The 144,179-nt window shown below is 38.4% G+C and overlaps 2 protein-coding genes and 1 pseudogene across 3 annotated transcripts in view; 1 reads left to right on the forward strand and 2 right to left on the reverse strand.

Moving 5' to 3' along the window:
* The first annotated feature begins 12,207 nt into the window (after window positions 1–12,207).
* On the forward strand, window positions 12,208–80,206 carry LOC146002115 (uncharacterized). Its single transcript, XM_083139833.1, has 3 exons — window positions 12,208–12,310; window positions 65,996–66,112; window positions 77,786–80,206. Exons 1-3 carry the CDS (start codon window positions 12,296–12,298, stop codon window positions 78,284–78,286), a joined length of 633 nt encoding a protein of 210 aa, XP_082995959.1. The 5' UTR covers window positions 12,208–12,295; the 3' UTR covers window positions 78,287–80,206.
* Window positions 80,207–99,393: 19,187 nt separating this feature from the next.
* On the reverse strand, window positions 99,394–115,821 carry LOC146002116 (cuticle protein 19-like). Its single transcript, XM_083139834.1, has 3 exons — window positions 115,714–115,821; window positions 103,201–103,302; window positions 99,394–100,225 (listed from the first exon to the last, which is right to left on the reverse strand). Exons 1-3 carry the CDS (start codon window positions 115,726–115,728, stop codon window positions 99,944–99,946), a joined length of 399 nt encoding a protein of 132 aa, XP_082995960.1. The 5' UTR covers window positions 115,729–115,821; the 3' UTR covers window positions 99,394–99,943.
* Window positions 115,822–134,947: 19,126 nt separating this feature from the next.
* The window catches only part of LOC146002288 (cuticle protein 19 pseudogene), an 18,408-nt pseudogene continuing 9,176 nt past the window's right edge, over window positions 134,948–144,179 (reverse strand). Inside the window, exons 2-3 of the transcript XR_014443692.1 lie at window positions 138,716–138,799; window positions 134,948–135,211 (exon numbers count right to left, since the gene is read on the reverse strand). The product of XR_014443692.1 is annotated as a cuticle protein 19 pseudogene (transcript). The remainder of the gene's footprint in view (window positions 135,212–138,715; window positions 138,800–144,179) is intronic.

The raw sequence follows: 144,179 nt of genomic DNA on the forward strand, positions 1-144,179 counted from the left end.
TATTAGCACTGGAACTGAAAAAAGGAACGTCGCAATATGTCGATTAGTTTCAGAGATATGCATGATTTCCTGAAACACTGCATATTCAATGTTCAGGGGGCGTAGGGCGACGAGTTACCGGGGGAGGGGCGGGGACTTTTTGGAAAATACATCTCTTATGATGCTCTAACAATACGCAACTATTCAAATTTCCCCTAATTATTTCCGACAAAAAATCATTCGTTTACTGGACTAGTATTATGTAACGTTATAGTTTTGTTACAGTTGTTAGTTTCTTCTTATTATTATTAATATTATATATTAGAGTTAACATAACACGGTGAGACTCACATGAAATGCATGCAAATGTCCTCTATTTCACAAATTAACATTCATTTATCAAATGTGTTAACACAATAATACAGTTTTACCTAAATGTTACATAATAAGTGTTACTTTTATGAGTAAGACTCACGGCAGCCTCTCTCCTTACTTCGCGCGCTGTTCGGTTTAAAATCAAACTGTATTTACAGGGAAGTAATGCTTTTGAAAACCTTTGAATGAAGACAAAAAATAATTTCATCATTATCTTTTCAACTTTATCGCTGTTAGTTTTTACCTAGACTTATAAAACAAAATTTCGCCAGAGACATTTTCCACTGCGGCAATAAAAAATCCTCAAAATTTATTCGACAATTTATTTTTTAAAGACATGCTTTTAAAATTCTTGACAAATTCTCAGCACCACCATCACCAATGGCAATTGCAGCCGTGTAAATTTTTTTCGTAAGAATTGCTCCAATTTTATGGCATGCGTTAACGTTCTAAATGGATACGATGTTCAAAATTTCGTTTCAATGAAAACTTGCATTCTAATTATTTATAATAATGTATAATAAAGTGAACAATTTTCGTCCTCACCCGTGTTCTACATGGAATTTCCTAAGTTACTGTAATTTTTCTTACTTCACATAAATTTGAAAATCGAAATATTTGGCAACAGTGCGCATTATTTTCCCATAAGAAAGTCATTGTCCATAAGAGCACAAGCCTTCACGACGTGTAAACGACTTTAGAGTTGTCACTCGCTGCGTTGTTCGATGGAGGAACGTAATATTAATATTAACGATTCATAAGAGAATCGTTCAACTTCACAAATTATCCCAAATTATTGTCCATACAGCATAAATATCAATAAAAATTGTACTACATATATACCCAATGGTTTCAATTTTCCTACTTGTTTGGAAGAGTAGTCTGATAATGTTTTGAGGTAGCCTCAGTGCAAGATCTACAAATCTTGGGCCGTCCCTGCTATTACCAAGGGTCCCCTCTACCTACCTACCTTTACACACACACACACACACACACACACACACACACACACACACACACACACACACATATATATATATATATATATATATATATAATATAAGTGTGTGTTTGTGATGGTGCGTGTGTGTGTGTAAGTCTTGATCTCATGTTGACAATGTCACATATAAAGGCCTAGAGGGTGATTCAAAAGTCCCTTAACACCCCCTATAACAAGTAAAGGAGATAGGCTGGGTGCAATTGGTTATGATAGAAACAGGTTAGGCTTAGGGGGAACCACATTGGTGACTTCCAAGTGGACGTCCGCCATATTGAATTCAACTCAAAATTTTTAAATGGGAAGGGGGTGATGCGCTGTACATGACACTGTTTTCTCACCCCTGGAAAATGATACATTTGTTACATTCATGCAGTCATAACTTTCTCCTGATTAAAGATACATTGAAGAAACCTTCACCACTGTATTTCTCGTGAAATTCAAGCCTGATTTGATTGTAGTCTGACTGCCACGGGGAAACCAGGGGTGGGAGATCTAAGGTCGAAATTTTCCCTGCTTTGTCCCCGCATAAAGTGCCTCTAGGACCCGCCTAGCCTCAAATCAAATGATATCGGGGTGGATGCTCCAAGTTTGTCGACATCGAAAATATTTTGGGCCTACTCCCACATACCCTAAATCATGTACCTCCATGGCACAGTGCCATGCACAGGGAACTTAAACTTTACCTTTACCTGTATATATTGTATTCGTTCCTGTACCGCTGAGTAACTACGTTTATTTTTTACATACGCATATACGAACTGTCTACTATGCCGATGGCTGAGGGCCTCTAAAGGCTTACTTGTCTCCGGGCCCACCGCACTGTGGGGATTTGCGGCTTGAAGATCCGGCACTGGGTAGCCTAATTATTCCTAGACCAACTATACAAGTGTTAGCGTAAGAAATTACGGAGGGAAACCGTGTTAAACACTGTACTTTATATATTTTCGCGAATCCATTAATGGGTGCCACGGATCCAAAACAGAAAGTTTAATGTGCACACTGTAGAGAGGATTGCATTGACTCTAGAACTAACCGCCAGACCCTTGGTAGCCTACATGAATGCCGTTTCCAGAGTACACAGCAAGGTGTGAAAGGTTAACTCTTGAGTCACCTAGTAACTTATTTTATTAAATCATTCAAATTATTTTAAATTTTATATGAACATTAAATAAAATCTTTCCCCAGGCCACTAATCCCACAGTTCCAAATGCCGCATTCACAAGAAGAAGAAGAACAACAAGAAGAAGAGCCCTTGATCTACTTAACCTTCCTCCAAGCTCTCCAAGCGTACTGTATAGAGCTAATTCTTGTGGCCAGCTTGCGCAACTGTGAATGTATTGAAGGAAGATGACAAACACTCCTATATTAGAATAAAGCATGTCCATTGTCTGGCCATGTAGAGCTCATTGTTGTGTTGAGAAACTGTACTTACTGTTATAGACAAGTAGAATGACATTTGGTGGGGAGTTTGATCTAAAAGTTTGTAGACGCTCGGCAATACATTGAATTTCAATATGGTAATGTGTGAAACGCTGATGGTTAGAACTTACGTTCTAATTTGTTTAGCTCGCTATTAAACGTGTTTTAAAGAGCGTAATTCGCAAATTTATGTACAGATAGGATAATAAAAAGTAGGTCTACTGTTCAAGGTGGCGAGTGAACGTTAATATTATCTACACAAGGAATTGAATAGAGGTTATCCTGCTTACAGGGCGATATACAGGGTGCCCACGGACCACAGATTCGTATAGCGGACATCAAGACAAACAACATTTCTCAGCAACATTTTTCTTGTTGGTGCTTTGATTCGACGCTACAGCCGTTAAAAAAAAAAAACGTTTTCCCGCCTGGATGCTGGCAACCCAACCCAACATTTGATCGTATCTGTGACGTCATTTCCTACGGCGAAACAGCTCACAGCAATGTTGCAAGGAACACACAAATCTTGTGAAAAATTACAAACTACCAACCACATTATTAGCTGTAAAACGAAGCGAGGAACGCGTCCAGTAGACCGAACATCATAGCCTACCAGCGAAAAGATCAGCAGTCATCTCAGGGGAAGGGGCAAGTGAACCAACGATATGAGAAATGGTAAAAAACGTATTCAAAAATGAAGTGTCAACATCGGATCAGCCTACATGTCAAATATCAACAACAATAAATGTTATTGGACTTACAGCTTACACGTGTCTGTTTACGCCCAGCTACATGTCAATTATATTTGCAAATCTCGTTGCAAGGTTGATATCTACAGGTTTGTGTCCAGATGCCTTGTGGTACGTTTGTACTGATAACGGAAAAATTCGAGGTTCAAGTTGTTACATTACGCCTGAAATACGTACAACCACAGTAACAATCTAATGATGAATCAGTAGCGAATATACTGCCCTGTTCACAGTTGCAAACTATTACATGTGTATCCGGTGCATAGATAAACACAGTCGTCGGGGATCTTGAATTGCTACTACTTATATCCTTGTATTTTCAACCATTTTTGCCACTTGTCTCATAATGACCTGAATATACATTATTTTGAGTTCTTTCATTTCTATTTTGTCATCTGTTCAGTGTGTCACAGACAACTAGTATCAGAAGGACGAAGTGGATAGAATAAATTGTAGTTGCCAACTTGGTAATTAGATTTGCAAATATTTGACATGTAAGCTGAGACAAAATTCGATATGACCACTTCCACTTGAATTCTATTTTCTTTCTACCATTTTTCGTATCGTTTGTTTACTTCCTGTTAGTTTTACAGAACGTGTTTTCTCGTTTTTTTTACGGTACATAATGTGGCTGATTGTAGCTATGTCATTTTTCACAGAATATGTGTGTTCCTGGCAACCCTGAAACGCATCGCTTCACGACGGGATATGACGTCACAAATGCAATCAAATGTTGTGTGTGGTTGCCAGCATTCATGCGGCAAAACGGGCTTTTTTGAACGACTGTAGCGCCGAAATGATTCACCAACGGGAAAAATATTACTGAGAAAAGTTGTTTGTTTTGATGTCCTCTATACGTTTCCGTGGTCCGTGGGCGCCATTAAAATGACACCCTGTATAATGATAGAGCATACTACGATATATCATAATATACAATAGCATGGAATCTTACTATCCTAAGGTATACTATGAAAACATGGAGCCCCTCCACTGTAAGTTGCATTATAAAGTAATTGTTTATTTTCTGTCTATCAGTTCGGTACAGGAAGGTAAAGATAACAGTAAGCAAATTGCCCATCCCAATTTTCGTTTATTTTTCTTCTTTCTATGAGTTTTTGGGAAATGGCATTGTACTTGTGCTGGAACAGAGGTGTTAACATTTGGAGGACCCAATACAAAATAAGAAAGTAACTTCAATAACATACCTAAAAATGTCACTGGTCTTTTTCATATATTACTAAAGAAGGTTTAGCTAAAAAAAGATAAAATCTAAATACAGTACAAAGCATATTACAAGGAACGGGAATTTTCAATGTATTTCATGTGCTATGTAAGATATATGGTAGATTAATAATAACAATAACTTATTTCTTTCTCCACAAACTATTGTTTCTACTTCATAAACTTTTATTCGTATAGATAAATGTTGTTTAAGAAAAAAAACTTATCTAACCCTTAAAACTACAGGGTGTTTCAACAGAAACGCCGTTATTTCAAATGACCCTAAAAAAATATTTAGTATATTCACAGTAATAATTTGTATATGTTATGATTGACAAAAGTCAATTTAATTTAATTTTCATCTGCGTTTTTCAGGTGTTTGTAGTACAGTAGTAGGTACAGTAATGGAGGACAGGAGACTTTCACTGCAGCAGAAGATTCAGTTGGTGACCTGGTTTATTGAGTCACGCTCTCTTGTGTCTCACACACAAACACCACTCAGTCAAACGCAAGAGCAATTAGCAATCTTTATAGATATTCTTATATGTGAGTGTAATGTATTATTTATTATCAAGTTAATGGAATTAGCAAAATTTTGCATTTACAACCAACCCATGGCCAATAATTATTTCTACGTATTGATTTGCATGTTATGGTAATTTATCACTACAATTATTATTCGTTAACATATTACAAGAGCTAGAGGAGCAAATGCCCCCCCTTGTCGTATTGTCAGTTCGCCATACAAGATGAGTTTCCAACTTAAGAACATTTACAAATTCGTTTCTAATCTGAATGAAATAATCACGTATTATCTCTCTCAATCTTCTCCTTGAAAATGCATGTTCTTAACTCAGTCCCTTCTTTATTTTCGTCTTCCCACCCCACCCCACCTCTCATCCCCCCTCTCTCTCTCTTTCTGCCTATGATTCTATAATATAATATATTTTAGTAGTTATTTTTGAAGAGTTTGGTTTGGTTTGAGTTGGTGTTTTAAGTCCACTTTATGCACAGTAAGGCTAATCGGGACTGGACCTACAGTTTAAAGTGGAATCCGAACCACTTGTGTTATTTTTGAAGAGGTCTCCCTTATGGTGTAGTGGTAACGTCGTCACCTTACGTACTACGACAATTCTTTAATACTATACTTACAAAACCATTTCGTAATCAACAACTTTACGAACAATTGAATGTTGACTTAGATATTAGCTATGCACACTTAACACTTTTTTATGCGTATTATCAAATTCATGTTTTTCAAGTGCAGTAATAGGTAATGTACAAAAACTGGTAACGCTTTACTATAGCGGAGACGAATTTCTTCAAATTTACAGGAGAAAGTACTTACGCAAATCATTTTCTGTAGCGTTGTTGATGTTCGGGAATGTAGTTTTAATCCATTTTAATGCGAATGCATCTGGTTTTCTACGAAAATCTATTTCCGACGCGCTATTGCTGCTGCCGCCATTTGCTTTCTGCACGTCTTCAAGAAAAACCGACGTTGTCCGTATATGCTAAATTGAACGAAAGGAGTGCTAATGGAACGTAACCTAACAGGCCTAACCTAACCTAGTAGGCATACCTCGTCCCCGTGATGGTTCGTGAGGCTATCGTGAACTTTTGGGCTAACGTCAATGGTTTTTGGGGCTACCCGTGGATGGTTTGTGGGGCTAACGTCAATGGTCTTTGAGGCTAACGTCAATGGTTTAATAATTACTCTTTATGTCAAAAATTCAACTAGTTTTGGTTAAAAAATTTCGTGAAATGTTTTTAATTTTTTTTTAATTTAGTTATTTTTCGTTAGAAATTCATTATTTCACCTAAAGAAATGTTCCGCAATACAGAATAGTACGTTAGCAATGTAAAAAATTGCGAAATAAATCATTGATAGGTGACTCCGGTATAGTAAAGTATTACCCAAAAACTTTGTGAATGTTTTAAAACATACGAATATGTTTAAATTATTGAATCGACAACGAGATGTGAGCGGTTGCAGACTTGGCACATCACGACCTCGAGATAGAAGGTTATGGGTTTAAGTTCCGAACGAACACGAATCTTCTTTGCAAGCACTAGTGTACGCAGAAGGGGGTTGATGGAGCTACAGCTCCCTCCGAAATTTGAGAAAATCAACATTTCCAAATAAGACCAGTGAAGAACACGGAAAAATCCGGAGTGGTAAGTACAAACCCCGCTTACAATAACACCTAATTGCCATTTTTGAGAGTTGAAAGTTCTAAATATACGAAAGGTATGAAATATGTAGCTCCCCTAGAAAGTAGCTATGTAATAACCACCTTTACAATTCCGGCCGTCCCGAAAGAAGAAAAAATACTGGGTATACCAATGTTTGGAATTGTCCCATCTGAATCGTCGCAATTAACCTAAAATGGCAGAAAATCGAAATAGGTAACGAGCTTGAAAATTGTTATTCAACTGGCTAGATACTGGTTTATACAATTCATAACTTCCCCGGGAAGCTATAAGATAGCGTGATTGGATAACAGGGTCATTCTTTTAAAAGAAAATCTCTGTACATTGCTTTGAGTTGGTGCTTTAAGTACACTTTATACACACTAAGGCTAATCAGGACTGGACCTACGGGATAGGCACCACTATATGCCTCCACCGGGTATCGAACCCGGAACCCCTTGATTACAAGGCGACGACGCTACCACTGCCATCGAGGAGGTCCTCTCTGTACATTGCATCTCGCCAGAAGGCCCATGATATGGTGATAGAGCCTGAAGATCTTGTCTATAGTGGAGGTGATGTGATTCGCACCACCCTCCGGCGATCTATACAGCCTAAGTCAAAATGATGTTCCCGAATTCGTTCATTTCTTATACGAAAGGTAATGAGCTTTTCTTGCATATGTAATTTTTTTATGGAATACAATCTCAAAAAGTTTTTTTTCTTCTTTCTATTAAAGACTCGTAGTTGCGCTGTCAGCAACCAGAAGGCAGTTTAGTAGCAGTGAGGAAAATGGCTACTGGACAGCAGAAAGCGTTCTTTATTCTCGTTCAGCGACATTTCCGAACAAGATTTGTGGCAAGTCAATTAGAAAATGCTACAACGTTGGTGGAATTGCGTGAGCGCATCACTGCAGCCATAGCCGACGTGGACCCTGACATGCTAGGAAAAGTTGTGGCAGGAACTTGATTATAGACTAGATGTGTGTCGTGTAACACGTGGATCACACAGGGAACATTTATAATACGCCAGGAAAAACATTTTGAGTTTTTCAATCTGTGTGTGCAATATCAGTCATTTACGTATCATTACAATGAAATAAATAGACACTGAAATCGGGAACATCATTTTGACTTACGCTGTATCTCTTAAGGTTGTCCCTTGGTGGGCATTAAATATTGGCAGGATTAGACGTTTCATGCAGGGATATTTCGTAACGGGGAAAACGAAACCGGAATTTGACCAGTATTTAAAGTGGATTGTTAAATTTTCTGAAGCGATTAGAACGTCGTGCAGGAGGAGATGAATATTTCTGTCGTTTGACCTTGGAATCAAGTCTTCAAGTAGTTAATCACATGGTGAAACATGTCTCCTTTTCTCTTATTACTTCTAACTTATTCCTTTCTTTCCTTTTGTCTTGATCTCATCTTCGTTTTGTCTGCATTTTGCAGATCTCCGACTTCCCTACGCGTGACTCAGATTCAACCCCAGGGGATTATGGGATTCCTCCTACTCTTCCTCAATCCGTACGATCTTAGGGACCACCCAGCCTTTTCTCGAGGAAGACAGATATTTGCATTGTTCTTGCTTTCCACAAGACGTGAAGGTGGCAAATTTTATGTATATATACGATATCATGTGGTTTATATCAATAAATGCCCCTACAATTATTGACTTATAGTTTCGTTACCCGTATGTGTTGTAGGTAACTGTTCCACTAGTATAAAAAGTAAAGTAAAGTGCTCCCCTGTGCTTTACACCACACCATGAAGGCGTACAGGGGGGTGTGGAGTGGGGGTGATATGACCAGCACCACACGCCTGGCCGCCTTTACCACCCAGACTTTCCTTCAAGTACACACTTTATACGATTCTGGGTGGGCGCCGGAGCCGATTGACCAAGTGGAAAAAATCCCGGCGGGGATCGAACCTGGGTCTCTCGCATGGTAGTCAGACGTCCTAACGATTTCATTCACGTTTTTCTCAACTTTCACACACATACATTTTCACTATATTCTCTGCTTTCTCATTACGAACAAACACAAACATCCATGTCCTAGATTCGAACCCGCAACACCTGGCGTTGTAGCGCGCTGTGCTAACCACTCCGCCACGGAGGTCGACAACGACTGAGCTACCGCGGCTCCTTGATGTTTGTGATTCCTGACGTCCCCAGGAAGCTCTAATACATTACGATTCCACTAGTATTATATATTCAATTGGTTGTTTGATTTAGTTTATTATACTTCCATTCTCTGCCAATTTTGGCTAATCTCCAAGATGAAGAGGATGAAGGATGATAAGATGAGAAGGATGAACCGGCAATCACAGATACACAAGGAAGGCAAGCAAGACGAGCCCCACGGAGAATGTACTGGCCGTGAGTTCAGACCACAGAGCCTGGTTTGTCTCCAAAATGCACTCCAGGAAGTGAGGATGGCATTTGTTTGTCTTGAGCATAGCCCGCTACAATCCTCCCAGCCTCGGCGCTTCGCCGTCGCAAATGTGCCGGATGAAATTCAACATTTTTCCGTTTGAGGCGCTAGACGCCGACTGGTGCTGAGCGGAGTTTTCATGTGCACCTGTGTGCACTCGTAGGGAGTGAATGTTTAATTGTTATGTAATGTATGTTCGAAGTTATGCTTACTATTGTTACAAAGTGACAAGGTCGAACCTCAAGAACAGCTGTAAAATGTAAGTTATTTAAAATCACTAGTTTAACTTCCAAAGTACCGACGAAACGCAGCATGAATGAATGAATTGATTGATTTCTTGGTTTCGTTCACTTTACTTCGCTTTTCTGCCACTTTTGGCTAATCGCGAAGATGAGGATGAGTGATGAAATTGATGAAGTGACTCTCACAAACGCCCATGCCCAGGCCGGGATTCGAACCCGTGACCTGTAGCGTCGTAGCGCGCTGTCCTAACCACTCCGCCACGGAAGTCGGGTTAGGTGAATGCATGACTGAATAAATATTCCTGTTTACTTCAAAAGAAACTTTGAATATTTGTATCCAACTATTATCTTGAGAAAGGGTCACCCTCATTGCATATTAAAGTACGTGTGTTTTGCATTTCAAGTCCATGAATGCATATTTTAGTATTTTAAGTCCGCATATATTCTTCATCTACTCTATTGGTTGTAAGTTTCCAACGTGCTTGTGGAGTTGAAGAGAATATAGAAGCTTCCCTTTTGGTTCTCTCTTCATGTTATTAGATGTATTACCTTTGTATTATTTACCTGTTGCAGACTCACATCAGTAGTCATGACGATGACAATGAAGAAATGAGGGGAAGATGAAATGCCCTGCAGAGGCGCAACCATTAATTTTTGTCTTGGGGGAAGGGGCAAGTACCAGGATAAACGTACCAATAATAATAATAATACTAATAATGATAATAATAATGACATTATTATTATTACTAGTGGAAGTAGTCGTAGTAGTAGTAGTATCATATTAATCCTCATAAATTACGCAAAAAGGGAGTAGATGTCGGTGCTAAAGCTTTTGTTTTGAACAAACAATTTGAAATATTTTTTCAACATGTTCAATTTCATATTAGTTAATATTGGAAAACAAACACACAAACTATATTTTTCAATGGCAGAAAATAAATGACAAATGCATTGCGAAGATAATTCTTCTTATACATAACATGTATAACTTTCATGTACAAGATGCAACATGGAGCGACATAAAGTAAGAAAGTACATATGCAACACGCTAACACTAAATTGTGTACGTATTCAAAGTTTATTCAATACATATATACAACACATCCATTATATTTATATACATTAGAGAAAACAATGAAATCGCGAGCGAAGCGAGCAAGAAAATTTTTAGATCCAATTTTTGTAACTGAAAATAATTTTTATTTATTAGGAGGCAAATAATTTCACAGGGTGCCATGGCATTCTATCTTTTACATTCTTTTCATTTAGATCGCTCGGCGTCCATGGCCGACTCCCGCCGCCACCTAGCTACGACTCTCACTGAACCTGACGAGGCTGAGAAAAGCAGGAATTGAGAGCGAAGCGAGTAAGAAAATTTCCCGAAATATATATTTTATTTGCATAAAATTTGAAATCAAGGGGGGAAATTGCTCCTCTGTGCCCCCTGCAGGTGCCCTTGGCCGTCAACATTTGCCCCCCTAGAATTGACTTCCGTCGTAGCGCAATGTGCTAACTATTGATGGAGCATATCGGAAATGTCATTGATTGATTGATTGATTGATTTGGTGTTTTAAGTCCACTTTATACACAGTAATGATAATCGGACTGGACCTACAGTTTAAAGTGGGATCCGAATCACTATGTGCCTCCACCGAGTATCGAACCCCTTGATTACAAGGCGACGACGCTACCACAGCGTCATCGGGGGGGGGGGGCTATCGGAAATTTCATATCGCGATATATCGTCAAGAAAATATCGTCACAGATGATACGATACGATATTTTTTCCGTATCGAGATATTGGCGATATATCGTCTCCACGATATATATCGCCGAATATCGTGATTATATATTGCCGACACGATATATATCGCCAAATATCGTGACGATATATCGTCTCCACGATATATATCGCCAAATATCGTGACGATATATCGCCAACACGATACATATCGCCAAATATCGTAACGATATATCGCCAACACGATACATATCGCCAAATATTGTAACGATATATCGCCAACACGATATATATCACCAAAATATCGTGAAGATATATCGTCTAGTTGATATTGCCTTGACGATATTTTTCAATATCGCAATATTTTGTCTGGATGATATGTCGCTCAACACTAGTGCTACCTACTAAGCAACGTAGACCGGCAACTGAATATGTGAGCCATATAGCACAATGGAGAAAAGCTTAACAACATCTGAAAATAGCGACAATTGCTCTCAAAACAAGTCCGCGTCAACAAACCAACCTCTGATTTTTCACACAGTTAAATTACTCCGAAAGAGCAACAAACGCCAAAAGAACATGAAGGATATCATTTTTCTCACATGTCGCCAAACAATGGTAACATTAAACTTAATGCAAGAGTTATAGCAGAAAGCCAGCGACGTGCTATGGGGCAATTACCTCGCAACAGATACAGGCAACTTGCTCCGTTTGACGTTTACGAAAAATTCCCGCGTTCGGTCTCCCGCTGCATCTCCACCAGAAGGCCTTCCGCCTAGACAGCGTACACGCCAGCCGCTAGGAGGCGTGACGTCACCCGCTGGAGATCGGAGAGTGCAAGCGGATATAAAACTTGCCGCCAAACATGATGGCGTTTCAGTCGATTGCTGTGTGCCACGGTCACGAGGCTGTAGAGAGTGCCCTCTGGCTACAACGAACGGGATGGCTATCGCTTTGGTGAGTACTGAGGTGTCAGATTTTCTGTTTTTTGTTGTTTCGTTAGCGCTTGTGCGAGGTGTTCTTTGTTTAAGACAAGCGGTGCGCCATAAATACCATCTGCCTTGATGAATGGAGTTCAAGGTCTCACTTTAACTTCTCCGATTGTGTTCCTTTTCTGGGTCAATTTCCTACGGATTTTTCCCGTCTCCTTGAGGATAATACACAGTTAACATAAATTACCTTGCTTCATGTTTCTTCCGGAAGAAAAATATAATACGAATCCTTAACAGTCAGACAGAGCGGCTGGCGTGTACGCTGTATTGAGGTTCTAGGTTCGAATCCGTGTTGATGCATTGATATACAGTAAAACCTCGATAAGCCGGACTTCGCTTAATCTGGATAGGCCAAAAAAAAGAGCAGAACGTGAGGTTTTAAATATGGCTAGAAGTGAACAAGAGAACTAACCAAAGAAAAGGCAGTCAACCACTGATGAAATTCTGTTTCCCGCAGACTTTGTACTGTACTGTATAGTGTATTTAAGCCTATGCTCTTTAAATACACAAAAATAAACGTGTTATGTTGCTATGAACGGAGTTTTAATGCAATTTCTACTGTTCGATTAGGTTGTTTCAGTTAATACAGTCTTTCTTTAAACCGGTCAACTTATCCCCCTTCCCATTAGTCCGGATTAACGAGGTTTTACTGTATCATTTTGTGTGTATGTGTGTGTGTGTGTCAAATATTCATCACTTCGCCAGTTATCCTCATTATCGTGTTATGAGGTTGCTGTTTTTCTCTCATTGATTGATTGATTTGGCTTATGCTATTTTACTTTTCTGCCTGTTTTGGCTAATTCCGAAGATGAGGATGAGTCATGATGTGATGAAATTCACAAAGAACAACCATGCACAAGCCGGGATTCGATCCCGGGACTCCTGGCTTCTTAGCGCGCTGTTCCACGGAGGTTGGTTTGCTGTACTTCTATTGAGGTTCTTGCGTCACTCTTGGGTTAATCGCGACTATGAAGATGAGTGGCGAACCAATGATATGGATGAAGGACGAACACAAGGATTAATCCCATGTCTTAGCCAGGGTTCGAACCTGGGACATCTACGTTCGTAGACCTTTACCCTGAAGTCTCCGACATGGAGACAGCTTCGTGATTAACCTAGAAAGGTGGAAATGGGAAGAATTTGGAATGCAAAGCCAGTGGAAGTTTTGATGAGGTTGCACATTCGAAGCACGGTTGGATCGGTGAGGGCATATATGTTCAGGGCGGGACTCAAACCCGGAGCCGAAGGTCAGATCGTAACATGTCCACCTATCTCGTCAGTGATTTTATTTTTCAACTTCATTAGATTAGTAGAGGTGGTGGTTAGCTGAGAGGAAATCAAAAAGAAATGAGCACGGTTAATTCCTAAAGGGGAGGCCCCCCATCTCCCTCCTCTCTCTCTGCCTCCATTTCTTTTTATCTTCTTCTTCTCTTTATCTCTCTCTTTCTCCTCCATCTCTCTCTTTTCGTTTCCCCATCTCTCTCTCTCTCTCTCTCTCTCCTCGTCTTACCTCTTTCTCTCTCTAGAGAGAGAGAGAGAGACAGAGAAGCAGAGAGAGAGAGAGAGAGAGAGACTCCATCTTCCTTTCTTTCCTTCTTTCAATAGGAAAGCAAAAGAGAGAGATTATTTATTTACTTCATTTCTTCTTTCATTCCTTCTTCCTTTCCTCTCTCATTATCGCCCCCCTCTCTCTCCACTTTCTCTCTCTCTGCTTCCCTTGTAATCAAGATGCCCCGGTTTCGATACCCGCTGGAAGCCCATTGTGTTTCTGGTCTCACGTCAAACTGTAGCTCCAGTGCCCATTAGTCTATCTGCACGTAAAAAGAGCCTAAAAGAAACGTTGACCAAGAAGCATACGGAAATCAAAATTCACTTGGTCGTGCATTAAAAGTTGAAGTGTCACGTTACTTTTCTCTCGTGTGTGAAATTCTAGCTGGGTGTAAAGATGGTGTCTACACCAGAATGAGAGAGGCACTTGCAATATCGACATGTGACCAATACTCATTAGTCCAAGACTGATATGACAATAAAGGAAATTATACCTACTCAGACAAAATTTACTTTGCTATGAAACTTTGTCTGGCACACAAATGAATATGCTCTCCTCCGTGGCGGAGTGATTATCATGTTGCGTTGCGACGCCAGGGATTTCGGGTTCTAATCCCGGCCTGGACATGGAATGTGAGTGTCCCTTCATCAATTTCATCATATCATCACTCATTCTCATCTTCGCAATGTTACCTCCTTCTACGATGATGAGTGGATTTTTAGGAGCAAATTTTCAATGGTACGTTCTGTCACTAAGTATGTGTGTGTGTGTATTGTCTTTCCGTATATTTCGAGACTCTCCACGAGACTGATGCCATTCGAGATCCAGACGAAATGTTTACAAGAACGAGACAAGCATTAAAATTCGAGTCGAGATCGAGATTTTTCCAAATCTCGTCTCGTCTCCATACCATCTGGAACTTCCCCGTGCACATAGAACCGTGTAATGAGGGCACATTTAGGAGATGTTGGGAAGGACCCCACACATTCTCGATCTCGGGCATTTTGTAGGTGATGTGATCAGAACCACGCTCCGGCCGTCTTTACCCCCAAGGGTTGCCCCCAGGTACCTATTGATTTGAGGTTGGGTCAGTCCCAGAGCCGCTTTATGCGGGGAAAAGGCCGAAAAAATTCCGATCTTAGATCATCCACCTCTGGAATCGAACCCGGTGTCTACGTGTGAGGGTCAGACGCCCGACCCACTATTTTTAAATAAAGAATACCCCTAAGCGACAGTAGCTTCACTTTTTTCTCAATTTTAATATTTGTCGGTTTTACTCAATTTTCAGTATTACTCATTAGGACAAACACAAATATCCATGTCTTACTCGGTATTCGAACCTGGGACCCCTGGCGTTGCAGCGCGCTGTGCTAACCACTCCACCACCAAGGTCGACACACACCAGATCACTGTGATTCAATTACCATCTGGGAAAGTACTCTTAATGAGAATAAAGTTCTTTTACACATAAAATTCACAAAATTGTCATCTTCTATGCGTGCAGAAGGTACCTTCGTTTCAGTTATTTATCGAGATTTCTTTTTGTACTACACTAAAACTGGGGAAAAAGTCAACGAATATAAATTGTACCACCAAAGCATATTAAAAAATATCTTTAGGTGATTCATTTACATCGTTCATAAGCGATAACATAATGGAACTGTAAGAAATTAATTTAACACTTTCCCTCCACCTTGTGTAGTGTCAGAGGCGTACGAAGGCCGTTTGCATACCCTTTGTTCCACACAACTCTCAGCAACCCCAAATTTCCCCACCACAGTAATAATGATAAAGTAAGCCCATTCCCTTTTATACTTTTTGTAATGAAACGACTTATATTCAGCAAGCAGTAACAAACTATATTCAAACTTGTCAAACGTCACGTGGTTTTGTGTAGCTTCGTTGTTACTGTTGATGGAGAATAGGAGATAGACGAGACTGGACCTACAGTTCAGAGTAGGATCCGAACAACTGTGCAATGTGCCTCCACCGGGTATCCAACCCGGTATCCCTTTCTTACGAGGTGGCTATGCTACCAATCCGCCATCGAGAAGGTATAACAGTATTAATATGTAGCCCTTATTCACAATTACTATTACCAATGATTTATCACTGAATTCCACTTTACGCTTTCGTAGAGAATGGACTTAAACTGAATGTATTATTAAAATACAAGACTTCCCTGTGATAATCTCTTTAATGGCTCTTTGGCGGTGGTTTCCAAAGTGTGCACCGCGCCGCCCTGTGGCGCCTTGGCCGACTTACAGGGCCGCCGCGAAATATTCCAATATGTTCACTGAAATTATATGATTGTTCCAAATATGTGTTTATTAACTTTTTACACATAAAATTTATCTGATTCTGAAATATGTGCTTATGTTTTAACTCAACGCAAGTAACCTAACTACATAAACTGACCGTTGCAGGTGTTAGATAGGCCTAAGTTCTGACTTGGGCGCCGCGGATAGATCTTGAAAGACTAAGGGCGCCGTGAAACGAAAATGTTTGGGAACCCTTGCGCTATGGAGTTCTATGATTGTGTGTACCGTTCTGGAACATACACGTATTATTTCTCGCAACAGCTGGAGGTCCTCCAACATCCAGGATCACATACGTCGCAAATCCAGTGCCAACTGCCCCTGTCCACCTCTGCAGAACCTACACCCCCTCTTTTTTTCCCCTTGGTAAAGTGGTAGGTGTCCCGGTAATAAAAATGGGACACCTAGCTAGATCCTCAAATACTCGCTTCCCTGCCACTGTGCCTCCCCGATGGTGTAGTGGTAACATCGCCTTGTGATGAAGGGGTCCCGGTTTCCATACCCTGTGAAGGCACGTGGCACAGTGATTCGGACCCCACTTTAAACTGTAGGCCCAGTCCCGATTAGCCTTTCTGTGCGTAAAGTGGACTTAAAACCACAAATCAATCAAAAATTTACTATGAGAATCTAGAAAATCCACTCACTGCAGTAGAGTTAGGCAACACACATAACACCGTGCAGGGAAACTAGCATTTCAGGATGTAATGTCCATTTTTATTGGCGCTGACTGTACCACCGGATAGTAAACTTTTCTTCATGCCTGAAACAGAATGTACATGAAGTGCAAGATTCCGATGAATCAAATAGATAATTAGTAGTCAATGTAACGTATGAACCCATATTATAAGGGCTACTGTAACACATTTACCGGTACTTCACTAATAATTCAGATACATTTGAAAAACTAACATAGTGGTTGTTAAACTATTGACATTTAAGAAAACTAACCATTTTTATGTATCTGGTGTGCACTATCAGAAGTTATCGTCAAATTTACAATATTCCATCGTTAAAATTTAGAAGACTTACCGTTCCCGTTAATTTACGAAATGTACTGCAACGTCTGTCTCTCTCTCTCTCTCTTCTCTCTCTCTCTCTCTCTCTCTCTCTCTCTCTCTCTCTCTCTCTCTCTCTCTCTCTCTCTCTCTCTCACTGTATTTGAGGTTTTATAACCTAAGGCTAATCAGGACTGGACCTTCAGTTCAAAATGGGATCCGAACCATCATGTACCTCCATCCTTAAACCGGGACCCCTTGATTATAAAGAGACGACGTTACCACTATGTTATCGGCGAGAACACATGTACAAACTTTCAAACTTAATGTTGAATTTTATCTTTCATAAAGATAGAGCAATGCGTGTGTCATAAATCTTTATTTATAACAACGGAATCATTGCAATTGTATTATTTATGGCTGTTATAGCCGTTGATACTTTAAAAACCGTCATATCATTTTTATGGTAGAGGGAATTTATTTCCTTAACATCTCTGGCTGTTATGCATTTTAAGCATCGGAACGAATCACAACTCTCGAAGCGTCCAATTAACCAAGCAAGCCGCTGACGTCATCTCAACTCAGAACCTACCGCTAAGCCCCTTGCTCAGGTTCTACACGCCCACTAGGCCCGCTAGACAGACTTAAGCAGTCCGCTGGAGATGTTCCGAAAGTAATTCGACTCTAGTTGATAGCAATTAAATTTGGAGATCTTGGACCACCATTTCCCCAGTCAACACGGGCAACTTTGCAAATGTCTTAGATGTAGCTTGTAAGCTAGTTATGAGTCAAGCTGCTCAGGCAGAACATTCTTTATTTCTGCTTCATCTTTTATTACAATAATAAAACATATTGGGTTAGGTGACAGTTCAGGCGACCCATACTGTCCTATGAATGAACTGGAAAGAGGCCGCGCATCGCAATTCGAAAGTGAGAATGTGCCTCATAAAGTGCACTTAAGATATCGCAAAGTACCATAGAGTCCGTGAAGAGGCGGGAGATAGTAACGGTAGCATTACGAAATTACAAGAGCAGGTCCAAGCACGTGACTCCATAAGGGAGTATTAATCTCGACACCAATTTTCTCACGTATTTCAAACCTCATATTCACGTAAGAAGGAAAAAAAAGGCGTCTCTTCCTTATCTGAGCTCCTTTCCTTGTGGTATCCGCGATCACATCTCGGACGTTCTTGCGTCGGGAGAGTGGGTAGGGTTTCCCAATGCCGTCTTTATTACGTTTCTCGTCCGTTCAGCTCTCGAACAAAAAAAAAGGTAACTATTGTTCTCGTTCTCAGCTACGAAATCAACAGCTTAAGTGTTGCCATCCCCGTTATAAATATACCAAATAAAAAGGGGGTAACATTGGCATCACTGTGCGTTGAAGTCTTCTTGGCGAGCACGGTTATCGACCTGTGAAGTTCTGAATCAGATTCTCTGGGGAAGAATCGAGAATTCTCTCAGTCGTTAAACCTGAGAGAAATTCTTCGTTATTTTTTAATGGTTTTGTAATCAACCTGTGCCGCAAGAGCAGCAATAACGATATAAACGTGTAAAAGGGTATTGGCTACGGGGTTCCCTGATCAAATATTACAATTTAAAAACGTGTTAATTAAACCCAGTGGTTCCAAAACCGGGTGGGGGGCAAAGACAGAATATTTCCCTTTGCAGATAAGGTTTAGCTTAGTGAGGGGGCAAAAGTAGCGAAAAGTAGGTGGGGCAACTGCCCCCTCACCCCCCTAAACGCCGCCACTGATTAAACCTTATTTGTACATAATGCATTTGTACATAATTCGGTGTTACACTACTAATTTTCATAAAATGCAGTTGATTTCTATGTAACCAAACTACAACAATATCACAGACGTGACAGTTTTCGGTTGCTACTGGTCGGCTATGGACAACAGAAAGAGGAAAAGTTTCGCGCTTGACCATAAAGTAAAATTTAAACAGGAAGTGGATGCTAATCCTCATAAAAGTAAAACTGAAATAGCTGCATATTTAGGCATCGCTTAAACCACACTTTGCACAGTCATTAGTAAAGAAAAAATAAGTTGGGTAGTATAATTTTAAAACTATAGTGTCTGCTGTCAGTGCGGTAGTCAACCCTCATTTCACCATATTTTCTACCTTTGTAGTTCTTTTTTTAGGAGTACTGAGCCAAAGGGGGTTTATAACCCCCACCAAACCCCCCTTGGGCAAGCCACTGACTGCTGTAGTATTTCAGTATCGTGGTGTTCAATAATAATGTAGAAAATGTAATGTACTTAAGAATGAAACTGGCATTCCCGATGGCGCAGTGGTAGCGTCGTCGCCTTGTAATCAAGGGATCCCGGGCTCGATACTCGGTGGAGGCACGTAGAGGTTCGGATCCCACTTTAAACTGTAGGTCCAGTCCCGATTAGTTACACTGTGCATAAAACACCAACTCAAACAATTAAGAATCAACTTTTAGGTTGCTTGCCTTAAGTTAAAAAATAAACACATATTTCAAATTTGTAAACATTTTATCCAATTTTAACGCTGTTAAGCCTTGTTTTCATGTTTATAAAACATTAAAATGCTGACCAAGACAAACTTTTATAGTATAAAAGATATACATAAAAACGTAACGTTTCCACCCTCTGACAGGGTCTTCTTCAGACGAATATTCACGTTACGTTTTCATGTATATATTTTATACTATAAAAGTTTGCCTTTGGTGAGCATTTTAATGTTTTATGAACATTTTATATGTAAACAGTATTAAATAAGACCATATTTGGATTGATGCGATGATCCAATTCTAGCGCCATTTGTAGACTAGCAAGCCAGTGCCATTTCACTGAAAATATTGGAACATTTCTCGGCGCCCCTGTAAGCCACCGACTGGGTCCCTGGGCACCGCGGCACACGCTTTGAGAACTACTGCTATAGGGCAATTTTTTTTAATAATATAGAAAGCAAAGCATGTATTGAAATATGAGAATCTGTTTAAAATTTCCTACCTATGATGAATATCTAAAAGTGATTTTGACGAGAAATCAAGAATTGCAATATACAGAGTAGAAATATGGACAAACATATTTTTTGTCCTGTAGTGTGGAATCATTTACCACATTCCTGAAAACCTCCTTGCAAATGAAGTTGAGCAGTTTTCAACGAAAAAACTGTTCATAATCTACATACCTTCATACGCGCATGTCTCTTTTTTTGGTTCTGTCCAAAAGCTAAAAGAGTATAAGAAGTTATAATAATACACTGCAATATGGGTCCGAAATACGCTATTGTGCAACGGTCTTTCGCCATAGCTGCCTTTTCCTTGCAGAAACTCCTGCAAATTAATGAGTCGGAACCTGATGCTCTCAATTAACGTGGGTTTCTTTGATTTGCGGCTGAAGAGACCGACTTGTCAACAGCTTTTATGATTGGTGAAAGTGTTCCTCGACTTCGTTCCAACTCACCGAAGCATAACTATCGTATCTGCGACGAAACAAAGGCGCTCTTTGCCTAACATGCTTTAGCCATTGCGTATGTTGCGGATATGCGACGTCCAGAAAAAAACAAGGGAAGATTGTTAGTCCTGGCATAATCCAATCTCGAAGCTTATTACTGCTGAAAGCATGCTCTATATTTTCACCTATCTTGTGAATGTAATATCAGTTTCACCTGACCTCCTTGAAGCTCTCAGCCTAGCAATTGGGTATACACGAAAGGATTATTTTGCCCTACACGAAAAAAAAACCGAGCTCTATCAAAGACTACAACATGTAAAGTTAAGTGCTTTTACTTACTGGGCTAAATCTCACATAGTATCACAAATAGCCTAAGCGGAGAACGTGTAGATTTTAAAAATAAAATCATTAGTGTTTATCCTCTGTGGGCATCCGAGAAACTGGTTTAAGTTCACTTTATCTGGACGAAAACTACAGTGCAAAGTGGGATCCGAACAAGTGTGCTAGGTATTTTTTTTAGGTTAAGTTTCCCCTGTATTGTCTTTCACATCTTTTTATGTTAATTTGACTTAATTCTCTAGTTTTTTTCATTCAGTACAGCAAACACAATCCGCCTTGTCCTACCCAGGATTCAAACCCGGGGTGCCTGGCGTCGTAGTGCACTGTATAAGCACTCCATCACGGAGGTCGAAAATCCCGGGGACTCTAGAGATCCACTGCCAATCACTATACTCTGTCAGGAATCCATTGAGCAAGGTTGCGCATAACGGTACAGAAGGGGAGAAAGCCGTCAAGCCCTTTCGAGCGACCACTTGCGCAGAGACTTGTTTTCGTTCGCCAGCTCTAGAGATTCCTGCGACAGAGTATGGATGAGTTAAGCAGGACCAATTAACAATATATATATATGTATATATGAGCGTAATAAGGATTGTGAATGTCAAACAAAACAATATTCTGAATATTGTATGTCTACTTTCTAAATATAATGCATGAAAGTTGGATTATTATTTTCTTTTACATCGCTAATCTGCCACTTATGGCTAATCGCGAAGGTGAGAATGAATGCCGATGAGATGAATGAACGGACAATCACAAATACTCGCACCCGGGACCCCCAGCGTCATAACTGGATAGACAAATCTGTTCGCCAAGGGGTCCGGCGGAAGCTTCTTAAAAGCATAAAACACCAGCGACCTTCAGTGGAGCTGAAAACTCAGCTGACACGGAAATCCAGAGGAAATTGTTGAAATAACGCAACGTCAGCCTTATGCAAGAAGACACAGTTAACGACAAAACGGAACTCGCCCAACGGCTTTAACGGTCGGAAATTCGAATCTCCCTTAAATACTCCGAGATCTCAGCACCAGTTGTTATCAGAAAGTTATCGCGACAGTTATTCTCTCGAATTAATAGTCTGATTATCGATCGATACGTAAAGGAGTTACCACGGGAGTTGCTCTTCCGGAAGAAGGTTTGGTAATTATCCGATAAGGCCCGAACACTCTCACTCGTTTATTTTGTTAATTTTAGCATTGATACTTACCTATTCTGCATTGAGGAAGATTCTTTAAGGTGAAGTTATGCCCTTTTCCATAAAACAGTGTCAACGTTTCATATTACGAGTCATTATTTGTCTTCCTTGTTCCGCTTGGGTAACAGACAATATGGCGTGCACTCGTCATGGATCATCGCGCGTCGTGCTTGTGTTTTGTCGATTTGGAGTGGGTATGCAGTGTTTCAACCTTCTTAACCGAAAAATACCTACTTTCGTGTTCATTATGTCATCACAAACCATTGACGGATAACCCCAAAAAATCATTCACGATAGCCCCACAAACCATTGACGGATAGCCCCAAAAATTATTCACGATAGCCCCACGAACCATTGACGGATAGCCTCAAAAGCCATTCACGATAGCCCCAAAAACCATTCACGATAACCCCAAAAACCATTCACGATAGCCCCACGAACCATTTGCGGCAAGGTTAGGTTGGGTTATGTTAGATAAGCATAGTTAAAAAAAATCCTCATAAAAAAAAGACACGTTTGGAAACACTGGCGAGACCGCGTGACTTTCGACGCTCGCGCCATCTAAACGTACGTAATGGAAACAATGGCATAATGTTACAGAAAATGCAAGTTCCTTGCGTAACAAGGAATTTCTTGTTCTGCAGCATTCTATGGTGAAGTTTTCAGTTTCCGCGAAAGAAAATACCTCCAAGAACTTCGACAATGCTACAGAAACTGATTTCAGTAAGTATTTTCTCCTGTAAATTTGAAGAAATCCGTTCGGGCGATATCGGATATTTACCAAAGTTTCTTTTCAGGACCGAGCCTAGTCTACTCAACAAACGAGACGACACAGCACGGCCTTTACAGAATTATCCTGGCTACAAGTCCAGACACCAGAGCCTCGTTAGTTTGTAAATGCAATCCAGGGTGCACTACGTGGAAGTGAGGTCGACGTTTGAGTGTTTTCAGAAACGGTCACCCCTTACACTCCTAGCGTTGAATTAATTAAATTAAATCAATACATAAAAGCAATAAGCCTCCTTTTTGCAATTTTTGTGGGCGGCATTACCCATGCCCAGGTCGGGATTTAGAAACGGAACCCCTGGTTGGAAACTTATTGTTTAATCATGCATTATGGGGGAATATGGATCGCTCAGGTGTTAGTCAACCAATGCAGTGCGCGAGACTGTTTGCCACTGTTAACAATCAGTGATGTATTAAAATCCGCCGAAATCGTCCATTAACTTCTAAACAAGAATTGCCTTCCTGACGTCATAGTGGTAACACTGTCGCCTTGAAATCAACCAATGCGGTTTCGATCCTCATTTGTTTACATTACACAATGACTCGGACCCCAATGTATACTCTAGCTCCGTCCAGTTCGCTGCACATTTTGACTGAATTCGCGCGGCTAGTTGGTTACACGGTGCAACACCGACTCGTCTACTTCGTTGATTTGGTGTCTGCACCGTTTTCAATACGTTCTGAAGTGGTGTAGTGTTTAGTTTATGGTCACCTGGTGCGTGCTAACTAATCAAATGAACGTGTAAGCAGCATACAGGCATTTGTTGAATCTTCTGAATTTGAACACCGCTATTCGCCTACTTGGTTGAACATTTCCTTGCATCAACCTGACACCAGGAAACATCTGCACTACACCTAGTGGCAAAAAGTGCAACGATCTAGACGGGGCTATTATGTCCTGTCCAGAATAGCCTATTTGAGCATAAACTCGAGTTACAAGAAACATTTATAGAACTGGGAACAATACGACACGCTGTTTACTTGGACTTCGTTAAATTTTAGATATTATTATGAATATTTTGCGGAAAAACTGCACAGCAATAAAAGAAAATTTAGCTGTCCTAAAATGAAAGCAAAACATGCAATTCGTAAGAGCGTTTTTGGTACTAATTTACTATAAGGGTGACATCTATAAATCATTTATTTCGCACTTTTTTACATTGCTAACGTACTATTCTGCATTGCGGAACATTTCTTTAGGTGAAATAATGAATTTCTAATGAAAATAATGTGTATGTCTTACATTTACGAGTACTTACTGTTACTCATTATTTCGATTCTGTAACAGAGATTATGGCGATAGCGTACTGGTTCATCGCACGTTGTGCGAGTGTTTTGTCGATTTATGCAGTGTTGCAACTTTGTTCACCGGAAAATACCTACTTTCGTGCCCGGATTTGAAATTATGCTAATACCTATCAAACCATTGACGTTAGCCTCACAAACCATTCACGTTAGCCCCACAAACCATTCACGTTAGCCTCACAAACCATTGACGTTAGCCCCACAAACCATTCACGTTAGCCCCACAAACCATTTTCCGTAAGGTTAGGTTAGGTTAGGCAAGCATAGTTAAAAAATAATCAAAATACTCGACACGTCATGTTATAGTGAAAACACGGCGAGTTTGAAACACTGACTACGGGGTTTACGCCATCTAACACACGGAACATTGTGCTCTCGTGCAGAAAGCAAATGGCTGCAGCAGAAACAGCGTGTCGGACAGAGATTTTCGCAGAAAACAACATGCATTCGCATTAAAATTGATCAAAACTACCTTCACGAACTTCCACAACGCTACAGAAAATGATTTGCGTAAGTACTTTCTCCTGTACATTTGAAGAAATCCGTCACCCCTATAAAAGTATTACCGCGTTTTTGCCTTGGAGTTCTATGTCCACGTAATTGGAGATATTAGAGACTCTTGTCTAACATGTAAGATATTTGTCCCTACCTAAGATTGCTGTTACGGCGAATATCCAGCACATTTTGTATAAAACAAAGCTGGAAAAATACTACTTAGAATTTCGTCACTTAAATGGGCAAAATCGACGTAGGCTTTTATCGTAATTGCCAATTAGAGAGTGCAAAAGAAAGAAATGACAGAGAGAGAGAGAGAGAGAGAGAGAGAGAGAGATAGAGACACGCACCTTTGCACAACAACGCTCACCGAAAAAAAAAGGAATTTGCCGAGGGGAATTTTCGTGATCCACGATGTTCCCCTTACCTCAGCGAAAGGTTACCTGCGAAGGTGAGGGGGAGGATGGAGCCACGCGAATCGTGTCGAATTCCCTCATCGGCGTTAAATTGCGTATTTGAGGGCTGTCATTACTTCGCAAACAGCTCGCAGATCTTGGGGCAACAAGGAGCATTTTCTGATTCGCTCACCGGAACAAAAGTGATTGCATGACAACCAAAGAATGCAGAATTTTTGGTAAACGGAGGGTGTTGGAACTTTCTAGAAGACTCTGCATAATCTTCGACACACGCCCAACGCCAGGGCACGAACACGCGAGCATTTTCAGCACTGTACATGCAAGAACTGAACTCGGTGGTACAACCTCGAATGAGATTTGCTTTGAGAGTCTCCCCGATGGCGTGGTGGTAACGACGTCACCATCTAATCAAGGGGTTCCGGGTTCGATACCAGGTAGAAGCACAGTGATTCGGATACCACTTTAAAAACTGTAGGCCCAGTTCCGATTAGCCTATGTGTGCATAAAGTGTCCTTAAGACAACCAATCAATTCGTTTGCTTGTGGATGTTTTATGTACCCATCCATTTTCATAAATACAGTAAAACCTCGTTAAGCCGAAACCCGATAAGTCGGACTTCGCTTAATCCGGGCAGGCAAAAGGCCAAAAAAAAAAAAAGGAGAAGAAGAAAATCAGAATGCAAAGTTTTAAATGTGGCTAGAATTCAACAATCTCATTCGTCATATTGTTCCGTAACGGTACACCCAACGTCCATGGGAGAGCTTCCAAAGAATAGACAGTCAATCACTGATAAAATTCTGTTTCCTGCAGACTTGTATTTAAGCGTATGCCCTTTAAATACACCATAATAAACGTGTTTTGTTGCTCTAAACGGATTTTTAATGCACTTTCTACTGTTATTTCAGGTTATTTCAGTTTAAATCCGGACTTTCGTTAAACCGATCAACTTATCCCCCCATTAGAGTTGACGAGCTGTATCTTTGCAGGTGAACCCTGCCCAAGCCCGGCTGCGCAGTAGCAAGGGGGAGGAGCTACCGGCTGCGTGTCATTATCCTTGCGTTCTGTCCTTGCTGTCGACCACCCAAAGGGCGAGTAGGTGGCAACTACATACACGTATCTCTCTCACACTGCGCGGAGTAGCCAAGGCCATCCGCAAAGATACAGCTCGTCAACTCTAGTCCGGATTAACGAGGTTTTTACTGTACCTGAGAAAGACGAGAATTATATCACTGACAGGCTGCAAGGAAATCATACATTACAATTAGGATACGTGACATGTTATCAGCACGGCACGACGAACCCCCAGTCGTTGCTGTAGATTTCCGTGTCCGGGTTACGCTAGTCATTCGTAGCTCCCAAATTCATTAGGATACATAATAGGCTAAAATTAGGCCAGGCGTTCGGAACTCGATACCCGCTATCTCCGGATGGCTCTTTTGAATAAAAAAAATCTCGTTTAATGATAGAACAAGAGTGCTCTCAAATATACAACTAGATATATAATGGAAGTAAATATCTGTCGTGGTGAGGTGCAGACGGAAGTGAAAATAAACAAAATTCGAAGTCCATTAATTGAAAAAAATATTTCACTTTATTTTATTTCTAATCAAAATATCAGGATACCAATATAATGTTTATACTCTTTGAACTTGAATAACAGAGAAACTATTAAAGATGACTTGACTGCACTTCTTGCATTTGAAGCTGCAGTGTCTATGTTGAGCATATATGAGAGCATATAGGCCTTCTTTTGTTTTTAGTCCCGCCAGAGACTGCCTAGTTGTAGTCATTAGTGTACACAAAATGGCAGAGGTGAGAAATTTTTCTTTCGAGAAACGTAAGAAGAGACGAATATCCATCCAGATCTCCTGATTGAACACAGTTAAATTACTACCTGTGGGGAATGTGATGTGTGCTGTGTACGCCACAAAGCCAGAGACTCTGAGTGACGTGGAACATGCAATTGAAACATGCAATTCCCTTCCCGCAGAAACCGTATATGTTGTTTGTCGATCTGTTCAGATTGTACATAATGTATTATTTCCAATGGTGGTCATATCGAACATTTAAAATTTAAAAGTACGTGACACCAAAATAGGTTCGTGCTTGCTGTTATTAGTGTTCCTTTTATTGACATTCAAAGAGTGTAAACACTATTTTGGGACACACTGTAGTTTTATTGTAATTTTACAAATACATCACGTTGACTGCCATGAGACCGAAAAGTGGGTCTCAAGAATCGCCATTCGTGAAGCCGTGATACCCACTTCTGTGTCTCACCTCAGCAATTGCTTCAGGCCGCGATACCCCTATATGGGTTTTACTTGTCATTTGCTAACATGATCAAAGATATTGTTTTGGATCCAGAATGTTACACTCTACTCGTAGTCTGGCACTAGATAGCAACCGGCGATTACAACAATGGCGTACAAAAGGCCGTAACATTGTAGTAATAAACCTAGTGTTCTGTGATTATTTATGATGACTTGATATTGTTGATTTTCAATACAACAATCGATGCATTTTTTAATGCATCATTGTTTGACATTTGTTGTATTTCATATTTGAAGCAAGAATTAAACGAAGAAGGAGAAAAATAAATGAAGAAGAATTAAGACTATATTCTGTGTGAATGAACATGCAGATTGCATTTCCTGCAATATTTTATGGAGAATGCACTTCTGTTGTTGTGTTTTATTGTTCTGTTGACGATGTATGAACAAGAAGCAGAAAATGTGTGTGCAATACTGTACGAGTAGTTCAAGTGACGAAGTTCGTTATTTGAAGAAACAGAAATTATATTTTCTAATAAAAATATGAGACACAGAAATGGATCTCATGGCCTTCTGATCAAAATTCTCTTCTCCAGGCCACGATACCCAAAACTGAGTCTCAAATTTAAATTGAATTTTGAACAGTTTTTTGGCTTGTTTTGAAATTTCTTGTGCATCACAGATCTAATGACATTTTCAAAAATTGTTTTTACTTGGCCCCACGATGTCATTCATACAATCTGGCCTTGGCAGTCAACGTTAAATATTTCTGGAGTTCATAATGTTATTATTTTTTATAATTTTTGATACGGATGTTGGGAGTTTTAATGTCCAAATATTGAAAACATCTGACTAGATATTAGTCTTATAGCATATCTATTGGTATTCCTCACTTTCGCAAAATTATTTATTTTGATATCAACCACACCTACCATAACAACATTCTGTACTTAAAACTACAAGCACATTCAAGTAATTTGTTTGTAGATTTGTTATTGAGTTGCATTTTTTGGTATTATTAACATAAGTGTTCATTTCTTTATTAATAGACCTTTATCAATTCATTTTTAGTACCAATGTCGCTTAAGAAACCTAATTATTTGATGAAGTGAAGATTATATGTTGATGTAAGAGAAAATAACTTTTCCCGCGAAACATGGACGTAATAGTATTACCACGAATTTTCCCGTCAAAGTTTACAATTCAAAGCCTACCCTTCAATGGTGCACCGTGACAGAAATATACATTGGGTGTTACGTACCAAGAAGGTTCGCTGTTGTATGGTTCGCTGGTCATTTGGAGCGGTCTAACGATGGTTCCGGGTGTTGAATTTGTTTTCAGTGTTGACAATGCTTCATTCAAGGGAGAAATTACGTAAAGATTCTGTCTTCACGAAAGGACAATGCGCAACTACAGAACTTTCGAACGTCCCTAAAGCGATTGGTTCTATTTGCATGTCGGTATTGGCCAGTTTTTGCTTCACTTAATTATCTTTCCTTGGAGCGGGACGAAATCTTATTTGTTCAAGAGCAGCTATTGTGATTTTAATAACGAATTGGATGGAGAATTATGTCACTGTAATGATTGGTCAACGCAGAGCCTATTCCTTTCTTTTTCACACTTTCGAACAAGAGAACGTCGTATCGCGAAACATGGTTTCAAATTATGTGCTATTCCCTGCATTTGTTGTTATATTTTATTTTCATTTATTGAATTTCTAATGCATAAAGACCTCTAAAGGTGCATCAATTGCAGGAAAGGCATTTTTAAATGATTTTGAATTTTAAAAGTCCACCATACTGAATCCTCTACTACATATATAAAATACCTGTCTTCTTAAGCATTGGCGTACAGAAGGGGGCTTATGGGGGCTACATCCTTCTCCAAAATTTTGAAAAAATCAACATTTTCAAATGAGAGCAGCGAAAAAATCGTGAAAAACCAGAAAGTCCTCTTAAAATGACCTCCGATCGCAATTGCGTAAGGGGGGAATGTTCTACACATAGGCTACTAAATATCTTATTAAATATACCGCCCCCTACAAAGTAGCTATCGTACTATCCACCATTACAAACTTAAAAAAATCCTTCATAAACCAGTGTTCTGCGGCATAGGCGTGTGCACGAGGGGGCAAGGGGGGTAATTGCCCCTCCTAATCATGGGCGTCCACAGATTTTTCCACGGATGGGCAAGCAAGCTATTTTTTCAAGGGGTAAACGAGGCATACTACCCCGATAATAGTGTTACCCCCTCAAAATGAAACACCACTTGAATTAGAAATTGTCGCGTTCCTGCATGCCCTTTATAATAAGTAATGAAAATTATTGTGACTGAAATCAAATTTACGTGTGAAATACATACTTTTAGGTTGACATTTATTTTCTAAGGGGGAGGTGTAGCCATCCTTGCTCCCCCTTCCTTATAATATTTAACGTTCGCCTAGAAATTTAGTGTGGAGGAGTTCCAACCAACTGTGGGGGAAGGGGTTGTAATATTTTCTATGTAATAGAACTATCCGGCTTCATCCTCTGGCAAAAGGTCTTGTTATTAAGTCTCAAACATGCCTAAAATTACACCAAGGGGGTTTTCGGTGGGGTCCGGCCGGACACACACTGCATACGTCCATATTTCTTTCCCAACTGAACTTTCATCAAGGCCCTTGCTCCCCCTCTAATCAGAGGGTTTGCGCATGCTTATGTTCTGAGGTATCTAGACACTACAAGAACTTCAGCTCCAAAGTTGTGACTTTGTCAGTTATCGCGGTGTAGCTTCCACTTCCCCTAAGCCCCTCCCCTCGCCATTTCAGTGTCTTCATTACTGCATTCTAGTGCAACGAATGCCCTGCAGTTGTTGTAGGTGTTCTTTGTTAAACTTTAAGCTCTCTCCAGAGAGAGATTGCAAAATATGAGGAATTTGGAGCGTTCAAGAAAGGAATGATTAATTCTTTCGTCGGCCATTTTGACCACTTGTTGTTCCACTGTGTAATTGACTCTGCTCTTTTCCATACTGCTCCAAATTCTAGAGTCTTGCATTCGTCGAGTTTTGAGAAGCGGGAAAGAAAGAAGCAGAAATAATCATTAAACACGTGACTCTTAAATCTTTGACTGCCAAACAAGGTACCCCCAGCTGAAACACCATATTGACATTACTTGCCCCTTCTAGCTCACTGCACTCTTGGACTCTTCTCTCTGCACTAGCGCGTCTAGTTGTAACACCGTCTCGTCTTCTTCGTTGATTTGGTGTCAAGTAGTGTATTTGGTATCTGCACCGTTTGCACTACGTCCTGGAGCGGTGTAATGTGAGGTGTATGGTCACGTGGTGCGTCCTAACTAATGAAATGAACGTTTAAAGAAGCAGACAGGCATTTGTTGAATCTTCTGAACTTAAACACCGCTATTCGCCTACTTGGTTGAACGAAATTTCTGTGCACCAGATTGACACCGGGCTAAGACCTGCACTGCACCTAGTGTCTTAACGTGCACCGAACTAGGCAATTGAGGAAGCCAGCAAAACAAAGACTCAGCTGAACCAAATAACTTTTCTGTGTTGGGAGTAAAAAATATAACTCACTTTAATTTATTCATTGCAACAGAATTTGACAGACCTAATTCAACTTTTGTATTTAGTGTTCGATTTCTAAACATTCCCTATAATTCACCACAGTGGATCATTGGTGTATGCAGAGGGGGCTGAAGAGGCTACAGCCCCCTTCGAAATTTGAAGATAATCAACATTTTCAAATAAAAGCAGTGAAGAACTTTAGTTCCCTAAAGGAAAAAAAAACAGTAGCAATGCAAATCCTTTTTAAGTAACCCACGATTGTCATTTTTGAGAGTGGAAAGTTCTAAATGTACGAAACATGTTATTTTACCTAGGCATATATGCCACCCCTCCTAGAAAGCAGCTATCCACCTTTACAATTCCAGCCCCTCCCGAAAGACATTCTTGCGTACGCCAGTGAAATGTATACATATTGCGGTTTATCAGTTACATTGAAGTGTATACATGTCAAAATAATGTACTTATATACATCTCATTATATTGGTAGCACCTCATAAATGAATTAAATAAATCAGTAAAATTGATTTTGAATATTTTAGGAAATAGCAAGTATAATATGAATATACAGCTTGGGGTCCATTTTGTGCCCTGCTTAGCAGTCAGGCAGGTAATAAACAGCTCGGTCCTCTAAATTTCATAAAAACTTGTCTTCTATAATTGTTCTAAGAGACAAAGAAATGACTTAGAAGAAAAATAATCTTCCCAGAGGTAATATATTACATTGACAACACAATAAATGGGACACGATATCATAAAGTCATGTAATTTTACCAACTCACTCTGTTTCTGTATATATCGTCTGCAAAGAAGTTATTCCGGGCTCTCTCTACAGGCTATAAATGTCAATACAACAGGAATTGAGTATCAAGGCTGTCACGACGTTCCCAACTGTCGAATTATGTTGGTCTCTCACTTAATCTCCACCAATAAAAACGAGTTTCCTCACGTAGGCCCACGTGCTGGTATCTGGAGGCCACTGCTTTCGACAATCCATCTTTGAGGGAAATAAAATCGTGAAGGCCGAGTTTTGTTGGTATCTGTAAAGAGAAAATTGTCATTTCTTAGCTGAATGAATGTCAATATGGTCGTGTGATCTTTGTAAATGCTTCTAATGTAAGGAAAATATCGCATTGATGGGCCGAAGAGCAAAGAAATCGCCAAGGATGTTAAATTGTGAAAGCTACCAAGAAATAAAGACCTTGGCAGGAAACAGGACGAAATCGAGAACTGCAATAAGAAAAAAAGACGAAAGAAAAAAAAGAATAAATATCAGTGCTACTACACCCACCTTCTGTGTAAATGAAGGCACTGGAAACATAGAAGAAAGAAGATGATTTATGAAAGGTAACAAAGAAAGGAGGAGTAACAAAGAAAAATAAAGTTAGAAAGAAGTGCGGAAATAAATAAGAAGGAACAGTATCAAGAATGAAGGAAGAAGTGAAAGAATAAAAGGAAACGAGGAAACAGAAAATTGGAGAACGTGGAAGAAATAAATAAATAGGATAGAAATAGAAGGGAGGAAGATAATAAACGTAGAAAGAAAATGATTTGGAAATGTAGTAATTTCCACTGAGGAAAAATTAGAAAAGCTAGTAAAGAAAACTTGGAGATAACAATCAAAAGGGGAGAAGATTACTCAGAAAGTCACCAACCCACCTCTGAAAGAAGATGCATTCGATACTATCAGTGGCCGCGATTAGGGTAGCGAGGGAGGTTTCCCCGCCAATTTTCGCCACTTTTGCCACCGCACTATGCTAAATCTTATCTACAAAGGGAAATGTACTGTCTTTGCCCCCCTCCCCACCAGTTTTGGCACATTGCCTTCCCCGATTTTGGGAACCAATCGCCGCCACTGATTACTGTAAATAAATTTACAAGTATTTGATTTAGGGTGTCGGATATATTTAGTGAATACTAGGGGTGTGCAGAACAGAACTTCTTGGGTCGAGACGGAATATATATTTTTTTTAATTCGCAATTTCCAGACCAAGTCGAGAAATTTTCGGGCGGGAAATGTTAAAAATTTCAAGACATTGTGAAAATCTCAAATTATGCACGAAATTTTGCTTGAGTGATTTTTTTTTTTAATCTGGAATAAAAAGAATCAAGTTCCAAGTGTCAGACACTTATGACGCAGAAAACATCGAGAATTAACCACCTCTTAAAATCACCATTTGAAATTTTCCGACTGTTCGGGATCCAGAAAAATCGGGAAATCATTTCCCGAATTCGGGATCGGGAAAGTATTTTTTCCCAGATCCCGGCACCGACTTTTCTGGACCCCGCACACACCTAGTGAATACTATTCTAAACGCTTTGCTGTGTAAAATAAGGCAGTTCACTTTCACCACTTTCACCATTTCTCTCTCTCTCTCGAAACATGAACGAGAATAAAACGCATCCTACTCGTGGTTTACTCAAAACTGTATTAAACTCTAGTGGAAGATTCTGACCTAAGATTGTGTAGTTGAAAAACAGACTACTTATATTTAACAAAATAGACAGAAAATGGTGACCATGAGTTTTGTTACAAGTCCACTTTTAGCACATTAAGGCTTATCAGGACTGGACCTACAGTTTCTATTGAAATCCGATCCGCCAGTATATGCCTCAAACATGTACAGAACCCGGAACCCCTCCGACTACAAGACGATATAGTTACCACTACAGACCCAAATTCTCGATAAGTTATATGTGGTTTGGAATGTGGAAAATTTGAGAATTTTTTGTGTTCATGGGAAAATTAGTGGTGAACACCCTACATATAAAGGAAGCACATTTAGTCAATAAAACATAATCAAATTAGCTCAAGTATTTAAGTAACATGATAGCTGCCCTTGATACGAATATTTGCACTTTATGCCTTCCCGAAATCTTTTGATTGAGAAAATCGTTTCCGCTGCAGAATTTTTGAAATGCAATCGCATATTTCGTTGTAGAACCTGTTATTATTCTCGAACGAAAAGATGCTCTGGAGATTCCGGTAGAGATTGAATTCAAATATTTGCTCCAGAAGCTAGACAAAAGGATGCAGCATAGATCACAAAATCGAAAACTTAGCACGCTAAAACATGATTCACTGACCATTTTGATGGCAACCGTTCTTTTCGAAGCATAGTTTGAAGTGGCGATAAATATCGTTCAAGATAGGTGTGACTATTTCAGAATTTATTCCGTTGGTGCAATTGTAAGTTACAGATGTATTACTAGTAATTCATTGAGTGCTCCTTATCCCATTAGTAAGAGAAATTCTGTCAAGAATGGTTAAGTTTGGCGACTTTAGTGGCTACAGATTCTTACAAATGGTAAGGTCACTAAGCCATTATGGTTTGCGATCGTAAAATTTGTTAGATAACTCGGGCGACGGATTTAGATGATCCATATTTAATCTGTTACAGAATTTAATGGTTCTGCTCTGTATGATTTATGCTGTGCATACTAACATATTAATACTAATAGTCTTCACAGAAAGTCTATTTGTGTATGAAAACAATATATTTCCGAATTAAAATAGCCTCGATCAGGAACCACTCAGCCAATGTTTCAAGCATCGTATAACTTGTATGTGTGTAAGACAGAATGTGTTTTACTTCCACGCTATTTACTTAGTTAAGTCAATGCACAATCAGGGACATTAGTATTATTGCAAATTTCAATACATTTACTGTTTTAATAATTTTTTTAGAAACAATTCCAAGTAAATATATAGCAATAAAAGTTATAGTTGCAAGTATGGAGCAGGATGTGACTAGAACGCTAGGTTTGATTTCCAGAAACTGAAAAATAACATTTGGCATCTTCATTCATTGGAGAAATGGCAAGAGTACATTATCACATACCTGTAGAATCATAAAGAAACTTTACCCGCAAGAATAATGACATGGCAGACAATTTTAAAATCTCACGAGGAATAAGTTTGATTTCCTGGCGTACTTGAAAATAAGTAATATAAGATAAGTGCAATTCGCTAACCTATTTTTTCCTTCAAAGACATGTAGTTTCGTGCAAATATATGATCGTATGTAGTGTGATTTAACTGCCTCTGAAATAGTGGTTTCCACGGTTAGTGACAAATATAAATACTTGGTAAGGAATTGATATTTAGTTGTATTTGTTCCTTCATTAATTTCATTAGTTCAAAAACCATCTTCATTGCCGTAGTTAAGCGGTACAAAAATTTATAAAAATACAACTACAATAAAGTATTTTTAAATCCATACTAATGCATCTTACATGACGTCAATGTCAGATATCGGGTATGCTATAATGTCAACGACCCTCTAGGACGTAACGTGCTGTAACCTTAAACCAAAGTAAAGCCAATTGCAATATACAAGCGATATTGCTTTCTCATGTCTGTACTTTTTCCAAAAAGATCCGTTCTTCGGTTTCACCGCTGTCCACTTGCCAAGCACATTCCGCAACCACACCCTTTGTCCACTGGACTGTGAATTCTCCTTAACTCCGGTGCATGGTTTGAGCATGCTTTCTCGAGATAAAGCAAATTTCAATAAGCTATCGGCAAGCACAAAGAAATTATGAAACCTGCAAAGGGTGTGTCCTATTTTGGTTACAAGTCTTAGACAGTTGAGAACATGTTAGGTGTAGAATCGCTTCATGGACTTCCGGAAGTGAATAGCAGGAGATGGCGTGGATATTAAATTTCAACCAAATGTAGAATTTCAATTGCATGTTATTATTTATTAATATCTCGTAGGGTTACAATTAAGCTGTACATCATTTCCGGTAACAGTTCGTTATATCGGAGACACATTAGTATCGGATATTTTGTGTTTCGCACGGCCCATACTTACCAATTGTGTATTGCAGAACATAGTTCAAGGTTCCATTATATTTTTTACTTGAAAACAAACACAACTTTTCACATACAGAGTGATTTTTTTATTCCTTTCTTCGCTTCTGTAACACACAATATGGCGGGCACATTTTCACTGATGTTGTGGGTATGCAGTGTTTGCAACCTTCTTCACCGAAAAATTCCTACTATCGTTTTCGTCACGTGTGAAAATTTTACATTATGCACGGGTAGCTGACGGATAGCCCGGGTAGCTGATGGATAGCCCCACGAACCATTCACGGATAGCCCCACGAACCAATTCCGATAAGGTTAGGTTAGGTTTGGTTAGGTTAGGCAAGCATAGTGAAAAAAAAGGGGTTGGAAACACTGACAGGAGCTTACGTCATCAAACGTACGCAGCATGCAGTTTACGTAGCGAAAGCAAATGGCAATAGTGCGTCGGTGAGATATTTCTATTGAAAAATACTTGATTTCCCTTTCAAATATATTCCACGATGAAAGAAAATACCTCGACGAACGTTGGAAAGTTTGTAGAAACTCATTTCCGTAAGTAGTTTCTTCTGTAAAAATGAAGAAATGTGTCTCCGGTATAACGAACTGTTACTTTATTTCCTATAAACAGTACTAATGCAAATACGTTCCTCGACGAGCAACATAATAATAAAACTCATACAAAAAACTATTTATGAGGAAAATTAGATGAATTGTAAGGAAGTACATGACTGTAAATAGAACATTATATTTAGTGGGAGATTAAGATAATCAAAAATAGCATGTTATGTGTATTTTGTTCGAAAGAAAAATAGTATTAATATGTGTGTGTGGATATCAGTAGATGGAATTGGCTAGTCATGAAATGAAGATGAAATGTTTAAAGTACATACATATACATGTATATATGTAGAGAGAGAGAGGGGGACAGTGAGTGGTGAGTGTGAGAGAGAGAGAGAGCACGGAAACAATATTAACTGTTTGTGAGATAAGACTTTTTAAATATAGCGGGCAGCAGAACCTAGCATAGCTGGTACTGACTTTGCCCTTTGTTGGGAGTGAATTCTATGAACGGCAGATCTGGTAGTTCGTGTACTGACTTCTTAGAGGGCTTACAAGTATGTAAATATTGTACTGATCTGTTCCATCAGATCAATTACGGTCTTGATTGATGGTTCTTCGTGTTTGCACTTCCATGTATTTACTCTGCATCCTGCCCATTGTTATTGTCAGGGTTAACCTGAAGAAATAGAAACCATCTTTAAGTCGGCAAACAAGCAAAATCAAAATAATATTTAGATTAAAGATCTTATAAGTAGCTAAATATTACTTCAACAGATGGCGCTGATTATATTCTCATCGACTGTGTGCGTGAAGAATACAGATATACAAATTTTACGGAGATGGAACAATTCACTAATTGAGCAATATTTTGCTCGTGTTCAGGAAATAAAAATTGAGTTACTCTATTCCAGAAGAAGATTCAACACAAATGATACTGAATAAAGTTGTACATAATGCAGTGCGTTTAGAATACAATACAATGAAGAAATGTGCCATTACTGTCGTAATTTTTGGTTCATTGTCTTGCAATCATTTCAACACTATAAACAGCAATATAGGGTAATTACCGTTTATTTGCTCATTTGCCTTGTATTATAAACGCATTTCATTGTGATCAAGGTATTCGCTAACGCTTTGTGTTCTTCACCCCATATACAAACAAAGAATGGTCCGTCGTTCCTTCCCACTAAAATATCTCTATCCAGTGATTCTATTTTCTGCGCAAGTTGTGGGGTGTAAGGGGTGACGTTACACATACTACACCATGGACTGCATTTTACAGACTAACGAGGCTCCGGCGTCTGAACCTACGGCCAGTATAATATTCGTAGGACTGTGTGTTTGTTGTCCTGTGTATTGTCCTTGTGTGCTGAGTGTCTTTTTATAGCCACAGCTTTTAACCGAAGCCAGAATTTTAATATATTAGTTATACGACATTACAGCTATGATATTTTAGTTCTAGTAAGGTGCTGAACGTGTTACGTGAAGAAAACATTCAAATTCTGTGCCCGTTGTAGCCGTGTTAGGGTTTTGGTTTAAAGTTACCCCCAGTGTCAATGCCCTCACAGTTTTCTGTACGACGGCCAAATGTCTGCCAAAGTACAGAACAGACAACAACATCCAAAGCGTGACTAGAATGCAGAGACTTGCACACAAGGATGCCAACTGCAACAACAAAGTTGAGCAATTCCTACGCCAGAACAGCATTTCTTGACTGACAGACAGACATCAAGGCTTCATCTTTTCAAGCTAAGTCTCATTCAAGAGTTTCACATCCGCTGGAGATCCTAACGAGAAACCTAAGACACGCGGGGAAAAATGTCGTAGCTGGCTCTGGTCCAGCGGTTAACGTATTCGAAAACTTCAGGACTGGACACCCAGATGAATATGTAGTCGCCAAGGCTTGTTCCGGCCAGAAACTTCCTGCACCACATCTGCATGCATTTCCGGTATCTGAATGGCCGTGCACCAAGATTTAAACGGTGTTGGGCCTCACTTTTACTTTCATGTACGTGGCGAGAAAGACCAAGATGGGACACACTGAACACATGCAGCACTCCTATGCAAATGGTGAATGATGCTTTAAAAGTGGATCTGCTTTTAGGAATAGGAAATGCAAACCTTGAACAAACAAAGTTCGGAAACGTGAAAATGAGAAACAACATACAGGGTGGCACACATTTTGTTTTTAGATAAAAACTGTATTAGAAAGAAGCTTTCAATGAAACACATAACTCAAGAAAGGATACACTTTGGAAAAATGTACTACTGCAATACATGCTCAACATGTCGACCATTGTTATTGGTAACCTCAGTCAAGCGAACACCAATGTTAGCAATTACTCTACGGCACATGAGTTCCATAATTTCACTGCAAGCTTGAACCATAGGTCTTCTCAGTTCCATTAAATCTTACGGATTTTTTTGGAAAATCTTTTCCACACCATCCAAATGAAAGTGTGCCTCGTCAGGAAACCAAACGTTCTTCAGTGTTGCGTTGTTATCCTCAGCCCAATGAACGAAGGCCATTTGTGTTCATTTGTACGTTTTTGTACCATGGTGATCTTGTACGGATTCATATGGAGATCAATTTTAAGAATTTGTTGAACAGAGCCTTTTGATATCCCTAGTTGTATTGCTGCTTTTCCAGCCAGTTTTCCGGAACACCTCTGCATAGTGACTAGAACAGGTTCAATATTTACAGGCGAACACACAGGTTTGGGACAATCATGCTTCGATTACCATAATGTTCCTTCCATTGGAAACTTATCATGGAGCTTGTGGATCGTCATTGTAGAGGAGCTCGCCGAGTATGGAAATGTGCAGGAAAACGCCTGAGTCACAACAATGCTTTTTGTTTGTTTCTACAAAAAATAGCACAGTTGTTGATCGCTGCTGCGTTGTAAGTCTGCCTTTGTCCGCCATGTTGTCTTCTCTAGCCCCCTAGCAGCAGCATCAAGAATTACACTTCACATTTCATTACGCGACTTTTCCAATGGCTACTGCAACTGTTGTTGACACACATGACGTGATTCGTCAACTCGGATGTGAAAAATATTAAAAACAAATGGTGGGTCATTTTGTGTGCCACCCTGTATTTGAGATATTTACCATCGCTTTGCTAGTTCTTCAGATTAATCTAATCGATAAGAGTGAATTGTGAATGCATGAAATTTGTTAAAAGAACCAAAACGACATAACAAACTTATAATTTCGTTATAATTTATAGCCAGAAGTAACCATGTTTCAGTTGTCTAAGAAAAACATGAGGGTAACTATTTTTCAGCGGAGTCACAAAGTATGGAAAGGTCTCTGTACGAAACTTTCACGTTTTGGACGATTAAGCCCAATTATGGACTTCTAGTCTGGCGGTTATGGAAAAGGCCGGTCTAAATAAGCAAGTCTGGACCAATCCCTCACAGCCAAATAAGCAATTTCTGTACATTTCAGCCAGAATCAGTTTTAAAAACTTATGGTGCCATACAAAAATATGAAAACTACTAGTATCAACAGGATTGTCCTGGGTGAAACTAAAACATCCACCTTGGAAAGGCGGCCCAGAAGTAACAGCATAAAGAGGCCCGAAAAAATCGGCCTAAGCCTTCTAATTTAATTAAATGTCGTTGATAATCGTGGCAATGGTCGTTCGTTTCGCTTCTCAGGTTTGTTGGTAATTTAGTATCAAAATTATAAAATATTTCGTTTTGTGTCAAAACTCAGGAATTCATAAATACCTACATGAAAATTCTAAGAAATGTCAATCACATCTTGGAAATTGAAAAAAATCGTCACCGAGTCTGAAAATTTTGCCTTCACAGAATAAATCTACGAGGCTATGTAACATAGTACCTTCTGGGAAATAACTACCTGCGAGTGCACCTGTCTTGAATCTGTTAATGGAATCTTTAAATGTGAACCTTTCCAATGAATTAATATTTTCATGAAATTTCTCAACCGTATTCTCTCTACGATGTGAACTGTTGATTTGGGACGTACCCGAATAGCATGCAGATTTTTTTGGGACTTCATGAAAACGACTACTGCATCGTTTCCATAGTTGCATCTGAAACATTTTTGACTTGACGCGCTGCATTCCTGGCATTGTTCAATCAACGCTTCAGTGATTCTTCTGTCACACAGATCATTCTTGTATTTTACATACCGACGCTGAATCGTCACGGGAGATTTTGATTTCAACCAGAACAGGCACATTTATCCGGTGAATAATTTGTGGACACTCTGTACATCTAAATAAGTTGCAAAAAAAACTTTGATTGAGGGACGAGACGAGACGAGAAAGACCCTTGACAAGCCATCCCTGCGGTGTAAATTTATCTCTGTCACGATTTATTGAAAAGTGTTCAACAAGGAATCTGGATCTAAACTACGTACTTGATTGATTTGATTGAGTTCGTGTTTTAAGTCCACTTTATGCACAGTAAGGCTAATCGGGACTGGACCTACAGTTTAAAGTGGGATCCGAACCACTTGTGCCTCCACAGGGTATCGAACCCGGGACCCCTTGATTACAAGGCGACGACGCTACCACTGCGCCATCGGGGAGGCCACTACGTACTTGAGATGTAAGGCGCAACCTTCTGATAAGGCATTCAAAACACAACCTCACTTCCACGTAGCACTCGCCGGTAACAGCTTCTTGCAGGCCAATAAGGCTCTGGCGCCTGGGCCTACGGCTAGGATAATCCTCTGTGAAGATATGTTGTCCTGTGTTTGCCCTTGTGTGTGCTGAGTGTCCCTTTACAGCCTCAGCTTTTAACCTAGGGAAGGAGATTTTAGTCCTCAGAGACAGTGTAGTTTTACTTCTTGTTAGGTCATGTATGAATGAATGAAATAGTTTTAAAACTTGAGTATGGAAGTTTTTAACATATATTTTATTTTCTTGTTGAAGGCCTGTCCTTAATTTTGTTTTAGTTAAGTTTGTTTGTTTATTAAGTTTAGTTTGTTTGTTAAATTTAGTTTGTTTGTTATCCCCATATTGCGTAACGGGCAAAAATAGCCTCTGTGCTGATGTCCCTATACTATAAAAATCAATCAATCAATCAACCAACAAAACGACATGCAGTAAAACCTCGTTAATGGGGGACTAATGGGGGGGAATAAGTTGTCCGGATTAACTGAAATAACCTAAAAGAACGGTAGAAAGTGCATTAAAACTCCGTTTATAGCAACAAAACACGTTTATTATAGTGTATTTAAAGGGCATAAGTCTAAATACACTTTACAGTACAGTACAAAGTCTGCGGGAAACAGAATTCCATCAGTGGTTGACTGCCTTTTCTTTGGGAAGTTCTCTTGTTGACTTCTAGCCACATTTCAAACCTTGCATTCTGCTTTTTTTCCCCCTTTTTTTCCTTTTGCCTGTCTGGAATAAGCGAAGCACGGCTTATCGGGGTCCGCATTAACGGGGTTTTACTGTAATTCTCTCCTGCTTTTTCGCTATGTTTATTCGCGACGATAAGACTGCAAGATGAACAGACGAAGTGCATGATGGGGACAAACACAATGATACATCCATGTGTTCGAACCTGTGTCTTCTGACCAGCTGCTACTTCCATAGACAGAAGTGGACAGACATGAAAAAAAAAGAAATTAAGTCATCTCGATGAAACATGTCTCGTGCAACGTAATCTTAGGATTTGAGAGAAAACTCAAGAATATTTCGCATAATTTTGCAACTGAGCAAAAGCTACGAAGGAAGCCACGTTTATGACTTTCAATTCTCACGGAAGAACAGGCAAAGGACTGAAGCTTCGTTTTCGCATTAGTTACCTTCACATAAGAACAGGAAGCAGCATGAAGCAACGACCATAAAAATTTTAAACTATGTGCAATTACCTTGAATAATATTGTAAGTGAGTTCTGAAGGAAGAAATTCTCAAAAAACTGAATTCCTTTCTCTTTCCATCAATGTCGATGGTTCTGTTAATTCAATTGGTAACAAATGACGTCGGTGCGCTTTATCCTCCAATGTCCGTATTTAGTACGAAACTGTGCAGTTTCATAGATTGCTCAACACCACACGTTCAGCCCATGAGAGATGCAGGTAACCGAGAATCCAGTTTGGTATTATTAGTCAGGCTGTTGACTGTGAAGTCATTGCGGGGACAATGATTAAGCAAAAGAGTTATGTTAAACCGCTCGGTTTCCGGTACGAGACGTGGTATTCCAAATACCTTTCTCTTCCTATTCTTGGTGCTAACTTTACATCAGGTTCAACTTAACCCAATTGTCTATCAAGCCACCAGGTTTGAAACTTTGAAAGTCTCAGGCCAAAGACAGAAATCGTAGCGCAAACTATATGAACTCTAACATTTCTCAGTTCATCTTTGTCTACATTAGAAGAACCAGACAATTTATTTCACGTTTTGGCATAGCGTTCATCATAAACTATGCTCATTCACTTGCTTTGAACTTATGTGTGGCCCCGTACGTATTATAGCCTTCCCGATGACGCAGTGGTAGTGTCGTCGCCTTGTAATCAAGAGGTTCCAGGTTCGAAACACGGTGGAGGCCCATAGTGCTTCGGATCCCACTTTAAACTGTAGCTTTGGTCCCGATTGCCTTTCTGTGCATAAGAGAGGACTTGAAACAACAAATCGATCGTACGTAATATACATGGTGAAGCAAAAAGTCAGGTTACGTAGGCGAAATTGTTCGTCGTATGTGTTAAATTATTTCTAAATTGAAAGGGATAAGACAAAATATCCACTTAGAATGCTAAGTACACAGTGAGAAATTAAAAGGCATGAGCAGAGAGACACTGAAGGGATGAGGGAAAGAAGGAAGGTTATATCAAGATTGACGCAGAGAAGATAGAAATGATAGTAAAGGGGCTTTCCAACAATTGATGACATGGAATCACTTCCTCTTTCCTACATTGGATTGGGTAGAGGGAAATTTAATCAAAAGATTTGGCGAACGGATTACCAGTGTGTGCGCATGTATGTGTATGAAAACGAAAGGGGGGGGGAAGGTTAATACAAGCAGAGAAAAATGGTGAAAAATATATATAAGACATAGAACAGCAAAGAAAAAAGGCGAAAGAAATACAAAGGACTGCCGGAGAGGCCGAGAGAATAAGTGTTTCTGAAACTCATACACTTTATATCTGCCCACCGTAATTTATCAGTATTTGGCTCCTGCCCACCCGGTCAAAATTTTCTGGTGCCGCCCCTGATACTGAATTACATACTATTTCCTAAATTGTAAATATAAAACGTTTCAGCGGAAAATTCTCTAGCACAGTGGTTCCCAAAGTGTGCACCGCGAAGCCCTGGGGCGCCACAAAATGTTCCAATATTTTCACTGAAATGTTATCATTGTTCCAAATATGTGCTTTTTTTAGTACTTTTTACATGTAAAATGTTTCTGAATTTGAAATATGTGTTCATTTTTTAACTTAAGGCTTGTAATTTAGCCACACTAACTGAGTGTTGCAAGTTTTAGATACCCTACATTCTGACTTGGGCGCACGAAAATTTTTGAAACACTAAGGGCGAAGTGAAACGAAAAAGTTTGGGAACCCCTGCTCTAGCACCATGAACCATGTTCTAAATAGTAAATATAAAACATTATGAAAATATCTCACAGGAACAATGAATATACCTTCGGGCAACTTATTGCATTATACAAAATATCCTAAATTTTAAATATAAAAATCAAAGATCTTGAAAATAAACATCATGTCAACAGATGGCGCTGATGGTTTTTAAATTATAATCGACTGTCAATTTAACGAAATGCCCTTAAATATAGTCGAAACAGCGAAATATTCTAGAAGACAATGTATTGTCCTACAACAAGCATCACATTTGTTGAAAAGAATATGAATATAGTCCCGATCGTGTGGAAATTGTTCATCTCTCACAGTAGTTATAATTTTCTTAGCGTACTAATTGCAAAACGCAGTTGCACACGTTTGAAGTACTATCCTTGTTTCTCCACATCACACGGAGGATTCTGGAAAAAATGTCGTCACACAAGGACGCTGATTTCCCAAATATAATTCCAGTATCTGGCACATCCCCAGACACTTCACATTAATATCAGGAGTTCCTCATTTCGTAGTTGTCCAAACTCGAAAGGTGGTGAAAGTGCTATAACAAATTCGGAAGAAAGGCAAGGAGAATCGTTTAGGCACTGACATGACTAGCTTCTCGAAGTAGAGGGAAAGCACAATGCTCTACTAAAGTGGCTCTCCTTAAGTTGGCAGCTGACAATTCAGTTATCCCTTTCCATTGGCTGTTTAAAATGAATCCATCACGATAATTACGGCACACAGACAGATCACGATACATCGATTGCCTTTTGTCTGTGAATTCAAGTAAATTATTCATTCTGTCTCGGTTCTGAAATCACAGTAACATTCAGAATTGTCTAAAATAGTTATAATACTTTCTTTTATACAAGCTTTAGTTACAAAATCAAATAAAGGTAGGATATCATAATTAGATACATTCATCATGTAAGAAGCTGGGCATGTTTACGTACGTATATATGACGTGTGCAATAGTCCTTAACGACCAGGACCTGTAACCAGCGATGTGCGTCTACGCGTAAACAACGATAGTCTTCATTCTACACGTAGACTATTTTATACACGTAGATTACGTAATCTATGTAAACAACATGGCGAAAGGTGATAACATAGCAAAGGGCGCCGTGGAATTAAAAGAAAATTATACTGCGTATCAGTTGCTGATGTGTGAGGAGAACTTTTCATACGCTCCCTTCCAAATTCCAACAATTTCTCACCTACGAAATAACCTAAGATAGGAAATATTCTAGTGTTTTATGGAAAAAGACTAATTTTGCCTCACGACTGCCATCTGTTGTTTCTTTTGTATACTATTTATCTTCTTCCATAGTTGATAATAGAAGAGAAGATAAATTTTGTTGTAAATGGGATTCTTTTCAGTTCGTTAGGAACCACTATAGTTGAAAATGTCACTTTCCTTTCATGAAACCCTTGAATATTAATTTTAATGCACTTTAGATTGTCTACGTAGTCTATGTAAACTACAACCTAATGTAATCTACGCGTAGATTACGTGTAGAGAACGCATGTAGACGTAAACTTTTCCTTTAGAGACACGTAGAGAAAAAGTGGGTCTCCCTCTCACTGCACAGAGCACAGTCTAAACGTGGCTAAGCTTCTTTCTAGACCAGTATTTGTTAGTTTGATTGATTTATTTAGATTATTTTACTTCGCTTTTTGTGCCACTTTTGGCTAATTTGCGAAGATGGGGATGAGTAATGGTGTGGTGAAATTGATGAATGGACGCTCACAATGGACCCCTGGCGTCCCGGGTTCGAATCCCGGCCAGTGTTCACTGGTGTTGGGATATTGAAAAAATCGACCAGGATATATCAACTAGACGATATATCGTCACGATATTTTGCCGATATATATCATGAGGACGATATATCGCCGATTTTACGATACGGAAAGTATATCGCATCGTATCGTATCGTCTGTGACTATATTTTCTTCAAAATATGTCGCGATATCAAATTTTCGATAACGTCCATCCCTAGCGTTCTCCTTATACAGAGTGTACCAAAAGTCGCAATACATATGAAAGATAAATATGTTGTGATAAGAAACAATGTATTTATATAATATGCTCTACGTGGTTACCATTGGTTTGCAATACGTTTCTCCCACTCTTCATGAACAAGCATTAGAAAGAAACACGTTAAAGGATAAATATGGAAACTTAAAAACAAAATATCATTTTCCTATATATGCGGCTTTTGGTGCTACTTCATACATCTACATCGTTTCAGGAAATTATCATGCATTTAATTACGTTCCTTAGGAGTTGTGTATGTACATACGATGCGGATGAGTAATGATTGAAAGTTGTTTATCAGAAATAAACAACTGTTTCTGATGTCTGAAGGCACCAATTGAAAGCATCCCAATGAGATGCAGCAAGAATGTCACATAACATCTGCGATTGGACTAGATGTGCTAAACTCGTCTGAAAAACAGTTTAGCTCTGAAATCAGTTACCATGTACCCAAAAACAAACTATTATTATGCGATTTAGGCAAATTTTGTGAAATTATCTTCTTCCGCTATACTTTTTTGTTGAGATCATTTACAAATTCAGATTTTGTGGTAGAGTCAAGTTTTAGTCATTTTGATGAAAATGTAGGGTAATTAGAACAGTAGTTGTATTTGTAAAGTTAATCTCTTGAACAGACGTCGAATCTGAGACCCAGTGGCGGCGAGGGGGGGGGGGTAAGTTGCCCCCTCACTTTTCGCCACTTTTGGCCCCGCACTATGCTAAACCTTATCTACAAAGGGAAATATACTGTCCTTGCCCCCCCCCTTAGTTTTGGCTCCTTCCCTCCGTTTTGGAACCCAATCGCCGTCACTGGCCAATATGAATGAAGCCATTGGCATATGGAAATTTCTAGTGACTTGATTAATTTTTCTTGCTTACTTTGACCACAACAACATGTACATGTAGAGAAGTAAATGAGGCTTCCCTTACATGTTAGTATCAATAGCTTACGTGTAGTACAATAATATTAAGCTTCTTGTTAAGCAAATATGTACCATTACTAAAGAGCTTTTAGCACTGATGAATAGTCATATAATTTGTTTATCGCCTCGTTAAACAAATATTAAGTTGCCACAAACTATTTCTTTGTTATTCTAAGCTTTTTCTCTGTGAAGAGTTATACAGGGCCCGGATTTTGAGGACCTAAAAGTATCAATAAAATGACCTAAAAATTAATTTAAAATGTTGTCTTTGTTTGAGGGTCTGACAATTAGTACGGCATGATTATTATTTCTGTAACGTTAGAACTGAAGTTTCAAGGTGTATGTGAATGTTAAGTATAAAAATCTGTAAAACTCTTAACTTATTCAAAATTATCGCAGTAGGTAATGTGGAGTGGTATGTTGCTTTGTTCCTACAATCACGTGGCGATAGAATTTTTATTTTCATTGTCACAGACATCAAGGCGATATGTCAGTTCCTGGCTAAAAGTGAGTGAGTGAAACGTAATGCAATTACATTACCTTTTTTTTTTTGTAATTACGCCAAAAAAAGACCAGAAAGAGAAATAAAACGCGAAAAATGACGTAATACTTGAAAAAATGAACTAAAACTTAAAAATATAACGAAAAATGAACAATAAAATTCTCATTTTTATAATCAGAGGTTCATATCAGCCATTAGCATATTTTTTTCAAATCCTTTCTCTCTCCCATCTGGAATATGGCTTCTAAAATTAATCTTTCCAGGCTTCATTCTGTACTCAGCTTTTTCCTCGCCATTGCTCGCCATAGAATACCTTCTGTCAGACACTTCCATAAAACATATATTATGTCTACTTTGAACATCCACTCACCACACACTCGTCATGAAGTAGCAGACATGAAATTTTTTGCATAAAATCATTAATGGCAAAATTAAAACCGAATTCCTTGTCAACCAATTTCATCTACGAGTACCCGCACGGCCAACCCGCAACGTAAAGCTCTTTCGCATTCCCACTACAAGGCTCTGTCTCCTACAGCGGTCTCTTTACTATAGGCTCCCCCCCTTATATAATAACCTGCCTGTAAATACTGATATTTTCTTGTCAGAACACAGTTTCCGACAATCAATAAGAATGTGCATGTAACAATTTATTTATTTCGTGTGCCATCTTGTATTGTTTTGTTATTTTTTTTTCCTACAGCTTCAGAATAAATTGGTCTTTCAGTACTGTATGTAAAACTTTAAGTAAATAAATAAATACATAAATAAATAAATAAATAAAAAATAATACTTAACAGCAGTGCATAGCCTACTACATAAGGAAAAAATATGACATTTCATCAATACCTTGTCCCTAGCATTTTCGGCTGAAAATAGGTTTTTGGATAGGGAGTGTTGAAGCGAAGTGCGGAAGAAAATTAAGGGGCGCGCGAGCAAACCTTCCCACCCCCCTTGCGCCGTCCCTGACAATTGAACAAGCACAATGCCTTAAAGGATTCAGCCAGTTTTGTTCCTCTGGTGGACTTCTGTACTCAATGTACACAGCTCCAGAAATACTGGACGAACGAAATCCCCAGGAAAACACATTAGAAAGATGGAGGGATACCGTGACAGGACAAGGTTTCTGGTATAGAGGTGAATGCCTTTATAATACATCAGCAAGATAAAAAAAATATATATCTCGAGTCTGACTTTTTAAATTAGTTCCGGACAGCGCTGACCAGTCGGCAGACGCACAAAGGTAGGAGAAAGGAGGAGGCGAAAGTCCCATCGCCACTTTCACACGCACAATTTCACCGGGCGTCGATACAAAAGAACAGCTACCAACTATAACTTGATGTCCCACTTCTCTGATCCTTCGCACGGTAACACACATTTCTGCACTTCGCCAGCTGTTCTGGTGGAAACTTCAAGTAAAGTTCAAAGCTTGGGGCAAGCTTCAGGCCTATTTACTTTTATCGTTCTTCCCTCTGAAGCATTTTCTCGTGAAGTACCAGGGTTGCCAAATGGTAGCGGTCAAACGCGCAAGATTCCAGCTTAAAAATCACCAGAAAAATCGCCCTTTGTGCCACTTTTGGCTAATTTGCGAAGATGGGGATGAGTGATGATATGATGATATTGATGAATGGACACTCACAAACATCCATGCTCAGGCCGGGATTTGAACCCGTGACACCTGGCGTAGTAGCGCGATGTGCTAACCACTCCACAACGGGGTCGGGATCACAAAAAGTGAATTATAGCATAAAATAGTATATTTTCCTTTATAAAGCATCATCATCATCATCATCTGACAATGGAAACGTCTTTCTCATAATAATCTCGGGCCGTGGATAGTTCGTTCATCAATTCCGAAACGTGTGCATTGTATTCACAACTACCCGTGATAAACGGGAATTGTGATGAAAGCCGTACATACGGGAAGGGAATGTGGAGATTTTGCAGTCGCCCCGGGCGCCGACATCAAGAGGACGCGAAAGGAATTGAATAAAATTGAAATCAACCTGGCAGCCTAATTCTTCGCACCAGAATTCACACCCGAAAATCTTTAAAAAAAAACACCAGAATTGGGCTTTGACGCACATAATAAAAAGTTGGCACCAGTCAGTCTCAAATCGCCAGATCTGGTGTAAGAAGCACCAAATTGGCAACCCTGTGCAGTACAGTATGGTGTGAAAGAATTCGTCCTGTTTCCCCGACAGCGCAGCGTGCAGCCCAGGAAGACAAAAGACTGCATAAAAGATCAGGCGCTCTGTGTGTGAGAGCAAGTCTTGCGCCTTTTGTACTTCATTTGTTCTTTCCGTTAGGTTTCACTTGCATTCCTCTTCTCTTCCCGATGATATCTGACCCGTTCTTCTTAGGTTGCTTAATTAGAACGTTGCAATTGCACAATTAAGACCCTTTCATTGTTGATTTTTTTTAGTCAAGGTCGTTCAAATGACAGCGTGAAAATTGAAAGAGATTGATTTGTCAGACCACAATTCTTGTTATTGGCAACCGTGGGATTATATGTATTGTCGGTTATGTTGCATCAGAAACTTCATAAAGTGGTCAAGTACCTGTGTAGTAAGGTCTATTTACTTTGTGAAATCTTCAGTAACTGCACGTTATGATTACCTGCACTGAAATATTTGATTTTTCCCCAAATATATCGCTGCCTTTTACTAGCTAGCAAAATAATTGCAATTTACTTCTGAGCTGCCACCTATTTTGAGTAATTGTAAGCAATAGCATGACGTCGTGTGTTTGACTGTTTGATTTTTGAGCGTGGCTTTTCTGCCCCTTTTCACTAATCGCGACGGTGAGAGTGAGTGATGATATGACGAAATTGATTAACGGAAACTCACAAATAACATTCGAACCCTGGATGCTGGATCCCTGACGTCGTGCTAACCACTCCGCCACGGAGGTCGGTGCGTGCGTTTCAAAATAAACTTCTTAATGCAGAACGATATTCAAAACCATCTTTTACATCAGTTTTTATAAAAAGTAGCTGATTTCCCGGCGTTGCCCGTGTATTTATTTATCCCAATCTTCTATTAGACAGGAATATAATGAATTCTAACTATAGTGTAAAATGAACTTGGAGTTGAACGGCATTGGGAGTGTCACTATTCATCTCAGCGAACCCGAAAACTATGGATTACACACTAATATCGGTCGTTTTCGATTGTTTTTACATGTCACCCCCTTCCCACCCCCACCCGTAGGGTTGTCTTACCCACGGTATTTTTTCGAGATTTCAAGTGATACGTGTACCAAGTTTGATTGAAGTCGCTCCAGGCGTTCGAGAGTTATGCCGGAACAAACACATACATTTACACACACATACATCCATTTTTATATATATAGAATTATATGTTACTATGTACTATGTATCAACTAAATGGCCTCTAAATATGTGCGTGGCAGTTAAAACCTTAAAAAATATATAGGACACACTGTACACGGTTCAAATATAGATTCCCGTAACATCTTTGGCAGTTATGCATTTGAAGCTTCGGGACGAGTCACAACTCCCGAAGCAGCCAATTAACCAAGCGAGCCGCTGACGTCATCTCAACCCAGAACCTATCGCTAAGCCCCTTGCTCAGGTTTTACACGCCAACTAGGCTCGCTAGACAGACTCGCGCAGTCCGCTGGAGATGTTCCGAAAGTAATTCGACTCTACCAACTGTTTGCAAAACGTTCAAAAGGCTGTAGCATTGATAACTTGAATTGCTAAAGGTCACTTTATTAAAGGTGGCGCGACTCCACCAATCACTTGCACCATTGGATAACAAATGTTTCATGTGAAAGCCTCAACGCTATAGAATTTTCTCCATCGATCAAATTTAAATGTCTCTATGACGTAAGTCTACTACTCCAGCAATTTACGAATGAAGAAGAGATTTTGACACGGGCATTGATTCATCTGCAGATGATGGGAGATTTGTGTACCAACAGATCAAATACTACTTCCCTAGAAAAAATATCCAGACTGAAAAATGTGCTTAGATGAGCATGGATGATTCTATATTAAAAATTGCAAATTTGTTCAGTGTCACATGCAAAGATCTACCAGACCAAAGGAAAACACAAACTAAGTTTTAATTTAACTGCGTGCTTGCGTGTCGAGGAAGAAGAGGGGTGTAAAAGAGCTTCGGTCTAGTCTGTAAGTCGCCTTGACTGCCACGCAGGGGACCCGGTCTCGATTTTCGTGGTAGGTGACTCTCTTGAGAGTTTTCCCGAACATTTCCCTACATAAAACGGCTCTGGGTGTCACCCAGCCTCTGCCTCTGGTGAAATGGTACACAGTAGGCGAATTGTCCACCACCGTTTTCATTCGGTCTGTATTACACAATGTGATGACAATGAATTGAAATAATGACGTCAATAAGCAGAGAACAATGCCTGAACAAACATAGTTTGATTCCTTAAAACAACACAGGATGTAGAATGAAAAAAGTAACGAAAATAGCGGTGGACAATTTGCTTACCATTATCTTTGCCGTTGACTGTAGCTGGGAGAGTAAAGGCAGCCTGATGGTGGTGCTGATGACAACACCTCTACAACCGTCGAGATGGTGAATGTGTGAGGACCATGCCTCCACAAAATTTCCTGATCGACTGTGAGTAACAGACAAGGACATGTCTGCTAAAATATCTGTGAGAAAGTGTATTGCATCTATAAATACTTGAGTGCATCACTAGCGATTGCAATTCTTGCATTAAACTGTTGTCCTTTTTAGAAAACGTACGTACTAAATTCTCATCACAGAAAATCTTTAAAGTGCCCTTCTTGAGTATTTTTTGTACATATCTTCCCTGGCTTTGACCAGTAAGTGCTCTGACATTAATAGAGCATATATTAAAAAAAAAATGATCTTTTGAAAACTTGAATATGAACTCAAAATTCTCAGTTTGCCAAACACAAATATGCTCATTGTGAATGACACAACAATGTTGTTTATGGAGTTAAGGGTCTTCCAGAATGTCCTCGACACAAGGCTTGAAATGCAGCAGCAGGAAGACTTGAGATGTGAAACTATATCAGGATAACGGAAGAGACAGATTAGTCTGATTTAAGCAAGAAAAGCCATGACCGATTGAGCGCAAGACTTTGCAAAATCTTGATTGAATTGCGGGTGTCTCCCTTCGCTCTCTTCCTCTAAGAGGCGTCCTCCAGTACGTGGCCAGAGAAGATCTTTGGTAAAAAGCAGGCAATAGATGCTGGTGAACTTTCACGAGACGCGACAGAAAGGAGAGCAATGCAGAAAATTTCAAATTGTCCATGGAATACAACTTCCTGCATCTCTGAAATACATTCCACTACAATGATGTAGTACATAAGTATATAACTTGTGCTTAGTGTATCATGAAAAGCCTGGGAATTTTTTTCGCAATGCTCTCAAATATTTTTAGCATATACTAATAACGAAACTTTCCTTAGAATTTACTTGGACATAAAACGTGAACATTTTATTTTTATCTTAGTGGTTGCTTATTAGTATTGAATTAAGAATAGTGTACGACTAAGATAAAAATAAAATGTTCATGTTTTATGTCAGAGTAAATTCTAAGGAAAGGTTCGTTATTTGTATATGTTAAACATGTTTTAGAAACGAAATATCAACCAGAAACAGAAAGTTTCACAAAATACAAGTATATTTTGATCTCCCATGGAAATTTTATTCAATTTTGGAAGATAGAAATCAAAAAAATTATTCTGTAGCAAGCGTGTATTCGAATTATAAGACAACCAAACTATGTGCCACACAACCAAAGAAATGTACTTTAGAATGTTATGTTAATTTCAATAATAACGGCTAGTCAAAACCATAGTTACAATCTCACCAATGCTGTAGTGGTATATTATCTTTCCATACAATCAAGATGTCCCATGTTCGATTCTTAGGCAATAGGCCTCCGTAATAGTTTGTGATTTGCACTTTACCTGTAGGTCCAGGTGATGTTTTGTCAGAGGGACAACCCCCAAACAAATATTTGTTAATGTTTTACACATTCCTTCGTATTTTAGATGACAATTTTCCCCTGCAACTTTCCTCTGTACACCTGCTGAAAAGTCTGAGATGCTAAGAAAGTTTCGTTTCATAGGTGGCAACACTTGCATGCAGGAATGACCCTTGACAGGAAGGAACTCTGGAACCATGTTGACAAATGCCTCAAGAAGCAGCACCACCGACAGAACTCGTGGAAAAGTGGCAAAAATCTGGGGGGCAACTGCTCCCCCATACCCCCTCCCCTCCCTCCTAATCGCCACCACTGCCTGTGGTTATCTAGCTGCAGCGTGGAAAAAAGTATTTGCCCTAGGTCGGTGTCAGAAACACGCAACAGCGCCACCCAAGAAGCAAGAACAATGAGAGATGGGGATTTGAAAGACAGGTCGAGAAGGACATGCCACATTACGTCACGGAACAAACTTAGCGAACGCACGTGCCTGATTCCGTCCCTGTGGTCTTTGCACTTTCTGCTTCTTATTCTCACAGAGACCACCGCCGAAAGTTCCCTGAAGAACGTGCGAAATGAATCGTGGACCGTTTCACGAGATAACACGTTTGTTATCGAAGGGGTGTGACAATCCCAGGAGTTATGGGTTTTCGCAGAAGACGTGATGCGGTTATTTCAGGACAAGCGTTCCTTTTTTCAGACCGACACGAGATTTACTAACGAGCATGGCAATTGAGGGTTATTGGAGCGAGACCAGTTTGCGATACCAATACGCCGTTCCTTTGCATGACGAACGACTGCTCTCGGGGTGTTGCAAACGACCCACGAGTGCGATAGCATCGTCGACAATGTAGGGTGTGCGTGTTTCAGACTTGGGTTGCGTAGTCCCAGTTAACGTAAGCGTTGGCAAATTATTTCCACCATTTCTCGTTTTGCAACCTTCTGCAATTGTCATTCTTCAAGTTCGTGTCCTTAAATTTGATTTTTATCTACGGATTTAACCTTCAGACCTTTTCTTTATTTGATTGTGTACAGGACATCCAGTCAGTGTGTCTTTACTTTGTTGCATAGGGAGTTACAAGAATTTAATCATTATATTTAGTTTGTACTGAACGTTCATGAAAATTGTGTCAGTCTTTCACCATTCTCCTCCTTTTTAGTGGATTTACATGGGCGTGTCAGCATTTAGGCTATTTTCGCGCGTCATTCAAGACAAATATCTTAACAACAATGAGCAGCTGCACGAATTGAATCACTGTTGTCTTTAAGAGGCATTTTCGTGCAGATCACGAATGCATTCTGTTCAAAATGTATTTGGCACAGCGCGCCACGATGACTGGGGTCCCGAGTTCGAATCTAGGCGGGAGGATGGGTGTTCAATGTGAACGCCCCTTTATCAATTCCATCATATTTATATTTTCGCGATTATTCAAAAGTGCCAGAAATGTGAAGTAAAATAAACCAAATCAATCAAAATGTCCTTCGTAACGGTATGTATTTTCAATATTTTCAGAAAGTGTCAGTACTATGTACGTTTTTGGATCTTATAGGACGAAATTCGTAGGACATCAATTTTATGGAATGTAGTACCTCATTTAGAAGGTGAATGAGGCACAAACGACAAGTAACCATCACTGACTGCCTTGAATTTAGAGCTTTTAAGATGAAATATACATACTATATTATAACTGTGTAGAAATGTGGTCTAAACATATACATGTATGAGCATAATTTTTCGCAAGTTGGATTTTGGCATTCGGTAACCGTTGACCAAACCAAGAAATGTTTCCAACGAATTAGTTCCTTTTAAATTGAGACACCTATCGAACGAGGTGCCACTTAACCCGCTGTACTATTTGAAAAGCTACAGATTCAAAATACAACCCATCGACTCGTTTCATGCATCTTGGTAAATTGACATTGACAAATTAACCAATTTGATACTCTTTCAGAAATGATTAGCTTGAGATCCCACCCGCTTGCGTAGATACACCCCCTTGCTTCATTGTCACCATATTGAACCACCAAAGCATCCACCAATTACGCCCGAAAGCTCGATCAAACAGACCCACACCCAGGAATTTCCACCTTCAACATGGCCCGCAATCATGTAATTTCCTATCGAAAATAATGTACCACAACAAGAAAACACTGGTAATCGGGGGAAAACAAATCATGTGTCCATACGTGGGCTCTAAGGTGTCTTCCGAAAACAAACTTTCATCTTCTTTCAACATGAATTATAATACACGCAATACAAACAAGACTATATTTATTTATTTTGTCATTCCTTAAAGAACGACATGCATTATCTACAGGCTGATTCAAAATTTGTAATACACACTTCTAGGGGTTGTAGAGGAGACTTAGTAGATCAAGTTTTGATAAGGAACCCTTGTCCGGAAACGTACCGTTCTGGTACTATACAGATGACAAGATCACGCTTTACGCTTTACCTGCGTTGCAAACAGTGTACCTCCGAAAGATGTTTGCATACGCACGCTCAAAAATACCTGGTGTGTGCTGGCTGAATCGTGTCTGCTGCTGCCAGAACTCGTGCAACCAGGTCTTCCTCCGACACTACGGGAGTCTCATAAACAAGACTCTTCATGTGGCCCCATACGAAAAAGTCAAGAGGAGTTAGATCCAGCGATCATGGTGGCCAAGGAGTTGGTCCACCGCGACCTATCCACCTGTCCCCGTATGTTTCATTGAGATGTTGTCGAACGTCATAGGAAAAGTGTGCTGGTGCGCCATCATGTTGGAACTACATGTGCTGTGTAAACAAATTGTAAACCGAGGACATTGGAAGCAGCACACAGGACATCGGGTGACTGAAGACGTCGCCCTCCGTCAATGTGGATTGCCTGCCGTGAAGCGGGAAATGTGAAATTATGTGATCTTGTCATCTGTGTAGTACCAAAATGATACGTTTCCGGACATGGGTACTTATCAAAACTTGATCTACTACGTCCCCTTTACAACCCATAATAGTGTGTAATAGGAATTCTGAACCACCCTGTATAATGACCAAACCATTATGAAATTTCATAATGGCCTTAAAAATGAGTGTGTGTCTGTAGAGACTTGAAATTATGACTTCTCTCTCTCTCTCTCTCTCTCTCTCTCTCTCTCTCTCTCTCTCTCTCTCTCTCTCTCTATCTATCTATCTCTCAATCTGTATATCTATCCATCTTATACTGAGCATGAACTTGCTTTGTTTTGGACTAATGGTTATATAGAAATAGATATTTAAGAAAACAATGTTTCAATAGATATACTAGCAACACTTCATTATTGATTGCAACAAAGTCCACTTAATCCTCAGATAGGCTCATCGGGAATGGACCTACAGTGTACCGCCAACGACAATCGAACCTTGAACCCTTACAAGGCAAGAGCAATAGACACTTCGCTATCGGGTAACATAGTTATTTCTGTTTTGGACTGTTTCAAGTGATATTGGAAGAAGCATAGAAGAAAGAAATTGAGATAACTCCCATATATTTTGCCCACTCATGATTCTGTTTGATTGGGAGCAAAATTTGGATGATTTCATAGAGGAAAGTGAAATCGAAAACCTTCAAAAGGCACTGATGGGATTGGTCAGTTGTTCCACTTGTTCTATATGCTACACATAAGATAACGCAATACATGTCCATATAGAAGTAGACCATTTTGTGAGGGTAAAAGAGAGGGGACAGTAATTTGCATATTGCCTCATTCTCTTTGAACAGGATACCAGATGTCTAACTGGCTTAATTTGATCGCTTCCTGTAAAAGAAGTCCACCTCAAGAGAATAACAAGTAAGATGTGTATGCTATACTCTGTCCTGTCTATCTTTGGAGCAAGGCCGCGCATAGCGGTAGAAAAGGGGGAAAATCGAGTGCGCTGAGCGAAGCTGCTGGTAGCTGCAGTCGCTTCCTCCCTTTTCTACAGCTATACGTGGCCTTGCTCCAAAGATAGACGGGACAGAGTATAGCTTCATCTTGAGTCTCCTGAACCAATATAGCATACAGTCATTACAGTTACCAAAGCGTATTTTCATAAAAATATCGCACATCTCTTTCATTACAGTTGAAATTACGGAATCATCAGTTCGATTCCGCATAGCAGAATTGTTCTTCAGTTCACACGAAAAGTCTAGGTCTTAGCCTTGACAGCAACTCTTCTCGCTAAAAAAAATCTTCCTCTTCACCCAGCGTATGCGTTTAACACAATTACGACATAGTCATGAAATGAAATTCCTTATGGAATGTTTGTCATGGAATTTGCAATAGAAACGAATGCTTGTAACTTCAATGCGACACGATCATCCTTGAAAACGTGTAGATTTCCTGCAAAAAAACTCAACCACAGAGAAAAAAGATTGTAATTAAATTGTCAGATGTAAAGCACACATGTTCTAATTTTTGCAATTAGGCTTCTGCAGAGAAGCGTTTAGCATTAAACAGGGTCAGCGTGCCTCAAATGGTTATTTTCCTGTCACCGGAAACGAACGGGTTTTTCAGGAAAAGCAAAGACTGTACACCTCATTAAGTGCCTTGTTTCACAACGGTCGTAAATCATCGCAACTAAATGTCAAGTTAACACGCAACATCTGCGATTGCTCGCGACCAACTTTGTAATTGTCAGTATTGTCCCGATTCGTTACATAATAGTATGGTATTGGTCGTTTGTTGCAACGTGAAGGCAAATTACTTGAGTTCTTCACATGGGTAATGTTATTTGCGATGGACAGTTGTAGATCAGGTAACAATGTAATTTCGACTGGTGTTCTGTCATTCAATGCCAACCCCCGTGACGGAATGGTTACTTTGCATAGCGCGTTACGACGCCAGGGGTCCCGGTTTCGAATCCCGGCCTGGACATGGGTATTCTTTTTGAATGTACCTTCATCAGTTTACCATATCATTACTCATCCTCATCTTCGAGATTTGAAAAAGTGGCAGAAATGGGAAGTGAAATAAACCAAATCATTCAACCAAATCGGTCGTTCAACAATACACAAGAGTGGTCGCAAAATTCGTAATAGTTTCAAACTCAGAATTATGTATCTTGAACACACTTGTTTTTAAGAGTTGCAAGAAAATATTTTAGGTAGTGTGGGGGTAACGCCCAACACTTTTCTTGATCCGGTCGTGCGTGGGGGTGATGTGATCAGCATCACGCCCTTGACCGCCTTTACCCCCCAGGTACCCATGTCATTCGATGCTAGGTGGGCGCCGGGGCCACTTAACTTTAGAAACGTTAACCGGGTTTGAACCGGCCGGGGATCGAACCCGGGACCTTTAGCATGGTAGTCAGACGCATTACCGACTCTTTTTTTCTTTTTTCCTAAGCGGAAGCTTCCCCCATCACACTTCATTCATTCATATCATTTTCACTCAAATTCTTGTTCAGGACTTTCAGGACAGACAATCACAAAGATCCACGTCCGAGCCGGGAGTCGAACCTGGGACCTCTGTCATTGCAGCGCACTGTGCTAACCACTCCGCCACGGAGGCCGATACTCAGCCACCAATTTTTAAAACTTTGTGGCTCAATATTTCCCATGACCGTTAATGTTTGTGCTAATCTGATACTTCTGACGCATGTGCACAAACAAACATGAATTTTCAATTAACATTCGTAATATATCGTTATGCCCAATTAAACAACTGACCTTGTACTTCGTCGTTTAAAGAAAGGAAGAGCCATCCTACGATAACCTTGCCAGCTGAACGTGTGTTCATGTTTTGGCGGATTCAAATCTTTCTGCTGGCCTTCCCACGACAGTAGATTCCATTACAACGGTAAGATTTGCACCTTACATTTAGAAGTACAATGCCCAAATCATGAGGAAACAAGACAAGGGTCCTGTAAATGTCAAAAGCAACCTTAAGTTGTTCCGAAAGATTTACGGATGATGATGAATGATGGCACGTAAGGGTTTTATCTGGCTCGCAAACTAAAATGTGTAAGGACAATGGATGACATATCATGCAACAAGCAATTTATTTCCTTTAAGAAATGTTTTCTTGGAGGAATGTGTGGACACCATTTTCTTCGTGCTCGAAGGCCATTTGTGTTTTGGCACTTTTCATATTAACTTGGTCACACACAGAGAGGATCTGTAATGCAAGCTGGAATTTCATGACTACAATTTTTAATTTTTACATTTATGTCGCCCGTAACGGTTATACCAGGTGGTTATAATTAAAGTGACGGTGTTCAGAGTGGTATAGCTCGGGCTGTAATGAGAGTAGCAGTCTGAAACTTCGTAGATATGCTAATGAAGCAATGCGCTCGCGAATTATGAAAAAAAAAAAAAAAATAGTTCCAATTCTCGCCACCATGGTAAAAAATGGCGCTGTAAGCAGTCAAAACGTGACATTTTCCGTAACTCACGTCAAAGCCGGTGATATTGCCTAACCATTGTGTGAGCTCCCTGGTTGTTGTTGGTGACGCTTGTTGCTTTTTCCTTTAGTAATGTTCATATAATTCGAATGGTGAAATTGTAGCGATATTTTATTACAAAGAGTATTGTTTTCTTCGATTTATAGTGCCTTTTTCCTGTAACTACCACGTTTTGACTGCTTACAGCGCCATTTTTTACCCTGGTGGCGAGAATTGGAACTATTTTTTTTCCCCATAATTCGCGAGCGCATTGCTTCATTAGCATATCTACGAAGTTTCAGACTGCTACTCTCATTACAGCCCGTGCTGTACCACTCTGAACACCGTCACTTTAATTATAACCACCTGGTATAATTGTTTTTCATGAAAACTATTGAAATAAAGCAATTACCAGATATAGTAATTATATAAATTATTTCTCAAATGGAGTTAGCTGCTCAAAGTTCCATTTTTCTAGAAATTCGCGATTTTTAGGAGCAGCACTTACTTTTTAAAAATTGGGAAAGCGTTTGTGGTTGCTTTTCTTCCAGTTTTGACTAACCGCGAAGATGATTTCATTTGATTTATATTACTTCGCTTTTTTCTGCCACTTTTGGCTAATTTGCGAAGATGGGGATGAGTGATGAAATGATAAAATTGATGAATGGACACTCACAAGCATCCACGTCTAGGTCGGGATTCGAACGTGGGGCCCTAGCGTCGTAGTGCGATGTGCTAACCACTCCGCCACGGAGGCCGACACGAAGATGAGGATGAGTGATGAAATTGATCAAGAACACCTATGCCCAGGCAGCGGTTCGAACCTCAAACACTGCAATCACTAACCTGTGCCAACCAGACTGCTACGAAGGTCGGTTTAATGGGAAAATGAGTTGAATATTATATTGGCACGCTTTTTCAAGTACAATCTAGTCCAACCGAAAGTCCTGAAGTCAACCTCCCTCTCCTTTCGATGCATTCAGTCTTGCCAATTTAAAATACCTTATAGTTTGTATACCACATGTCAGTTCTGTAGTTGTAAATGTGTTCAATAAATCCAATATTCCTATGTGTTCTATGACGCCAATATGGCTACGTACAAGAAAGAAGAAAATAAGGAAAATATAGACATGTAGACAAGGTCAATCAAGGGAAAACATTCGTTAGCCTACTGTTAATTAGTTCCTCAAAAAAAAACTGGTTCACGATAAATATTTATCTTCGATAGAAGCAAAACAGGATGCATTAATTTGTAAGTAGGAACAATTTAAATGGCTTTGTGCGGGGGGGGGGGCTTAATCTTACTAAATCGTGATCTGAGAAGAAGGAAGGAATAGGCTGCAGCAACCTGACCTTCGACTGTGATTCATGCTCTATCTAAGGACCTTGTTAAAAGTGAAAGACAATGCACGCACAGATATTTGAAATGAAACCTTTTTTACCGCACGAGAGAAGCACGGTTAAGCTAAACAATGAGATTCTGACAGCACGACTAGTACAAAAAATAAGTGTGCCTGTTGAGTCTCTAAGAATACGCCTCTACACTCAAGCATTTTCTTCATGTAGAAAATTACAGACTTCAATGTTGCCAAGTCCCTTGTATAATTAGATCTCGTTTTCTCAGAAAATGCACAGATCCGTACGTGTTAACCTGTCACGTAACAATTATATTGCAATCTTGTTATCTGATTGCTCGTGATTTAATTTCACACGTGGAGAAACACAAAAGTAAGTTATAACCTCCCTCTCCTTTCGATGCATTCAGTCTTGCCAATTTAAAATACCTTATAGTTTGTATACCACATGTCAGTTCTGTAGTTGTAAATGTGTTCAATAAATCCAATATTCCTATGTGTTCTATGACGCCAATATGGCTACGTACAAGAAAGAAGAAAATAAGGAAAATATAGACATGTAGACAAGGTCAATCAAGGGAAAACATTCGTTAGCCTACTGTTAATTAGTTCCTCAAAAAAAAACTGGTTCACGATAAATATTTATCTTCGATAGAAGCAAAACAGGATGCATTAATTTGTAAGTAGGAACAATTTAAATGGCTTTGTGCGGGGGGGGGGCTTAATCTTACTAAATCGTGATCTGAGAAGAAGGAAGGAATAGGCTGCAGCAACCTGACCTTCGACTGTGATTCATGCTCTATCTAAGGACCTTGTTAAAAGTGAAAGACAATGCACGCGCAGATATTTGAAATGAAACCTTTTTTACCGCACGAGAGAAGCACGGTTAAGCTAAACAATGAGATTCTGACAGCACGACTAGTACAAAAAATAAGTGTGCCTGTTGAGTCTCTAAGAATACGCCTCTACACTCAAGCATTTTCTTCATGTAGAAAATTACAGACTTCAATGTTGCCAAGTCCCTTGTATAATTAGATCTCGTTTTCTCAGAAAATGCACAGATCCGTACGTGTTAACCTGTCACGTAACAATTATATTGCAATCTTGTTATCTGATTGCTCGTGATTTAATTTCACACGTGGAGAAACACAAAAGTAAGTTATGGCCACTAATTTTATATATTTTCAATTGTAACATGGACAATCACAAAGACATGTGGCAAATTTGTACAGACAGCATTTCATTCTTTTACGCAATGTGGACTTGGTTTAGTGTGTGCATGTTAGTGAGTAGGAACAAAACGATGAGGTAGGGACAATACGAAATTATCATTGTGTATCATCAGTGAAAGTCAAAGCACACATTTTCCTTGAAGGACAAGAGGCAATGAAGTTGTAAACCAAAGCTAACATAATTGCAGCAATTAAGGCCTAAGTTCACAAAGATTGGGAAACATGAGTCCAAACCCAACTGCTAAATAAGAATCTGTGCCGTGGAACTGCCTACTAGAGGATGAGGCAAAAGTCCGGCACCACCCTTTTAATTTGAAAACCACTTGACAGAGGGCGATGAAATTTCGGATATGGGTAATTGGGATGGGGTCACACCAGATGTCTATCATGGCGGCCATCTTGAAAGCCGCCATATTGGAGTCACATCCATATTCTGAAATAGGAAAGGGGGTCATGTAGCATATCATTTTACATATGCGTTTTCTCAGAAATAAGAATATGTAGTTATTTTCCCCCTAACTTTATTTGGTGAGGATATTTTCACAGTTGAAGTTCACATTTGGCGTAATGTAATGGGTTCGTATTTATTTGTTCCAGATGGTCTAAACATGGTTCTAACCTTCCAAGAACGGATCGAAATTGTTGTTATAAGTGGGGAACGCAGTGCCAGGGTCATTGCAGTAGATTTCAATGCCCGGCTCTAAAGAGAGATGAAATCACATACAACAGTGTTGCGTGTAACGCAGAAGTTTAAGGAGACGGGATCCGTGTGCGACAGAGAACGTATTGGACGGTCGAGAACAGCTACCGACGAAGATACAGCAACAGCAATCGTGGCATCCTTGGTCAAGAGCCCGAAACGCAGTACCCGCGTTTGGCTAAAGTGTCAGGAGTCTGTCAGAGATCCATACTCCGTGTGTTGCATACTAACAAGTGGCATCCCTACAAAATTCAAATGCAGCAGTTCTTAACTGAGGATGACCTAGACAGGCGGTTACAGTTTGCAGACCGGGCATTGGCTCGTTGCAAAGAGGGTCTCCAGTTCCCGAACAGTGTTCTGTTTAGCGATGAGGCCATATTCCTCGTGAACGGTGAGGTAAATAAGCAGAATCATCATTATTGGTCAGATACCAACACATCGTGGACAGATCCTCGTAAGGAAGTCGGTGCAGCAAAGGTAATGGTGTGGTGTGGGATATGGAACACCCGAATTGTGGGACCTGTCTTCATCCATGGTAACCTGAGTGGGGAGAGATATCTGAATATTCTCCAGGAAGATGTGTTCCCCTCACTGATGAACCCAGACGGCGAATTACCAGCCTATTTCCAGCAGGACGGCGCGTCAGGCAGTAGTTGGATGAACAGCTCCCGGGTCACTGGATTGGTCGAAGAGCGCCCACTGAGTAGCCACCCCGTTCTCCGGACCTTACGCCCCTTTACATTTGCCTTTGGGGTCATCTTAAAGCCGAAGTTTATCAAGAGAAAATCACTGATCACCGACATCTCCAGCACCAGATCCAACAAGCATGTGATTCTGTCGACCCTGCAGTGTTATTGCGTGTCCATGAGGACTGGCTGAAACGTCTTACGGCAACACATAGAGCACATCTTGTAGGATGTCAAATGTGAACTTCAACTGTAAAAATATCTCCACCAAATAAAGTTAGGGGAAAAATAACTGCATATTCTTATTTCTAATAAAACGTACATGTAAAATGTATGATACATGACCCCATTCCCATTTGAAAATATGGATATAATTCCAAGATGGCGGCTTTCTAGATGGCCGACATGATACACACTAGTCCCATCTGATGTTCCCCCACCCCAATTACCCATATCCGAAATTTCATCGCCCTCCGTCAAGTCGTTTTCAAATTACAAGGGTGGTGCCGGACTCTTGCCTCACCCTGTATAATCTGTTCTTTCTCACTAGTGTGTCACAGAATGCAATTTATTCAATTTTTTTATGTCAGACAGGAGAAAATTACTATTGTTAAGGACTTGAAAACATGCTGAAATTCCTACGACTTACTCCCTATCCTGAAAGCAATCTTCCATCGTGCACTGTTGCTTGATTTTACTACATTCTGGCTTGTCTGCCAGAAAATAATGTAAAGTAAATTAGTTTTGGGGTTAGTTTAAGGATTCCATAACAACGGAAATCTTCTTTCAGCTGTTCATGCAGTAAGTGACGCCAAAGAATGTCCCATATTTGTGACAAATTTACAAATCTATTATATTCATATACTTCATATGTTAAAGTAACAAACATGGCAATATCAGTAATCGATCTCTGTGTTTTGTCATTAGGAAGCACTATATGTTTTTTTTAATACAAAATTATTATTAAACGTAGATATTCTAAGTGAACACATGGACAAAGCCTATGCTTAGGACTTGTGTAAAATTGCAAATATTTACCTAAAGAAGATATGAATATTCAGAATAAATATCAAATTGATAGTTGTCTTTCGAAATTAGGAAAAAGATTACTGAAAATAAGGATTTTGTGCCTTAAATTGTTCATACTTAAAATAAAATAGTGCTCATAATTTATTTATTTATTTATTTATTTATCATTACCTTCAACAGAGGTATATCCTCCAATTACAGAAGGCGTACATATTAATAATAATAATAATAAATAATAATCACAAAATTACAGAATTACAATACAACTTCAATTACGATGGATATATATGCAATCTATTCACAAATTGTATTCATTACAGAAGTATAAACATACAGAACAGTTTATAAGTAAAATAATACTAATCATATAATCTTGAGTATACTACGTATATTACCATGTATTAACATGTTATTATGTATTAACTATTGCATATTCGTACTTTCAAAAATTGAATCTAATGTATTCTTGTAAGTCAAGAATGGCATTGAAAAATCTATGGAATGATTATAAATCATAATTTCATTATACATGTCACAAATTCTATTAATCGGCAGCTCTGATAAGGTAATAACTTTGTTCTGAGATTGTAAAAATAGAATGAAGTAACAAGTAGAATGAAATGTATAATATTATGGTAATTATAAATTCCTATCCAAATATATATTTTTAATTATCACTATAATTGATAGTTTCTTTGGTTGATTGTTTAGAGTTACGAAAAATGCAATTGCTCTATAATAGTAAAAAAATTGTTGAACTACAATAAATTTAAGTGATGTATTTGAAATTACTGAACAGACATGTTTCGATATAAATAATTCCACATAACGTCAATCCAACAGTGAATTATATTATGGCTTTTCCAGTTGCTGTAAAGAAAATACATAATTAGTCGAATACGATGTTGTCTAATTTTCATTTACTATTAATCCATATTTCATTGCCTGTTGCTTTTGTTTCACAAGTGAGTCAACCATTGATTGCTTAGTTCTTTCAGTAATTACAACGTCATCTGTATATGCACAGAACTGTCTTAATCTTGTTGAAATGTTGCCTCTATTTCCAGATTCTGAATTATTGCCTCCATTACTATGCTAAACAAAATTGCTGATAATGGATCTCCTTGTTTTACTTCTCTGTTAATCAGAAATTTTGTAAAGTTGTTTGTTTAAAATACAATGTGTGCACAAATAGGGTAATGAGAACTGGACCTACGGTTTAATGTGCAATTCTCACACATGTCTTACTTTTGTCATTTCAGTCTTTTGTACTCAGTGCTCTAGTAGCTGCCGCTCTTGCTGAACCGAAGACCACCAGTTACTACACTGAGCCATATTTCGCCCCTACCGCAGGGTTCAAATCAGTGCCATACAAGAAGGTATGTTATATTTCAATATTTCAATATTTTTTCAACAAATTGTAGCCAATATGGTATTTTGTATTGTATATTTCTGCTCATAGGTTGAAGATCGTAGGTTTCAGGGTTCTAGAACCCTCCCTTCTCCTTGGGCTTCAAATTATTTTATAAAATGTTAATATTGAATTAATTTAAGCTAATTTTCCTATTCTTAATTGTATTAAAATGTTTATTTTTGCAACTGAGTGTATCATGTTTCTGCATCGAGCTGAAAGACAGTGGGTTCTGTCCACCGTTCTTAAGATTGGTGATAATTGTTTGTTTCCCACGGAGGTTATTGATAATATCCATAAGATATTAACAAGGCGTCAAATACATGAATTTATTTATAGTCACTTGGGGCATTTATGGAGACGAACTGAAAACACCATGCCAAAAGATTACTCAGTGATATGGAAGGATCACAATAGACATGCAGATGAAAATTATGTTCCATAGGTTGTCTAATTATGTGATTATAAGAATCTTGCATATTTTAAGAGCTTCGAAAACTTAATACCGAACGATTTGTGTGTGTGTTTGGTTATTTTAATGAACGTCTGGTATTCGAGACGTCTTATGTTTAAAATTCGGCGTTAGACCACGCTGGTTGTGATTGTCCCTCATTTTTCCCATTCTTCATTGTGGTCATGGGCGTATTTAAGGGGCGGGGGTCAACTTGTCCAACCACCCCATTTTGGTTCAAGTAAAACTACCAGATTACCTGTTCTATCCGCTTGTTCATAAAAATTTCTTCGGACTTCTTTTATTTTCCTAAATTCGAGACGTATAGGAGGAGATATGGATGGGAAGGAAATTACATAATTCTACACACCAGATGGGACTGCAGACCAAATGTCTGCAATTTCCTGAACGTTTCGGAATTTCTGCAATAAGAAAGTGTATTGGGACTGTCAAATCAGTTATAATTTTTTTCCCTCGAGTCTTCTTAAAGAAATTTGGTTTTCAAAAACGCAGATCAAGAAAACCAACATAGATGTCGTAACATTCTCAAGTTGTTTCACACAAGATGAACAGAGAAGTATCAATACTAAGTAGAGTGACTTCGTGACTACATACACACAACTTTGCGGGTCCAGCACCCCCCCCCCCCTTGCGCCTGCTCACCAACAAGCTTCCGGTCAGCAGTGCGCTGGAATCATACCAAAAGTTTAACCCTCCCCTTGCCAGGGGGCCCTAACCCCATACCACCTATACGACTTCATGGCGTGGTGGCACAGGGGAGCACTTTACCTTTTTTTATGATTGTGGTTAACCGTTCTGCGTAAATAGGCGACGTGAAACAAATTAGGTTAGTCAGCGCGCTACGACGTCAGGGGTACCGGGTTCGAATTCCGGCCTGGGTATGGATGTTGTTTGTGAGCGTCCTTTCATCAATTTCATTACTCAACCTCATCTTCGCGATTAGCCAAAAGTGGCAGAAGATCGAAGTAAAATAAACTAAATCAAATGAATCAACTGTAACAAATTACCAGGTCAACACAATTTAATGGAACAAAGTGTCCTGTCCTTTCTTTAAGACACCGTTTCCAAATGTGATTTAAATTGTTAATACGAAAACAGTGTTCAATCATATAAGCACACAAAGAAATATTTTTTCTAAGCCATACCGGTACGGGTTGAAAGGATATACATTAAATCGCATGTTTTCCTTTCTTAATTTGTTAACTTAGTGGGTGTCCTCAATCTGCACATATTTCACCTGCGTAATCGTGACGGTGTTTGACCAAACACGCGGGTGTCCTTCGTTCTGAAAACCTAAACGGACGTCTGCAACCTGTTTCAGGCTTTTTAATTTGTTAATTAAGAAGGCGTGACTGCTAACAAGCACGCTTGCTAACGGGTAAAAATAAGTGAGGAAGAATGAATAGGTGCCACTCGCCATGCACCCACGAGGTTACCGTAACTTAGTTACGTGAATTAGTGCTAAGTGCAACTTTATGAACTCAATATTTGCCCTATATTGTTGAAAGGAAGTGGGCTGAATATCAATGAAAAGTTGTGCAGATATTCTGAGCTCATGGCTTTCTGTAAGAGGGGAGTGAGGTTTGTCAAAGGATGACACCCCCGCAGCAGACAAACCTCCAGTTACGAATCCTCAATGCGAACATCCTGTCACCATACTTTCAGTTTCATTTATTTTATTGTTTAAATCTGTGTCAAACATACACTCTTTAACACGCTCCAATACACCCAATAAACATTTTCGACTTTAATGTACCTATTGGGACCATAGGCGTAGCTAGACCTTTATATTTGGGTGTGCACAAAGAAAAAAATGAGGTCTTGTACCTTTTTAATATCATATTTTGCAACACAATCACTTGGCTCTTTAACTGCACTGATCTTTGTAAAGGAATATAAATTCACTAAATGACAGTGTTGAAAATTTCTGAATATATGTAGTAGAAAAAAATCGCATAGAAATTACACACACACAAAATGTTCATAAATGTTACAAACAAATACATCAAAATACACGTCATCTATAACAAGAGACGTCTCTCAAAAGGTATAATGTTCTTAAACTCATCAATAACTTCATTTACATCAATAGACTAAGCTTTTTCCTGTTCCACAAATAGCAAGAGCAGGGCAGGGCCAATCTATCCTGCTTCTGAGATGCTCTTAACCTTTAAGTGGGAATGTGGGGAGGCCACAACACCCCAGGTCTAAAAATTGTTAAAAAAAATAGTCTTAAAACTTGCCAGCACTGTTCATCTTTCCGTTACCTTCATGTTGTTTACTCCTTGAGGGGTAGGTCTTTAGTTGCCTGATTGTTGTGCGCTGGTCCACAATAACAAAAGAGCTCCGCTTTCTGGGGTGTTATCAGCACCCCACCTACCTACTTGCGTATTGTTTTAAACTTTATTTTGCTCGAGTGTTGCAATACTTATGGCTTTTCTTTTCTTCGAAATGGAATACAAGAAAGAACAGGAACATGTCAAAAAGCTATTAGACTTATTGGACGTGGTTAGTAGTGCAGAAGAAAAAAAAAAAAATATATAATAAGGAATTGTCCCTATAAAATAGAAGGAAAAGGAAAATTATAAAAATGACCTTAAAAAGTATCAAATTTAGTTATTTTCATTATTCGCAATCTTACAAGTGTACAAATAATGTAAAATTACATATATTACAATTATAATTGTTAGAAATATAACTAAGTGTATTTTATTTTGTGGGGTGTCGTGAGCACCCCACTAACCACTTGTGTACAATTTGGCCACCTACCTACTTAAAGGTTAATTTAGTTTTAACTTGTTTAAGCTTGGAGAAAGCTCTCTCACACGTGAAGCTTGTGACAGGTATAGAAGAAAAGCGATGTAGTACAGAGTAGAATGCAGTAAATATCTTCTTTCTCCAATGACATCAAAAAATCGAAAAACTACAGACACTCGTTTCATCAGCGATAATGCACACGTTTGTACCAAGTAATGACATTTTCAACTTCTTACAAACTGCCGCTTATTTTCTCTCTTATTAAAATATCTTTATTGAAATGTCTTTAATTCTCTTTGATAAAGCAGCCCATTAGCCCCGTAGCTACGCCTATGATTGGGACATTCAAAGAAGCTCTTCAGTAAATGTCAAAAATGTAAATATGAACGTATTTTTTGTAAATATATATTTCTTTCGTAGTTTATACTCAATTATGTAGAACACTGTAATTGGGCATTAGCCTGTTGTGGTCAAGGAATAAATAAATTAAATAAATAATGTTACTGTAGAAAAAGGGACTGTAAAATTATGCTAATATTTATTAATTAATAGTATACCGAATGTATTGATTTTAAATACATATCAACTCATTCAAATACTCAGAACGAATGAGAATTTCAGTTCCAAAATTAAGTTTTATTTTAATTCACTATAGTTCATAATGTAATAAAGACAAGCCCCTAGGGTATATCTTCTTCCATCCTTGAATTTTACTGTAAAAAAAAAAAGTGCTCCCCTGTGCTTAGCACCACGCCATGAAGGCGTATAGGGGGTGTGGGGGTAACGCCCCACACTTTCTTGATCCGGTCGTGAGTGGGGGTGATGTGATCAGCATCACGCCCCTGACCGCCTTTACCCCCCAGGGTTTCCCCCAGGTACCCATGTTATTCGACGCTGGGTGGTCGCCGGGGCCGCTTCCATCGTTAGAAAAGTTCCCGGATTTGAACCGGCCGTGGATCGAACCCGGGACCTTTAGCATGGTAGCCAGACGCGTTACCGACTTTTTTTTTTTTTTTTTTTTTTTTTAAAGGAAAGCCCCTATGCGGAAGCTTCCCCCATCACACTTCATTCACTCATATCATTTCATTCATATTTCAATTTCAAGACTTTTCAGGACAGACAATCACAAACATCCATGGCCGAGCCGGGAATCGAACCCGGGACCCCTGGCGTCGTAGCGCGATGTGCTAACCACTCCGCCACAGGGGCCGCCCTGTGAGCCACCGCGGCCACTGTGTTATTATTAACAGTTTTGTTGCAATGGTTTCACTTCCACTAATTGCATGCTCTGTATTAATAACACTTGTAAACTTTAAAATATAGACACATGTGATGTAATCGCTAGAAACTCCTTCACTCTTTCATGAAATAAGCAAGTAAAAGGAACTGACATATTCTTTTATTGTGCTGTTATCGCAATACTAATGAATTTTAATAGTCGACGGTCTTTCTCACTTCTGCCCTTTCAGCGTCTCATTTTTGTGCGGGCCTAGGCTGTAGCGTCGGATATCTTAGTGGCAAAGGAAAATGCAAATTAGGCACTAAAAACTCAAAATAGGCATACCAAAAGCACAGGAAAATGCAAATTAGGCACTAAAACTCTCAAGATAGGCATACCAAAAGCACAGGGAAATGCAAATTAGGCACTAAAACTCTCAAAATAGGCATACCAAAAGCACAGGAAAATACAAATTAGGCACTAAAACTCTCAAAATAGGCATACCAAAAGCACAGGGAAATGCAAATTAGGCACTAAAACTCTCAAAATAGGCATACCAAAAGCACAGGAAAATACAAATTAGGCACTAAAACTCTCAAAATAGGCATACCAAAAGCACAGGAAAATGCAAATTAGGCACTAAACTCTCAAAATAGGCATTCCAAAAGCACAGGAAAATGCAAATTATGCACTAAAACTCTCAAAATAGGCATATCAAAAGCACAGGAAAATGCAAATTAGGCACTAAAACTCTCAAAATAGGCATACCAAAAGCACAGGAAAATGCAAATTAGGCACTAAACTCTCAAAATAGTCATTCCAAAAGCACAGGAAAATGCCAATTAGGCACTAAAACTCTCAAAATAGGCATATCAAAAGCACAGGGAAATGCAAATTAGGCACTAAAACTCTCAAAATAGGCATACCAAAAGCACAGGAAAATACAAATTAGGCACTAAAACTCTCAAAATAGGCATACCAAAAGCACAGGAAAATGCAAATTAGGCACTAAACTCTCAAAATAGGCATTCCAAAAGCACAGGAAAATGCAAATTAGGCACTAAACTCTCAAAATAGGCATACCAAAAGCACAGGAAAATGCCAATTAGGCACTAAAACTCTCAAAATAGTCATTCCAAAAGCACAGGAAAATGCAAATTAGGCACTAAAACTCTCAAAATAGGCATACCAAAAGCACAGGAAAATACAAATTAGGCACTAAAACTCTCAAAATAGGCATACCAAAAGCACAGGAAAATGCAAATTAGGCACTAAACTCTCAAAATAGGCATTCCAAAAGCACAGGAAAATGCAAATTAGGCACTAAAACTCTCAAAATAGGCATTCCAAAAGCACAGGAAAATGCAAATTAGGCACTAAAACTCTCAAAATAGGCATATCAAAAGCACAGGGAAATGCAAATCAGGCACTAAAACTGTCAAAATAGGCATATCAAAAGCACAGGGAAATGCAAATTAGGCACTAAAATTCTCAAAATAGGCATACCAAAAGCACAGGAAAATACAAAGTAGGCACTAAAAACTCAAAATAGCGCAAAAGATACAAAATAAGCACTAAAGTACGTGAACATAGTCAGAGTTTTCATAATTTTCACGTATTAGGCATTCGAATACCAGTTATTTTTTAAATAGGCACTTAGGAGTGCAATAGAAAAAACATCCACCACAAAATTAATGTTTTGCTCTAAGAAATTGCCTGAAACGGTTTTAAACGTATAAAAAAAGCCTGTATTTTCTAGCCATGGAACAAAAAAAGGAATTCACGGCATATTCTCAGGCTAGTTATGACATGTAATAATGCATAAATTTATAAAACATATCTCCAAGTTTATTCCACACATTGTTTTAAAAAAGTTGGCACCACTGTCTGTAGGTTTTTCATATAAACTTCTGATGATTCCCAAATAAGGCACTGGTCCATCCATAACCAAAAGGAAACCGACATGAAATTATAGCTGTCCGTTCCTTGTCATAATAATCATGTCAGCTGCCATGTGTTCATATCCAAGCAAGCGCTCACCTAGCCATAGCAGAATATAACGGTTTCGACATTTTCTTCAATGTAAAATTATCTCGTCATTTTTTATTCCAACTCTCATCAGTTCTTTGCGCCTTAGGTAAGAAACACAGAATAAAAAAAATATTATAGCATTGTTGAGTGTGAGTTCCGACTTATAACACGTCGAACGAGCACCAAAAAAACGATGTAAACACCACCTGTCGGCATATTTGCTCACGAGCACGTGGAAAATTAATTCCATGTTGCAATTTTGTTTGTTTGTGATGTGAAAATGGAGTACAATGGGGAAGAGTCCAGCGCTCGAAAGAAAACGTTTGGGTTCTGCAATGCAGTTTATTCGCATAAAATCTTGCGTAAGGTGAGACAAGAGCGCGACACGCGTTGTTCCGCCGTGAACAGTTTTTTTTCATTCAATGCGCAATGCGCATAAGAAAGCTCTTTTTTTCTTTATTTTTTCTTGGCTGAAAGGGGAAGTGGGAGAAACTGAGTCAGTGGTGCAATGATCTTCGTGATGTCATCATCAGGACGATATTACAATGTGCTCTTAGCCGTGAAGACAGTGACTGTTGCATGCGTTATATTCTAAAGCAAGACTGGGATACTTCGCAAGAGGAAGCTGGCCAGTAGAATTGAATAAAGTGCCTTACAAGCTGTGTCCGCTTGTCGCGGACGTTTCAGAACACAGAAACTACACAGACAAATAAAGATGAAGATAAGAGAAAGATAAAGGAAGATGTAAAGTCATCTAAAATAGCCCCGTCTATTTCGCTGCACTTCTTGACACTAGGTGTATCCCGGTGTTAAGTTGGTGTAAGGAAATGATGTTCAACCAAGCAGACGAATAGCGGTGTTCAAGTTCAGAAGATTCAACAAATGGCTGGCTGCTGTTTTAAACGTTCATCTCATTAGTTAGCACGCACCACGTGATCATACACCACACCCTACACGTTCCAGAACGTAGTGCAAACGGTGCAGACACCAAATACACTACTTCACACACAACAAACGAAGTAGACGAGTGGGCGTTGCACCGTGTAACCAACAAGACGCGCGAGTGCAGAGAGAGTCGAAAAGTGCAGCGATCTACACGGAGCTAGTATCTCAGGACGTGTTGAGGCAGGACGCCACACATTCTCCATCTCTGCCATGTTGGAAGTGATGTGATCGACACCACACTTCTGCTACCTCTACCCCTCATGGTTATCCCCAGTACCCATTGGTTAAGGTGAGCCCCAGAGCCGTTATATGCAGGAACATTACCGGGGAAAAAAATGCATCACTGGAACCAAACTCAGATCTTCACGGATCTGTCGAATCTGAATAGAAACGAGAGCTTCCTCGTACTGGTAACGTCATTGCCTTCTAGTCAAGGGGTTTCGGGTTCGTAACCTGTGAAGATTCATAGTGGTTCGGATCCCACTGTAAACTGTAGGTCCAGTGCCTATTAAACCCTCTGTGCATAAAGTAGACATATAACACCAGCTCATAAAAACAAACAATGTAGTCTACTGATACCTGAGAAACTGCTAGAGCGGACGAACTACCATATACCATCTTAGTGCAAGAGAAATTATTTTCAATGGTTAGGTTATGAGAATGAGTACTTTTCCTACATCAAAATTGCACGATCGACCATACTGACTAAGTTTTTAAAATCGTCTCTTCCGGTCACTCCAGTCAAACGGTGGGAAGATACATTTAATAAAGATCACGCACGTTTCCCCAATCTATATTTTTTCATCTGTACGTCGCAATTGTGCGGATAAACAACGCTATGTACACCCACCAGAACTATCATTAGTCCTTCTTGCATGTCTCGACATGTGCATAGAGTTTTTAAAAATATGTGATCTAATATGTGGGGATAAAATAGTTGCCCCACAGTTAGCGGTCGACTCACAATCTCGTCAATGAAGGTTCAAGGTTCAAGACCTGACCTGTACATTTGTGTTTATTTGTTATACCCTGTCTCAGTTATCTCTGGAGCAAGGCCGCGAGAAGGGGAGGAAATCGAGTGGGAAGAGCGAAGCAGTACACGCTGCTATGAAACTTGTTAACTGAAGTGGCCCGCCCCCTTTCCATTCAATCCCGTTCTTCTCACGTGTGGAGCCGTCTCGCCTCACTTGCGCAGAGACTTGCTTTCGTTCGCCTACTCCAAAGATAGTTGGGACAGACTGTAGTGTCCATAAATCAATATCATTTCTAACCATCATGCACTGTTATCGCCGAGGTTAGCTGAAACAGACAGGAAAACTACGTAAGATAAGAGACCTAAGAATGCAAATAACGAGGCATACATTGTCTCCATTGCTTCGGCTGTTTATGCTTGTAAATTAGAAATAACAAAACAATGAAGATAAAATTAGATCGATTGAATATCCACCAGTAACACTACCATCCTGATATACTTCCTGTTCATTCCTCGTACAATGAATTAATATTGAATATGATTTTACATATCGTGGGATTTGAAATGTGAATGTGAATTTGTGTTTTAAGTCCGCTTTATGTACAGACAGGCTAATCGGGACTGGACCTACAGTTTAAAGTGAGATCCGAACCATTATGCACCTAAATCCTTTACAGAAACTATAGGAAAATTATAGTAGAGAGTATATATTAGTTCATAAATTTTCCCACAGCATTTCCCCTTTATATTTTTTCTGTCTTCAGAAACTCGTACTTTGTTAACGTGAGTTATGTGATGCTCAAAATGTAGGAAATTAAAATTTTAAAAAAATGTTTTTCACGTCGAATGTAATACTAAAATGTCCGGGAAAATGAGGACTCCCGGTAACCCTTTAGTATGATTGTTAATACAAAACGTTTGTAGCTGAATTATAACGTCACTGATTCCGGCAATCCGGTAAAATGTGAGTTTATTTTTATTTACTTTTATTTTTTTATTACCGCTTCTTGCAGTTTTCCCATATCTATGTACTGTACATAAACTTAACTATTTATTTTTTTACTTTGTATACATTATTATTATTAAAAAAACACTATTGGTAGAAATTACTCTTAGCCCCGCTTTAGACGAAACCTTTTTCGTTTGCATTTTTATTAACATTTATGCCATGACCCAAATTCTACCGTGTAAAGTGAAAAATCTTGTGGCATTTCAGATGCCATGGCATATTTCATGTTATTTCTCAAGGATAGAACACGTCCTATTTCCGTAGCATTTTTCGTAGAGTAACCAATCAGAAGCGACCTTTCATGAGATATAATGGCGACCGCGTGAGATGTAAACAATGTATCACTTCACATTTTTATAAGCCGATAACTATTCAACCGAGAGGAATAACATTTCATATAAAACGGTATTTGGTACAAAATAATGGCGCTGCTTAAATATATACTTTACAACGTTTACTGTACACGCATGGAAGAATATTTTTGTTTCAATTGTAAACAAATTCGTGCACTCAACATAGATCGTGTAACTCGACGTGCCTTTCATGCTGTATATGTTATACATTGTAATAGCAAAAGCTAACTGAAACGTTATATGAAATGCTTCCGTCTAAAGTACTATCTGCTATAACATTTTTGATAGCATTTATATAGAATTTATGTTAGCAAAAATGTTAAAGGAAATGCGTCCGGCTAAAGCCGGTTTTACTAAACTGTTATGCCACATTTTTTTAAAAAAATGATAACAATATATATCCAACTGTAAGGTTAGGTTCACAAATCAAAAGTTCCAAACACTGGGGAAAAGGAATTGCACAGTTTATGTGTTTTGTAGAATGTCTCTGTTTCTTGTATGTATCTATTACACTCAAATATATGTTGTACATCTTCCTTATTGCCACATATACACTTGTTACGTTCCTAGCAACTTTCCTCACCCTTTACTCCTATAGTCGGGAGCATGGAGTCTCTAAGGGTCAACACTGAAACCTATCTTCAGGGTAGGTGCAGAACAAATCCAACCAACGTCGTGAAGTTTTGATGAAAAGTTTATTTACTGCTTGAGTGTTTACAGCCAGAGGTTAGGTAACTCGCAACTGGAACTTGGAGATCAATGGTTAATAGATAATTTCGAACTTTCTAGAAAGGTCACACTAGGGTGGCCCAAACCTAGGTTTTACAGAAGAGCGGCATTCACCTATTCACTTCTTCCTAGACTTGGAGTTATCACCCGAGATTGCCAATTTAGGTTTTTACAGAAGAGCGGCTTGCACCTATTCACTTCTTCCTAAATTGGAACTTATATCCCATTCGGCTAACCTAGGTTTCACAGAAGAGCGGCATACACCTATTCACTTCTTCCTAGATTAGACCGTTCCTATTTGGCCAGTCTAGGTCTTTAAAGAAGAGCGGCTTGCACCTATTCACTTCTACCTAGACTGACACCAGAACAGACCTCCTTACGGACCAAATTCCTTTGTATTTATACCCAAAGTTCCAGCCTCGAACACCTGTCTTTGGGTAATTTCTTATTACAATACTCTAAATTACAACAGAAAGATATTTGAAAAATACATAGTTTGGCAATTAATAATTTACAAAGAAAGTTTACATATTCATTTGAGTTAACAATTATTTCTTTAACGTTGATAAAATCTTACATTTTGGAAATATACAAATTTAAATGTTCCGCCATTATTTAATTACAATTAGGTTAGTTCATCAAACATGGATAATCTTTGATTGGCAAATCTATATTTACATCATAATAAATGCTCGTTGTCTTAAGCGAGCTGTCTTAATTTGATAGTTACAGAAAGGTGAATACATTAGTTCAACAACGCCTTGATTGGCGCGTTCATATTTGCGTCACAACATGTAGTATCACGGACATTAACAATGGCTTGAGGTAACACTATATCAATTTTTCTTTTTAACACGGCATTGGAAAGTTACAAAATAAGTAAGGTCGTAACACACTTTGGGTTTTGTACAATCCGAATCTTTTGTAAATGACTTTTAGTAGTTGTATCTCCTGACCTAATACGATTTAGCAATACTACCACATTCCTTGTACCTTAAACTTTGTAAACCAGAGCCTGATTCTATTGAAATTAGCTATCCTTTGATAAACTCTGCCTGTATTCTGAAATTCACTTTTGCACCATTCCTTCCAGTTTCCCTTCAACTTTTATCATGTCATAGTTTGGTAACAGTGTGCTTCTCCTTCTTTGCAGCCCCCCATCCGCTACGACTACAGATACTCCGTGCAAGACCCTCAGTCTGGCGTCGTCAACGATCGGTGGGAGGAGCGACTGGGCGAATATGTGAAAGGACAGTACAGCCTTCTTGAACCTGACGGTACAGTTCGAACCGTGGACTACGAGGTTGACGGCAAGCGAGGATTCCACGCGGTCATCCGGAAGTCCAACCCGAACCTGCTCAGCGTTCAGCAGCTGAAGAAGTCTAGGCTCATCCACCAGCACCCTCCGGTGAACAGACTCATCCCAGCCTTGAGGGCCAAAGCGTCTCCGCAGGTGACCATCCTCCCCAAGTACGCGGAGCAGCCAGCGCCACCCCCTCCGCCGCTACCAAAGTACATTCATGATTATCGTCCGGTTAACCAAGTCACCTCGGCGAGTCTTCACAAGAGTTACTACGTCAAGGCCCCGCAGCAAGTCTATCAACAATATCGAGACCCGTATTATGTCGACTACAGGGATTATGATGGGTACTGAAGAAGCTGGTCTTCCTCCCATTGTTGAAAACGCCTATTCGATTGTTGTTACCCGAAAACCCACTTCAGTATTTGCATGTAACCTACCATTGTACAAATGTAAAATTGTTACTGGTTTAATGTAACTATGTAAGTGGGTACAAGGGCAATATACCTTTAACCCTGACTCCAGTTCCAACGAAAGAAGATAGTTAAATGTGAAAAGAAAACACATTATCATTGCAATGAAGAAAAAAACAGGAAAACTACATTCAACTACATACATATTGTTTTAACTCTAAGTTATCCAAAGATACAATAATGCAAAGTTAATTTCACAGTTAACAAACTACAACATATTAAGTTACATACTCATAATTGCTTAGAAAAGCTGTTCCATGACATCAAGTCTCAAACAGGCCAGTAAGAATATGTGTATTTGATATTCTTATCTTTCAGTTGAACAGTAAAATAAATGCATGTAATATTCGATAGCGTTCTTTGGAAGTTTAGAGATATAAAGATAATAAATACTGAAATTTTCGTGGTATAGGAGCTAACAATGTAAGTCTATAAATCTGTCATTTACATTTATAATCATGTTAACAACAGAACTCTAACAGTCATTTCATACGAATTTGTACATATTTACAAACATCTAACATCAAACCTTTGTAAATAATTTTAAATCATTGCAAATCACATCAGTAATCATCATTCATCTTCAACTTGACATATCAATTACATATTTATAAATTGTAAATATTCCAGTAAATTTTTCTCATGTCATTACTTATCTTCAGTAAATCGAACCTATTATGAAAACACCCGTTATAAAGTTACTGAACTTTACTTTCAACAAAATTATAATACCGTTAATCATGTATCATATTACTTTTGTAGTATTTGTTCAGTTCAATTATAGTACCTTGATTGAAAAGCTTCTCACATATCTTTAAACTCTTACAATACGAACTATTGTTCAATAAGGCAGTAGTTTCCTTAATGACTATAGCTATATTTCATATGTGACTGATTTATGACACAAAACATGCTTGAAACTGTGAACAAATGATTCCCTATCAAAAGACCCGGTAATTCCATCAAAACTCCAGTCCAATTTTTTATTTGGTAATGGTGTGAATTATTCTGCAGATATGGGACCAGATAGGAATAACATGCAAAAAATTGGAAATGCGTTAGATATTCAGTGCATTATTTTCAAAAACATATAATCAATTGTTACATTATTTATTATATTGATTGTACAGAATAATTAGGAACGTATATTTGGTAAAATTCATTCTACCTTCTTAAGACATGTATAGTTAATTTTAATACAATATTTTGCTCTCTATGAATACAAATACATTTAAAAATGTAAAGCAAATTATATACCAGCAAATATTTTCACGTTGCAAAGTTTAAAATTATACTGTTGGTGTGATGAAGCATGAAACCTCGCACTATTTAAAAACAATTAAAGTGGCAGAGTATATATTCAACCGATACAGCCTTCAGTGTCTGCAATGAACTATGTGTGTGATAGGAACCATATATTTGTGATGATTGCTACAAGTGCTCATGAGGGTATATGAATTTTTTTTCTTTGTAATGTGCTGCTTATACCTTATTCCAATTTTGAAATTTGGTTAAATGTGTTTGTGAATGAATCAAACTAAGTATATTCAACATATTAATAAAATATGTAGGGGACAATAAATAAGGTTCAGGTAAATAATACGAAATACAATTTGAAATCTAATATGTCCATCAATTTGCCAAAATGTAATCATTGCGAAAGTGAACACAAATGTGAAAAGACTATTTGATGTGTAAAAATATTTACAAACCATTTAGATGACAAATTAGGTACAATTTATATCTGATGTAACGAAAATGTACATACATATCTGTAAATAAATGCTATATTTTTTGTTAATTGCTTCTTTCATACGAAACATACATACATCTCAAATATAAGGTAAGTGTAGAACTTTGTAATGATAGAGTTCAGTCTTTGATTCGCATTAAAAGGGCATTACAACACTTTCATTGACCTGTTCCTGCTATGATAAACTGACACAACAGTCAAATAAATATTGTAAAATGTTTTCCAGTAAATGCATCTTCAAGGAAGATAGTGCATCTCTTTCCTTCCTGTGTGTTTCCGAATAATTGACATATAATATCTTTATAGGCAAAATATGTTTGTGCGTCTTAATGGGGATCGTTATAGTGCGTGCACATATATTGGGATATCCCGTAAGTAATGTCGGATTTGTATACGGAAATTCAACATTATTTAAGGAAACAGCCTAATGTACAGGGTGGGTAGAAAAACCTTATGATTTTTAAAATGATACGAGGGTCACTATTTATATTTTGAGCCTAACAATGAAAAATACAGGAATTTAGCATTGAAAACTGCTTTATTGTTTTTCGAAGTATTCTCCTTTATGGTCAATACACTTTTGCATTCGTTCGAACCATTTGTCAAAGCAGTTTTTCCAATCTTTTTGAGACACCTCCATAATATGGTTTTTGAACGCATCAACGGCGTCTTCCGCCGACGAAAATCGTTGTCCACGCAATTTATTCTTGACATTCGGGAACAAGAAGTCATTGGGTACCAAATCAGGACTGTACGACGGATGACCCATCAATTCGATTTTTTGACTGTTCATAAAGTCGGTTGTTAGACGAGACGTGTGACAGCTGGCATTGTCTTGATGAAGAATGATCCGACGGCGTTTGTTTGTTTTCCGTATTTGACCGAAGACCTCTGGCAAACAAATTGTTGTGTACCATTCAGAGTTGACCGTTCTACGTTCCTCTAAAGGCACAGTTGCCACATGACCAGTTTTCCAGAAAAAACAGACAACCATTTGTTTCGATGTGCTTCGAGCGCGAACAACTTTTGTTGGATTGGGTTCATCTTGAAACACCCATACAGTCGACTGCAGTTTACGTTCCGGCTCATATGCATATATCCATGATTCGTCACCTGTTACAATCTTATATACGTCTTTTGAAGCACCACGATTGTATTTATTGAGCATTTGTTTGCACCAATTGACGCGAGCGTCTTTTTGAGTTTTTGTCAAATTGTGTGGGATCCAACGAGAACATACCTTTCTCACAGCTAAATGATCATGTAATATTTTATATATGCTGGTGGAACTAATGCCTATGGTTGCCTCAATCTCACAGTATGTCACATGACGATCTTGCAGTATTAGGATTTGCACAGCATCAATGTTTTCTTGAACGACAACTGATTTTGGACGACCTTCGCGAATCTCGTCGGTGAGCGAACGGCGGCCACGATTAAATTCGTTATACCAGCGTTTCACAGTGGCAAAGGATGGGGCTTCATCGACAAATGTGGAAGTAAGTTGATCGATGCACTCTTGTCTTGATAATCCACGTCGAAAATCGTAAAAAATCATCGCACGAAAATGTTCACGAGTTAATTCCATTTTATTGTTGTCGCGCAATCTCCAAAGCAACATAAACAACACAAATGAAGCTATTGACAAAACATTTGAAGTACGTTATGGTCAATAATGCCAGACGATTCCGTGCAAACGTCAAATCGCGCCTAACTTCAATCAGTGTTGCCAAGGCTCAAAATATAAATAGTGACCCTCGTATAACACAGTAAATGAAAAGAGTATGTGTTTATTCATGTGCAAGCGTTACAGTCATACGTATGCAATTATTATTTTATTTAAAAAAATACTGGGAGATATGATAAGTTACAGGATGGAAGATGCGTGTAAGGAGGTGATCTTGTAGCAGCCTGAAGTAACTGCTTTTTGCAGTACAACCATGCTTTGGCGCTTAGATCTATGGCCAGGATAATCCTCTGTGAAGTAGTTTTGTCTTATGTATGTCCTTGTGTGTACTGAATGCCCCTTTACAGCCTCAGCTTTTAATAGGTCAAGAGATGTTATCCTTGGAAACAGTATTACAGTTGGTTTTAAAAATTGAGTGAGGATATTTGTTAAAGAAATATTTTATTTCTTCTTAGGAGCTCGTACTCAATATTGTATTAGTTAAGGGGCTTTTCCCCGTATTTTGTGAAGGAGAAAATAGCCTATGTGCTGCTATACCCATAATATCAAAATCAGCCAATCAGCATTTAAAGAATGAGACATAAAATGTAACAATTAGCTGCACAGACAGAAGCCGCAGGAAAACCTCAACCAGATGGATTTTATAAGTTTGTAATTGAAATTCATAATTGGATGTATGTTTTCTTGCCACCTAAAATTTTCACATGACAGCTTTTTCAAACCCCTAACCAATTGAAAAATGTATTTTTATGGTCTCCAAAATACAAGCAAAGAGTAGATCAGAATCCATGTAGCTAAAAATTGTTAAAGTAAGAACTCATACCGAAAAAAGGTTTTACAGTAAAACCTCGTTAATCCGGACTAATAGGTGGGATAAGTTGACCGGTTTAACGAAAGTCCGGATTAACTGAAATAACTTAGAAGAACAGTAGAAAGTGCATTAAAACTCCGTTTATAGCAACAAAACATGTTTATTATGGGGTATTTAAAGGGCATAGACCTAAATACATTATACAGTACAGTACAAAGTCTGAGGAAACAGAATTTCATCAGTGCTTGACTGTTTTTCTTTGGGAAGTTCTCTTGTTGACTTCTAGCCACATTTAAAATCTTGCATTCGGCTTGTTTTTTTCTTTCTTTTTTGCCTTTTGCCGGTCCGTATTAAACGAAGTCCGTATTAACGAGGTTTTACTGTGCTTCACCCGTAGACCCCAATCTGCTGTACCTAGGCCTAAATCTGACACTATACGTGCACGGGAAGAAACAATCAAAGTTCCAATGTACAGTCATCGGCAAAAACGTGGTACATCTTCATCCTTAAATACTCGCTCCCCTGCAAGGCGTTGTGTATGTCGGTTGCCTAACTCTACGGCTATTGAATGGCAACGTCTACCATCGCCGTATAGTTAGGCAACCTACATACACAACGCCTTGCAGGGAAGCTAGTATTTAAGGATGTAGATGTCCCATTTTTATTGCCCGTGATCGTACTCTAGATGCTTTGATTTATTCTACTTCGCCTTTCTGCTATATTTTGGTTAATTGCGAAGATGATGATGAGTGATGGCATGATGCAATAATACTCACAACGATCACCCACTTGGCTAGGATACAAACAAGGGCGTCGTACGTCGCTAACCACTCCGCCACAGAGGCCGGCGAATGTACTTTAAGAAAGCAATGCAATCCATTGAGTAGAAAAATGTTGCCAAGCCTACATGCTATGTATTCCAATGTCCATTTTTTTTGGTCCAAATTTGGTGCTGTTCAAACAAGAGAACCCGAGAGAAGATTGGCAACTTTCAAAGTGAAAATGATTGATTCTAATGATTGATGTGACTAAAGTGTTACACTTTGTCTAAGTACATCAAAGAAAAGTTCAAAACATAGTAGAATTGCAGATGATAGTAAACGTATTAGGGCTTTGAGCAATGTTCTCTGGAGAGGACTGCAAGTGTTTCAAGAAATTTTGCGATTTCAGTTTACTTGGTAACAAAAAACAAAGAGCTGATTTGTGTTATCTAATATCAATTATCCCAGTGAAACGGATAAGACCACGGAACATAGAGGAAGACAGCCATCTCTGGGAACACTGGTACACACAAAGTACGTGTTTTGAATGTTTGAGTGGGTGTTTTTAGTCCACTTTATGCACAGTAGGACTAATCTGGACTGGACCTACAGTTTAAAGTGTGATTGAAATCAGGGACACCTTGATTAGGAGGCTACCACTGCGCCATCGGGGAGGTCCAAGAAATGCTGTTGAAATTGCTGTTTGTATGGTGTAACAAATCAAGTTATGATAACAATCAAGACACATATTTCTACTAGCAGCCATACTCCCATAGACCGGATGGCATAGTGGTTCGGATCCCTCTTTAAACCGTAAGTCCAGTCCCGATTAGCCTTACTGTGGGTAAAGTGGACTTACAACACCAACTCAAACCAAACCAAACCATAAACGGGCGTGGTACTCATGCAATTATCTGAATGTTTGTGACAATGGTTCTGCATTGGCATGCAATGTTAATTGAACATTATCTTTGTCTAGTGCTTTAAACTATACTTATTCTAACACTACGTTCCGTTCCGTTCCGTTCTTCTCTCGTCCTCGGGTAAAATTTATTTTGTCGGTGATGGGAATCAAACCTACAACAGACATTATAGACCTATAAACAGGCATTAAAGAATGAATGAAAAGTTTTGGGTGCGTCAGCACCTATGTCCATTTTGCATTCTTCAATGTAAACGGGGAAATATCCCATTGTCTGAAATCCTTACGTGAGAGTTAAATAAGGGGTGAAAAAAAAAACCTGAGTAAAGTTAAAAGTGCAAGATTGTGAAGGAAACTGAACTGGACAAACACAGCACATTAAAAGGTAAGAATACCGTAAAAACTTCCTCAGACAGCGGAAAAGGCCTGCCTGCTCTTTTGAAAAAAAAAATTTAAAGAAGATTGTTAAAAATATGTCATAAACTCGACAACAATAAAACTGTCTATTGTTCACAAAAACGTTACCAAAACATGTTAACAAAATGGTTGAAACACTTTTCTTTTCTAATTCGAATTTCTACTTTCATTTTTTGCATTCTATGCATAAATGTATTTTTTATGCATGTAAGACTCCAAGAATACATTAGTCAGCAAATATTTAATTATTTATGGTTCAATTAAAAGTGAGTGGCCTTTCCGGTGGCATAGTGGTAACGTCATCGCTTTGTAAATGAAGGGATCCCGGGTTCGATACCCGGTGGAGGCACATAGTGGGTCGGATCTAACTTAAAACTGTACATAAAGTCCTGATTAGCCTCTCTCTGCATAAAGTGTACTCCAGGGGTTCCCAAACTTTTTCATTTCATGGCACCCTTAGTGTTTCAAGACTTTTCCGCGACGCCCAAGTCAGAATCTAAGCCTATCTAACACTTGCTACGCTCAGTTAGTGTTGTTAGGTTGCTTGCCTTAAGTTAAATAATAAGCACATTTCAAATTCAGAAACATTTTACACATAACAAGTACTAAACAAGCACATACATCGGAATAAGTGTCATTTCAGTGAAAATATTAGAACATTTCCCAGCGCCCCTTTAAGACATCCACGGCGCCACCACGCACGCTTTGGGAACCACTAGTGTACTCGAAAACTTAAACTCAAGTTACGCACACGACTGACATCTGTGGAAAGTACCACGAACTGCGCGGTGAATTCTCTCATGAGAAAGAGTGAAATTGTCTGACATCTGGCGGTCACTTTTCGAAATAAATGAAGCTTCAACATTTTGCGGGAGTTGCATGGGAGAGAGAAAGACTATTGGGCAGAGGGAAAGGTGTATTGTGGATAAAGGTGTGCTGCTGCATCCTGTTGGGAAGCTATGAGGTGTTCACCTCAGAAAAATGAAGAAAAAGGTTTCGGCTCAGTTGGGAACTGATTTGTCAGAAACTAATGTGTTTATTTCATTTATACTCTTAGAAATTCTTACGCGTTTGACTGTAAGCCATAGGCGGAGTTTCGCACGTCCAGTTGGAAGGGGGGGGGGCTAACTGGCGCTAACATTATTCATGTCATTATCCATTACAAAAATCATCACTGGCATTCTCCTTGGGAGAGAGGTAACCCCCACATTGCGTTGCCATCGAGTATCACTTTTGTTAAAAGGAATAAAATACACTATTGTAGATGTTCGCAAATTTATTAAAGAACATATTTCTTCTTTAGAATAAAGAAGGTATACTTTTAAGATGTGATTAATGGCATGGACGTCCGCACATTTTTTTCCAGCCTTTCCTATTGTTCATGCATTTAAGACCAAACTGTTTAGCAGCAAAGTTAGTCGTTGGCTTCCCGGGCGCCCCCTAGCTAGGGCTTCACGAGACTGTAAAAAAAGCAGACATTGAGAACGAAGCGATCAAGAAAATTTTAGGAAATTTATTTTTATTTGTATTCTATTGCTGTTTCCAAGCAGTTACAAGGTTAATTCAACAGATGGCGTTAATATGTCATTTAGACTGTCTAAATGACGTGATGGAACCTGTTGGCTGTACCTATAGTACAGCAACTTGTAGACAAAGAAGCAAAATAGCTGAACCCCCTGATTGTGTTCTACGTGATCTAGATCTAATATTGCATAGTCAACTTATTACTTACTACATCTTCCAAGTGATAGGTGTTTGTATCTCTAGTACATATTATGATATCTGATAATTTGTACTTTACAACAATGTACTTAGTTTAGACTTTAATCTGAACTCATCTTTATAATGAAAGAAAAAAGAATACTGTGTAAGGTATACTCAATATGACCTACATAGGAATATATCGTGAAGGACATGTGTAAATGCGACATTTGTTACTCTTATGTTCACGTAGTGTGTGTAGGAGTAACCAAGAATGATGAAGGACATTTCATTTGCTCAGACTGTGATGTGTAATCCATAGTATTCTGGTAACAAATTATGACGTCACTCCATTGTTTATTGGTTTGTAAACAATGTTATTTTCTTGTGTAAATCTTATATATCATTATGTAAATAAAATGTAAGTGTATCAATATACTTATCTACATATAAAAACAACATTGTGGCAGTTTTCTTACAATTTCTGTTGCATATTTTGGTGTGGAAGAACAAAATAAATAACTAGACAATATTGGGTACATATGTAACTTTTTAATAAAATCTTCCCTGCACCCATTTTATTATTTATTGGAACCTTGCCCAGTTGTGGCACCCTGCCCCATTCCCCCCCCCCCCGTGGTTTTGTAACCCAATCGCCGCCACTGCTTGGCAGCAAAAAACGCGTCATTTCTTGAAACCTACAAGTGATAACTCAGTTCTGTCATTTTTGTTCACTTTATGAAGCTATGACATACTTGAATCACAAAACAAAATGTCCATTGTTACTACTAATACAAATTTAGTTTGAAAATGTCGTCCCCGCCGCTAAACACATTATATGATATATTTCGTAAATGAGCTACTTGATTTTCAACCACCACCTTTTCTTAATATTACATGTAATAATGAAAACAAAAGAGCATGTTCACCAAGTTCGACAACTCGAGGTTCAGTAGGAAATGTCCAATTTTCTAAAATTTTGCATATTTTCGATTTTGTTTTCCAAAATTGGGAGACGGGCCTCACATGTCCTCAAAGACTGGTCTTTGTTCGTGCTTCCCTAGAAAGTTCGTTCATCCAGCGTTAATAGGACAGACGCTAGAAGCGGTTTTCCACTTTTTTCCGCAAGCTGGCAACACTGCTTTACTTACACATTGTTATTTATTTTTATCATCGTTATATTACAATTTTATTCACTTTGGTCTATTGTGGTGGGCACAGAGGCTTGCCGAATACTATTTTTTAAAAATTTCAATTTTCTTCTTCTTTTTCTTCTTTTAAGTTTCATTATTGTGTGGTGTAATGTTTAAATCCCACCTCCCATGAAAGCCCTGTCATTGCAAAATAAAATAATTTCATCCCTCTAAGACAAATAGTTCTCGACTTACAATTATTTTTTACTTTTCTTTAATTCTTTCCTGGAATTCTTCTGGCAATATCAGTATAAATTATCATCAAGCAAACATTGCAGGTGAACTTGACATTTAAGACATATCCGGATAAATAAAAAAAAACTAGTTTTCTATAAATCCTTTAATCATTTGTAAGCTATCTAGATTTCTATTTTAGATTGATTACGTTCAAAACTTGATTTATCTTTTTAGATTGCACTATATCACTGGCGTCAAAAACAAAGTTTTGCCACATGAAATGTGGGAAGAAATAAAGGACGTATGAGGATGCCTTACGTCATCACACAACACTCTTAACGTAAGTCTTAAATCATGATTTATAAAAATGCATTATTTTCATATTTTCGTCCAAGATTTCGTTTAGCGAAGACAGTTTATAGCCGCACGAATTATTACATTTTAGATCTTGCAAGGTATTATTTCTTTTCAATTTTTTGGCGGAGCACAGATTGATGGTCTACTTTATTTCAGAACAATTTTTTGCGAATCAGTAATTAGTATTTAAGGTGATTGTAACAAAATAATTATCATTAATATTAATATTATCATTCAGTTTATTAATTGAGAATCCCCCACCCTCCTTGTTCGTCTGTATACCATTTTTATGAGAGGGTGTACACTAATGATAGAACACAAAAATGGGGTTTAAGAACATCGGTCCGGATATTCATCAATGGGATTTGAATTGGAGGCCATCCAATATGCATCTAACAGGTCAATTATTCACGTAACTCGTTCATAGTTGTTACTATGTTTCTCACTATTATCATGAAATAGTTAATAATAGTTAACATGGTGTTAAGAAGATATATACAGTAAAACCTGTCTATCCGGGAACATGATGGTTCCGCTCAAAATTTTCCGTCTTAACAGTTTTCCTTCTGAACAGGGTTGACTTTGAATACAGTATAGAGCGCTGCAGGAAATAATGGAAAGACAGATTTACATTTCGCATTACTTATAATATAGAGTACTAATGCATGTACGTACATGAATAAAAATGCAATCCATTCATCAATTTCATCATATCATCACTCATCCCCATCTTCGCAAATTAGCCAAAAGTGGCACAAAAAGCGAAGTAAAATGGACACTCACAAACATCCATGCCCATGCCAGGATTCGAATCCGGGACCCCTGGCGTCGTAGCGTGGTGTACATAGAATGAAAGAGAAAGCTTGAAAGATGGAATAAGAGAGGTGAATAAAGATTGAGATAAAAGTGAAGAAACAAAGAGATATAACAACGAAAAGAGAAAGATGACGAAAGAATAAAGGAGAAATAGACAAAGAAAGGTGGAGAAAGAGGGTAAGAGATGAAAGAAAGAAACCGAATCGTAACAGCTATGAGTATTGTAGCGCATTCTTTCATATCGACAATGTTACCGATGAGCGAGTGGCAACAGAGGCGTGTTTCACTTACAGTACTGCATTGTTTTCTTGGGAGCGAAAAAATAAAGGAAGAAATTTCCGTTGGTCTTTAAAGGGTGTTCCGTTTCCGCGTTAAGGAGGTTACCGCCTTAAGCAGGTCATTTTCAGGTATAAAATCCGTTCTGGGGATTTTTTTTCCGTATTTACAGGTTTCCTTCTTATTGAGGTTGCGGAATATGCAGTTTTTACTAGTTTTAAACAATAATGTCCGGAATACTGTGTAATGAATTTCAGAAAGTATAAAAAATTATCCAAGTACATAAAAAGGATGTGTAAAGTATGGACAAGAATTTCACAAGCATTATATAACAGAACTTACTGAGATACATTTTTCCCTTAATAGTGTTGGACATAACTACTTTAATGTAAAAGATATTAAAACTAAAACTTCGCGCCGTCTGTTGGAAGAATTTGTAAACATATAGAAGACTTGGAAAGTGTAAATTGTAAGTCGTAATGGTCTGGCATCTGGTGGAGACTTTCTGAACTGACTGCTACTTCTATCGCTGCTGACGGTCAAGGGAAAGTTATTTTTCAACAACGATCTAATTGACCTGCACTCATTCTAGGGCGTTGCGAAAGAAGGTGATGAGACCGCAGTTCACCAAATATATGATAAAAGTTATTAAAAATTGTAAAAAAATGGAGAAATATAAAAGATTATACATATATTAGATAGTACTAACGCATTTTTTTCTAGAGGATACATTTTGTGTGTCTATTATAATCTTTCAAGTAATACATGCTATGAAAGTCGTTTTTGATACTAATTAGCCTCATTCATCAACCTGATCGGTCCGGTGTTTTCGCAGTACGTTCGAACAGGCATAGGCGTAATTTGGAGGGGCAAGGGGGTCTCTTGCCCCCCCCAATTTCCAGGTTTATTACAATTTACAAGTTAGGGAACCTGATTAGCAAATTAATAAAAACACTAGGATGCTGACCAAGGCAGTTTATATAGGGATTTAGAACACCTATTAAGGTCTTCCTCAGACTAAGAACTAAACATTTTTTTTAGTTTAGTTCTTAGTCTGAGGATCACAGTGATTCAGGGTAGAAATGTTACATGTAAAATGTTTTTAATCATTTGGAATATGGTGGAAATTTATTAATATGTCAAATCCATAAATTAACTTGTTTAATATGGAATAAAGAAGAAATCCCTCAACAGTGGAAATAATCCATAATTGTTCCTGTGTTTAATAAAGGTGATAAAATGAACTGCAATAATTACCGTGGAATTTCTCTACTCTCAACAACATATAAAATATTATCTAACATTCTTTTAACAAGACTAACCCCATATGCTAATGAAATTATAGGTGATCATCAATGGATTTAAACGTAACAGATCAACTACAGATCAAATTTTTCACATTAGACAGACACTTGAAAAAAAGTTGGAATATAATCAAAATGTCCATCAGCTATTCACTGATTTCAAGAAAGCATATGATTCGGTCAAAAGAGATAAATTATATAATATATTAGTAGAGTTTGGAATACCTAAGAAGCTTGTTAGTATGATAAAAATATGCACCAGTGAAACAGAAAGTAAAATTCATGTGGGTATTAATATGTCTGACAAATTTACAATTCATGATGGGTTAAAACAAGGAGATGCATTATCTACATTGCTCTTTAATTTTGCCTTAGAATATGCTGTATGGAAGGTAAAAGAAACTAACGAAGGACTAAAATTAAATGGTGTGACTCAGTTGTTAGCATATGCAGATGATGCAGACTTCCTGGGGGATGATGTGAATACAATTAAGAATAATGCTAAAATATTTTTCAAAACTGCTAAAGAGATAGGTTTGGAAGTTAACAAAGAGAAAACTAAATATATGCTTACATGCCGAAACCAAGTGTTAGGTAATAATCAAAATCTAATTATTGATAACAACTCGTTTGAACCAGTTTCCAAATTCAAATACTTAGGAGTAATATTAACAAATGAAAATGATATTAAAGAGGAAATAAAAAGTAGGCTTAATTCAGGAAATGCATGTTACTTCTCTCTTCATAAACTTTTGTTTTCTTGTTTAATATCTAAGAAACTAAAAGTTAAAATATACAAAACAGTAATTTTGCCTGTAGTATTATATGGATGTGAAACTTGGTTCCTTACATTGAAAGAGGAACATAAATTGAGAGTATTTGAAAATAAGATCCTTAGGAAAATCTTTGGACCTAAAAGGGATGAGGAGACAGGTGAGTGGAGAAGGTTACATAATTTAGAACTACATAATTTGTATTCATGTCCAGATATTATTAGAATAATTAAATCAAGAAGACTTAGGTGGGCAGGCCATGTGGCACGAATGGGAGAGGAAAGAGGAGTTTACAGGATTCTTGTTGGGAAACCTGATGGTAAGAGACCAGTAGGAAGGCCAAGACGAAGATGGAGGGACAACGTTGAGATGGACCTAAGGGAAATCGGTAGGGATGGAAAAGAGTATATAGAACTTGCTCAAGATAGGGAAAGATGGAAGGCCTGTGTTGCTGCAGCCATGAACCTTCGGGTTTAAGAAGGCTAGAGAGTTAGTTAGTTAGTTAGTAAAGTGTTTTTAAATCTTTATATAAACTGGATTGGTCAGCATCTTAGTGTTTTTAATATGTAAACAAGGCTTAATTATATTACCAAAAGTAATAAAGAGCAAATCTTGTGATTTCGCAAACGTCACAGTTATTTATCAAATAATCCTGGACGCTGTTTTTATGGGAGTCTCTTCCCCCAAAGTTAAGCCACAAGTCTGATTCTGCTCTTTCAAAAAGAGGCCCAGTTTGATTCTGACCCCTAAGAATTAGGTCCCAAGTTAAGTCCCTGTGAACAGGATTAAATTACTTCCAATGATATGAAATATTCACAATATTATACAGGATGATGCTGTAAGTTGGTATAGGATAATAGTTTATGAATCTAAAACGAATTTCAGAATCCGTGTATGTCAGTTTACTAAAATATGTGGGAGGAGAGGACAGTTTGTACTTTGAACATATGTGGTGCCACACTGAAAAGATACCTTGGGTAAGGCTGCGATATTTTGTGGTTCTTTTCTTGCAAGCTTATCTGGGTATAATTGATGCCAGGATACCTTTTTGACTACAGATTAACCTATTTGGATTATAAAATGGATTTAAAATAAACTTTTGTCACTTCTGATGCTAGGAAATAATTCCTCAAATTCTCAATTTAAACAGGGGATAAATGTTTTCTTGGAGCTTATTATGTGAAGGCCTTTTGATCAACATAAATATTTGTTGACAAAATTTAATTTTTCCGTAAGATGTGGGCATGATTATAACCACATTATAACGTAACCACTATGCTATCAGGGTTGTACATATACATAGTTACAGGCAAGGTGTATTGATTTAAATTAGGTGATTTTTTTTTTAAAAAAAGCTCTGATTTAAATCACTCTAAATTAATAATTTATAGAATAATGTACATAAGGATTTTGTAGATATCAGAAACACTTTTGGTGAAAGTGCATTAATCTAGATATCATTTAATGATGATTGTTAGGTTCTAAGATAGGAAAATAAAGGAAATTAAATATATGTAAAAATTTACACTAAGAGAATAGTCCGTATATTTCCATGTCCCGACTGCAGATAGAACTCGGGCACTGACAAAAAATAATGGCCTTTTCTGACAGTATAGGGATGTCATGGTACAGTAAACGGCAATAAAAATGGAATACCTGAATCCTAAAACACTGTCTTCCCTGCAATCCGTTATGCGTGTTGGCTAACAAAACAAGGGCTTCAATAGCAACTTTTCAATCCATCAAGCTATCGCCCGAGAGTTCGGCAACACACCTAACTTATTGCATGGAAGCCAGTGTTCCAGTATTTATGTGTCCCAGTTTTATTGCCGGTGACTGTACCTCGAACATTTCTAACGATAAAATTGTGATCCATTGACATTGAAACAAAATTTTGATCGATTAAAAATTATCATAATAATACAGGGTGATTCTTATGGAAGCGGCCCCACAAAATGAGCTGTAATATGAAATACCATACAGATATTAACGTAACTTATACATGACGTGCTTTGGATAGTGTGCTATTGATTGTGATCAGAGCATGTGTTGAAAGTGTCCGCAATTTTCAAGAAAGCACACCTCCACCCGCAGAGTTTCTCCGGTGATGTTATTGATTTGAGCCGAAATGTTGTCCTTTGAAGCTTGTAACGTACGAGGTTTGTTTGCATACACCCTGTTTTTCAGTAAACCCTACAAAAAAAATCGATCTGGACACTGCAAACACGTTCGTACATGCACCATTATGTGTCCTTTAACCTTGCAGCATAAGTGCTACCACCTGTCAGACCATCATCACACCATTCGATTTAGCACAGCCCACGAATTACTATGTCGTAATTGTGAGTTGTTATATGAATCACCTGCAGCATTATTAGCAAATTCATCAGGTCTGTTCTATAAGAATCACACTGTATATAAAATTTCAGGGAAATTTGTAGCAGTACCAGAGTACTGCGTGGGGAAGAAACTTGCTATTCTGAAGAAAATCTTCAGAAGCAAATGTAGGACACCAAAATTTCCACTCCTTTCTTGCTTACTGGCTTGTAACCAGTCGTATAATCTGCCTGCCTTGAGGTTACCCATGCCCCAAGTTCATAGAAACCAGAGATTCGAACTTTTCGTTACAAATAACTCTTTCCGTACAGATGGAATCAAATTCTCTGCCAAGCGGTCAACGGTAGGGAATCGAGAGATGCGTGGAATAACTGATAATGTTCTGAGATTTAAAATTGTTCCCTGATTCAACTTCAGAGCTTTGTGTTCTTGCAAGTATCTTGTCCCGAGTTTCCGTGAGTGCGATCAGTGTGCAGTTCTATAGTGTTGTAAAACGTTTCCATTTTGAATGGATAAATTCCAATTTTTGTGATAATTTGTACATAAGAATCAATTTTCTTGGACCTGTTAAAAACAAATCATACTCACGCCAATGCTTTTTATTGTACTGGGTGAGTCTTTTAAAAGAGGCCGCGTGGGAAATGCGCTCCTTGCATGTAGGCAACCTTGGTACACCGAAGAGAAGAGCGGGGCAGAGAACAGTCCAGGATATGTCATGTCATGTCATGTTGTCGAATATGCTTGGCACCGATATCCTGGACTATTCTCTAACCCGCTCTTCTCTTCGGTGTACCAAGGTTGCCTACATGCAAGGAGCGCATTTTCCACGCGGCCTCTTTTAAAAGACTCACCCAGTATATACATACAAGTTGCTATTAGTAGAACTATGTTTACTGAGACTTTTTTGCTTGTATTATCGTGTACATTCAACTGTGTCAGTTTGCGCCATTACTTATGAGACACCCTGTATAAATCGCCTCCAAAATGTACAGAACAAAACCCTGCGAATATTAAGAGACGCAGATAGATATGTTTCCAATATGCAGATTCGATAAATGCTCGAGCAAGAAACTCTATTCGACTTCATGCAGAGAGAAAGAGTCAAATTTTGGACGAAGGAGCCTAACCATCCAAATCCTACAATTCACATAGGACGAAGGGACCGCAAGAAGACATACACACAAAATGCCGCGTCTTAATCAATAGTATTGTGCAACTAAATGTAACATCACATTCATACTACCAGCATCACTTTCGGTCAGTGGATGATAATTAATAATTGTAGTAGTAGTAGTGGTAGTAGTAGTAGTAGTATCAAATAATTATTACCCTCGCAAATCGCGCAAAAGGGGGTAGAAGTCGGTGGTAAAACATTTGTGTTCGAGCAAAAGATTTGAAATATTTTTTCAACACGTTCAGTTTCACATTTGCCAATAATGGTAAACAAGCACACAAACTGTATTTCTGAAAGAGAGAAAACACATGATAAATGCATTCCGAATATAATTATTTGTGTACATATGATATCTATAACTTTCATGTACATCATATGTTTTACAAATATGCAACATAGAGCGACATAAAATTAAGAAAATACATATGCAAAATGTTAAAACTATATTGTTTTAGTTATTCAAAGTTTCTTTAATACGTACATACGTACATACCTACTCCGTGGCTTCCTTACATGGGCGCCCAGAAATGTCCCAGCATTTCCACTTAAATTCAATCAACGATATGATTGTTCCAAATATGTGCTTATTTAGAAATTTTATAAAATGTTTCTGAACATGTTTATTTTTTAACTTAAGGTAAACCATACTAATATACCCTCGCAAATGGTAGTTAGGCCCACAATCTAACTTGGACGCCGCAAAAAATCTTGAAACGCTAAGAGCGCCGTGAAACGAAAAAGTGTGGGAACTCCTGCCATAAGGGCATTTTTCTTCAGCTTTGATGTTGAATACCCAAAAACATATAACTGCAGTAATGTTCGTAGTGGTTCAAAACGACGTTGCAATCAGGGCTTCGAGATAGTTGTAATTGTTGGTCTTATTGTTTAAATGCCACTTTATGTACAGATAGGCTAATCCGAACTGGAGCTACAGCTTAAAGTTGGATCCAAACCACTACGTCCAGGATAGAATCCTGGCCTGGGCATGGATGTTTGGGAATGTCAATTCATCAATTGCATCATATCATCACTCATCCCCATCCTCGCAATTACCCAAAAGTAGCACAAAAGCGAAGTAAAATATAGCAAATCAATCAATCAAACCACTACGTGTTTCCACCGGGTATCGAATCCAAGACCCATTGATTACAAGGCAACGACGCACTGATAGTAACCATGGAATTGCAATGCAAGTAGGATAATTGAGAGACGCATAATTTCCAGAGGTAAAAAGAATTATGCAATAACCAATTCGCTTTCCCCTAATTAATTCCCTTTTTGTTTTTATTCTTAAAAATCTTTCGACGATGTAAGTGAAAGGTCGACACGAACGCAGTACGTGATGTGGAGCAACTTTACCAGACGTTTTCTTCATTTTTTCAAGTTCCTCGTAACATTCACAACATTGCAGCTCTTTCAAAGGTATTTCCGTTCGTTTTATCGTGATCTATCAATCATAATATACATCGTTAATTATCTCCGTAATTAACAGCAAAGAAATGCAACTGCTACCCTAGGGCGACAGGGAGTAACCATCCATATTTTCAGCTGAACACATCTTGCAATTTTCGCTTAGAGTGCTGTTGCGTAAAATGTTACATAACCCAGACAATTGCCCATAAATTTTTTCTTCACGCGTGTAGAAATAACATATTCGAACACTGATGCAGGAGCGCACACCTACAAGCATTTAGTGGTAATTACTTAATTGGACGTCGTCAATAAAACAAACACCTCGATGAATGACTCAACCTTGGACCCTTACTGTTGTGGCAGATTGCAGACAGAATTCCTACAAGAAAATCGATATGGGAACCTTATCAGGCTCGTGTAGTGTAATTGCTACTGACCAATTACGACGTACACTTTTATAATATGCTACATCTAAAGACTGAAATGCCAAATGCAATTAGATAACACGCCTCAAAAGAAAGAAAACGATAGTCTTAAAGTTATAAATTAAATAAATACACTTGTGAAACAAGTTATGATTGAAATGGGAATTGTAATTTTGCCTAGCGTTCGATTGCAATAGAAAACGAAATAGCTTAATTAATAAATAAATTCGATTCGATTCATAAAACATAGGCTATACTGAAGTCAATTGTTGTCCATTGTACAATTATTTAATGGTACTAAATCTTATATTTGTGTATCAGGTAACGGAAATTACTGCAGTAATACCACCTGTGTGAACACATTAAAATTAAAACTGGACATCAATATTATGTATCTTATTGAAACATTGCTGCATAATGTTATGCATATCACTTATCAAATACTTTATTTTTCCTTTCCAGGTAGAAAGTGACGGTACAACGAGAAAGTCTATTAATCATTGTTGTACATTAATTCAAACTATTATATTTAATTATTATCAACTGAAAGATACTAGATTTTGGAGACAGTCTAATACAGGAATTATACAAACCTACTTTAAATTCATTATGTGTACACATATTATTATTATTTTGTTGTACCTTGCACCCGCATCTTAAACAATAATTATTTATTCTATTGTTGAAATGTCTTGAAGTAATATGAAATTATTTGAAGGTAACTGGAGATAGTTTTTGTTTCATTCCTTATGATTTCGGGGGTCACTTTATTACTAAGTGTGACATTTAATTCTCTCATTTACTAAATTCCTTATCTTGTCTGTTTAGCTACATAAAATCTATCATTCATTTGAATTCGACTGCAAGATGATTTGCACATTGAAGTTCAATTTTTTAAAAAAAGGAACTGCTGTAATATCTACGTGATGTGACTTCTAGATTTTAAGAGTTGATGATAATTTCCAGAAAGTGTTTCCTTTTTCAATTTGCTAAAATACGTTAATTTATAATATATGAATGAGCAGAGGTTGAGCATTTGCCTTCTAGGTTGTAGGACGACAATGCTATCACGGGAAATAATGTAAAAAATAAGGCCCATCCAGTTCATAGATTTAGAAATAATGAGCACTTCAACACATGCTAGATAACTTTAGTTCCATTAATTCTAGAACTTACCTAATGTTATTGGTTTAAGTAAATAGTAAATGTGCTCTCGTATCCTAGTGAATATGAATATCAAAAACAACGTTAGTGTATTTACAGCACTTTGAAATTCAATCTGTGGTTGTTTACGTGGACGAAGAACTAAACCAAATGTAACCTCAGGTTAGATAACTAATGATATTCATCGTAGAAAGTAACTAAAGTGAGTTATTAGCAACAAGAGAAATTATGAGAAGTGTCAGATCCGTGACAAGGTATCTTTTCCGTCATAAGGAGAACTTAAAACTGACAAAATTGTAATTTTTTATTCCAAATTTCTGTAAAATCTTCCGACAAAATAATTAGGTAATACATGATTGTGTTGCATACTATTACAGCACCAGAAAAATGATAGGCTTAAGTGGAGTCAGGAATATTTTTGGAGGGGTGTGTAGTTGCATTTATTATAGAAATGCATGTCAGACAAAAATGAGCATTTATGTATCTCGTTTATCTTCTTGTCTTTGGGTAAAGTAAGGACGTGGTTGGTGTATCAGGAGGATGTCGCCCCGCTTCCCATCTGAGGGAGATAATGTGTATTCTTGAAGAAAGAATGTTCTAACCTATAATACCTGACCAGAGAAACATAATTATTTTTCTCAATCAAGTGCAAAATATATTATTTTCATATTTTGAAGGAAACAACCAGTCCTAGATTTAGAAATCAACTTTTATGGGCGTTCTCACGTTCCGATTTTGTCGCAATTTTGCATTTCTATTCAGCAGTGGTACTTGAGGTGGAAACTGTTAAAAAGAGTTCTGAAACAATGTTACTAGTGTCTAATTTAAAATTGTCTGGACTAAATCTAAAACAAAATTGCTAGCAGACTTTATTTTGTGACTGAAAAGTAAGTTTCAGATTTCCAGCGTTGTTATAGCAACGAAATATTCCCGAACATCATTTTTATAAAATCCATAAATTTTAATCAGTTGTTGAAATATAGTTGAAATAATTAAAGTAGTGTGTAATAAAATTAGTAAACCATCTTTTGTATTTCAGTCGTTTCTATCCTACTCTAAAGTACTTTTGATTATTCTGGTAAATCGAACCATTATTGTTGATGGATGTGTATAAAAAAATGTAAACCTGTGGTGAATCAAACTTTATATAAATGCAATATTGTGTTACTTTACGGAAGCTGAAAATGTTGAAGATTAACTTTAAATGTGTGAGTCGAAGAGTCCAGAATACAGAAAATGAATAGATTAGGCAACTTTTGTTGAAAATAATTTTATTCATTCGTACAAAAGTTTTAACATTGTCAAGCTAACATTATTTTGCTTCGGGGTCTGTGTTTTGTAAATAATGAAAGTTCTATAGTTTAATTTAAAAGTATTTAGCTGGTTTTTAAATTTTGAGTGATTCGTATACATCACCATTCATTCTACCAAGATATTGACAGTAAAATAGAAAATGTGGTCAATATTTAATATTTATATACAAATTATAGTTTTGTTACTATTAAGGAATAGTCTGTCATTAAACAAAATTGTTTAAATTTTCCTTATTTTCATTGCTTTCAATAATCTAAATAACACACGTATGCATGCATTTCAAACTGCGGACATTTTTAATACATAAATTTACTATTGTTGACATTAGCTAATCGTATATACAAGGGAATGAAACGAAGCTCGTAGTACTGATAACTGACACTGGTTAATAACAAAGACGATTGATTTTGTATTGAAAATTTATTTCTATAAAAATAGACATCTCTACACGATATATATTTGTAGAATGGTATAATAATATTTTTATATTGTACAGAACAATATTGTGGAGGCATTCGTCTGGTAAAAGGCCTCTATGAAATAGAAGTTTACATTAAACATAATTTGAAATAGGAACATTGTTGATTAGTGAAATTCACTAAATGAAACTTTGTAAATAAGAGCCCAGATCAGGTAAGAATTTGAGAGAAGATATTGAAGCATCGAAGAAGCATGAGATGTGTGGAAAAGGAAAGGTAGAATTGAGAGAAAGTGTTTAAGAAACACGAGGAACTATACAAAGGATCATCAAATAATACATGGTTTATTTTCCATAGCCTCCTCCGTAGCCTCCATGGAATCCATAGCCCCCGTATCCTCCATGGTGGACGGGCTGTGGGTGGACTGCGTGGCCGGTCTTCTTGACGACAGCGTTGAAGCCGTTGTGCTTATCGGCGGTGTACTCGACTGTCCTGATGGTGCCGTCGGGATCAGCCACGGTGTACTGGCCCTTCACTGCATCGCCGTCCCTCACTTCCCACTGGCTCTTGGCGTCGCCAGTGTGGGGGTCGCCAACGGCATAGTTGAAATGATACTTCGGATATGCCTGTTACAAAAATAAAAAGAATACCAATTATACTTGACGTGTCAATAATAACATTCAAATAGCAGCCATTTGAAATACCGTATATTCTACATCAGAGAATTCTGTGAATTTTGGATGTCTGTACTTCATACTCGCATTCTGGATGTGTAATATGCGTATATATAATTCAGAAGAAACGAAGGATGTTGGTATTAGAACTGTATACATATATATGTAAAAAATCAAAACGAAAAATAAATTTTAGTTCATAACTGGGTAAATTTGAAGCTTGTGAAACCGTTCAGAATATCAGTACGGATTACATTTGACGGACTATTAAAAATTTTAAGATTGTTTCCATTAATATATAAGTATGTAATAGAAAAATTTAGTTATTGTAAGATGTCATACTTTATATGTAATGACAACAACAACAACAACTGTCAACTCTAAAATAAAGTAGCAAGTTTTCTAACAGAATACTTTTACCTGTATCTTCAGATTAAAATTGGCAATTTATTGTAAGTCACTTTAGGAAAAAAATAGTAAAGTAAAATAATTTCATGCCTTGTTTTAAAATCAAATTATAAGATTAGTAAAAATTGTTTACTAACATTCTATTCAACATTTTTGTCAATACCCATAATGAGAATAGAAATTTTATTTTCAAGTGCATGTATCTTTTCAAGAACGCTGTCGAGGCAAATGAGTGACTTGGTTACACAACTGTCCGTCAGATGGCAGGCAAGAGCAAATACTGAGCGCCACAACGATATGAACGGGAATTTCTGCTACTATAATGAATAAGTTATTAGAAAGAAAACCATAGGTGTTACCAGATTTTATGTAGTCAAAATTTGCAAGAAATGTATAAATGAACGAAATGTGTAAAAGAAATATGTAAAGATATTAAATATGAAAAAATATGTTGTGTGGAGTCGTTCGTTTATTGTTTTTGGGTTCGTAAATTCCATCAGTCTGAACTACTAACCTGCAATCACAACCACCCATTAACTCCCTCCCAAACAAAAGGGTTTTGAAAAACATCACTAGTAAAGAACAAACCGGGCAGGGTACCTTCACTTGTGTGGAGTTATTTCCATGGCCTAAAACAAGATTAAATTAATGCAAGGTGAGGGGTCTGTAACAATCACATGAAAAAAAAAAATTTTTTTTAGAAATCATGTTTTGAATATTTGTCACCAAAGTATAATTGCATTATTCAATGAATACAGAAGAAATTGCACAAATGCCAAATTTTATGAAGAACCATTCCCTATAAACTAAAAATATGTAAAAATGTGTAACATGATAATCACGCATGTTGTTCCTAACAGTGTAATTCACCAAGATTTGTCGTTTTTGTTTGATACATACAAAGGACACATTAATAATTACCAACATCCGGTCGCAAGTTATCACAATTAAGATTATATAATATGCTTAGAAAGCGAAATCCGACTGCAGTATTATTCATTTCCTTCACTGAATAAATACAACGATCAACTCCTCTGTACAATTTCAGTTCACTTGCCTCTGTAACTAATGACTATGGACCTTAATTTTCGGCGATACTTTTCTTTTTATTAAGTCAATGTTACTTTTCGGTGAAAAAAAAATCATCACAAATCAAGCCATATTCAGCATTAAAGTGAAGACATATATTTCGATATACACCTAAGTAGCCTACAAAAATTTCAAATTTTGGTTAAAAGAGTTTTTATTGACGTAGTTAGGCCCATATTTTGGCTTATAACATCTAGGCCTTGGGCGCAAGTATTTGGGGCGGCAAAATCCGGCCACTTTCTTTTATTTACTTAAATTGTGTCGTTCAAAAGTATTCTGCTTATTTTGATTCAAACCAATGGTTAAGATTGAAACTGCCACGAACTCAAAATAACTACACGGGCCTCACAAATGACGTAGAGGGATTCAAGTGGTGCATATTCGATCCCCTGTAGTTTGGATACCACTTTAAACCTTAAGCCAAGTCCCGATTAGCCTGTCTGTACACAAAGTGGTCTCAAAACATACTTCGGCAGACTTTGTCAAAACATCTACTCCAAAATTTGGAGAATAATCAATAAACATTACCAATAACAATAAAATATTGCTGTTTAATACTTAATATCCGTCGTGTGAGGCTTAGGCCTACCACTATACCCGTAAGAAAATTTTAGGACGTGTTTGATATTTTTATGACAAGGAATTTACAAAAATATATTCTCGCGAAATCCAGAAAACATTTCAATTTCTTAGCAACAGAAAATAAGATGTACATGTATTCTGACCGACAAATGAGTTCAAATTGTCAACAAAGTTTCAAATAGGGAAGGGAATAGATAGTTCTAAGTATCTGTTTTCAGTAAAAGTTTTGATCCATAAAAAATATGAAATATGTTCCAAAAAATAAAAAAGTAGTCTATTATATGAAATAGAAGAGTGATTTTGGGTAGCACTTACAGTATCTTTGTTATTTTTTTCGATTTTCAGCCAGTTTTTGCTGATTGCGACGATAGCAAAATATATTGGTCAATCTAAATAGCAATAACACAAAAAAGACGTTGTGGTAAGTTCAACGTTTACCCAAACGTTTCTGGTGTGCGTGTAAAGTTGTAGGAACAATCCACAATACATTCACTGAAATATTTTGTGCATTGGACTTGGGGCACCATCGTTTTTAAATTTGGCCCTCGATCTAGTTTTTCTTGTTTTCTTGGAGAATGGTCGTCCAAATGTATGTACGAGGAACGATTGATAAGTGTCAGATTCTTTTAGTTTGACACACGTTGCCAAACGTTTTGTGCAAGCACCTGTTCCTCGAAACCTTAAAAAAGCCATTCGATGACATTTGCTGCATTTTTTTTAGATCTCAATGTGATTATACGATTGCCAAGTCAAGGAAAGTTTATATTTTGTCTTTACCTTTTTCCTAGGAAAATTTAGATTCAAATGTTTTTTTTTCTTTTTATCTCTACAGACTTTATTGTACTCACATAGTAATCCACAGCGTGGTGGACTGGCTGATAGGAGTGGACAGGTACGTGGTCGTAGATGCCAGCTTCTGCAGCGACCAGGAGAGCTGCGACGAGTACCAACTGCGAAGATGAATATTAATTTCTTGATTATTATTACACTACATCAGACACAATGAGCATATAGTAATATACTCACCATAATATTCTCAACAACAAACACACGTCAACGTTGGAGACAATACTCACTCAGTAGTCCGGATCCCACTTTAAACGGTAGATCTAGCTCGTGATTGAATTTACTGCATAAACTATAGTAAAAAATACTTCTTTCCTGGTGATGCCATGCTACTTGTATTTGGCAACAGCTCCGCAGCCAACACTTTTACAAGGCAAGAGTGTCATGTACTCTATTTCAATGCTTGCCACATATGCAGATCCTGATTCTTTTCTGGATGGTACAGTATATGGTGCAAGCAAACATATGGTGCATACATATACATACCTTCATATGTATGTATGTATGTATGTATGTATGTATGTATGTATGCATGTATGTATGTGTGTATGTATATATATGTATACACGTGTGTGTGTGTATTGAAAGTGTGACTCGGTGAATAACTTCGGGAGTCACAAGGAAATGTGGCAAATTACGTAAAGCGAGAGGTTTTCTTTCTGTAACTTAATTGGCCTACTCCGTCAAGAAGAGGAAAGAAGACGTATGCCAGAGCGAAGCTCTCTCCCGATCGTGATGTATACACTATACTCGACGAATTCTGATTCAAGACTGAGACTGTGTTTTATTGTTTGGGACGTTTAATACCTATCTGGAGTAACTGACCCCTCATCCTTCATGGAATGTCTCCAGCGGATATGAGGCCAGGATTACATGCTCAGCGGTATGTAACAAAAAGGATAACCCTATTTCCTTTTGTATGCAGCTTTGTCGTTGAAGGATCGGGACGTTGGTCAGCGTGGAGAGGTGGGTAAGTAGAGCTTTTCCACATTTCGCTCGGTATTACTCTTCAATATATATCAATACCATATGTGTGGATGAGGAGAGAGTCTGTGCGCCACTTGAGGTGGGCGATGGATGTATACAGCATGTTCCTGCACATCGTCGATAAACTTCCATCAATTTTACAGAACCTGAAGACTTGATTGATTGATTTGCTTTATTTTACTTCGCTTCTTGTGCCACTTTTGGCTAATTTACGAAGATGGGGATGAGTAATGGTATGATGAAATTGACGAATGGACACTCACAAACATCCATGCCCAGGCCGGTATTCGAACCCGGGACCCTTGGCGTCGTAGCGCGATGTGCTAACCACTCCGCCCCGGGGGCCGGCATGAAGATTTGTTTCCGTTCCAGAGATTCCCCGGGATTAGTATCGTTTTGTCGGAAAGGCGTGGCAAGATTTGTAGAACGATAAGAATAGACCTGGCGTCCACTAGTGTGTAAACATTTCTTACAAAGCTCGTGAATTCTTTCTTTAATTCAAACGCAGATGGGATAAGCAACATATGTGTGTGCTGTGATAAATGAATAATTTGAAGAAGGGTAGGGTCATTAATTTCATCCTGAGTTCGTCACTGCTGACATTCTATTGTTCCCATAGCATACTGTCGTTTACAGAAGCTTATCCTAAAGAAAAAATAAATACCAGCGGAGATCACAAAGCTTTCCATGCCGTTGTGTATATATACAGGATAGAAAGTGCCATTTTCAACCCCCTTTCATGGTATCAAAATAAGTCTTCTACGAGAAAACTGTTACTTAGAAAAGTTGTTATCTTTGATGTTCTCTACACAATGTTAAAAACTGTATTGTACGGCGACACCTTGCGTATTTATATTTCCGACAATAACCAGTACCTAAAAGTTGCAGTTAGGTTTAGAGAATCTTCTAAATTATATTCTACTTATTTTTTTGTGTTCATATTAAATTGGATTATATGAAGAAATATCTCTGCTAAGAATACTGCAAAGTCCAATTCCTTAAGTTTAGGCAAAAGGTCACGCTTAGCTCAACGGTGGTGATAAGAACACCACAATATGAGAAGGCTCCTTAGTTTCGTAATTAACGAACCTTTGTTCGCAAAGATCAAACAAAATTGTCGTTTATAAAAAGATATGAAAATGAATATTAAACATTAATGATACTGTAATCGAAAAAATCATTAATTAGTCAAGGGGTTCTTATTCTTTTCGTCGAGTGTCAAACAAATACTTTTGACCAATAAGAAATTCAATACAATACTAACAATGGACACAACAATGTGGACAAAGTGATCTACGTTAGCATAACAATGTTCATAGTGGTGCAAGGAATCTCCGTTTATAGCAAGTAGTTTCCGAGATACACTCCGAGGCCCATGTTTTAACGAAGTACAAAAAAACATTAATTGTAATTTATGCATTAGGTTTATCATCATCACATGGTGGTGTATTGTAACCATATATTAGTATTATTAGCTATTTTTACTGTTTTTTCTTACATATCAGTGCCGTTGTTGAACAAAAGTTGAATAAAAATATAGTGTTTCGGAAACTATAGGGAAAAGTAATGAAACTCCATTTATATAATTAGCGTTTCTTTTTTCAGTTCTTCAGGTAGGCAAAAACCATATTATCGCCACTGTTTATGCTGGTGTGTATTAATGTCATTAGGATTTCGTATTATTAACTTTATCCATCTGTAATCAAGATGACCAGGATTCGATTCTTAAGTGGCGACAAATTTGAATTTCAAATAAATCAAGCATGGAAGAGCCTCTTTATTCCAAACTCTCTTTTTTCTCCTTTCTTTAACAGTTTGGAAAGGAGTCTTATTGGAGTATTGTATTTTATATTGGTGGAGTTTTTGTTTGTTTGTTTGGATACATCAATCAATATCATTCCTTTCTATAATACTCAGTCACTATATCCGCTTATGGTTATTGTTATTATAATACACTGGATCAGGATTTGGTATTCAGTCTTCCAAATAGAGTTTTAAAAAAATCAACATGTCCACATAAACTAGAACTCAAAATAGTTAGGACCTGTAGTTCGTTGGTTAACACTAGATGGGACTAACTTTTGTGGTTAGTATAAGAAAATATATATAATTGAGACAAATATTTTGGGAAGTTCAAATCTCAGAAGCAAAAACTTCTTAATATTTACCATATTGGCACGTCGTGTGCTAAAATTGATGTCAGTAATGTATGTCACTAAAATAATATTGTTTTTTGGAAAACAAAGGTCTGACTGAAAATTTATTCTTAATAATGTTGCTCTCAAAATTACTTTGCTATGCCGTATTAACCTCCTCATTTGTAATCAGAGAAAATGAAATTATAGCTAATAATAATGATGTGGTCACAACTTCTTTCTAGGAGGCACAGAATAACAAAAACTAATGTATGTGTGTGTATACTCACACACACACACACACACATTAGGTTTGAGCTCGGGGGAAGTTTGAAAAAAATGTTTTATATCCATTTTGTGAAGATGTAAGATAAAGGCGATTAGTCCTTTTTTGTTTAAAATGTAATCGAACATCTTCTTTAGCAGAATATATGCTTGTATTAACAATGATTAAAATACAGAAAGATATACCTACGTGTAGTATAGTGTGAGCATTACATTATCGTGGAAAATTTGACTCTCAATGTAAATTTATGTACAATATGTTTCACTACATTATTCTTTGAGGACACTTCCAAACGGTGTAATACAGTTGAGACTGCTTTATACATAACTCAGTTCTGTGTAATTCTATTTTAAATGTAAATTACTGTAGCTCCGGCAAAATATAATTTAAGAACGTGTTAATTTTTTGTACGTAATGCATTTACACGTAATTCATTGTTATACGTACTATTTTTTATAACATACATTTGATTTTAACGTAACCGAGCTACAGGAATGTCACAGAAGTGACAGTTGCTACTAGTCGGCCATGGAGAACAGAGAACGGAAAAGTTACGCGTTTGACCAGAATGTAAAATTTATACGAAAAGTGAACCCTAATACATATAAAACTAAAATAGCTACAGATTGAGGCATCGCTTACACAACACTTTGCACATTCATTAGTAAAATAAATGCTTTTTTAAACGTTTTTTTAGAAAAAATTGGTACAAAAACTATAAAACTATATAGTGTAATGTTTCAGTATCAAAGTGTTCACTAATAAAGTGGGAAACGTAATGTACGAAGACATTTTTCCCCATTTTTTTCAGCCGAAAGAATTATAAATGCAGGGAAATCAAAATATAGGAATTGTTCAATGTACCTTGCACTAACTTTCCACATAGTCACCACAGCGGTTCAGGTATTTGTCCCATCGCACTACCAGTTTGGAGATGCCGCTGTTGTAGGATTCGTCCAGTTGATCGTGGAACAACCGCCGGACAGCGGTCTTGGCTTCGTCGTCGCAAATGAACCTCTGTTCTGCCAGGAACTTCTTTAGTTAACCGAACACGTGGACATCACTGGGGTCGAGGTCTGGACTATACGGCGCATGCTCCATAATCTCCCATTCGAATGACTGAAGTCTGTCGATGGCCCCGTTTGCCACATGAGGCCTGGCGTTATCGTGGAGGATAACCACATGGTCCACATCGAGAATCTCTTGGCGGTTTTTAATGATGGCAGCTAGCAGACGTGAGAGTTTGACACAATAGCTGTCAGCGTGCATGGTGTCACCTCGTGGCATGAAATCCAGCAGGAGTGGTCCTCGGCGATACCAGAAGAACGTGAGCAATCTTTTCCGTTGTGAGCGAGGAGCGGGGACGCCCCCCCCCCCTCTCGACCGCTCATTGTCATGGACGTCTTCTCGGCAATTTTCGAACTCACAACATCACCACCGCACACTTCTCAAAACGAGATACACGTCCTCATACCTGCATTTCATTTCCCTATGGAACTCGATGGGTATTCGTCCCTTGCTCCATGGAAAAGAATGATACTTCACTGCTCATACGATGTGGACGTGTTGAGCACTACATACAGCCATCTTTGCAAACTGACAGCAGTGCCGTGCCGCGGAGCAGCCGAAAGTTAACGCTGGACCGTTCCAAGAAAAAAATCTATATCTATACAGGATATAAATATTCTCAAACAAATTGTCCATCTCAATGTTCAATCATTTACTTAAGGGGCGATGATACAATTGAAACGAAACGCCAATAATAACACTTACCCAGCAGCCACCTTAAAATGGGTTTCACGTGATAGTGCTTATAATGGCGGAAGTCAATGTTGAACATTTGAAATGTTAACAAATTGTTAACATAAAACCTTTATGTTACATTTCCCAAAATTTTAATTTCCCAAATGTGATGTTGTGTGTTTTGACGATACTAGCCTACTTTGGTAAGGATAACACTGCTCTACAAAATGAAACTCTTTGAGAGCTGTTTTCCGGTTAAGAGGTGATATAAGATATTTCAAGTACGCTGATCACGAATATGTCATTGGTTTTCTTCCATCACGTCAGAATTTTTCACAAAATAGAAATTAAATTTCAGCCAAGACATGGTATTTTCATACGAAAATCAAGCTACAGACATTAGGGAAATATTACACAAGGAATGTAAATCTCAACAAATAGTCATAAAAAGTATACGAAATGTATAATTTGAATTAGATATTTATCTCATTTCTTCTTTTTCCCTATTTGGAAGCTTCCAAGATTGGATTTTCTCTTGTGAATGGTGTTTGGTTCCTTACGTGCAACGTCCAACAATAATCCGCCATCATTGTTGACTCCATCTTCCCTGGTATTGGTGCTTCATGTCGCTAATATCTTGATGGAAACGCTCTCCATGTTCCTCACTGACTTCATCTAAGTTAAGAGGAAATCTGCCCAAATGCGAGAACAGGAAATGAATTTTAAGGCTCATGTTGCATCCTAAATTTTTGAACTTGAGCAGCATATGAGACACGATGCCCTTGTAATTTTCATGTCTGTTATTACCCAAGAAATTTTCACATACACTTCTGAAAGCTGTCCAAGCTTCCTTTTCCATGATGTTCATGCATTCTTCGAAATTGGAATCTTGAAATGACTTTCGTATTTGAGGTCCTATGAAAATTCCCTCTTTCAACTTAGCATGTGAGATACTTGGAAAATTTTTGGTGAGGTATTTGAAACACTCTCCATTTCTATCGAGAGACTTAACGAATTGCTTCATGAGACCTAATTTTATATGTGATGGAGGTAATAGTATCCTCGCAGGGTCAACTAGGCTGGGGTTTGCCACATTTTTACTGTCCGGGATGCGTTCGTGTCTTAGAGGCCAATTTTTTTGTGTCCAGTGTTTCTCTCTACCTCTATTGTCCCATTCGCAAATATAACATGGATATTTTGTGTATCCTAGTTGATGTCCCATCAATAAACAAATAACTTTTAGGTCACCACACAAAACCCAATTCTGTTCTCCGTAATTTATCTTCTGCAAGAGCAGTGACATATTTTGGTAATTCTCCTTGAGGTGTACGGAATATGCTAATGGCACAGAAGGGCATTGGTTTCCATTGTGTAGTAGAACAGCCTTTAAACTTAACTTGTTTCAATCTATGAATAACCTCCAATCCTGTGCAGAATAGCCATTCCCTGTAAGTCTCATCATGAGTTTGGTCACATCATTACAATACACCAAATCTTCTTCCGCAGAAAAGTATTGAATAAATTCCTGTTCCCGATGCCTAAATAATGTTGAAGATGTCCCTGCAGCAAGTAAATTTTTCTCTTTCAATCTCGATCCTGAGAGTTCAGCAGCTTGTTTTGATAAATTCAAGTCTCTCACCAAATCATTAAGTTCTGGTTGCGTAAAGTAACAATCACTGCTGTGATTAGTTGCCTCCCGCCACACCATAGGGACACCAAAAGCCATAGCTCGCTTCTTACCTTTTGTCCAGTCCCTTAAATCTTCTACACGAACTCGGCACACTGTGTGGGGCGCAAATGATTTATCTTGATCCCCTAGTTTAATCCCGAAATAAGCATGATATGCTGCCTTAACAAATGACGTAATTTTTTGCCTTTGCTTCAACACCACGTAACTTCCACAGATGTAGCAAAAATTATCGGGATTGTTTTTTGCACTTTCTACGGTCCATTTTCCTGCATGTGCACTCAATCAACGCCACAACAACAAGAGATGACAACTAATGTCACATTGACGGGAAACTTTTTTCGCGTCCACCAACTATTGCCATCTAGTATTTCGCACTTCGTGATGCTGTCTGCTGCTGCCATCTGCTGTGAAATTCATGAACTAAATACACTAACAGGTTATTCTGTGTATGTCGCATGAGCTGTACTGTTTCATTTGCAAAAAAAAAATATATATTTCATAAATATCTGTTAAAAACGAATACGTCCATATTGAAATATAGGCATTTTTAATGTAAATATCAAATTTCTGAAATTCGAGTTTTGTGCAAAAACTGTACGTGATGGAGCAAAAGAAACATCATTTTCGATGTTTCCACATCGAAGTCAAACGCTGATTTACTTTTGAAAAGAAATGCTACGGGATTAAAAGAGATAATGGTTTTATTTAATAACAAATAATTGTTATATTTTAATCAGTAACATTATAAATAGTCACGCTTCTTTTGGAGTCCCCCTATTGTAGTCGCTAATATACTAGGTTTGGACCGGCATGCTGGATGCAAAACCTACCATGTGATGCAAGGATGATAAGAAGTTTTAGTTTTTTTTGTCCTGGGTAAATCACGTGCCTCATCAATTCATCATTCACCTTCATTATCGTCATCAGCCTAGACACATTTCAGCTGTGTTTACTGTGTAACCACAAATGCTCCATGGGTACTAAATATATCCTGTCATAATCATATTCCAACGAATAAGGTAGTAGTAAAGTAAGTTTTGAAGCTTTCCTGGCGACGAATGACGAAAACATTCTCTCAGGTTATCGACCAGGTGAGTTGTAGAAAGGGTTCCTAGCTTTCGAGAGCTAATCTCACTCTCATCTTCAGGGTAGAAGTGCAGTGCTAAGCGTCACCCAGGTGTGCCTAGCACTGCACTTCTACCCTAACAATGAACTCGAAAGCTTGGAACCATTTCCACAACTCACCTGTTGTGAGGCAAATTTATATTACTAATGAATATTGAAATTATTATTTTTTAGCTGTCATTAGAAGGCAAACAGACCGCTCGACCATGACCTTACATACTGCATTGTACAGATACTTGGTACTTCCTTCATTCCTCAAAATTTCATATCTGCATCTGTTCTATTCTGTGCGTCATGGGGAAGCATCGAATAGTTCGATTCTTGGCTGTGACAGACCAACAAATGGTCTAATCTACACTATTTTGCAGAATTAAGTTTTTATTCAATATGTCTTCGGCACGCTGAATTTACATACTGGTTATTGCGTTGATTCTGAGAAATTCTAGATTCAAGACATATAGATTGTATGGCCTTCATAAACAGACGGGAGTATTGACAAAGATTATTAATAAGACAGTACTAGATAAGCCTTTCAGCCCTCTTAACTACCTTTTTGTGCCTCCAATAGTTATGAGTGATTGATAGGTATGAATTGTGTTCGAATTTTTAATAAAGGAGATAAAAAAATGGATAATGAATCTTTCAAGTGGTTCAACTTCATATTTGTAGTTTGAGTTGTTTAAGAATTAACTTTCTGAGAAATAACCACGTTTCAAGCATTTGGAGAATTATTTCATCTCGTCGGACATTGAATATAAAACAAAAACCACAAAACCACAAAACTGCAATAAATGAGCGTGACAATCTCTATTGAATCGAACTTCCACCAGCTATAGGCTAGAAATAACTGAACTCATAGCCCTATTTGAACAAAGTGTTATATCACGTTTATATTGCTTATTTCGCGGCGTTTCTCGCGTTAAAGTGCAAAGTTGGGTATTATTCTGAAAATGGTATAATTTGTGTTATTTTGCGATTCCGAAACATGGATAATTTGTCACTTTATCCTACCCAAATAGATTTTAAACACTTTATTCTACTTTCCTCAACTTTTCGGTATTATCGTTAAAACGAAAACTTTACGTTCCTAGTCATAGACAGATGGGCTGGTAAATATACATGATCTTAAATTGATATTTCATTGTTCTTCAATTGCAGAACATTTCAAAATTTCACGTCTGGTACTTTCCGAGATGCCGTCAACCCATTTTATAGTTTGTGTTCTTTCAAGAATAGACATGAAATTAATGTTGCACTATAATGAACTATTTAATGTGTTTATCAGTCCACCAAAAATGCCTTTGTGACTGGTTGTGTTTCAGCATCTCAGTACCATAAAATGACAAAATTGCATGTGTAACGTAGCTATTTATAATACTATATACTTTTTAGATACTCTACCTAGTATATTTGTTTCTATAGAGTGATAACCATGCGAAGAGATTATAATGAAAGGATGAAATACATGCATGTTCCCTATAGAATTAACAACAATCCTATACCTTTGAGAAGTTAAACTGTGTGGAGGAACATGTATAAATGGTGCTTGTTTCCGTAATAATATCTCAGACGTTAGGTTTTCCCAATATGTGGCGCCTCCGTTCCTTTATATTGTGGTCAACTCTCCTGGCTTTTTCTTCGATTGAAATAATAAATATTTTCTGTTCCATTTTATTTAATTTATATATTGTATTTATATTAATGAAAGGCCACTTTTTAAAATTAATTCAGTTTTGAAAATAGAGTGTATATATCAATTCTTTACTATGGATAATGTTGAAATTGAAATCACATTCAGGAATAAAATTGATAAACGTATGAACTGGAATATTCATGTATTTTCCCCTTTAACACGTTCAAAGTTTTCAATTGTAAAAACAAAAAACAATGAATTACGTGAATAAAATAGGCATAAATTTATCTCGAAAAAATAAATCGTTACCATAATTATCCTTCAATATGGTTGGAATTGTCTCATTTCTCAAATGTCTCATTGCTTTAAAAATTAGGTAGATACAGGCTAGGTAAATTAATGCCATGTCATAGTTTTAATCTTTCATAATGTAAATAGTAGCTAAAAATGAAATATCAATCATACTTGAAATATGAAGTTTCTATATTCTTATCAGGTTTGTTTCGTATACTTCGCGAAAAGTTTATATTGTCAATTTCATGCAAAAATGGATTAATCGCGACTTGACCTACACCTTAAAGTTAAATCCGGACCGTTGAAATATTCCATTACCGAGAATCAAACCATGGAAAAGGCAAATCCAAGAAAGCAATACTGCTTTAATATTTGTCTCATTCTTTTGATATTGCTAGGTAAATATAATACTGGAAAATGATCATGATGGCAATGGTGAATTCAACGACAGTACATTCAGTAATGGCCTTTACATAATCAAATATGTGTATGTAAAACAATAAAAGTAGTAATTTGTCCAGCACCGCAGAGCAAAGAAGAAAATACCACCTGAATATTGTAAGGTGAAAGGATTGCACCAGTTTTCTTCTGTTTGAAGCTCTACTCCAATTACTAAACGAAAATTTCCTTCTAATTGCAAGTGTTTCTTCTCTAGATTTGTGGTGTGGAACTAGGAGTAGATTCATTGATTGATTGATTTGGTGTTTTAAGTCCACTTTATGCAAAGTAAGGCTAATCGAGACTGGACCTACAGTTTAAAGTGGGATGAGAACCACTATGTGCCTCCACCGGGAATCGAACCCGGGAGAACTAGGAGTAGAGATTCTACTGTAAGTACATGAGAGTTAAGAAATGAGACTAGTCTTGCTACATAGAAGTCCAACACGGCGGAGTAATGGACGAAAATACTATTTACCTGGGGGCCCTTATACCTGATTTGCTTAACTAATCACAACTGCATACCCCATAAAATGTATTTGAATTTGAATTGATAATTTTGGGTACGTCAGCACTGAGGCTATTTTGCACCCGTAACATTATACGGAGTCCAGCCCCTTACCATAACTAAAATAGCTTGATTGCAATGTCGTGTTACTAAAATATTAAAATATTCTGACATTCGTTAAAAGTTGAGGCTGTAAAGAGGCACTCAGCACACACAAGGACAAAAAAGAGGACAACACACACAAAATTATACTGGCCATAGTGCCTCGTTCGTCTAGAAAATGAAGTCCAGGGTATACTACATGCAAGTGAGGTTGACAATAAGGTGTACTACGTGGAAGGTCACCCCCCCCCTCATAAAATATAAAGATTCAAAACTAGAGCCAAATAAAATGATTGCATTTGCCGGGCAAAGCAAAACATTACGATCGGATAGCAAAAGGAGAGCAATTACAGAAATATTACGAAACAGATAATGGTCCAGCTGAATTGTTCTCTCTTTAAACAGGTCTGAAAAGTGATTTAACAAACAAATTCATCTGCACATGATTTTACAATTGTTCTGTATGAAAATTACAATACAACTCTACCCTCTCCAGAAGTTTGCCGATCTCCGGGCGTAGTTAGCACAGTGTGCTAGGACGGAGGTATCGGGTTCGAATCCGGCCTGGGTATGAGTGTTCCTTCCTCAATTCCATATTATCATCATCCTCACCGTCGCGATTAGCCAACAGTGGCAGAAAAGAGACGCTAACAAAAATCAAATCACACAAACGCACATATACACTGAAGAAACTGAATAACAGCAATAGCTTTGACATTTCCTTTCACAAGTACGTGTGTTTTTTATGTAGATGTAGAAGAGGCCTTCAGTAATATTTTGCGGGAGGGGACAAAATTTGAAGATCGGGCACTGCATGGAAGACAGCAGATTAAGTGGTTTCTAATCGTAATAAGTACAAAAAAGCAAGGAATTTTACAGCAACATACTGAAAGGTGTTTATGAAAATGAAGCAAGTCGAAACCAGTTTCTTTTTAAATATTTCACTCAAGACTGAACTGGACAAGATATTTTCAATTCAATTTCAATTTTACTATTTTTAAAGATAGTAATAATAAAAGCTAAAACATTAGTTTCATTATGACTGAAGGTAAGGTAAGAAATTTTACTCTGTTCCACCCAGTGTTCGAAGTGGAAATTCTAATGGGGCGCGGGGGCGTTTTCCCAGTTTGGGGAAATGTGGGGGGAGATGCTTGTGGGCGCCCTTGTACAGTCTACGGCAAAGATTATGATAGGCAAATTATCCACCACTCTTTTCATTACTTTTTTATTCTACATCCTGTGTTGTTTTAAGGAATGAAAGTATGTTGGTTCCAAGCAGGCATTGTAATCTGCTTATTGACGTCATTATTTCAATTCATTGTGATCACATTGTGTAATACAGACGAAATGAAAATGTTGGTGGACAGTTCGTCTACTGTTTCTTTCGCCGTTGGGTGTACAGGGAGCAGATTGTTTTGTGACGTCACATGCTAGACACGGAATTGAAACAAATGGTTTCGCAGTATACTAAGAAAACTTCACACGAATGTCCTATCTCGGGAATAATATTGAAACACACTTCTGCCAGCACATAAGCACAATTTTCCACACTACCAGAACACTGGATCACTTACAGCAAAGGCGGCCATTTTGTTTCCCGGTGGAATGATCACAGTAGCACTAAGACGATGTTGACTGTGCTCCGGTATTGTCCGGGGGCTGCTTATAAACCAAGTGACCAATTACCTTTCCCTCCAAAAATTACGAATGCACCTAATGGATCGGCAAATCGAGAGAAGGGTTGCCATGAAAATGGAAAGGAAGGTATTACATAAACGGTAAGAGGAAAGAAAATTACCAATATTGGACTACCTCATTGCAGGAGGTTCGGCAATTCTCCCTGTCCAAACTTCCTGCAGCCTTCAGTGAAAGGGTTGGCTGTCGCCGTGGCTGGACAATTCCTTTCTCTTACACATGTTTTGCCATTGCATGCGTACGTATTTCCTTTCATTTTCCCTCGTTCATTAAAAAGAAAAGAGAGCTTTTGCAACGTAACAAAAACGACAATGCAATTATGATACACGTAACTGCCCCACTTTGTGATCAACCGTAGCACCTTTCAATCATCGGCTTAAGTTGTCATTTTCCGGTAAGGGACTGTTTGCCATAAGAGAGAAAAATTAATATGATATGGACACCAGACAATGACTGTGCGTCAAATGGTAGAATGTTTACTGACAAACTTTGCTAATTATAGTTGAAATTCCGTGGCAGACCCTAAGAGACTTTACTAATACAGCAAAACCTCGTTAATCCGGAGTAATGGTTGGTGGGGATAAGTTGTCCGGTTTAACGAAAGTCCGGATTAACTGAAATAACCTAAAAGAACAGTAGTAAGTGCATTAAAACTCCGTCTATAGCAACAAAACACGTTTATTATGGTGTATTTAAAGGGCATAGGTCTAAATACACTATACAGTACAATACAAAGTCTGCGGGAAACAGATTTCATCAGTGGTTGACTGCCTTTTCTTTGGGAAGTTCTCTTGTTGACTTCTAGACACATTTAAAACCTTGCATTCTGCTTTCTTTTCTTTTGCATTTTGCCTTTTACATGTCCAGATTAAGTGAAGTCCGGCTTATCGGGGTTCGGATTAACGAGATTTTACTGTATCATTATTGTTTTGAATTTATCTTAATGTTCTGGAACTCTTCACTTCTCTTACTCTAGTATCATGCTCCGTATATAATTATCACGATATTGATCGATGGTTATAATGCTATCGTCTTGAAATCCATTGCCATTGAAAATTTGCTATTAAAATCCACTTATCGCCGTAACACACACAACACCTTGCACGGAAGCGAGTATTTCAGGATCTAGGTGTCCCATTTTTATTGCCGCTGACTGTACCTCCACCAGGGAATTGAACTCAAGACCCCTGGATATGAAGACGATAGCATTACAACACAACAGAACACCATAATTATTGCCGGTAACGGAACATTGCACATTGGCCTAAGTCACACTTAAATCTTTTGGACAGCCCTGACTGAACATACATTATACTAAAAACATTTTCCCTCAGGTATAAAATACTATAATGTCGAGTGTTTACTGACATTTTTATTCCGATTGGAAGGCAGAGAGGGGGGAAGGAGGTAATAAATATAACATTATACTAGATGTGTACTATTTTTATCTGCAGTAATTATCTAACACAGACCCGTACCAAGGATTTGTGTGAGGTAGGGGCCAGATCCAAAAATGTCTTTATACGAGGTGTGGCTAGAAAGAAACCGGATTGTTGCTACAAAATCTTTTATTGGTTATTTTGTACAAAATGAACATTATCCCTTTCAAATTACTCCCCTGCACTATCGATACATCGCTCCATACGAATCTTCCATTGCTGGAAGCAGTGCTGGAAATCATTTTCTGAAACCTTGTACATGACCTCCGTCGCTTTTCTTTTCACAGACCCTACGGTCGTAAATGTGGTTCGTTTCAGTGCTAATTTGACCTTTGGGAATAAAAAAAGTTGCACGGAGCGAGATCCGGCGAATAGGGTGGATGTTCTAACACTGGAATCCCATGATTGTCCAAAAAGGCCTTGACTGACAATGCCGTGTGGGCAGGAGCATTGTCCTGATGATGGATCGTAGTGGGCTATGGCTAGCCAAAGAAGAGAGAGAGAGAGAGAGAGAGAGAGAAATTTTCACCTAGGAGCCAGTAGCGGTGATTGGGTGCCAAAACTGGGGCGCAAGGACACTTTACTTTCTCTTAGTAGACAAGTGTGAGTTTGAGTTTTTGTCTTAGGTCTACTATTATGCACAGACTAATTGGGATTGGACCTACATTTTAAAGTGGCATCCGAATTACTATGTGCCTCCACCGAGTCAGGGTAGACAAGGCTTAGCATTAAGAGGCCATAGTGCAGGAGCAAAAGTTGAAATAGTGTGTGTGGGGGGGGGGGTGGGAATTGCCCACCACACTCCTCCAATCACCGCCACTGCTGATAGCCTTGCATCAATTGTAATAAAACTAAAAGTACCCAATATCACAGACTGCAGACTTCTGGAGACTGCCTCTCTCTACACAAGAAACAAATTCATTCATGCAAGGAAAAAATTGAAATTTGAAAAATTGTAGATGTTATGTTTGTAGTTTTTATGGGTTAGCATTTAAAAATGTCAAGGCTCGAGGAAGCGGGCATGGCCTACATGGCCCCTCCCATGGGTACGGGCCTGACCGCACGATCAAAAGACTTCGAATGGTTGTTGACACGACAGATTAATGGGATGACTAATCGAGAATATTTAGCTGAAATACAGCATGGCCCAAAATGATTATCAGGGTTTCGTAGTCGTTTACAAGGGGTTTAAGGACAAAGTTTACATGGAAGTAAACAACAACTCAACAAGTTTACAAAGTGTACCTCGTAAATGTTCAATGTGAGCACCTTTCGTGACATCCAGTAGTCCAATGCTTCTCGACTCAGACGTTCGTTCGACACACTTGGACGTCAAGAAGTCTTCCCTTTGCAGTCACATCCAGTTGTTTGTGACTTTCTAAACCATCGACGAATGTTGTTATCGGACGGAGGATAACATCCAAATCGCCGTCGAAAAGCTCGCTGAATCAAAACAGCACAACCACACCTTGCAAATTCAATGCCACGGAAGGACTTCTGTACGGTAGTCGCCATCTTGTAAAACACCTACTCCGCTGTAACTGATGGGAAACAAATGATAAGCGCTCAAGGTAGTTCTTAACGTGCACGAACGATATAAACATTCACCTTCGTCTCTTGTAATATACCAACTACTTGAAACCCCGAATAATTATTTCGGGACACGCTGTAGCTATATTACATGCCTTTTGGTGCCACGAATTACACTCGGATATGTGGAAGATACCATATATCTCGAACCTTTGATACAATATTACCTAACTCCCATACACAGACTGACAATCGGAAGCAGAACCAATATAGCATCAAGTTTTCAGTTCCCATCTCGAGAGGATTCTCAGTAATTAATATGACTACTAGCTAGAATAATTAAATTCCACGGGCAACAGAAAAAAAATAACACGAGTTAGTATTTCAACAAAGTTCAAAGTTATGGCTTCAATTGTTTCGGATACATCATCTCGTGGTGGAGTGGTTAGCATATGGCGCTACGACGCCAGGGAGGACCTGGTTCGAATCCTGGCCTGGGCATGGATGCTTGCGAGTGTTCATTCATCAATTTCACCATATCATCACTCATCCCCATCTTCGCAAATTAGCCAAAAGTGACACAAGAAGCGAAGTAAAATAAAGCAAAACAACCAATCGTAACTTCACATTCCTTTTTCAGAGAAATCAAAGGTATATGAAGATACATTATAGTCTGTGAGTATATTCGTTATCACTTTAGCACAAGCTTTCCTGTCATTGTGACAATATTTATATTATTTAAATATAGGAAGTAAACAATTGTAAATTCATTGGTAGAGAATACCAACTTGCACATATGTAATACAAGGCCGTATCTCTACAGCTGAATCCCTCTCATTAAATAAATTTGTATGTTCAGTTTATCCACGTTTTCCAATGTGCATTACTTCATAAAATACACCGTGTCCATAAATATACTGTCATACTTTAAAGTGGTATTACGTCACTTTGGATAATCGTATTTAAATGAAATTGGTGACATTTGAAAGAAAAGCTCAAATATGTTTGTGCATATCAACAATGGACAGCCATATCAGCAATGGACAACAATGAACGAGATCAAACATAGAAACTGAAATAAATTCACTCCTGACAACAATGGACGATGCGGGTTCATTGTTGGATATTTAGCAGGCAGGTAGGTTACATGTGAATGTTTTCATTTAAAATTGTGTTGTTATTACAGTAGATTTAAGAACGTAGTTGGTGTGTTTTTAGAATATCATTACACGCAGAGTTTGGTGAACGTGTTGGATGGATTGGACGTGCCGGAAATGATGATAATGTCTTCTACAATTGGCCGCCGAGGTCACCTGACTTGCCGGTCTGTGACTTTTTTTATGGGGTTACATAAAATATTGTGTCTATGTACCCCTATTGCCTCAAAACCTGCAAGAACTGCAAATTCGCATCACTTCTGCAATCCAGTCCATCCCTGTGGATATGTTGGAGCCTGTGTGGCATAAATGGGAATATCGTCTTGATGTCTGCAGGGCTACTCGTTGATGCCACATTCAATGTCTATGAGTTGTAAAATAAAATATTTGAGTTTTTCTTTCAAATGTCACAAATTTCATTTAAATACGTTTTTCCAAAGCGACGTAATACCACTTTAAAATATGACAGTATATTTATGGACACGCTGTATTATAATACACCTGGACAGATGATACTCTGTGTCATTTATAAAGTGAAAAACATCTTCTTTGCTACGTGATTACTGATTATAGCTAATAGTATAATATTGTTTGGAGCAGTGCTGGGTCTACAGATTTTAGACCCTCCCACAAAATGTTACTAAAGGGCCCTTCTATCTAAAATACATGAACTTGTCAAAACTTTTGCTGATTCTGTTTCTTCAGTGCGTGTGTGTGTGCACACATACATCCTACATACACTTTTGGAAAATATTGATGTGATTATTGTTAGCGTTGCTTTTTTGCCAATTTAGGCTAATCGCGACGATGAGGCTGAGGATAAGTTGAAATTGAGGAACACCATGCCAGGATTAGAAACCGGTGCGGCCGTCGTTGCATTTTGTGCTAACCACACCGCTACGGAGGTCGGTATACCTCTGGAGAGCTAGGAAGAATTGTATTGTATACTATTCATGCAAAAGGTTTGTAAAATCATTTGCAGAAGAAACTTTCCTATTAATCAGTTTTGAGAGCTGTTCAAAGATACATCAATTCATCTGGTAATAATGAACCAAAATCTGTTTCATAACATTTCTGTAATTGATCTGCTTTTGTTTTCAGTTCGGCATGCCTTGGGTTGGGTATGCAATATTGTTTGGGTAACCGATCAGGTGCGAGGGCCCCCGAAGTAATTAGTAATTTCGTTCTATCCACGGGATTTTCGTCCCTTGCTTCGGCGTGTTGGAATTCTATGTAGTAAGACCCACCTCACTTCTTGTGCGAACAGTAGAATCTCTACTCCTAGTTTCACACCATAGATCTAGAGAAAAAATCACTTGCGGTTAGAAAGAAATTAACGTTCAGTTACTTGATGGGGCATCAAACAAAAGTGATTAACCTTACTGCCAACTAAAATGAAGAACACAATCTTTCACCTTACTATATTCCGGTGGCCATTTCTTGTTTGCTGTGCTAGACAAATTACTGCGTTTACTGTTTAACATACTCATATTTGAGTATGAAAAGGGCATAGCAAGGGCCCCCTAAAGGCATGCTCAAACCCCCCCCCCCCCCCCCGCACTGAGGGATTTCGCTTCTTATAGATCTGGCACTGAAGAAAGACAGAGAGGAGATGAGAGAAATAGGGAGCAGTTGATTTCAAATAAAACGAAGTAGCTTACCTTTCATCATGGACATTATTTTTATACTTTTAATAGTATTTTCTAGAATTTATATTGTTGAGAACACATTATGGGGTAGGTATCCTTGACACCCCCGTGCGTACGCATATGCCTACCGCACGAAATAAAACAGCGCCTACAACATGTGATCAATTCGTAATGGCAAGAGCATATCTATAGGTCAGAACGAAGGTAAGAGTGATATCAGTGTTCTGTAGTTTTCCAAGAACACAAATAGAAGGCAGCACGTTTCTAATATTACAATTATGTCTGCATTTACATATTCGGTGAACGAGTTCAAAATAGATAATAAAAAACTGCACGTACACAAATATATTTTATTAACAAATTCATAAATATAATACATTTTTTTTTTACTTTTGAGTTCCACAATAATTATGTTGATAATGTTATTCAAATGAATTTCCATCACCCAGATATATATATGAGGAAAATCTGGACAGTGGCAAGTGAACTTCAAACCACAGCAACCGCCTTGACCCAGGATGCGAGATGCGAGGATTCTTACGGAGAATGAGGAAACATCCATTTGCTTGGTTTTTTTTTTGGAAGAGCACATTACAGGTGTATTATCTTCGTGCTCTAATTTATTGATCGAGCAATATTGATTTTGTCAAAACAAACTGCAACGTTACAGCTAAATTCAGTATGTTTCTTCGATTCACAATCACAAGGGATTCTACTACCCTCATAGAACTCAAATCTATTGTTTTCTCTTGCTACGGTGTGTCATCATTTGCAGCAATCTCACGAAAATGTTTCCAAGAAAGCAGATAGATCACGGATAATATGTGTCAGGTTAAAATAGCCCCATAAGCCAGGACCGCTCTTTTTTCCCCCAATTTTAAGTTTTGTTGGCATGATATCCTGCATTGTATTCACGAGACGAGACAAACGTATATTTTCGAGACAGGGCGGCATTTTTACAAGACGAGACGAGAAAAACCAAAGTCTCGCCTATACCAGGCGACTGAGGAAAACATTAGGCAGATATAGTGCATTCCCTATGTCTTACTGGTAACATCGTAACTTGCACTCAATGGATTCAGGAATCGACACCTGGTGGGTACTCATAGTGGTTCGGATTCCACTTTAAACTGTAGGTCCAGTCCTGATTAGCCTATCTGCGCATATGGTGAACATAAAACAAAAACTCAAAACAAGGTAGATATAGAATTTTATGTACGTTTCCGTAGGATATGAAATTGACTAGCGCCGTCAAACCGGCAGGAAGAAAGCTAACAGCCACAAAAGCATGAACAGTTAATAGGGTCTGCTCTTCAAAATCATCAATGTTATTATTTATTTGTTTCATAAATTCACATTCAAATATTTCATAGTTCGAGGGGGAAGTGGCTCCCTTGGCCCATTCTTAAGTACAGGCCTGTATCCATTTCATCATACTATAATCACTATCTTTATTGTCGGAATTAGCCAAAAGTGGCAGGACTGTCATGCTAAATAACATAATGGAAATACAAACAAAACTGTACGTGTAATTACGGATTAAATCTTCTTCGTGGACTCATGCCTGTCTGGCCAGTTCAAACTATTATACATACACACACACACACATTCACACATGTGTATATATATATACAAGGGTTGGATAAAAAGTAATGGCAACACTGGTATAATTTTTACTTGACTGTATTGGCAGAGGAGCACGTGTTACATTCCTTCAAAGTAATCGCCCCTCATCTCTACGACCTTCTGTCACACGTATGGAAGGCGTCGTACACCGTCAGCACGTCCATCTCTGTCGATGTCCCGCAGTGACCGCACGTATGATGGCTTCGCGCGTGTCGTAGTGCTTCCCGCCCAGTGGTTCCTTCATTTTGACAAAACGGTCGTAATCACACGGTCTCATACCGGTGAATACGGCGGATGTTCCAGTACCTCTCACTACCAGTTATGCAGGAGCGCCGTCACATTGTTCGCAGTGTGACACCTTGCATTGTCAAGCAGGATGATGGGACACCGTGCCAGAACGTGCCGTCGCTTCCTTCTTAATGCGAGACGAAGCTGGTGTTGCAAGAAGGTGCAGAAGTAGGCTGCGTTGACCGTCTGCCTGAGAGACGTTGTTCTTCTTGCCTAAACATATTGTTAGGGCGCTTGCAGTCTCGTCCTCTGCTTCAGAGCACTGCTGTTTTTGACTGAATAACATACAATCGCTCCCACTCACTATACTTCCTCGTCTGACATTCCTTTATCAGCCACGAAACGCTTGTGGCGCTGTGACTCACCCCTTTCACGGGACAGCAGTGTTGTCATTACTTTTTATCCAACCCTTGGAATTTATGTATGTATGTATATGTATACCATTTATATATTGCCTAACAGCAACAGGCCGCAACAAAGTTACACCCTAGCGGACAAAATGACTAAACCAGCAAACGTTCTAATTCGTGACTTACGAAACATGCAGACTAATAACCCTGTACTCTCTCTGTGTCGTGCTGCAATAGACTTAGCCAGACACACACACACATTCAAGAGCCTCCTCGATGGTGCAGTGGTAGCGTCGTCGCCTTGTAATCAAGGGGTCCCGGGTTCGATACCCGGTGGAGGCACATAGTGGTTCGGATCCCACTATAAACTGTAGGTCCAGTCCCGATTAGCCCTACTGTGCATAAAGTGGACTTAAAACACCAGATTAACCAAACACACAATCAAGGGTCGTAGCTAGAATTGATCTTCTGGGGGTGGGGGCTCACAGGTTAGTATAAGTAGGGTCTTAGTAAACCAAGTCCATTTTTCAAAAGTTTAGAAATGTTATACAAATACTATAGTTTTTTTTTATATATATTCTAAAACATCTCTTGAAGTGTTGATTGACTGCTACTGACATCATCCCTTACTACACACTCCATACTAATTTTGATGATACAGATATTTATTTCATATAAGAAAACATGTACGGTATTCAGTCATGTAGCCTACCGTACATTCCACTCCCGGCCGAACCAATAAAACTCCCCTTCGTTCCCAAAACGTGTGAGCTGTTTGACGCAGATTTGGAAGGAATGTGGATGATGACGTCAAAGTCACGGATTTATGTCTAAAGGGGAGGCCACAACAGAGGCAGCGAAGGCACAGACAAAGAAGATCCTTATGAAAGAACTTTCTAAAGTCTAGAGAATTTTCTAAATACTTGCCGCTGCTTAGACTTCCTCTTATAAATAAGATGAACGAATGTAATAGCTGCTGTTCATGTTCTGAGGATTTATCCTTCACTAAGTTGTGAGCGAAATAATATCTGCTGCTTTATTTTCACTCTTCACTGCAAACAAATTATACAAAATAGTTTTACCTAATGTTACGAGGGCTGAGGCCCCCTGACCCCTGCTATGGGACTGACTAAGAACCAAACCAAGTACAACACTCCCCGCTTTCACTCTAAAAATCAAGGACACAGAAAACAACACTACACAAATCGGAACCGTAGCGACCAACGTCGACAGATATTTTTAATGTAAAGCAATTATGTACATTTTATATGTATATTATAATGGACAAGAAACAGCTTAAAAGCTGATTGAATTAATGAATTGTAGAAATGATTCATATTGGTAGGTTTGGCAGGTCAAGTTTGGTGCTGCTAGCACTCTTTATAGTCACGTGATTCAAGACCGGCGTTGGTGACCGCACCTGTGCATGTAGACGTTGTCTGTATTTCGGAGTTGAGAGCCCACTCCACTCCACGATACTGTACCAAAATGACAACCACTTCAGTGCTACACTTTCCAGTGTTAATTTTCAAAATCTTTGTTCGAGGGTTGACATAACCTTACATTTCCATTACAGAGAGGCCGATCGCCGTCAACAATGACAGAGCATTGTCTGCACTGGAGGCCTTGAATTCCTCGAGAGATGCTCACGAGCGGTGCCACTCGGTGTCGCTCTTGGAGAGTGAAAGTTGTGCGAAGGAGCTGGGCACTTTCACTGGAGCCCATTTTCCAGCTCCATCTCCGTGAAGGACGTTTGCTGCAGTGTTCCCTCCTTGGAGGCGGTGTGCTTTCCAGCACGTGTGTTAACAAGCTGGAAAAATAATGCTGTTCGTTATTATTATACCCCTGCTTAAAAATATCTGAGAAGACACAAGTAAGCTTACATGTCACATTTTTAAGTTACGTGTGTTTTTAATTAAAAAGTGTAGTTTAAAACCGGAGCTTTAAATGCACGACCATGAAATTAGGCGGGTGGCAGAAGTTCGCGCTGTTGCCACGTCGGAGCACAACCCCTTGCGTTCGGAGGTTTAAGAGAATGAAAGATCTCGTTGTAGAGTTGGTTTTTGTATTTGTAATCCATGTGATACAAACCGACAGCATTTACTCGAAAGGTCAGGGATGACACAAAAGTGCCCCAGAGAGAGGTCGGTCTGACGCTCGGACTAAGCCAACACAGCCCTGTTGACGTTGGCACACAGTGCGCTGGAACCAGCGACTTTTGTTCAGCTCTCGTCTTTGCTTTTCCCATAATATGTGGCAACAGCGCATTTCTGCCCCGTCGCCTATCTTCATGACCGTGCGTTTAGGTATAGCATACTATAGTATGATTCATTTAACGAAGGCCACAGTCACTTCCTTCCACATCCATATTCCTATATTTACACCTTCCTGTAGCAGTTAACTTAATGAATATAACAGTGACGTTTATTAAATCAACCAACCAATCAGTCTTCAGAAAGGTTTTTGGGAGAAAGGCAAGTTACACGCAAATGGTATTTTCACTCTCTCAAGCAACCTCGACTATTGTTTATTAATTTATTAATAAATAATTTATTATTTAATTTCTGGAAAAAAATCGTTCCAACAAATAATCATGAATGATGTTAAATCCTACCAATACACACAACGATCGGCTAGAGGATAATATCAACTTCGTCAGAAAACTACCTGTACTATCCAAGGACAATTGTGAAGTTAAAATGTACAGACAGTACTAAATCTTAGAATGGATGTTCTGTAAAATAAATCACAAGCGTTGGGTAATTAATTAGACAACTTTATAACCCTACAGTCTTTCTTAATTGTAAGTTTCCTTTGTTTTAAAGAGTTTTGTTATGATTGCCGATGGATGATTGATGACGATAACGGTGGCTTTTCACACGTATTGTATTGTAATGGATCGCTACAGTACTTTTACAGCTCAAGAATGACTATAGCACACTGTTCGAATAGGAGGGAAATGCTCATATGCCTCTTTCTCCTTCACTTTTTGAGATTTTGAAATTATGCTGACAAGGTTGCCAACTCATAAGAAATAAGGTTGCCAACTAAAAAGAAATAAGATTGCCAACTAATAAGAAAAAAGGTTGCCAACTCATAAGAAATAAGGTTGCCAACTCATAAGAAGAAAGGTTGCCAACTCCTGAAGGATCATCATCTTATTATTAAAATTAATAATTTATGCACATTTTCTGTTCGATTTTTCATCTATACCCTGAGCCTGGGTTTCGCAGAGAGCCTAGATAGCCTACAATATGTGCCGGTTTGTAACCATGATATCACTTAAATTGATGAACGTTTATGTAATACCTGATGACAAGCCAACACCAAAAGTCAATGTACTACACTTATATCTCATAACATTGGGGGTTGCTGGGACTACAGCCGCTCCAGAATATTTTAGAAAATGAAACTTTTCAAAGAAAACTCGGCAAAACCCAAAACGTTAAATGCAAAACCCCTTAAAATGACCCCCGATTTTTATTTTTGTCTCTGAACAACTTCTGAAATGAATATTGGAAATGAAATGTTTTATTATATATTCCCCTCCCCAAGAACACAGATATGTAATATCCACTTTTAGAATTCCATATCCCTCCGATAAAAAAATACTGTGGACGCTAGTATCTCATAACAGGGAACCAAAAATTAAGTTTTTGCACTATTTTTGTTACTATTCAGATTTTCTTTACTTTGAAACTGTTTTCATTTAAGCCTCTGTTGTTGCTGGCAGTTTATATGATTTTTTTTTCACTTTCTTCAGTATTGAAATACTAGAATAGGACTAAGGTATCGATGTAACACTATGATTATATATGCCTTATTTCCTCATAAAAGTAATTTGCAATAACCATGCCAACAAATTAGTGTTAATGTGGCAGATTTGGAACCCAATCGCCGCAACTGGTTATTGTTAAAAATGGGAGAACGAGAATGAAGCCACGGCTCGCAGAAGCCGACGAGGAAAGCGAATTTACTATATGTGTTATTAAAACTTTACGCAAAGTAACAATTGTGAAAACAAAAGTAATTAGTATTCAAAAGATACCAAATTTCTGCAATTGCAGTTCCTTGAAGAACACAGTAATTGTATTACACGCTCTGTCTATGGAATCTGTGGAGCAAGGTTGCGCATAACGGTAGAAAAGGGGAGAAGCGAGAGGGTGGAGCAAAGCAGAGTACGCTGCTGCAAACGGCTGGTAGCTGCGTTTCCCTTCAATGCACACACTTCCCTCTCATGGGTTCATCGGTCGAACCCTCTCAAGTCACTACTTGAGCATAGGACTTCTTATTATAAGACTAACAGGAAAAAACAATGTCACGGAATTTGTTTGATTCAAAATACAATATCATTAAGAAACGTGATGCAAGGAATTATGCCCGTTTTTTTTGTGAGTGAATGTAGCATTACTAATTGTGTTACTTTGTCTGAATTCTAATTTGACTAAATATTTGTATGGAGGCTATGTGAAATGCAAAATCCTTTTGTTGAGAATAGTTTATAATGTTTGTGTCAACATATGTTAAGTGGACGAGTTGTATCTTAGCGGGTGAACCTTGACCACGACTGGCTGCGCAGTAGCAAAGGGAGGAGCTACCGGCTGCCTTAGCCAATGGGTGTCATTCTCTTTTAACTTTGTAAGAGCTGCCGATCACTCAACGGCGAGTAGGTAGCATCTACGGACTTGTATCTGTGCGAATTAGTCAAAGTCACCCGCAGAGATACAGCTCGTCAACTCTAATATGTAAATCAAAGACATGCAATCAGAACAGTAGAATTTCAAATATCAGTTGATAGCACTTCATTTCGTGGTTTCAATTTGTAATTATTTTCCTATTCGCTCTGTTAGAACCAGTTTCAGTGCAATATACGTACTTATAAAGTTGTTTATGAAATATTTTATGTGTAATATTTCTTGCTTTCTAAAGTATTGTAATTGTAGTTGTGGTAACAGTTCCGTATAGTGGAGACGGATTTCTTACTTTTTACAGAAGCAAGTTACGGAAATCATTTTCTGTAGCGTTGTTGAGGTTCGGGAATGTAGTTTTTATCCTTTTCAACGCCAATTCATGTTTTCTTCTGGGAAAATATCTCTCCGACATGGAAATGCTGTTGCTGCCATTTGCTTTCTGCACGTGAACACGATGTTCCGTGTTTTAGATGACGTAACCCCCAATAAGTGTGCAAACCACGCCGTGTTTTCGCAAGAAGATGACGTGTCTAGGATGCGTCGTGAAGATTTTTAACTATGTTTGCCTAACCTAACCGTACCTAACCTAACCTTAACGAAATGGTTTGTGGGGCTAACGCCAATGGTTTGTGGGGCTAATGTCAATGGTTTGTGGGGCTAACGTCGATGGTTTGTGGGGCTAACGAGGAGTTAGCATAATTTCCAATCCGGCCACGAAATTAGGTATTTTTCGGTGAATAAGTTTGAAACACTGCATGCACACTCCAAATCGACAAAACACTGCCACATCGCGCGATGAACCAGTACGCTATCGCCATATTGCGTGTTAGAGAACCGAGAAAATGTAAGAAATAGACATTATTTCATTAGAAATTCATTATTACACCTAAAGAAATATTCCGCAATGCAGAATTGTACGTTAGCAATGTCAAAAAGTGAGAAATAAATGATTTCTAGGTGTCTCCACTATACGGAAGTAGTACCGTAGTTGTCTTTATTCTTCCCTAAATTTGATACTTGATGAACTGTGTATATCATTTTCTGAATTTCCTTTTTAGTGCCATCTACTGGTTGTAATCGAAAATATGAATTCAACTATTTTTAAGTATTCGTTGACTACATGCTAAGTACTTTTCTTAAAGTGCCATTTTACGAGCCTATTTTCAAAAATTATGAAATAAAATTTATTCGTAAGCAATCACATGACATACTATGATATGTTTTGCCAAATTTTATTGTTTTTACAGCCGGCCCCCGTGGCGGAGTGGTCATAGTCTGCTTACAGCTCTTGCAGGAAGCAGTTCGTAGTGAGCTCCGCTCTCCGAGCGAGAAGGCTGTTATCGAACTGCCCGAGTTAGCTAGGGCCTTACACGGTTTTCTAGTATCGTGTTGGTTTTTTTTTGGGGGGGGGGGGAAGTGTGTGAGAGGTTCTGTAAAATATTTCTCGACTGCCAGTGAAGATACGATAAAAGAGATCACAATGAACACAGAAAGACAAAGCACCTTGAAATTAGTTTTCACTGATGTCAAGATGAGACCCACGTCATTATATTTTCATCAATGGTTTCACGATATCTACCAAGTGCCGACGAACAAAGTGCTAAGTTTTGAAATAGATTATTTTCATAATTTTTTGTACTTGAAATTTGTGACAAAAGTGGTAGGAGAACGGTTACTCAATGATTTTGGTGCTGAGGTTTTCTATAGTGACGCAGACGGTGACCATAAGGTTGAAGTATTATAGATTGGGCCCACCAGAGACATGCAATCGTAAGAATCCATGTAGTTACAACTGAATTAAATGAAGAAGTTATAAGTCGAGTAATGAGTTCTTTGAAGTGTTGAAACTGGATGAGGAGACATATTCTGCTGATCACATTTATCCTACACGCACTGGACTAGTCTTGATCAAAATGATATTACGTAAACCGTACCCTCATATGTAACGATGAATGGAGACACATAGTGGGTGACATATCCTGGTCACAATATACCGCTGACCATGTACCGATGGCATACGAAGCGATAGTGCTACCAGTGCCAACAAAAGCAAGAGATTCAGCAACGTCAGCAGCAGATCACGTCACTGCGACAGAAGACAACAAAGGAGAAAACCCAGACAGCACTGAAACCAACAAAGAAGAGCCAGGTGAAAGCCACGAAGACAGTGTATGGAACGCACCAACAGGATGTGACTTGATCGAGCGGATAACTCTGTCCACACCAGAGGAGTTCAATCCCATAACTCCCCTCCCTCCCAGTGCTTTATTCACGGAGACAGGGTTCCCCGTAGTACCCTCCCCTCGAAAATCACGTTCGAGATCTGTATCAAGGTTAAGGTCAGTGGCGGAAGAGTCAATGGTGTTACGATGAAAGAAGAAGGAAAATAATGAATGCGTAAGTTCCACAATAGTCCATAAAGAATTTAGAGTAGAAACCGGTACCCAGAAACAAGATTCTCAAAAGGTCAGTCTAACAAATAATTCAGAAAATGCAACTAAAGAAAAACCTTCTAATAGTAACAAACTTAATAAACAAAAATAATTGCACTAAATGACTTTCTAATTCAATCGTCTATAGATGTAGCCTTTATTTCAAGAGTTTGCAATTGACGATTTTTTCTTACTGAGAATGCAAAGTATACAATTTTACCCCCTTAGCACAAGGGACAGCCATAGCAATTAGGCGGTACTTGGAATTTAGTAATGTAGTGCCTTATGCTGATGGCAGACAAATAAGTGGGAAATTAGGCTCTGTTTTCTCTGTAATGTGTATGCTCCGTCAGGAAGCCAAAACAGATGGGCAAGAGAAGATTTTTCCTACAGTTGTAGGGCCAGAGTTAACATCCCACACATTAGACACTATACTAGTGGGAGATTTTAACTGCGTAATTCGCACAAAAGACCAGAACCCAGGATACAACTTTTCGCTTACGCTATATGAATTTAAAGCAAGGGTTACGACTGCGTGATGCTTAGATACACACCAACGGAGAAATTCCAGGTTACACACATATAACATCCAATAGTGCGTCAAGAGTAGATAGGTTTTATATAGCACCGAGATTTCAGAACATATCATTAATGTTCAAACGCTTCCAGTATGCTTTAGTGATCATAGTGTACAAATTCTCAAAATAAATTTAGATCTGACCAAACCCCGACAAGGTAGAGGATACTGGCTTTTAAATAGCACATTATTACACAATGGTAGGTAGTTATGTACAGCTATTCAGGGAAACATGGAACGAACTGAAGGCCTCCCGGCCAGTGCATAAGAGTGGTGGGAAATTCGAGTTGAGCCCAAATTCCGTCAGGTCAGTACATTTTTCAGTGCAGAGGTTAGTAGAGATCAAAGAAACAATATATTTTTTTGTATGCAGTCTTGAATGATCTCCATCGTTTAGCGCTGCAAGGCAATTTCAATAGTCCTTACGAAAATAAAATAAAAGCCCAACTACTTTCTTCTATACATAGGAAACGGAAAGCAAATAATGACAACATACATATATCTTGAAGAAACACTCTCGCATTTATTACGTACATATACTCTGTCCAGGGAACATCTGAAGCCAGCGAAGGAAAGCAACTATCTGCGCACGTAGTGACTCGCGAAGCCTCGACCAATGAACACGTGGGAGGCAACAGGAGTGCGTGGAGAAGAAAAGCGACTGCATCTCCCAGCTGTTTGTATCAGTGTGTACTGCTTCGCTCTGCCCATCTCCTTTCTATCCATGTGCGCGACCCTGCTCCAGAGATTCCGGGGATAGAGTATAGATATTTCTGAGTTTGGGACGACAATAGATTTTGGTGTCTCCTGCAGTGTCCTCAGACTCAATTTTGTAGCATTCCCGCAGCGCTGTTCAAGATAAAAGTTCTGCTTATAAGGGTCCCAGGAGCGGCTCGAATTAAAAGTTTGACCCGGACGAGGAGGATTTTTGGCGCTCCCTGCCATCCCTAATTTTTCACCCTGGTCCCCCTACTTTAATAAAAACATAAAAACCTTGACCATGTAACATATTTACAGTTTTATTAAGAATAATAAGAGCCTTACCTTTAAATACTTTACATATTACTGTTAAAGAATACATTTAGTGTAAGTATGCATTTATTTAATACCTACATAATATAAAAGTAACAGTAGTCTCTTGCCTCGTTACATGATTTTGCAATGCATAGAATTATGTTATGCAGCAGTAAATTCGGAGGATCCTTCCTTGGAGGGATGATAGGAATGAAGATGAAGACGAGGGTTGTATTGAGCTGTGCTTCCGGAGCCACTAATTTTTTTCTTCGTTGAGTACTTCCTTATGCGTGCCTATTAATTGACTATGGGCTTGAACTTCTTGAATGATTTATACGACTTCAGTATAGATTTCTGTCTATTACCTATTTTTTAGGCATTTACTTTATCCTTTATTCATCTTTTCATCATACCCTTGCTCTCACTAAATCAGTACTTATCCTGTAACAAATTATTTACATCTATCCACCTTGTGCTTCCATCTATTTTTCTTTTTCAAAATTACTTTTTTCGATTGTTTATAATGTGAAATATCTGGTTTATAATAACTTTGTTTAAAACAAATATAGCCATGCTTGTAATCAAAATTATGGTTTTGGCGTTACTCAAGGAGCACACCTAGGTTTGGCGACCCTGCCTGCCCCTGGCAACCTTGGGTTTTAACTTCATTATTTTCTATTTACAACTGTATCTTAAACAGGACGTATACTGTTAAGAATTGCTGTCCCATATTTATCTGGAGGAAGCGAACGAAAACAAGTTTCTGCGCAAGTAGTGACGCGAGACGGTTCCAAAAATGAGCACGTGCGAGGGAACGTGATTGCATGGAGGGGAAAAGGGACTGCAGTTACCAGCCATTGCAGCAGCGTGTACTGCTTTGCTATGTTCACTCGATCTCCTCCCCTTCTCTGCCGCTATGCGCGGCCTTACTCCACACATAGCGTGACAGAGTATAAATGGATTGAATGTAGTTGACACGAACCAACAAACCTGTCCAAATATACAGTGCATTTCACGATCGAATCGTCCGTGGAAGGGCGGCTAGCGAGCCGGCCGGTGAGAGCAGGTCTGCCGGCAAACTGGATGCAACATCCGCGTAACTGGAACCGCTAGCTATGTAACGAAATAAGCTCGTACAATTACATTGACTTTTGCAATTAAAATCAGCACGCACCTTGTTACAATAGGTGTTGAAAATGTCCTCCTGCATCCACACATTTACGGCATTTGTAAAGGAAATTTTCACTAACACGTATAAGTTTCTCTTTTGAATTTGCTTCAATTTCTCTCCTGGTGATTTCTTTCAATTCTTCTAATGGAAATATGGCTTTAAAAAGGCTTTAAAAGCTTGGTAGCTGGCCACTGAGACGGCATGAAAATGCCTGTTTCTTGTGCAATGCGCAAGGACTTTTGACCAATCGTGTTCCTAGTTTTCGTCTAGTTTTCCTCGCCGTTCCACCCTTCGTTGATCAAGAACAGGCCCTTTACACTACACAAACACGTTCAAACTGGACACAAGATATCTGGATAATGAAGCACTGACGCGTTGTGGGTAACAATGCCGGCAGATGCGCTCTAACTTCCCGGCGTGCTAGCCGCCGCTCCTTGGACAACTCGACCGGAAAAGTCACTGTACTAACTTATAAAATAGAAAATATAACCACAAGAGTCCCATGGAGCACATGGAGATTTTAAGCAGGGTTCTTAAAGGTCCAGGAATTATAAATAAATTCAATTCCGGTCCAGGGGAGATAATCAGCAAGCGTAAATGGGTTAGGGACCGTAAAGAACGTTTTTATCTGTCAAGTATTTCAATTCGATCCAGGAACCTTTTTACAGATCAATTTAAATTCGGTCCAGGAACCTTCTTTCCGGCTCAATTTAAATACGATCCTGGAACCTTTTTTCGGACTGATTTTAAATTCGGTCCAGGAACCTTCTTTCCGGCTCAATTTAAATACGATCCTGGAACCTTTTTTCGGACTGATTTTAAATTCGGTCCAGGAACCTTCTTTCCGGCTCAATTTAAATACGATCCTGGAACCTTTTTTCGGACTGATTTTAAATTCGGTCCAGGAACCTTTTTTCCGGTTCAATTTAAATTCGGTCCAGGAACCTTTTTTCAATGAAATAATCCGTAACTTGGACCGAATTTAAATTGTGCGAGAAAAAATGTTTCGGTCCTGCAGAAGAACTCAATAGAACCCATTACAATTTATGGGTTGATGGACCCTTAACAACCCTGGTTTTAAGGAGTATCATGGCGTTGGACAATAAACGAACACATATGTAACAGAACACTTTAATTTTGTACTATACAAATATCAGCGGTGGTAATTTGATCATACAATATAAGTGTGTTATCTTGCGTATCCGAAGAATTTTGTATTGGTTGAAGGATTCTTCCCGTGCGACTCAACGTGTAGACCTGGGCCATGCTTCCGCACGACGGCGTTGAATCCTGTGTGGTCAGCCGTGTAGTCCACCACCCTCACGCTGCCGTCAGGCTCCAGCAGACTGTACTGCCCCTTCACTACGTGGCCTTCGCGGGACTCGAAGTGGTGCTTCACGTCACCCGTGTAGTGATCGTTGACTGCGTAGGAGTAGGTGTATTTAGGATAGGACTGCAACAGAAGATACATATAAGTCACCATTACAAAAGCTTAAAAAGAAATTCCACATGGATATGGATGAGTCAACTATAGCCCCTTCTAGTTCGCTGCACTTCTCGACACTAGTGTAGTGCAGGTGTATCCCGGTGTCATGCTGGTGCAAGGAAATTATGTTCAACCAAGTAGGTGAAAAACAGTGTTCAACTTCAGAAGATTTAACAAATGTCTGTCTCCTGCATAGGCGGAGTTCTGGAGGGGCTGGCCCCCAAACTTAAAAGAGATTAAAAAATAACACATGATTAAGTTCAGTTACTACATTTTTGTTATGAAGCCATACCGCAAATCTTGACGTTTGGCATGATGGCACGTGCGGTAATTGCGCCGCAATAGCGGGCCTTAGACGATTTGATTGACGTGTACAGTTTGAAGAAAGAAAAACGTAAAATGACTTTGTGTTGAGTCAACAGTTACTGCTGAGGCATCGAAAGAACTTTTCCATTTAATTTTTCTAAAATTTCTGAAGCTTACTATTGTACCGTAACTTTTTAAGAGTAATACGAGTTTTGTATCAATAAAAAAATAATGGAATGCAATAATCGTACTGTTTTGCTTCTTTTAAAACTGACAACCAATATACTAATTAACATTTGTTTACTTAAGCGAGGAAATTTAACATTTTCAAATCTAAAAGGCATAAAACTCAGTGCTTTCAAGTTGTTTTTTTTTTAATTTCCGGAGGAAGGCCTGCGGACCCGTTATAAACTAGGGGATATTCAATACCTGAGGGTTATTGAATATCCTCTAGTTTATAAAATCATATGCTTCTCCCAGAGTCTGCCCCCCAAAGCAAGAGCTTAAACTCCGCCCATGGTCTGCTGCTCTCATTTCATTAGTCAGCACGCACCACGTGACCATACACCACACATTACACCGCTCCACAACGTAGTGCAAACGGTGCAGACACCAAATACACTGCTTGATACGAAATAAACGAGGTAGACGAGTCGGTGTTGCACCGTGTAACCAATCAGACGCGTGAGTACAGAGAGAGCAAAAAAATGGAAGCGAACAAGACCGGGCTCATAGAAAAACAATGACGATTCAGAGAAAAGTGAAGAAAAAGTAGAGCTATACTCTGTCCCAGCTAACTGTAGATCAGGCAAACGAAATCAAGTCTCTGCGCAAGTACTGACGCGACACAGCTCAACCAATGAACACGTGAGAGGAACGGAATTGCATGGAGTGGGGTAAAGCGACTGCCTTCTCAGGAGCGTTTACTGCTTCTCTCTGTCAACTCGATTTCCCTAACTTCTCTGACGCTATGTGCAGCCTTGCTTCACAGTTAGCTGGGACAGGGTGTACTATTCTCTATACCGGAAATCTGTGGAGCCGGGCCGGTAACGGTAGAGAAGGGGAGAAAGCGAGTGGGCGGAGCGATGCAGTATACGCTGCTGTAAAGGCTGGTAACTGTCCCTTTTTTCCTCTCACGCGTTCATTGGTCGTGCCCTGTCGAGTTACTACTTGCTCCAGAGATTGCCGGGACAGATATACATGGAAAAGATTCCCCTTTAACACAGGAGAAAGTGTTAGGTTACAACGGAAGAAACTGGATTCATGTTTTGTGGCATTGTTTCCTACAAAGCAAAGAATTGTAGTTGTATTCCGGAAGTGACATCAAATTTGTCTTGTTATCAATTTCTGTGACCAGAAATAATCTATATATATAAAAATGGATGTATGTGTGTATATGTATGCATGTTTGTTCCGGCACAACTCTTGAACGCTTGGAGCGATTTCAACCAAACTTTGTACACATATCACTTGCAATCTGCAAATAAATACTGTGGGGTTAATATCCCCCTGGCAGCCCTAGGGGTTGGGGTGGGAAGGTGGTGACATGTAAAAATAATCGAAAACGACCGATATTGTGTGGAATCTATACGCTAAGATGACTAGTGACACTCCCAATGCCGTTCAATTTATTTATTCTTGCTCCTGGAGGTGAAACTTAAAATGCTGTTTAGAATCAAGTTTTGAGTTCAATTAATATTATAGTGAGTTTGTAAAAGATTTTACATTATAATTTGTATACTGTACTTATACTATCAAATATCTGTAAATAAAGTAGTTACATTTTACACTATAGTTAGAATTCATTATTTTCCTGTCTAATAGAAGATTGTTATAAATAAATACCCAGGCAACGCCGGGTAATCAGTTAGTTTAAAATAAAGAAATGTGACACACCACAATGCAATTGATACTCCATCCTCGTGTACAAACTAAGAAGTGAGTTTTATATTGTAAATAGATTTGGAATTGCGCTTTGAAATATGTTACGAATCGTATTCTAATTATGTTGTATTGTATTATTAATTAAAATTATATTTTTTTCAAACAATCACAAGTTCCCATTTCTATGACTTAAATGAGTACATGCATATATTGTGTATTTGCACAATCACTAAAACTGTGATAGAAGTATAGACAAAAATTTCGAAATACTACATAATAGTTTCAAGTTAGAACTAGCACATGCAGAAATCAAAGCAGTAATGACGTCAGAAGAAATTAGTCGAGTGTTGGAAGGGGGAATATTTTGTGGGCAGCAATCATACTTTAGCTAAATGGGCATTCACTTATGAAGTCTTCCTTGCTTGCTTGGGTGAGAACTGGTCGATTTCATGCCAGCCGTCATTGAGTAAAACCTGTATACTGTACAGTCATGGACACTTCTGGGTTGTAACGATTCCATTGAAAGTCAATTGAATTGTTATAACCCAGAAGTGTCCGTGACTGTACAAGACGGTCCTGCAAATAAAAACTTAGCATATGTAAAGCATTCACAAAGTTCATAAGATAGGTAACCACGCAGAATTTGAATTCTCAATACACAGAGTATCACCGTACAACACCCGACAAACATCCATAGGATATATGGAAAATGGAATTGTGTATGTATGGCTATACTAAAGACTAACTAACTAACTCTCTACCATTCTAAAACCCGAATGTTCATGGCTATAGCAATTGACCCTATCTTGGGCAAAATCAATCCAATGTTTTCCAACCTTACCAATTTCCTTTAGGTCCATCTCAACGTTACCCCTCCATCTTCGTCTTAGCATTCCTACAGGTCTCTTACCATCAGGTTTCCCAACAAGGTTCTTGTAAACTTTTCTTTCCTCTTCCATTCGTGCAACATGGCCTGACCATCTAAGTCTTCTTGATTTAATTATTCTAATAACATCTGGAGATGAATACAAATTATGTAGTTTTAAATTGTGTAACCTTGTCCACTCATCTGTCTATTTTTTTTTAAAAAAAAGAGTCTTCATTTGGACCAAGTATCATATCCATATAATACTGGAAGCAAAATTACTGTTTTGTACATTTAATATTATATAACAAATTTATAACAGGATATAATGTGTGCCACACAGGATTTCATTATGTGACATTGTGTGAATTCGCACCTTATTTTCCAAGTAATAAAAGTATTGTTTCTTAACTCACGTGATAATCAACCGCTGGTGTACCATAGCCTTCTGCCGATACGCATACAACAGCCACATTCATGATTATTGCAATAAATGTTCCCTGGAATACAAAGTCCTCTTTTATTAAGAAAATCACATTAAATGTTACTCATTTACCTTTACAGGTATGTAAGAAATAATAAGTTATGCCAGCGTTTCGTTCAAAAAAGCGACAACTGATGAATTGTGCTTGTTAGTACCTATTTTAGCTATTTGCGCATAAATCAAGCCTTTTTTAGGTTTTTATGTATTTTTAAAGGTTTTAGAGGGTTTTTATATCACATAGAGGCATTTCCTTTGTTTGGTAACGACAAAATTCTATGACGAACGTGTTTGAAACGTACTCTCTGTCGATTTCCCTTCCTCCAAGTCCATGGTGATTTTGCAAAGGATATAGGTTTCCCATTGCCATTGTACGTACTAACAGCGCCGGGGTGAAAGAACACTGTAATTCGCAGATTTTACGATGATTCAGATATCATGTAGTTAGTTTAGTATGGTTATTATATTATTTTCTAAAACAGAATACTATTTTATTAATATGACATTCATGAAACCACAATATTGGTTGCAAAAGGAAAACTCTCAAGGAAGTTGTTATAAAGCTGTAGTAGAGTCATGATTATGGCTCGGACGTTGAAGACCTATAAATTGCCACAAAAATACCTATAAAAATACCTAAAAATATAAAAAAAGGACTTAAGACGGAAAAAAGGACGTATAAATGTGATCCAAATTAATTAACAACTTCAGTTTTAATTACATACAGGGTGAACATGAAGTCCCTGCCCATTTTGCAGAAATAATTAATGCATGGTTTTTATATTTCAGGTGAATGATACTTCGAGGAGATGCTAACAACAGAAGAACGAATTGTGATTGTAACGGCACGTTTGCGTGGTCAGACATTCGAGGAGGTCAGGGAGACGTCTCGTAGAAAATGTGGACGAGAGGCTCCAACACGAGGTAATATCAGAAAACTGGTGAACAAATTTATGCGCACCGGATCTGTACTCGATGAGCAACGTACAGGTCGACCATCGATGTCGGGTGATACAGCAGCACGTATCCGTGAAGCCATTGAGCGTAGTCCCACTGCACCAACTCGTCGCCTCAGTCGAGAACTGGTGATACCTCAATCATCGGTGTGGAAAGTGTTGCACTACACCTTAAAAAAGAAAGCGTACCACTTCCAGGTTGTCCACAAACTGGAACCGGAGGATTACGCTGTAGGGAAAGACGTGTGCTACGAACTCTGCGCGGCTGCAGCACAGGATGGATTAATGGAGAACATCCTTTTCAGTGATGAGGCGACATTCCACACCTGTGGAACTGTGAACCGTCATAACTGTCGTATCTGGGCTTCTGAACACCCGAATGCTACTTTCGAATGGGAACGGGAGGCCTCCCCGATGTCGCAGTGGTAGCTTCGTCGCCTTGTAATCAAGGGGTCCCGGGTTCGATACCCGGTGGAGGCACACAGTGGATCGGATTCCACTTTAAACTGTAGGTCCAGTCCCGATTAGCCTTACTGTGCATAAAGTGAACTTAAAACACCAACTCAAACCGAATGGGAACGGAATACACCCAAGGTGAACGTATGGCTTGGTTTCACGAAACAAAAACTCTATGGGCCATTCATGTTTGCAGAAAACACCATCACAGCAGACACCTATCTCGAAATGTTGCAACTGTTCCTCCAGCCACAGCTACAGGATGATGGGATTCTTGATTCCGTGATCTTCCAACAAGACGGCGCACCACCGCACTTCGCCTTGACTGTGCGGGAATACCTCAACAACATGTTTCCAGACAGATGGATAGGAAGAGGATCCACACGTGTTTCGCCATCACGGTCCCCCGACCTTACACCATTGGATTTTTTTGCATGGGGTTTTATCAAGGAACAGGTCTACAAGAGTAAGGTTGCAAATGTGGCAGTCCTCAAACAACGCATAAGGCACGCATGCGAACTCATCACCGGGGCGATGTTGGACACAGTGTTTCGAGCAACACTGACCCGTTGGGAAACGTGTTTTGAAATTGATGGACATCACGTTGAACAGCACTGATATGCTGTATACTAATGTTGTAATATCACATTCATGAATACATTATTTCTGCAAAATGGGCTGGGACTTTATGTTCACCCTGTATTTCATTCTGGTGGTATGGAACACACAGTGTAAAAAAACTGAAAGCTTCAAAACAAGAGAAAGTTGCCACTTACAGACAAGTTACGGTTAAAGGATCTTGTACCGTACCTGCTCCAGTCGTCCAAAAATATATTTATTTATTTATTTTATTTCTTTACTACAGAAAGGATTTTTAAGAGGTGATGAACTGATGATGATTCGAATTGAAAATGGGTAGTACAAACGTAGTCGAAAGAAGGTGAAGTTGCAAAAAAAAAGCCTTTAAGACTTAAAAAAAAGGCTAAAAAAGGACAAATAAGTCAAAAAACGCCGAAAGAGGCAAAAAAGGACAAATAAAACCCACCTTCTTCTTGCCTTCAATGAGCCAAAATGTACGTATCGTATCGTACCCAAGGTATTGGGTAGGATGTATAAAGTCTTAGCATAGCAGGTATCAGAGAAAGGAATGCTGAATAAGTAATCAGGCAAAGGTCGGGTGATTGACTTGGAAGTCGTATGTGGCATGAGTGTTGGAATTGTCAGGAGGTGTGATCAGTTGACGAGAATAGGAGAGAGAGTAAGGACTACGGATTGTGAGAGAGGAGCAAAGTGGGGAACGACTATTGGACGATGGTGTGTGACAAGAGACAAGTGATAGTTGAGAGGACAAGCTAGGAACAATCTCCATATATTTGTAAGGCAAGTGATATCCTTTCCTTAACCAATCCACATCGGTTCAGTCATGGAGAGTATAAAACCCATATTCAATCTAAGCTAATTTCTATCGCCATTCCTTTAAAAGGTAACCTCTTGCATTTATCACATTTAGGCCAAGCGAGTGATAACTACCTGAGAGATGAATGAGGAATAGCTACATCACCCAATTAAATCTAGAGGTTCTAGGTTCGATCCCAAACGCAGCATGGGAGTTGCGTTACGTGGTGGAGGCTGCTTAGGGTTTCTCATCCATTTTTTGCAAATGCGATGAGAAAACACTGCAGTACGTGAAATACTGCGATTTTCATCTATTTCATCCCGAAATATGATGAAAATAATAGAGCCTTCTAGCTTTTCAAATTACGTACGTGCGATATGGCGCCGGAATTTTCACTTGTTAGCGCTTCACGTTGTGTTAATTATCAATTGTTACCAAAGATCAAGAAAAGAAAGCAAAGGTAGGCCTAGCAATATGCTACGCGGTAAGGCGCAAATAAATAAGAGTAGAGTTTTAACTAGGTTATTCGGCGATTGGCTTGTGAAAAGATGAGAATTAACATTAGGATGTTGCATAAAGCTTGGTTAAATATTTTAAAGATGTGTTCGGTACTGTCGTCACTCTGTTACGCGATTGTTGAACCTAACTTATCAAATTTTTGGGAGAGTAAACAATTGAATTGCTGATAATGTCCTGTCAAAGCCACGGGGGGATGAGAAAAGAAAACAAGCAACTTAGTGCTACTTTTAAGCTAATCAAGCATTTTTCCTGCGCATAGGCTAATCGTAGAATCATGGCGCAATCTAGATTTATTCACCCCAACATTCTCGAAACTATCCAGTTTCAAGGTAATATTCACGAGGATGTATTAAAATTCATTGACAAATTTGAAAGTTTAGCTATTCTTAATGAGTGGAATGACTTAAAGAAAAGGCAATTGCTACCGGCATTTTTGGCTGATTCAGCATTGGAATGGTTCAATACTTGGAGTCGAACTCAGGAAGCACAGGATATAGATTTTGCAACTTTAAAAACTAAAATTGTGGAAGAATTTACGGAACCGGGGGATACTTTTCAATTAGAAGAACAAATCAGATTACGCTTCCATCAGGAAAATGAACCTGTTTCAAAATATGTGAGAGAAAAACAGTTATTGTTATTAAAATTAGATCCTGCCATGGACATTAGTGAGCAAATTAAGCAAATAAGCGGTGGTTTACAACCTAACTTTATGAAAGAAGTTTATAACAGGGAATATGATTCAGTGCATGAAATGTTACGAGACCTGAAACATGTTGAACAATTCAAATATCTCGTGCAAAAACGTAAAATTTTAGAAACTGAATGCGAGACAATGAAAGCTCTGTCATTTTCTGAATCGAGTCGAGCCTACATGCCGACTCAGCAAGCTATCACGTTGCAGCGCACGGTCAATGGTCATGTTGACATAAGTTATTCTCAGGCTAATCGGGAGATCGAGGAAAGATTAAATGCACTACAACAAGACCTTGATCAATTACAGTCGAACGCGGGACTCCAGTCTCATGAGTCAGATTTAGTTTTGCAATTTCAGAATCTTGCGGCTAAAGTAAATGCACTTGCAGAACATCGGAAAAAACATTCATTCACTGAGTCATCATTCTCATATACAGTTAGAGAAAATGAACATAGAGATAGAAACAATAGGAGAACCTATTATCATAATAGTAATCATAGAGTTCAGAATAGAAATACTTGGCATAACAACCACAATAATAATCTCGACACACAGTCGCAAAGCTCGCATAGGGGGCGATGGCGTAATGGCGGTAACCCTCGATTTCAGCGTTCGCATTTTTCATCTTCATCGCCGCGAACATTTTTGGAGCAACAACAGGGGCGCGATGATCCAAATAACCATACTAATCAGGTTGTAAATACAAATCATTCTCATTTTCGTCAGAACAGAAGCAATTTCAAACGAGTAAGACCTGCATATGACGGGGACCTAGGTGTAGGACCTACGGGGAAAACTCTAACGGTCTCTACTTTTCCTTCTGAAGATCTGATTTACATCAATGTGAAAGTAGATGGGGAAATTCGAAAGTTTATCCTGGATAGTGGAAGTCAAATTTCGGTAACTGGAGATAAGAACATACCAGTCAATGCCAAGCGATTTAATATAAATACTGCGATTAGAGGGGTCACTAATAGTCAACTGACGGTTAAGGAAATTGTGTTGCTACCATTTTCTATACATAACCAAACATTTGTTCATCCATTTAGAATTGTTAAGGATTTTAATCAAATTACTATATTAGGAAATGATTTCTTGAAGGGACAAAAGGCTAAGTTAGATTTTGAGGAAAATAAGCTTACATTGCATAGATTCGGTACACCTCCAAGAAACCAAATTAAAAATGAGAATAAGAAAGCTTTTGACGTGTCAATCAAAGTTTCCCATTTATTACAGCATGTTTTGCAACCAGAATTTGTAGCTGCTAAAAAGATAAAAGTGAAACCCAGGATGCATTTGTGCATTCCATTGAAATTGGCTAATTCATATGACAAGGATAGAACACTCTTGGAACCGGACCTACAGTTTCAAGAGA

The sequence above is a fragment of the Lepisma saccharinum genome, chromosome 18 (genome assembly GCF_977018435.1).
Source record: "Lepisma saccharinum chromosome 18, izLepSacc3.1, whole genome shotgun sequence".
NCBI classification, from domain to species: Eukaryota; Metazoa; Arthropoda; class Insecta; order Zygentoma; family Lepismatidae; genus Lepisma; species Lepisma saccharinum.

What these genes read in the sequence shown, in the direction of transcription:
- LOC146002116 (XM_083139834.1), bottom strand. An exon ending in ACCACGCTGTGGATTACTAT is followed by an intron (nt 100,226 to 103,200) that starts GTGAGTACAATA and finishes TTTTTGTAACAG; the next exon opens with GCATATCCGAAGTATCATTT.
- LOC146002115 (XM_083139833.1), top strand. An exon ending in AATCAGTGCCATACAAGAAG is followed by an intron (nt 66,113 to 77,785) that starts GTATGTTATATT and finishes CCTTCTTTGCAG; the next exon opens with CCCCCCATCCGCTACGACTA.